We start from the raw sequence: 141,916 nt of genomic DNA, 5'->3' as shown, positions 1-141,916 counted from the left end.
ACCTATCCACCTTTCCACCGTAATTACATTACTACCATCTCCACTCCACATTACCTTACTAGCCATCCCTCACCATCACCATCCAACATCACCATACCATACGATTACACCCACCTCACTACCACACCACTTTAGGCCCCTACGTCTTGGTACGAATACCCGATCCAAACCAAAAAGTTATGTACCATACGGGGAAAGTGCTGTATCACAATCTGTGATCCCAAGACGTACCCCCTCCCACACCTCCACGCCCCGACCCCCCCCCCACCACACCGCCACACTCCCCACACTAACACACCTCACCCCCCCCCAAACCCTCCACTACCCACCCCCCCCGCCGCACCTACTCCCACCACACCTCACCGCCCAGCCCTCCTTTCCACATCTACCACTAAACGCGCCCTACTACCCACACCCTCCCACACCCACCTCACACCACTAGCACACTCCTCCCCTGCACCCCACACCCCTCACCCCACCTACACACCTCAACTACACCCCAACATGCCACTACCACCCCTCCTAGGCATACAGACCCTTACACTACCCCACTCCCCCAACACCACACGCCCAAAAAACACACAACCACCCCGCCTACAACCACCTTCCCTCCGACACATAGTACAAACACATACATACCCACATCCCTCTCACAAATTAAATCTTACTCTATCCTTACCACACAACATACCTACCCATTACTACCACCCAGCTCTATACATGTCACAACCCCCTTTCTTTTCCCCCCTCAAACCTAGCTTACCACCCAAGCACCCCCCTACCCACATCACCCGCACCCAACCACCCACCTACCCCACAACAAGCACCCCCTCATCCCTCACCCCACAAACAGCCCCATGCCCACTTCACCCATACCACGTCATCATACAACCCACCACGATTATTCAAAACCCCAACACAACACCAACACCCACCTAAGCCCCACACACCTACACATACACTTCCTCCCCCCCCCTCACACTTTCCTACACTCTCACCTAAAATATACACACCTAACACACCCTACACAAGCCAGACCCCTGCCAACACAAAAACCACACACCCCTTTCCCCCCCCCCCCCCCCCCATGGCCACAACACTACTCACCCTACAACACACCAAACCAACCACACCCTACAGCAGCCACTAGTCCTACAACCAACACTCCCCCCAACACCACAACCTACATACAGTCCAACCCCGCTCCCACCACACACACATCTACCCCTCCACACATAGCCTACCACATACACACCATAGCATCCTACGACTATACCAACCAACCCACAACACACCAACCAGCCACACCCTACACCAGACACCACCCCACAACCAATTTCCCCCCCTTACAAACACCTACATACAGCCCCCTCCCCAATCATACAAATATTCACCCCACAGCACAAAACCCAACTACAAACGACCACACGCTATGACCCACCCTACCTACCCACAAACCAACACCTTACGATACGGTTTTTTCCCACCAACACAGCCATTAGCCATCTCCACACCACACCATATTATTATTTTTTCTTTTTCGCCTGCCCACCACACACTACCACAACCTATTCTATAGTCCCACTTTATCTTTTCACCACCCTCCACCACCTACTAGTCGAACCAATCCACCTTTTCACCATAATTACATTACTACCATCTCCACTCTACACTATCTTACTAGCCATCCTTCACCATCACCCTCCAACATCACCATACCATATGATCACACCAACCTCACTACCACACCACTTTAGGCCCCTACGTCTTGGTACGAATACCCGATCCAAACCAAAAAGCTATGTACCATACGGGGAAAGTGCTGTATCACAATCTGTGATCCCAAGACGTACCCCCTCCCACACCTCACCTCCTTCCCACTTTCCTTCTGATAACAACACACAACCCCATCTCCATCCAATATTGCTTACACTCATCATTATAATCTCTCCACAGCCTCCACCCGCCGTCGCTAGGGCACAACAGGACCTGTTGTACCCCCACAAGTGTTAACCACCACAACCACTACTGCCACAACCCTATCCACCCACACTCTACTCTAACACCTCAACACCCAACACCCCTTATCATACAGACCCCTCCTACATTGAAGATGATATTTTACTCCAACATGCCTCACCCCCTCACACAACATCTCCTACCCAAAAAAATTTTTTTGACTACCTCTCCCCCACGCATCACGATGCCCTACTATCTATCTCCCCCCCACCCAGCCCTAGCCACCAACCTCATAATACACTATAGTCCCCCCCAGCTCCCCGATCCCCTCCACCACACCGCCACACTCCCCACCTACTCCCACACCTAGCCACACTAACACACCTCACCCCCCAAACCCCCTACTACCCACACACCCACCGCACCACACTGCACCCCCTCCCACTACACCTCACCACCCAGCCCTCCTCCCCACACCCACCACTAAGCGCGCCCTACTCCCCACACCCTCCCATACCCACCTCATACCACTAGCACACTCCACCCCTTTACCCCACACCCCTTACCCCACCTACACACCTCAACTACACCTCAACATGCCACTACCATCACCCCTAGGAATACAAACCCCCACACCATCCCACCCCCCCAACACCACACGCCCAAAACACACACAACCACCCCACCTACAACCACCTCCCCTCCTACACATAGTACATACACATGCATACCCACATCCCTCTCACAAATTAAATCTTACTCTATCCTTACCACACAACATAACCACCCACTACTACCACCCAGCCCTATACATGTCACAACCCCCTTTTTCTCTCCCCACTCATACCCAGCTAACCACCCAAGTACCCCCCTACTCACATCACCCACACCCAGCCACCCACCTACCCCACAACAAGCACCCCCTCATCCCTCACCCCACAAACAGCCCCATACCCACTTTACCCAAACCACGCCATCATACAACCCACCACGATTATTCCAAGCCACAACACAACACCAACACCCACCTAAGCCCCACACACCTACACATACCCTTCCTCCCCCCCTCACACTTTCCTACACTCTCACCTAAAATATACACATCTAACACACCCTACACAAGCCAGACCCCTGCCAACACCAAAACCACACACCCCTTCCCCCCCCCATGGCCACAACACTACTCACCCTACAACACACTAAGCCAACCACACCCTACAACAGCCACTAGTCCTACAACCAGCGCTCCCTCCAACACCACATCCTACATACAGCCCAACCCCGCTCCTACCACACACACATCTACCCCTCCACACATAGCCTACCACATACACACCATAGCATCCTACGACTATACCAACCACACCAATTTTTTCCCCCACCAACACAGCCATTAGCCATCTCCATACCACACCATATTATTACTAATTTTTTTCTTTTTCACCTACCCACCACACACTACCACAACCTATTCTACAGTCCCACTTTATCTTTCCACCACCCTCCACCACCTACTAGTCTAACCTATCCACCTCCCCACCGTAATTACATTACTACCATCTCCACTCCACATTACCTTACTAGCCATCCCTCACCATCACCCTCCAACATCACCATACCATACGATTACACCCACCTCACTACCACACCACTTTAGGCCCCTACGTCTTGGTACGAATACCCGATTCAAACCAAAAAGTCATGATATACTATTTCACACCTAATAGCTCCCACAACTACACCTACTCCACATCTCCCTCACCACCACTCTTACCTATACACCGTACCAATTTTCCCCCACCAACACAGCCATTAGTCATCTCCATACCACACCATATTATTATTATTTTTTTTTTGCTTTTTCACCTACCCACCACACACTACCACAACCTATTCTAAAGTCCCACTCTATCTTTCAACCACCCTCCACCACCTACTAGTCTAACCTATCCACCTTTCCACCGTAATTACATTACTACCATCTCCACTCCACATTACCTTACTAGCCATCCCTCACCATCACCATCCAACATCACCATACCATACGATTACACCCACCTCACTACCACACCACTTTAGGCCCCTACGTCTTGGTACGAATACCCGATCCAAACCAAAAAGTTATGTACCATACGGGGAAAGTGCTGTATCACAATCTGTGATCCCAAGACGTACCCCCTCCCACACCTCCACGCCCCGACCCCCCCCCACCACACCGCCACACTCCCCACACTAACACACCTCACCCCCCCCAAACCCTTCACTACCCACCCCCCCCGCCGCACCTACTCCCACCACACCTCACCGCCCAGCCCTCCTTTCCACATCTACCACTAAACGCGCCCTACTACCCACACCCTCCCACACCCACCTCACACCACTAGCACACTCCTCCCCTGCACCCCACACCCCTCACCCCACCTACACACCTCAACTACACCCCAACATGCCACTACCACCCCTCCTAGGCATACAGACCCTTACACTACCCCACTCCCCCAACACCACACGCCCAAAAAACACACAACCACCCCGCCTACAACCACCTTCCCTCCGACACATAGTACAAACACATACATACCCACATCCCTCTCACAAATTAAATCTTACTCTATCCTTACCACACAACATACCTACCCACTACTACCACCCAGCTCTATACATGTCACAACCCCCTTTCTTTTCCCCCCTCAAACCTAGCTTACCACCCAAGCACCCCCCTACCCACATCACCCGCACCCAACCACCCACCTACCCCACAACAAGCACCCCCTCATCCCTCACCCCACAAACAGCCCCATGCCCACTTCACCCATACCACGTCATCATACAACCCACCACGATTATTCAAAACCCCAACACAACACCAACACCCACCTAAGCCCCACACACCTACACATACACTTCCTCCCCCCCCTCACACTTTCCTACACTCTCACCTAAAATATACACACCTAACACACCCTACACAAGCCAGACCCCTGCCAACACAAAAACCACACACCCCTTTCCCCCCCCCCCCCCATGGCCACAACACTACTCACCCTACAACACACCAAACCAACCACACCCTACAGCAGCCACTAGTCCTACAACCAACACTCCCCCCAACACCACAACCTACATACAGTCCAACCCCGCTCCCACCACACACACATCTACCCCTCCACACATAGCCTACCACATACACACCATAGCATCCTACGACTATACCAACCAACCCACAACACACCAACCAGCCACACCCTACACCAGACACCACCCCACAACCAATTTCCCCCCCTTACAAACACCTACATACAGCCCCCTCCCCAATCATACAAATATTCACCCCACAGCACAAAACCCAACTACAAACGACCACACCCTATGACCCACCCTACCTACCCACAAACCAACACCTTACGATACGGTTTTTTCCCACCAACACAGCCATTAGCCATCTCCACACCACACCATATTATTATTTTTTCTTTTTCGCCTGCCCACCACACACTACCACAACCTATTCTATAGTCCCACTTTATCTTTTCACCACCCTCCACCACCTACTAGTCGAACCAATCCACCTTTTCACCATAATTACATTACTACCATCTCCACTCTACACTATCTTACTAGCCATCCTTCACCATCACCCTCCAACATCACCATACCATATGATCACACCAACCTCACTACCACACCACTTTAGGCCCCTACGTCTTGGTACGAATACCCGATCCAAACCAAAAAGCTATGTACCATACGGGGAAAGTGCTGTATCACAATCTGTGATCCCAAGACGTACCCCCTCCCACACCTCACCTCCTTCCCACTTTCCTTCTGATAACAACACACAACCCCATCTCCATCCAATATTGCTTACACTCATCATTATAATCTCTCCACAGCCTCCACCCGCCGTCGCTAGGGCACAACAGGACCTGTTGTACCCCCACAAGTGTTAACCACCACAACCACTACTGCCACAACCCTATCCACCCACACTCTACTCTAACACCTCAACACCCAACACCCCTTATCATACAGACCCCTCCTACATTGAAGATGATATTTTACTCCAACATGCCTCACCCCCTCACACAACATCTCCTACCCAAAAAAATTTTTTTGACTACCTCTCCCCCACGCATCACGATGCCCTACTATCTATCTCCCCCCCACCCAGCCCTAGCCATCAACCTCATAATACACTATAGTCCCCCCCAGCTCCCCGACCCCCTCCACCACACCGCCACACTCCCCACCTACTCCCACACTTAGCCACACTAACACACCTCACGTTGAACCCAAACGTTTAATGAGTTATGCCTAGTGCACACTAGCGACATATCGACATAACGACATGGGCGCGCGCACTCTTATCTTCGACATAATGACATGTACATAACGACGTAAGAGAAAAAACATGTTTTTTCTTTTATGTCATTATGTCCATGTCGTTATGTCGGGCTAAACATAGTGCGCGCGCCCATGTCGTTATGTCGTTATGTTGCTAGTGTTCACTAGGCATTAGAACAAGCTCGGCCATACGGAGTTTCACCGTATTGGCTCCCCCCCCTCCTCCACCAAGCAATGAGCGCTTACCATAAGCCTCGCCTGGGAAAAGAAAAATTGCGTTGACAACGGTTTCTTTTAAATAGGTGTTTTCGCTAGAATTGTTTTTTTTTTTAACGCAAAAGGCGTAAATACGAAAAAGGAATAAAAAATTCGTGCGAATGCGGAACGTACTATTTTTTGTCAATTTTAAAGAAACATATCAAATGAGTGCTAACTAAGAGTCGATCCAAATTGCGAGCGGCTAAAACCAAGGGTTATAAAAGCAAATATTACAGTCTACTTTGTCCGATGTCTCGCCCAACATGGCGACAATAGCGCGCGAGACTGAGTACGACCAAGCGCGCGCTTCCCAAAGATTACATTACGTCATAATGGTAATCATATTCGACCAATGAAATCGATTCCTTGACTTGCGATATTCACAGCACAAAATAGCAAAAATGCTAAGACGCGTTTTCGTAAACCTTGGATTTAACTCACCGAGTGAGGCAGAGAAAGCCTTGAAAAAGTCAAATCGTAAAGATGGCGGTACCCGGGCACAGAAGGGAAGACTGTTGAATCGCCCCCAAATGGAGAAGGTGAGCTGATGGTTAAATGAACAATCCCCAGGGTGAAACGCTAGGATATCAAACCATTAAAATTAAAATAATCCAATCAAATAAAAATGCCAAAACTATGGTGTCTGTAAGTTGATGTTACAGTCTTCTAAACTATGGGGACCAGCACGCTCCACAGAGGGAAAATAAATGTTATACATGTTGAACACGGTGTTACAAAAAGGCGTTGTATTGATTCAAGCATAAATTAAATTCTGAACGATACTTCAGAGGACTGACTAACTATGAATACAGATTCGCGCACTTCCTCCGCCTGGAGAGGTCAAGAGACAGGAAGTTCTCGACGCCACGCCTGCTCTACCACCAGCAAGCGCCCAAAGAACTATGGGGCTTCCCTCTCAGGCGGCCACTGCAGAAGACAATAGGAGGCTCGGTGTCCAAGTGCTCAGAGTTGTTAAGGGCGGGATGGCCCCCACAGGGCTCCCGCGACCCCCGGGCAAATCCCGATTTTCTTTTGCGAGGAAAAAGGCAAAGGGTATGTCTTGATGTTTGTCGGCCATCTTGGGAACCGACCATTTGATATCGGACGGGTCAGTAAAACTCGAGTGAAATAAAATTTCTGAAAGAATCGGGCAAGCCATCCTTAGATAAAAGACAAAGTGACGTTTCAGAAGAAAAAGTAAACAGGACGCGAAAATAATATATATTAAAGGGGTATGAATATCAAATGGTCGGTCCCTTGAAAATAAACCATTAAATAGAATCAATTTTAAGAGTGTTTGAATTATAACCAGAGAAAGGTTTTCTAGCTTACCACCCCTCTGTCTGTCTATAAAGATGTTTATATTCCTCTTACTCAGCCACAGACGCCAAATCAACTCTCCCAGACATCAGAGATACTAACGACAATGCTCTCGTGAACATGCGTACGACGGACTTACCCAATGTCCGTGATATCTACACGAACAAGAAAGACAACGCGGTTCCTGTAGCAAGCGAGGGCGCAAGTGCGACCACATCGACCACCGGGTCGCACCAGGCTATGACCGCCATGCAAAGCGAGGAGGAGCCTGGGGCTTCTATGGGGCACAGGACAGAACGCCAGAAAGCCAAAGAGCTGAAGCAAATGAAAAGAGCTGGTTTAACCCCATTTAGACCCCCACCCCACGGTAACACCATGGAGGACGATGCTGATCACAAGGTAAGTGACAGGTCCCGGATGAAGGGTACAATGGGTGAACAGGGCAAGTGACAGGTCCCGGATGAAGGGTATAATGGGTGAACAGGGCAAGTGATAGGTCCCGGATGAAGGGTACAATGGGTGAACAGGGCAAGTGATAGGTCCCGGATGAAGGGTACAATGAGTGTACAGGGTAAGAGACAGGTCCCGGATGAAGGAAACAATGGGTGCACAGGGTAAGACACAGGTCGCGGATGAAGGGTACGATGGGTGTACAGGGCATGTGACAGGTCCCGGATGAAGGGTACGATAGGTGAACAGGGAGACAGATTCCGAGTGAAGAGTACACAATATAACAGTACATTTATGATTGTTGCTATTTCACTCTGAAGACATATAGGGCAATTACGAAGCTTCACTATTGATTGACGAATTATCTTGAAATTCAAGTCGGATAAACAAGCTAAAGAGAGCTCGTATTCGCCTTGCCAAGAACAGGGTCAACCCTGAGGTGAGCAAGCCTTTTCTGAAGTCACTACCAGATGCAACTCCAGGGGCGGTTTGGTGCGAAAACTACGCGGTTCTACCTGCAATTGAATCCTCTCCACCCAAAACGGGAATATACTCCCGCCATCTCCAGCCCACCCCTCCTCAGGCCAACACTCACCGGGGTATCCTCGGGTACAACACAAGTATCACACACGACCTCGTGATAAAAGACGTGGAGACCGACGAGTAGGGTTCATGATATGTGATAAGTCTTGGAGAACTTGATTTGAGTAGAGAACGCACGGTGTTTCTGGCTTATCGCCTTTATGCAGATCAAGCAGCGACTGGTGACTTCGCCACTCGTGCTGTGACATGGTGGGTTTTTGGTTTGGATCGGGTATTCGTACCAAGACGTAGGGGCCTAAAGTGGTGTGGTAGTGAGGTTGGTGTGATCATATGGTATGGTGATGTTGGAGGGTGATGGTGAAGGATGGCTAGTAAGATACTGTAGAGTGGAGATGGTAGTAATGTGATTATGGTGAAAAGGTGGATTGGTTCGACTAGTAGGTGGTGGAGGGTGGTGAAAAGATAAAGTGGGACTATAGAATAGGTTGTGGTAGTGTGTGATGGGCAGGCGAAAAAGAAAAAATAATAATATGGTGTGGTGTGGAGATGGCTAATGGCTGTGTTGGTGGGAAAAAAACCGTATCGTAAGGTGTTGGTTTGTGGGTAGGTAGGGTGGGTCATAGGGTGTGGTCGTTTGTAGTTGGGTTTTGTGCTGTGGGGTGAATATTTGTATGGTTGGGGAGGGGGCTGTATGTAGGTGTTTGTAAGGGGGGGAAATTGGTTGTGGGGTGGTGTCTGGTGTAGGGTGTGGCTGGTTGGTGTGTTGTGGGTTGGTATAGTCGTAGGATGCTATGGTGTGTATGTGGTAGGCTATGTGTGGAGGGGTAGATGTGTGTGTGGTGGGAGCGGGGTTGGACTGTATGTAGGTTGTGGTGTTGGGGGGAGTGTTGGTTGTAGGACTAGTGGCTGCTGTAGGGTGTGGTTGGTTTGGTGTGTTGTAGGGTGAGTAGTGTTGTGGCCATGGGGGGGGGGGGAAGGGGTGTGTGGTTTTTGTGTTGGCAGGGGTCTGGCTTGTGTAGGGTGTGTTAGGTGTGTATATTTTAGGTGAGAGTGTAGGAAAGTGTGAGGGGGGGAGGAAGTGTATGTGTAGGTATGTGGGGCTTAGGTGGGTGTTGGTGTTGTGTTGGGGTTTTGAATAATCGTGGTGGGTTGTATGATGACGTGGTATGGGTGAAGTGGGCATGGGGCTGTTTGTGGGGTGAGGGATGAGGGGGTGCTTGTTGTGGGGTAGGTGGGTGGTTGGGTGCGGGTGATGTGGGTAGGGGGGTGCTTGGGTGGTAAGCTAGGTTTGAGGGGGGAAAGAAAGGGGGTTGTGACATGTATAGAGCTGGGTGGTAGTAGTGGGTAGGTATGTTGTGTGGTAAGGATAGAGTAAGATTTAATTTGTGAGAGGGATGTGGGTATGTATGTGTTTGTACTATGTGTAGGAGGGAAGGTGGTTGTAGGCGGGGTGGTTGTGTGTTTTTTGGGCGTGTGGTGTTGGGGGAGTGGGATAGTGTGGGGGTCTGTATGCCTAGGGGTGGTGGTAGTGGCATGTTGGGGTGTAGTTGAGGTGTGTAGGTGGGGTGAGGGGTGTGGGGTGCAGGGGAGGAGTGTGCTAGTGGTGTGAGGTGGCTGTGGGAGGGTGTTGGTAGTAGGGCGCGTTTAGTGGTAGATGTGGGGAGGAGGGCTGGGTGGTGAGGTGTGGTGGGAGTGGGTGCGGCGGGGGTGTGGGTGGTGGAGGGTTTGGGGGGGTGAGGTGTGTTAGTGTGGGAGTAGGTGGGGAGTGTGGCGGTGTGGTGGTGGGGGGGGGGGGGGTGTCGGGGCGTGGAGGTGTGGGAGGGGGTACGTCTTGGGATCACAGATTGTGATACAGCACTTTCCCCGTATGGTACATAACTTTTTGGTTTGGATCGGGTATTCGTACCAAGACGTAGGGGCCTAAAGTGGTGTGGTAGTGAGGTGGGTGTAATCGTATGGTATGGTGATGTTGGATGGTGATGGTGAGGGATGGCTAGTAAGGTAATGTGGAGTGGAGATGGTAGTAATGTAATTACGGTGGAAAGGTGGATAGGTTAGACTAGTAGGTGGTGGAGGGTGGTTGAAAGATAAAGTGGGACTTTAGAATAGGTTGTGGTAGTGTGTGGTGGGTAGGTGAAAAAGCAAAAAATAATAATAATAATATGGTGTGGTATGGAGATGACTAATGGCTGTGTTGGTGGGGGAAAATTGGTACGGTGTATAGGTAAGAGTGGTGGTGAGGGAGATGTGGAGTAGGTGTAGTTGTGGGAACTATTAGGTGTGGAATAGTATATCATGACCGTTACTATGACAATATGGAGTATGTGTATAATGCCTAAATGATGTAAAAAATGAACAGGGAATATGTCCAAAAGGTGTCGAAAAATACACCAAAAATAATAGAATAGTTTCTATTACAGCGAAAGTAATTGTAAAATAAATTGTAGCGCAGAAATATTATAAGAAATAATATAATGAGACTGAAGAAAACAAAGAAAACTAACTTTTATGGGTTAAGAATAGAACGGAAGTGACGTAGCACTAATGCATATACGGTAAGTTAATTATGCGACCAAATTTAGAACGGACTAACGCTTGTGACACAAGCCGGTGCGTTACCATGAAATAGATAAGTTAACGTGAATGATGCGAATTTGCACGGAAAATATGTGTATTGATGGAGTTACATGAAAGACAAAGGGTTCTAGCAGCGATGGCAAAAGGTTAGAGTGTAGAATGATGCCGCACGTGTTATAGGAACGGAGACAACTGCCTGTCTAAACCCGAGTGACCCCGTGCCCGACCCGATGAGTGAACTGTTAGTAAAGCAATTCACAAAGCAGAAACTAGCTTGGAGCTGTGTATAAGAACAAAATCATTCTCCAGAAAAGAATGCAAAACAGATCTAACAGATCTCCCCCACCCATAATGAGGCCGCACGTGTTATAGGAACGGAGATAATTGTTTGCTAAAACTCGAGTGGCCTCGTGCCTGATTTGATGAATAAATTGTAAGTGAAGCAATTAACAAAGCGGAAACCAGCTTAAAATTGTGTATCGGAACAAAATCATTCTACAGGAAAGAATGTAAATAAAAACTTAAATGATTGTAATAAACGGAGAAGTTATTGTGTAAGGTTATGTTCGGGTGGTTAAGATTATGGGTTATGAGACTACGGGTTAAGGTTGTTATGAGAGATGGGGTTGATAATAAAACGACATGAGAGTTATGAATGAAGGGTTTTTTTTGTTTAGTAGAGAAGGTGGTTAGTAAATATGGTATTATGTGGAGATTAAAACAGTTTAAATCGGAAGCTTGTTGCTAGTGTTGTGTAGCGGATGTGAAGAGGTGATGGCGGCTTAATAAAATCTGATAAAGGGGGATAATGTGAGTGTGAACAGAATGATAAGCAGGGATATTGTGAAAAGACTGTGTAGTGTTTATGGGAAAGTGTGTTGTGTGTAGGGTGGGAAAGTAATGTGTAGGATAAGAGAAAGAAAAGTGTTTGGATTGTAGGGAGGAAATGGTGAGCGGTAATGGGGAGGGTGAGGTATGTGTGGAGGTATGTATCTAATGAAGTGTGTAAATGGTATGACTGACAGGCGAAATTAAACAACAACAGAGACCGAATGAGTGTTGCGAAAACGCCGAGAAAAGATAAAAAATTATGTAGCGGTGAAAGGGTGTATTGCGGACAATGGAAATTGATGCTAGTAAAACGGCGAGAAGAAGATGAAGTAGGGGCGCGGGAGGCGACAAAGGGAGCGCGGTGAGAGTGGAGATGACGCTGAAACGTTAACAAGACAGGAAGGATAGTTTTCCCCAGATGAAGCGATAATCGGTGGTAAGAGATAAGGGGAAAAGGCAAAGGCACGAAGAAACCAACCGGCATGTATATGTAAAATGGACATAACAAAATAAACCAATAAGACAAAAGTGTGTAGGTCATTTCAAAGAGCTCTGCGAAATGTAGAACTAAAGGCATGTAACGCCAACCAAGACTTCTCTTCAGGGGGCGAGGTCTGTTGGTTGGTCATATACGAACCTGGAGATGAAAGCGGGGGGACTTAGGGGAAAGCTAGGGGAAAACCGGCGATGATGGTGGGAGTAAAAGGGGAAAAAACTAGGGAGATGATTCGTATATGAAGCGTGTTTCGAATGATAAGGCCCTCATCACCCGCCCCTACACGCTCGTTAGTAATGCCTGTAGTGAAGCGTGGTGCATGCGATGGCCAAACCTCTGTAGCGCCTGGCTCCGGCTGAGTGCATGGCTTGGTCTGAAAAGTAAAAGATAGCGCGCCGGGGAATGAGGTAAAGAGAAAAAAGTGGATAGAGGCTAAGATAGGAGGGGGAAGTGTGTAGTGGACAAAATGGTGCATGTGATGGTCCTGGCTAGCGGCTGTATGTGGTGGACTAAATGATAAATAAGTGTGGGACTTATGCATGTAGCAGGAAGGGAAGAGAATACGGGTGTCGTGATTTGGTGGGTAGTATATAGGATGTGTGGAAAGGAGGGTGTACATACCTGAGATGTGTATTGGCGGAGCTTAGATTGCGTGTCTTGTAGGTATTCCGTATGCAGCGAAGCGAGGGGTTATGAGGGGATTGCGCTCGTGGTTATACGAGTATTAGATGAAAATAGATATTGCTGTTTCCGTTTCCGGTTATTGTACATCCGGGTATTTATTAACTAGGTTGCGGTTTGGTTTACAAAATTGGCAAAATATGGCGGATGAATACAATGAATGGCTATGTTATTGTACGGGAATATTTTGGAAGTGTTCTGTGCTAGATAGGATGACGGGGTGGCATGCGCTGAGAGGATAGAGTGTTGGTGAGGAGCCAGGTGAGGATATTCAAGGCAGTAGCGTGTGTTACGTAGGAGTATCGTGGAAGTTTTCCTGCGGTCATTGTTGAGGCCGGATGTCTATATCTGGTGGCTTATTGTCGATGGACTGTATTTTTATAGACGGACTGTTTTTATTGGTATGGATATGCTGTGTGGTACAGGAGACTCGTAGAATTCCTTTTTGGTTTGGATCGGGTATTCGTACCAAGACGTATGGGCCTAAAGTGGTGTGGTAGTGAGGTTGGTGTGATCATATGGTATGGTGATGTTGGAGGGTGATGGTGAAGGATGGCTAGTAAGGTAATGTAGAGTGGAGGTGGTAGTAATGTAATTACGGTGAAAAGGTGGATAGGTTCGATTGTAGGTGGTGGAGGGTGGTGAAGAGATAAAGTGGGGGAATAGAATAGGTTGTGGTAGTGTGTGGTGGGTAGGTGAAGAAGCAAAAAAATAATAATGATAATATGGTGTGGTATGGAGATGGCTAATGGCTGTGTTGGTGGGGGAAAATTGGTACAGTGTATAGGTAAGAGTGGTGGTGAGGGAGATGTGGAGTAGATGAGGCTTATAATTTAGCGTGATGGGTCTGTGTGTGTTGAAATGGTAGTGGTGCGTAGGTCGGTTTAAAATTTGTGAGGTTATGGTGTAAATGTGGGTGATAATGTATCGTTATGATGTTAGGTGATCGTAAGGTGTTGTTTTTTTGGGTAAGTAGGGTGGGTCATAGGGTGTGGTCGTTTGTAGTTGGGTTTTGTGCTGTGGGGTAAATGTTTGTATGGTGGGGGGGGCTGTATGTAGGTGTTTGTAGGGGGGAGAAAATTGGTTGTGGGGTAGTGTCTGGTGTAGGGTGTGGCTGGCTGTTGTGTTGTGGGTTGGTTGGTATAGTCGTAGGATGCTATGGTGTGTATGTGGTAGGCTATGTGTGGAGGGGCAGATGTGTGTGTGTGGGAGCGGGGTTGGGCTGTATGTAGGATGTGGTGTTGGAGGGAGCGCTGGTTGTAGGACTAGTGGCTGCTGTAGGGTGTGGTTGGTTTAGTGTGTTGTAGGGTGAGTAGTGTTGTGGCCATGGGGGGGCGGACATCCCCGTGCGCGCATTGGAACTTTTATATTTGTTTAGTTTTTACTCGTCATTGTTAATCATGATGAAGGCAGAATTCCCGAAACATCGAAAAAACACAATCCAGTGATTCAAGTATATTTCATATATATATATAGATAGCTTCAGAGACAAAGGGATGGTAAGTTAGAAAACCTTTTCCAGTTATGTAAACTCTCAAATATAATTCTACTAAATTGTTTACATACAAGGGACTAACCATTTACTATCCTTACCACTTGTATGTGCATCATTTTTGCGGCCTGTTGACTTTCTTGACTTTCATATCTGAAATTTGGCTTTGTCTTTTAGCTAAGGATTGCTTTCTCGATTCTTTTAGAAATTCTAGCTAACTCGTGTTTTACTAACCCTTCAGATATTAAATGGTCGGTTCCCAAGATGGCCGTCAGACATTAAGACATACCCCTTGCCTTCTTCCTCGCAAAAGGAAATCGGGATTTGCCCGGGGGTCGCGGGCAAATCCCCATTTCCTTTTGCGAGGAAGAACCACTCTGAGCACTTGGACACCAAGCCTTTTATTGTCTTCTGCAGTGGCCGTCTGAGAGGGAAGCCTCATAGTTATTGGTCGCTTGCTGGTGGTAGAGCAGGCGTGGCATCGAGAACTTCTTCTCCTTTGACCTCTCCAGACTCTTCGCCTGGAGAATTTAAACGAGAAGAAGTACTCGTTATAAAGAGCATCTGACTCTAAGGTGTTTTTACGTGGCTAAATAAATCATTGTTATTATTTTTGCTATTATTTTTATTGTAATTGTTATCATATTATTAAAATGAATTATCGATGATAAGACATAGAGAATCTCTAATTCAAGAATTTTTCTTCCACGAGAAATCGAACTCGTAGGCGCCATTTTCAATTCTTCTTCTCATACAGAAATTCGTAGTTCTAACTCAAATCACGTCCCTTCAATACATTTGTGAGATTTTTCGAGATGAACAAAGAAAGCTTTTAAGTCGAGCGCGCGTTTGAAATCATTGAATGCCGAGGGTAAAATAAACGCTTGGACAAAAAAAGCCTACCTTTTTTTTTCGCGTTTCCGAGTAAATCAATCTCGAGCATATAAAAAGTACAATTAACCTTTCTTGCATTGTTTTACGTTCATTTCAATCAAATGAAGGAAGGAGCTAAGAAATTATTTCTTACCTCTGAAAAGTAGAATCAATTTTCTTGTTATTTGAGGTCCTCTGAACACAACTAGCCTAGTGGTTTGCTTTAATTACCAATTTCTCACGGGAGCTTTTTTTGGGACATATGCTCCCTAGCGTCTTTTCTTATTTCCTTTTGATGGTTAAAAACAATTCTAAAATTCAACCCTTTTTCTTAAAACGTCTTCAGCGGAAAGGGCAAATGTTGATATACGGACAATATTATGAGGTGCATCAGAACGCTGCTCATCTGCGCTGACATTGATTGACAGGGTCTCATTTCCGTCATATCGAAAGCACGAGAGCGAGCAGGGTCATCATCGTCACAGACCTCTGGTGGTGACACCATACAAAACAATTTCTCATCACGTGCTTTTATTATCATAGGTAATAGATCATAGATCACTTTTGATATGTTTACTTGATGAAATGATTGTGATAAAAATAAGAGAGAACACTGGGAATGTCTTAGATGAGAGAATTCAGCTGCTTTTATTTACAAAATTCAGTTTGAGTATGTTTTTAATTTATTAGATTTACAGAAGACAGAAGTAAAGTTAGTTATATGAAGGTACTGGAAAAAGAAAAACTACGATAGACAAATATAAAGCTCAACCGGGGCCCAATCTGTGGCTCGTCTTGCTTCGCCAAACGCAAGACACGCGCTCCCTTTGTGACCTGGCTGTACGTGTGGTAAAATGGTGGTTGTCTCCATAAGATACATCAAGGCGTTGGGTTCGCTGACAGAAGGAGATGAGGCACTTATGGCCAGCGGTTAAAGACCTTTTCTATCAGGTTCACTGGCATTATTTGCTAGATGATAAAACGCTCCCTGCGACAGAATAATGCGAAGCCCTCGTGATCAACGGGGATAACTACGTGCCGTACGATCAACAGAGGAACTCACAGCGACAGTACAAGACGGGGCGCTCAAGATCAACGGGGATGACTACGTGCCGTACGATCAATGTGAGCTCCTCGCACACCTTGTACTGTGGCAAGTGAGCACCCGCCTTATACTGCCACAGATAGCGTTTTCCCCCGAGCAAATAACACCTCCATGAATCCGATAGAGAGAGGAGATTATCACTGGTCATGGGCGCCTCACCTCAATCTGTCGCGGAGACCGCACCGCCTTGATGTGTCTAACGGGACAACCCACCATGTCACAGCACGAGTGGCGAAGTCACCAGTCGCTGCTTGATCTGCATATAGGGCAATAAGCCAGAAACACCGTGCGTTCTCTACTCAAATCAAGTTCTCCATAAAGACTTATAGCATATCATGACCACTACTCGTCGGTGTCCACGTCTTCCATCACGAGGTCGTATCCGAGTGTGATACTTGTCTTGTACCCGAGGGTACCCCAGTGAGTGTTGGCCTGAGGAGGGGTGGGCTGGAGGTGGCGGGAGTATATTCCCGTTTTGGGTGGAGAGGATTCAATTGGAGGAAGAACCGCGTAGTTTTCGCACCAAACCGCCCCTGGAGTTGCATCTGGTAGTGACTTCAGAAAAGGCTTGCTCACCTCAGGGTTGACCCTGTTCTTGGCAAGGCGAATACGAGCTCTCTTTAGCTTGTTTATCCGAGCCTGATATAAAAAGGTCAATACTTCATTCCGTTGTAGACTCGAATTTCAAGATAATTCGTCAATCAATAGTGAAGCTTCGTAATTGCCCTATATGTCTTCAGAGTGAAATAGCAACAATCATAAATGTACTGTTATATGGTGTACTCTTCAAGCGGAATCTGTCTCCCTGTACACCCATCGTACCCTTCATCCGGGACCTGTCACTTACCCTGTACACCTATTGTACCCTTCATCCGGGACCTGTCTCTTACCCTGTACACCTATTGTACCCTTCATCCGGGACCTGTCACTTACCCTGTATACCAATTGCACCCTTTATCCGGGACCTGTCTCTTACCCTGTACACCCATTGTACCCTTCATCCGGGACCCGTCACTTACACTGTGCACCCATTGTTTCCTTCATCCGGGACCTATCTCTTACCCTGTGCACCCATTGTTTCCTTCATCCGGGACCTGTCTCTTACCCTGTACACCCACTGTTCCCTTCATCCGGGACCTGTCACTTACCCTGTACACCCATTATACCCTTCATCCGGGACCTGCCACTTGCCCTGTACACCCATCGTACCCTTCATCCGGGACCTGTCACTTACCCTGTATACCTATTGTACCCTTCATCCGGGACCTGTCACTTTCCCTGTACACCCATTGTACCCTCCATCCGGGACCTGTCACTTGCCCTGTTCACCCATCGTACCCTTCATCCGGGACCTGTCACTTACCGTGTTCACCCATCGTACCCTTCATCCGGGACCTGTCACTTTCCCTGTACACCCATTGTACCCTCCATCCGGGACCTGTCACTTACCCTGTTCACCCATTGTACCCTTCATCCGGGACCTGTCACTTACCTTGTGACCATCATCGTCCTCCATGGTGTTTCGGTGGGGTGGGGGTCTAAGGGTTAACCCCGCTTTCTTCATTTCCTTCAGCTCTTTGGCTTTCTTGCGTTCTGTCTTGTGCCCCATAGAAGCCCCAGGCTCCTCCTCGCTTTGCATGGCGGTCATAGCCAGGTGCGACCCGGTGATGGATGTGGTCGCAATAGCGTCCTCGCTTGCTACAGGAACCGCTTTCTTGTTCGTGTAAAGATCACGGACATTGGGTAGGTCCGTCGTACGCTGGTTCACGAAAGCTTTTTTCTTAGTATCTCTGATGTCTGGGAGAGTTGACTTGGCGTCTGTGGCTGAGTAAGAGGAATATAATAGATATCTTCAGAGACAGACAGAGGGTAATAAGTTAGAAAACCTTTATTCGGTTTATTTTCAAGGGATCAACCATTTGAAAACCATAGCATTTTAATATATATTATTTTCGCGGGTTGTTGACTTTTTCTTCTAAAATGTCGCTTTGTCTTTTAGCTAAGAATGGCTTGTTCGATTCTTTTAGAAATTTTGTTTTATTCGAGTTTTATTGACCCGTCAGATACTAAATGGTCGGTTCCCAAGATAGCCGACAAACATCAAGACATACCCTTTGCCTTTGCAAAAGTAAATCGGGATTTGCCCGGGGTTCGCGGGAGCCCTGTGGTAGCCACTCCGCCGTTAACCACTCGGAGCACTTGGGCACCAAGCCTCCTATTGTCTTCTGCAGTGGCCGCCTGAGAGGGAAGCCCCATAGTTCTTTGGGCGCTTGCTGGTGGTATAGCAGGCGTGGCGTCGAGAACGTTTTCTATCTTAACCTCTCCAGGCGGAGGAAGTGTGCGAATCTGTATTCATAGTTAGTCAGTCCTCTGAAGTATCGTTCAGAATTTATTTTATGCTTGAATCAATACAACGCCATTTGTAACAACATATATCACGTGTATTTTTCCTCTGTGGGGCGTGCTGGCTCCATGATTTTGAAGACTCTTCAAGAAACTTACAGACATCATAGTTTTGACATTTTAAAATAATTGGATTATATTTAAATTCTAATGGTTTGATATTCTAGCGTTTCACAAGGATAATGTCCCTCCCCTGGGGATTGTTTTTTCAGCTCATCAGCTCACCTTCTCCATTTGGGGGCGATTCAACAGTCTTCCCTACTGCCATCTTTACGATTTGACCTTTTCAAGGCTTTCTCTGCCTCATTCGGTGAGTTAAACCCAAGGTTTACGAAAACGCGTCTTAGCATTTTTCTACTTTGTGCTCTGAATATCGCAAATCAAGGAATCGATTCCATTGTTAGAACGTGATTACCATTATGACGTCATGTGAATTCAGCGAAGCGCGCGGTCTGTTCACACCGAGTCTCGCGCGGTCCAAGGAACTTGTTATTATTTGCTTTTATAAACTTTTTATCACTATTTAGAAGCTCGTATTTTCCGCCGGAATAAAATAAGCGCTCCCTTCCCACTAACCGCCCCCTCTCCAATAAGTCCCGGGCGCTTATTCGAATCATTACGGTACTTCATTAATGAATCAACTGATGAATTGGTGGAAATTAACCCTCGTAAGAAGTAGAACTTGTTAGTTTGCTGAAAGACGTCAGCAAAGGAAAGGTTAAGCAATAAGCAAATATATACATTATTGATCGAGGTACCCTTGGGAGTGTACTTACTGGGGAACCCTTGTGAGTGTACTGGTTGGGGTACCCTTGGGAGTGTACTAACTGGGGTACCCTAGGGAGTGTACTAACTGGGGTACCCTTGGGAGTGTACTGGCTGGGGTACCCTTGGGAGTGTATAAACTGGGATACCCTGAGAGTGTACTAACAGGGGTACCCTAGGGAGTGTACTGTACTAACTGGGGTACCCTGAGAGTGTACTAACTGGGGTACCCTTGGGAGTGTACTAACTAGGGTACCCTTGGGAGTGTACTAACTGGGGTACCCTTGGGAGTGTACTAACTGGGGTACACTTGGGAGTGTACTAACTGGGGTACCCTTGGGAGTGTACTAACTGGGGTACCCTTGGGAGTGTACTAACTGGGGTACCCTTGGAAGTGTACTAACTGGGATACCCTGAGAGTGTACTAACTGGGGTACCCTTGGGAGTGTACTAACTGGGGTACCCTTGGGAGTGTACTAACTGGGGTACCCTTAGAAGTGTACTAACTGGGGTACCCTTGGAAGTGTACTAACTTGGGTACCCTTGGGAGTGTACTAACTGGGGTACCCTTGGGAGTGTACTAACTGGGGTACCCTAGGGAGTGTACTAACTGGGATACCCTGCGAGTGTACTAACTGGGGTACCCTTGGGAGTGTATAAACTGGGATATCCTGAGAGTGTACTAACTGGGATACCCTAGGGAGTGTACTGTACTAACTGGGGTACCCTGAGAGTGTACTAACTGGGGTACCCTTGGGAGTGTACTAACTGGGGTACACTTGGGAGTGTACTAACTGGGGTACCCTTGGGAGTGTACTAACTGGGGTACCCTTGGAAGTGTACTTACTGGAATACCCTGAGAGTGTACTAACTGGGGTACCCTTGGGAGTGTACTAACTGGGGTACCCTTGGGAGTTTACTAACTGGGGTACCCTTGGAAGTGTACTAACTGGGGTACCCTTGGAAGTGTACTAACTTGGGTACCCTTGGGAGTGTACTAACTGGGGTACCCTTGGGAGTGTACTAACTGGGGTACCCTAGGGAGTGTACTAACTGGGATACCCTGCGAGTGTACTAACTGAGGTACCCTTGGGAGTGTATAAACTGGGATATCCTGAGAGTGTACTAACTGGGATACCCTGAGAGTGTACTAACAGGGGTACCCTAGGGAGTGTACTGTACTAACTGGGGTACCCTGAGAGTGTACTAACTGGGGTACCCTTGGGAGTGTACTAACTAGGGTACCCTTGGGAGTGTACTAACTGGGGTACCCTTGGGAGTGTACTAACTGGGGTACACTTGGGAGTGTACTAACTAGGGTACCCTTGGGAGTGTACTAACTGGGGTACCCTTGGGAGTGTACTAACTGGGATACTCTGAGTGTACTAACTAGGGTACCCTTGGGAGTGTACTAACTGGGGTACCCTTGGGAGTGTACTAACTGGGGTACCTTTGGGAGTGTACTAACTGGGCTACCCTTGGGAGTGTACTAACTGGGGTACCCTTGGGATTGTCCTAACTGGGGTATCCTGAGAGTGTACTAACTGGGGTACCCTGAGAGTGTACTAACTGGGGTACCCTTGGGAGTGTACTAACTGGGGTACCCTTGGGAGTGTACTAACTGGGGTACCCTAGGGAGTGTACTAACTGGGGTACCCTTGGGAGTGTACTGACTAGGGTACCCTTGGGAGTGTACTAACTGGGGTACCCTTGGGAGTGTACTAACTGGGGTACCCTTGGGAGTGTACTAACTGGGGTACCCTTGGGAGTGTACTAACTGGGGTACCCTTGGGAGTGTACTAACTGGGGTACCCTTGGAATGGTACTAACTGGGGTACCCTTGGAAGTTTACTAACTGGGATACTCTGAGTGTACTAACTGGGGTACCCTTGGGAGTGTACTAACTGGGGTACCTTTGGGAGTGTACTAACTGGGCTACCCTTGGGAGTGTACTAACTGGGGTACCCTTGGGATTGTACTAACTGGGGTACCCTTGGGAGTGCACTAACTGGGATACCCTGAGAGTGTACTAACTGGGGTACCCTTGGGATATGAATTGGAATGCTTTAGGGTATGCTATAGTTTATTTTTTATATCCTGGTATAAAACAAAGTCTAAACAAATTTTTTTTTAAGCAAAATGCCTTATACTAGCATTTTTAAATAGAAAATCTAACTGAATTGAAACTATTCGAATATCAGTGAAACTTATGCTTAATTAAGAATTAATTCCGACTAAATCTGTTCATTTTTGTCATTTACCTATAAATTCTTGTTATTTGTACCCATTTATTTATAATTTTGATGTTTAACCATTACCTCTAAAAACAATTGCATTAGACCATAAAGGAATTATCAAACAATTTTACTGAAATTTCTTCTCAGAAACCCATTGTCTGGAAACCAGTCACTGGAACTTAAAGACTTTCACCCTATGGTTCTCCCTTTCTGATATGGCAATGCTGCCATCTTTCATCGCCGCAGCACTGCTAGGGAACCAGAATTGCTCCAAGCCCTCTCCAAAACCACCTTCAGTCTTCGTCTGCTTCTCTCCATCCATGCTGTAGACTTCAACTTCATGATTGTCGTGGTTAACAGCATAAGCCTGGCCATTATGAATCATCAAATGAGCAGGGGCAACATTAGACCCAAAACTAGACATGTAATTCCCATCTGCGTCAAAGATTTGGGTTCGGCTGGTTTGTCCATCCAATACATAGATCTTGCCATCGTCAACACAGAGGCTAGAGAAGCCCTTGAATTCCCCCTCTCCATCCCCATGCTTGCCAAATCTAGCTTTGAGTTTGCCATCCGGGTGATAGATACAGACACATGAAGCACCACTATCAGCAGCATATATCAAGCCACCGGCATCCACATATACACAGACGATATGATGAGGGGCATCAGAACTCTGCTCATCTGCGCTGACATTGATTGACAGGGTCTCATTTCCATCATAGTCAAAAGCATGGATGCGAGCAGAGTCAGCATCATCACAGACCACAATGTTGCCATTATTGTCCAGGCAGAAATCCGTCATCCCACCCACCTTGCCGTCCCCTCACATCAGTAGCACCTTCATGAACTTGCCTTTTGGGTTGAACAGCTGAAGTCGCTGGACTGTACCCTCCCCAGTGACATTTTCATCCATCACCAAAAAATTTAATTTCCTTGGTGATGGAGTATCACTAGTAAGTAGGCACCTGAAGTGTATCTAACTATATCATTCTATATTTGGAATGCTGTTTCATCAATTATTTGTTTCTTTGTAAGGGCAAAGCCGGTCAGAATGTACCTAGTGCTAGTGTAGTAGTGTACATGAATGGAACTTCTATAAAAGGGTTTTTTATTAGGGCAAGGTACTTACTTAATAAATCATATAAAGGTAATAACAAACTTGTGCTTTTTCAATAATTAATCTATAAAGAAAACAGTTTCATATCAAACCTAAAGCTAATAAGGAAAAGGGAAAATTTTAGGAAAGTGCTCAGTCAAGCTATTATTGCATTTTTGTCATGTATTCTGTCACATTTCTCCCTTTCAACTCCCCATTGACTTTCTGTTTATTTGTTTATTTATTCCGCTTTACCCTAAACATAACTCAATGAACATGGTTTGGTTTGAAATTAAAGAACTTTAAATAATTTAGTATTTTCCTCCATTGCATTCATTTTTGAGTAGCTAGTATGGGTGGATCCAGGGTTTCTAAAAACAACTGGCCAAAGGGTGGGTGCACTAATATGTATTAATTTCAACACATTCTTCTGAATAATCAGTTGCAGTACATGGAAACTACAGAATGGCATCTAAATCTTTGAAATGCTGTTACATCCTTAATATATTCTTTACAAGGTCAAAGATTGTTATTATGCTGTTTTGATAAAAAAAATATGCATAGTGGAACAAATAAGAATTGACCATTAGACTCTTGAAAAACATTGTCATCAACTAAGGCACCTTGAACTTTGACAGCCTTTTTTTACACCAGGATTAGTACTTTCATACTGCTTATTTAATATTATTGAATAAGTGCTTGCTTGATCCATTTGGAGGGGCCAATACAATTCATAATAACATGGCAGTAAAAATTGCTTTTTTAATCTAATTAAAAAACATTCTTTCAATGCTGGCTCCGCTCTTAGGCAGTGCCTAAATCTATATATTAATATGCTTTGACGAAGTGCATCATGGGAAGGGTGTCAAATCCCTCCTAATGTAGGACTGCCCATGCTTTGAACGCACGCGCGGACATCCCCGTGCGCGCGCACTGGGACTTTTATATTTGTTTAGTTTTTACTCGTCATAATTTACCGTTAATCCTGATGAAGGCAACATCCCCGAAACGTCGAGAAAACACAATCCCGTGACTCAAGTAAATTTCATATATATATAGATAGATAGCTTCAGAGACGTAGGGTTGTTAAGTTAGAAAACCTTTTCCAGTTATGTAAACTCTCAACTATAATTCTACTAAATTGTTTACATACAAGGGACTGACTATTTACTATCCTTACCACATGAATATGCATCTTTTTCGCGGCCTGTTGACTTTCTAAACTGAAATTTGGCTTTGTCTTTTAGCTAAGGATTGCTTTCTCGATTCTTTTAGAAATTCTAACTCGTGTTTTACTTACCCTTCAGATATTAAATGGTCGGCTCCCAAGATGGTTGTCAGACATCAAGACATACCCTTTGCCTTCTTCTTCGCAAAAGAAAATCGGGATTTGCCCGGGGGTCGCGGGCAAATCCCCATTTCCTTTTGCGAGGAAGAACCACTCTGAGCACTTGGGCACCAAGCCTCCTATTGTCTTCTGCAGTGGCTGCCTGAGAGGGAAGCCTCATAGTTATTGGTCGCTTGCTGGTGGTAGAGCAGGCGTGGCATCGAGAACTTCTTCTCCTTTGACCTCTCCAGACTCTTCGCCTGGATAATTCAAACGAGAACAAGTACTCGTTATAAAGAGCATCTGACTCTAAGGTGTTTTTACGTGGCTAAATAAATCATTATTATTTTTGTTATTTTTATTGTAATTGTTATCATATTATTAAATAAATTATCGATGATAAGACATAGAGAATCTCTAATTCAAGCAGTTTTCTTCCACGAGAGATCGAAATCGTAGGCGCCATTTTCAATTATCCTACAGAAAGCCAAAAGGTATTTATTTCTAGCAGCGGACAGCACATTTTTCATTCAGAATTTCGTAGTTCTAACACAAATCACGTCCCTTCAATACATTTGTGAGAATTTTTTAGATGAAAAAAGAAAGCTTTTAAGACGAGCGCGAGTTTGAAATCATTGAATGCCGAGGGTAAAATAAACGCTAAGACAAAAAAAAAACATAGGTTTTTTTGTGTTCCCGAGAAAATCATTCTTGAGCAAATTAAAAATACAGTTAACCTTTCTTGCACTGTTTTACGTTCATTTTTATCAAATGAAGGGAGGAGCTAAGAAATCATTTCTTACCTCTGAAAAGTAGAATCTTCACCGAACATGATTTCGCAGACACCATTCAAAATATCCCTCTGATAAGAACCTTTTACCGATTTTTAATATCCAACCGTTGAAGCTAACAACTATTTTTTGTGACACCATATAGAATATATTTGAATCACGTGTACGTTTCACTCTGTGGAACGCATTGTTTCCAGTGATTAGAAGACTCTACTCAGACATGGACTCAGATTGGTATTTTTATTTGGTTTGATATTTTAATGGTTTGATATTCTTGATATTCTAGCGCTGCAAACGGATCGCGCCCATGTAACGCCATCGCTTGGATTTGAGTTTTTCACCACTTCTTCTGAGTCACTGGCCAAGTTTGGACAAAACCCTAACCCTAGACGTCCATAAAACAAAGAAGACGACAGTCTTTGATTACAACCAAGTTGTACCATTATCAGGACTAGCTAGGACTGTTGTTGGTATATGTTGTCCTACTACACCAAAAGGGGTTATTTACCGGGCGGGAGGTCCGTATCGTGAAAAACCGTGATCGAGGTGTTGAAAATACTGACCGAGGCCGAAGGCCGACATTTGTGCAGTCGGAACCCAAAGTGAAGTGAAAGAAGCCACCAAACTGTGCGATGAAGAGATTCCGGTGTTCTCAAACAAGAGATCTTCCTCCGCTTCGGTTATCGGGCGAGCCGCTTGTGAACGTTGACAGATTTTATTACGCATTTAAAATCGAACATATTTGGTAATTCAATAATTTTGATAAATTCAAACCCATTTAAAACCTTGCTAATGGCTGGTTAATGTTTTTAAATGGGATACCTGTGCCATGGTTATAACTGGTATCACATGTGTGCCAGGAATCTAAAGGAAAACATGCACAAAATCAACAAAAATAATTCATGACGGGCACATATGTTAGAATGTAGTTTGAGTATGTCGGTCAGTCAGTCAATCGATCGGTGGGTCGCAAATGAAATGATTTGATTCACAAACGTCAAAGATACTCCTGTTTTTATTATAGAGCCTCGTTTCCATGCTGGAGGAGAAATGTCATTTCTTAAAAAAAAAACATTAAACGGCACGTGACAGGTTGCATACTTGGCAACATCACTTTTATTGTTATATGAGGTCCTCTGAACACAACTAGCCTAGTGGTTTGCTTTAATCACCAATTTCTCACGGGAGCTTTTTTGGGACATATGCTCCCTAGCGTCTTTTCTTTTTATTTCCTCTCCCCTACGCAACTCGATGCCCTACTATCTATCTCCCCCCAACCTCATAATACACTACAGTTCCCCCCGAGCTGCCCGATCCCCTCCACCACACCGCCACACTCCCCACCTTTTCCCACACCTAGCCACACTAACACACCTCACCCCCCAAACCCTCTACTACCCACACCCCCACCGCACCACACTGCACTCCCTCCCACTACAACTCACCGCCCAGCCCTCCTCCACACACCTACCACTAAACGCGCCCTACTACCCATACCCACCTCATACCACTAGCACACTCCACCCCCTTTACCCCACACCCCTTACCCCACCTACACACCTCAACTACACCCCAACATGCCACTACCACCACCCCTAGGCATACAGACCCCCACACCATCCCACTCCCCCAACACCACACGCCCAAAACACACACAACCACCCCACCTACAACCACCTTCCCTCCTACACATAGTACATACACATAAATACCCACATCCCTCTCACAAATTAAATCTTATTCTATCCTTACCACACAACATACCTACCCACTACTACCACCCAGCTCTATATATGTCACAACCCCCTTTCTCCCCCCTCATACCTAGCTAACCACCCAAGTACCCCCCCCCCCCTATTCACATCACCCACACCCAACCATCCACCTACCCCACAACAAGCACCCCCTCATCCCTCACCCCACAAACAGCCCCATACCCACTTTACCCATACCACGCCATCATACAACCCACCACGATTATTCCAAGCCCCAACACAACACCAACACCCACCTAAGCCCAACACACCTACACATACACTTCCTCCCCCCCTCACACTTTCCTACACTCTTACCTAAAATATACACACCTAACACACCCTACACAAGCCAGACCCCTGCCAACACCAAAACAACACACACCTTCCCCCCCCCCATGGCCACAACACTACTCACCTTTCAACACACCAAACCAACCACACCCTACAGCAGCCACTTGTCCTACAACCAGCGCTCCCTCCAACACCACATCCTACATACAGCCCAACCCCCCTCCCACCACACACACATCTACCCCTCCACACATAGCCTACTACATACAAACCATAGCATCCTACGACTATACCAACCAACCCACAACACACCAACCAGCCACACCCTACACCAGACACTACCCAACAACCATTTTTCCTCCCCTACAAACACCTGACATTGATTGACAGGGTCTCATTTCCGTCATATCGAAAGCACGGACGCGGGCAGGGTCATCACCGTCACAGACCACAATGTTGCCATTATTGTCCAGCAGAACCTCTGGTGGTGACACCATACAAAACAATTTCTCATCACGTGCTTTTATTATCACAGGTTGTTTGTGAAGGTCGCTTTTGATACGATTACTTGATGAAATGATTATGGTAAAAACAAAGAGAACACAGGAAATGTCTTAGATGAGAATTCAGCTGTTTTTATTTACAAAATTCAGTTTGAGTATGTTTTTAATTTATCAGATTTACAGAAGACAGAGAAGTAAAGTTAGTTATATGAAGGTAACGAAAAAAGAAAAACTACGATAGAAAAATATAAAGCTCAATCGGGACCCAGTCTGTGGCTCGTCTTGCTCCGCCAAACAAAGGACACGCGCTCTACTTGTGACCTGGCTGTACGTGTGGTAAAATGGTGGTTGTCTCCATAAGACACATCAAGGCGTTGGGTCCGCTGACAGAAGGAGATGAGGCACTTATGGCCAGCGATTAAAGACCTTTTCCATCAGGTTCACTGGCATTATTTGCTAGATGATAAAACACTCCCTGCGTAATCAACGGGGATGACTACGTGCCGTAGGATCAACAGAGAAACTCGCCGCGACGGTACAAGACGGGGGGCTCAAGATCAACGGGGATGACTACTTGCCGTACGATCAATATGAGCTCCTCGCACGCCTTGTACTGTGGCAAGTGAGCACCCGCCTTATACTGCCACAGATAGCGTTTTCCCCCGAGAAAATAACACCTCCATGAATCCGATAGAGAGAGGAGATTATCACTGGTCATGGGCGCCTCACCTCAATCTATCGTGAAGACCGCACCGCCTTGATGTGTCTAACAGGACAACCCACCATGTCACAGCACGAGTGGCGAAGTCACCAGTTGGTGCGTGATCTGCACAGGACGGGATTTTCATCTCGAAACTGGGTTTGAGTGGAGCACGCACGGTGTATCTCGCATATTGAACCCCATGACCCCTACTCGTCGGTCTCCACGTCTTTTATCACGAGGTCGTGTGTGATACTAGTGTTGTACCCGAGGATACCCCGGTGAGTGTTGGCCTGAGGAGGGGTGGGCTGGAGATGGCGGGAGTATAATCCCGTTCTGGGTGGAGCGGATTCAATTGGAGGTAGAACCGCGTAATTTTCGCACCAAACCGCCCCTGGAGTTGCATCTGGTAGTGACTTCAGAAAAGGCTTGCTCACCTCAGGGTTGACCCTGTTCTTGGCAAGGCGAATACGAGCTCTCTTCAGCTTGTTCATCCGAGCCTGATATCAAGAAGGTCATTACTTCTTTCCGTAGTGAACTTGAATTTCAAGATTATTGGTCAGTCAATAAGCTTTAAAGTTTTGTAATTAGCTCACATGTCTTCAGGGCAGAATCGAATTAATGATGAATGTACTGTCCGTTATTATATGGTGTACCCTTCATCCGGGACCTGTCACTTACCCTGTACACCCACTGTTCCTTTCATCCAGGACCTGTCACCCTGTACACCCATTGTACCCTTCATCCTTGACCTGTCACCTGCCCTGTTCACCCATCGTACCCTTCATCCGGGACCTGTCACTTGCCCTTTTCACCCATTGTACCCTCCATCCGGGACCTGTCACTTGCCCCTGTTTACCAATTGTACCCTCCATCCGGGACCTGTCACTTACCCTGTTCACCCATTGTACCCTTCATCCGGGACCTGTCACTTACCTTGTGATCAGCATCGTCCTCCATGTTGTTTCGGTGGGGTGGGGGTCTAAGGGGGGTTAAACCAGCTCTTTTCATTTGCTTCAGCTCTTTGGCTTTCTGGCGTTCTGTCCTGTGCCCCATAGAAGCCCCAGGCTCCTCCTCGCTTTGCATGGCGGTCATAGCCTGGTGCGACCCGGTGGTCGATGTGGTCGCACTTGCGCCCTCGCTTGCTACAGGAACCGCGTTGTCTTTCTTGTTCGTGTAGAGATCACGGACATTGGGTAAGTCCGTCGTACGCATGTTCACGAGAGCATTGTCGTTAGTATCTCTGATGTCTGGGAGAGTTGATTTGGCGTCTGTGGCTGAGTAAGAGGAATATAAACATCTTTATAGACAGACAGAGGGGTGGTAAGCTAGAAAACCTTTCTCTGGTTATAATTCAAACACTCTTTAAATTGATTCTATTGAATGGTTTATTTTCAAAGGACCGACCATTTGATTTTGATACCACTTTAATATATAATATTTTCTCGTCCTGTTTACCTTTTCTTCTGAAACGTCACTTTGTCTTTTATCAAAGGATGGCTTGCTCGATTCTTTTAGAAATTTTATTTCACTCGAGTTTTACTGACCCGTCCAATATCAAATGGTCGGTTCCCAAGATGGCCGACAGACATCAAGACATACCCTTTGCCTTTTTCCTCGCAAAAGAAAATCGGCATTTCCCCTTGGGTCGCGTGAGCCCTGTAGGGGCCACCCGCCCTTAACAACTCTGAGCACTTGGACACCGAGCCTTCTATTGTCTTCTGCAGTGGCCGCCTGAGAGGGAAGCCCCATAGTTCTTTGGGCGCTTGCTGGTGGTAGAGCAGGCGTGGCGTCGAGAACTTCCTGTCTCTTGACCTCTCCAGGCGGAGGAAGTGCGCGAATCTGTATTCATAGTTAATTAGTCAGTCCTCTAAAGTATCGTTCAGAAGTTAATTTATGCTTGATTCAATACAACACCTTTTTGTAACACCGTGTTCAACATGTATAACATTTATTTTCCCTCTGTGGAGCGTGCTGGTCCCCATGGTTTAGAAGACTGTAACATCAACTTACAGACACCATAGTTTTGGCATTTTTATCTGATTGGATTATTTTAATGTTAATGGTTTAATATCCTAGCGTTTCACCCTGGGGATTGTTCATTTAACCATCAGCTCACCTTCTCCATTTGGGAGCGATTCAACAGTCTTCCCTTCTGTGCCCGGGTACCGCCATCTTTACGATTTGACTTTTCCAAGGCTTTCTCTGCCTCACTCGGTGAGTTAAATCCAAGGTTTACGAAAACGCGTCTTAGCATTTTTGCTATTTTGTGCTGTGAATATCGCAAGTCAAGGAATCGATTTCATTGGTCGAATATGATTACCATTATGACGTAATGTCATCTTTGGGAAGCGCGCGCGTTGTTCGTACTCAGTCTCGCGCGCTATTGTCGCCATGTTGGGCGAGACATCGGACAAAGGAGACTGTAATATTTGCTTATATAACCCTTGGTTTTAGCCCTTCGCAATTTGGATCGACTCTTAGTTAGCACTCATTTTATATGTTTCTTTAAAATTGACAAAAAAAATAGTACGTTTTGCATTCGCACAAATTTTTTATTCCTTTTTCGTATTTACGCCTTTTGCGTTAAAAAAAAAACAATTCTAGCGAAAACACCTATTTAAAAGAAACCGTTGTCAACGCAATTTTTCTTCCCCCAGGCGAGGCTTATGGTAAGCGCTCATAGCTTGGTGGAGGAGGGGGGGGAGCCAATACGGTGAAACTTCGTATGGCCGAGCTTGTTCTAAGGCCTAGTGAACACTAGCAACATAACAACATAACGACATGGGCGCGCGCACTATGTTTAGCCCGACATAACGACATGGACATAATAACATAAAAGAAAAAACATGTTTTTTCTCTTACGTCTTTATGTCCATGTCATTATGTCGAAGATAAGAGTGCGCGCGCCCATGTCGTTATGTCGATATGTCGCTAGTGTGCACTAGGCATAACTCTTTAAACGTTTGGGTTCAACGGCCAATACTACAAACAGACCTGAGAAGTATACTAGGTCCTAAACATGCTCTTCGTGGGATACATAGAGGAACAAATGCTATCCAGCTACACGGGAAAGAAACCAAACTTATACAAGGGGTACATGTTCGACATCGCCGTTGCTTTATCCTGTCGTGAGCACGACCTCAACACTTTCCCCGAGCATGCATCTCAATCCACACTAATTTAAAATTTGCCTGGCCAAGCTCCAAAGATAGACAACAAATCCAGAACATCCTTATGGTCTAACTAGATAACCGCATTGGCTCCAATATACACTACAAAGCAACCGATAATCACTTGTATCTGAACTTGGACTCATCCCACCCCTGCAAGTGCAAGACATCCATCCTGAAGGGCCGTCTACACGGGCAATTTTTACTTGACAAGTTTTTCTTGACAATATTCTAGTCGTTCGTGTAGACGTGCTTTCCATACGAGCAATTTTTTCTTGACAAGTTTTCCGTGCGATGAGCTGGTAATGCCTTCAGACAGCGGCGATACAAACAAATAACAAAACTTGCCGTCAAAAAAATGGTGCCTCTTACAAAGAGCAGAAATAGCAGCGTTTTAATAATCCACAAGTAAAGAAAAGGGGGCCTATGAACTACTTTCATCGGAAAAACTTGTCAAGTAAAACTCGTTGAGCGTCTACACGATTAACCTACTGCACTTGGCAAGTAAAACTTGTCAAGTAGAAGCAATCACGCCAGCTTTTAAAAAAGTAAACTTGTCAAGTGACTTTTTTCAATTTTCCCGGTCTACACGAGCAAATTTTCCTGCCCATTACAGGCAATTTGTACGCCTTCGCAAAATTTGCAGTAACGCGGATGATTTCCAAGAACAATTGTCACGTATGGAGGGGTTCTTTACGGCCAGCGGTTATTCCTTGGATATAGTGAAAAGAGGACGAGAGCAAGCAGTGATAAATCATCGTGATGATCTCTTGTCAGGATGCCAGAGCAACAACACCGCTCAAGAAAGAAAACCACTCTCCACAATTTTTCGCCCAAAGAACTGCCAGGTGTCTACCATCTTTGAACGTTACTTTACAATCTAATGCAACGATATCGATACGAAAGAAATATTCACCAAACCCCCTCTGAAAGGCCTTCAGACGTGATAGGAACTTGAAGGATATCTTGTTCCGCAGCACCATACCATTAGACACTGATCCAGTAGTAGGAAACGACCCTCGCGGCAGTCAAGATTGCCGAACTTGTCCATTTGTAAACAAAGATCCCACCATAACAACACCGCAAGGGACAATCCAGAAAAAAATCGACATACCTACACCTCTAAAGGCTTAGCTTACTGCATTTCGTGCAAGAAAATGTATCACTAAAGTATACTTCGGCGAGACTGGGCGTAGACTAGGGGGTAATTTTAGAAGCCATAGGATGGTTTTGATCAACAACACTGCCGAAATACCAGTACCGGCTCACTTCAATCAAATGAATCATACTGTCAATGATATGAAAGCGGCGATGCTGGTAGCCGGCCTTATGGACACTGATACCCGTAAATGAGCGGAGTCCAAGCTTATCATCAAGCACAACACCCTGGCGCCGAGCCGCCTTAATTTAGGGGTCGTCCACACTAACACGGATTCAAAAGTACCGGGATTCGTTTTGCCGAAAACTTATCACTTGATTCGCGTCCACACTATCGTTTTCGCAGCGTGTTCGCCTGGATCCAGCCGTCCACACTAACACGGATTCAAACGTTTGAAAACGCTGAAAGGTACAGGGGACGTCATTTTTATGATATGCGCATGCTCAAAGCAGCGCGCGCCTGCGATATGACGCCGTTTTCATTTTGATACGGATTCGGCCGTCCACACTACGGACAAAAGTATACGGATTCATTTTGATTCACTTTCGACGGCGTTTTCAAAAGTATCCAGATTCGCTGGATCCAGCGCGCTTGTTAGTGTGGGCGGAAGGCCTAAACGTATCAAAAAGTATACGGATTCAAACGAATCCGTGTTAGTGTGGACGGCCCCTAAGATGTGGGACTGCCCATGCTTTGAACGCACGCGCGGACATCCCCGTGCGCGCATTGGAACTTTTATATTTGTTTAGTTTTTACTCGTCATTGTTAATCATGATGAAGGCAGCATTCCCGAAACGTCGAAAAAACACAATCCAGTGATTCAAGTATATTTCATGTATATAGAGATAGATAGCTTCAGAGACAAAGGGATGGTAAGTTAGAAAACCTTTTCCACTTATGTAAACTCTCAAATATAATTCTACTAAATTGTTTACATACAAGGGACTAACCATTTACTATCCTTACCACTTTAATATGCATCATTTTCGCGGCCAGTTGACTTTCTTGACTTTCATATCTGAAATTTGGCTTTGTCTTTTAGCTAACAGGCTAAGGATTGCTTTCTCGATTTTTTTTAGAAATTCTAGCTAACTCGTGTTTTACTAACCCTTCAGATATCAAATGGTCGGTACCCAAGATGGCCGTCAGACATCAAGACATACCCTGCTTTGCCTTCTTCCACGCAAAAGGAAATCGGGATTTGCCCGGGGGTCGCGGGCAAATCCCCATTTCATTTTGCGAGGAAGAACCACTCTGAGCACTTGGACACCAAGCCTTCTATTGTCTTCTGCAGCGGCCGCCTGAGAGGGAAGCCTCATAGTTATTGGTCGCTTGCTGGTGGTAGAGCAGGCGTGGCATCGAGAACTTCTTCTCCTTTGACCTCTCCAGACTCTTCGCCTGGAGAATTCAAACGAGAAGAAGTACTCGTTATAAAGAGCATCTGACTCTAAGGTGTTTTTACGTGGCTAAATAAATCATTATTATTTTTGTTATTATTATTGTAATTGTTATTACATTATTAAAATAAATTATCGATGATAAGACATAGAGAATCTCTAATTCAAGCATTTTTCTTCCACGAGAAATCGAAATCGTAGGCGCCATTTTCAATTCTTCTACAGAAAGCCAAAAGGTATTTATTGCTAGCTGCGGAAAGCACATTTCTCATACAGAAATTCGTAGTTCTAACTCAAATCACGTCCCTTCAATGCATTTGTGAGATTTTTCGAGATGAACAAAGAAAGCTTTAAAGTCGAGCGCGCGTTTGAAATCATTGAATGCCGAGGGTAAAATAAACGCTTGGACAAAAAAAAGCCTACGTTTGTTTTTGTGTTTCAGAGTAAATCAATCTCGAGCATATAAAAAGTACAGTTAACCTTTCTTGCATTGTTTTACGTTCATTTCAATCAAATGAAGGAAGGAGCTAAGAAATCATTTCTTACCTCTGAAAAGTAGAATTTTCACCGAACATGATTTCGCAGACACCATTTAAAATATCCCTCTGATAAGAACCTTTTACCGATTTTCAATATCCAACCGTTGAAGCTAACAAATATTTTTTGTGACACCATGTACAATATATATTGATATACTAGCGTTGCAAACGGATCGCCCCAAGGTTACGCGATCGCTTGGATTTGAGTTTTTCACCACTTGTTCTGCGTCACCACTTGAGTTTTTCACCACTTGTTCTGGCCAAGTTGCGACGAAACCCTAACCCTAGACGTCGAAACCCAAAGTGAAGTGAAAGAAAACAACAAATTGTGCGCCAAATTTTCAGTCAGTCAGTAGGTCGGTCGGTCGGTCGGTCAGTCAGTCAGAAAGTCGGTCGGTCGGTCAGTCAGTAAGCCGGTCGATCGGTCAGTCAGTCAGTCAATAATGTTAAACGACACAATAGTGTTAAACGATACAATTTTCAGTAGGAACAGTATTAACATGTTTAACTATAAAGCCTTTAGTGCAGCATTAGAGGTAGTAAGGGATTTGCTTTCCCTAATATTCAATGGAAGAGCGTTCCATGCTTTGGCCCCACCAAAGGCGAAAGTTCGTTGTCCGAGAGTGCGATGGACACGAGGTAAAATCAGGCCTCCGCGTTTACTATTTCTTGTATTGATCGTATGTTGAGAACAAAATTGCTTAAACTTATTACTTAAATATGCGGGGGTGCGCCCATTTAAAGTTTTAAACATAAGTTCACATTTCAGACGCCACACTTGCTTATTTAATGACTATTCCCAGAGTAGCAAAAAGTTCAACTAATGGCTGGTCCCATTTTACACCCATTATTATTCGGGAAGCACGCTTCTGTAAAATGATCATGGCGTCGGTGTGCTTTTTAAAACTGTCGCCCCAAATTATAGCCCCATCAAGGCGTTGCGTTCCCTGACAGAGGGAGATGAGGCACTCATGGCCAGCGGTTGGACAAGACATCGGCCGAGGGAGAATGTAATATTTGCTTTTATTATCCTTGTTCTTAGCCCCTCGGAATTTGGATCAACCCTTTGTTAGAATTATCTTTATGTTCCCTTTTACATTGACATAAAATAAGCAAACCACTAGGCTAGTTGTGTTCAAAGGACCTCAAATAACAAGAAAATTGATGTTGCCAAGTATGCAAACTGTGAGGTCTTTGACGTTTGTAATCAAATCATTTCAAAGTAGCAGGATATGTTGGGATTATTTTAAAAAAATCATTTTTTTAACAATACGTAAATGCCCGTTCTAGCACCTTTCTCTTACAAAAGCAGCAATAAATCATTACAGGTACCCCATTCTAGCTTTTCCATATAAAAAAAGTGCTTAAATTGAAGCTTTAGCTATAATGAATTATTATTTTTTTAAATGACTTTTTTAAATAATTAAAACAGCTTCGCTTCCATGCTGTGCTAGTCACGTGACTTTTAGGTAGTCTTATATGTGTTTCCCAACACATCCTGCAACTTTGAAATGATTTGATTAACAAACGTCAAAGATACTCCTAATTTTATTATAGAGCCTCGTTTCCATGCTGGAGGAGCGACGTCATTTCTTAGAAACCCAATTAAACGGCACCTGACAAGTGCATACTTGGCAACATCACTTTTCTTGTTATTTGAGGTCCTCTGAACACAACTAGCCTAGTGGTTTGCTTTAATCACCAATTTCTCAAGGGAGGTTTTTTTGGACATATGCTCCCTAGCGTCTTTTCTTATTTTCTTTTGATGGTTAAAAACAATTCTAAAGTTTAACTCTATTTCTAAAAACGTCTTCAGCGGAAAGGGCAAATACGGACACTGTGATGAGAGGCGTCAGAACTCTGCTCATCTGCGCTGACATTGATTGACAGGGTCTCATTTCCATCATATCGAAAGCACGGACGCGGGCAGGGTCATCATCGTCACAGACCACAATGTTGCCATTATTGTCCAGGCAGAACCTCTGGTGGTGACACTATACATCACGTGCTTTTTTTATCATAGGTAATAGATCATAGATCACTTTTGATATGTTTACTTGATGAAATGATTATGATAAAAATAAGAGAGAACACTGGGAATGTCTTAGATGAGAGAATTCAGCTGCTTTTATTTACAAAATTCAGTTTGAGTATGTTTTTAATTTATCAGATTTACAGAAGACAGAGAAGTAAAGTTAGTTATATGAAGGTAACGAAAAAAGAAAAACTACGATAGACAAATATAAAGTTCAATCGGGACCCAGTCTGTGGCTCGTCTTGCTCCGACAATTGAAGGACACGCGCTCTACTTGTGACCTGGCTGTAAGTGTGGTAAAATGGTGGTTGTCTTCATAAGACACATCAAGGCGTTGGGTTCGCTGACAGAAGGAGATGAGGCACTTATGGCCAGCGATTAAAGACCTTTTCCATCAGGTTCACTGACATTATTTGCTAGATGATAAAACGCTCCCTGCGACAGAATAATGCGAAGCCCTCGTGATCAACGGGGATGACTACGTGCCGTACGATCAACAGAGGAACTCACAGCGACGGTACAAGACGGGGCGCTCAAGATCAACGGGGATGACTACGTGCCGTACGATCAATATGAGCTCCTCGCACGCCTTGTAATGTGGCAAGTGAGTACCCGCCTTATACTGCCACAGATAGCGTTTTCCCCCGAGCAAATAACACCTCCATGAATCCGATAGAGAGAGGAGATTTTCACTGGTCATGGGCGCCTCACCTCAATCTGTCGCGAAGACCGCACCGCCTTGATGTGTCTAACGGGACAACCCACCATGTCACAGCACGAGTGGCGAAGTCACCAGTTGGTGCGTGATCTGCATAGGACGGGATTTTCATCCCGAAACTGGGTTTGAGTGGAGCACGCAGGGTGTATCTCGCATATTGAACCCCATGACCCCTACTCATCGATCTCCACGTCTTTTATCACGAGGTCGTGTGTGATACTTGTGTTGTACCCGAGGGTACCCCGGTGAGTGTTGGCCTGAGGAGGGGTGGGCTGGAGATGGCGGGAGTATATTCCCGTTTTGGGTGGAGAGGATTCAATTGGAGGTAGAACCGCGTAATTTTCGCACCAAACCGCCCCTGGAGTTGCATCTGGTAGTGACTTCAGAAAAGGCTTGCTCACCTCAGGGTTGACCCTGTTCTTGGCAAGGCGAATACGAGCTCTCTTCAGCTTGTTCATCCGAGCCTGATATCAAGAAGGTCATTACTTCTTTCCGTAGTTAACTTGAATTTCAAGATTATTGGTCAATCAATAAGCTTTAAAGTTTTGTAATTAGCTCACATGTCTTCAGGGCAGAATCGAATTAATGATGAATATACTGTCCGGTATTATATGGTGTACCCTTCATCCGGTACTTGTCACTTACCCTGTACACCCACTGTACCCTTCATCCGGGATCTATCACTTGCCCTGTTAACCCATTGTACCCTCCATCCGGGACCTGTAACTTGCCCTGTTCACCAATTGTACCCTCCATCCGGGACCTGTCACTTACCCTGTTCACCCATTGTACCCTTCATCCGGGATCTATCACTTGCCCTGTTAACCCATTGTACCCTCCATCCGGGACCTGTCACTTGCCCTGTTCACCAATTGTACCCTCCATCCGGGACCTGTCACTTACCCTGTTCACCCATTGTACCCTTCATCCGGGACCTGTCACTTACCCTGTTCACCCATTGTACCCTTCATCCGGGACCTGTCACTTACCTTGAGATCATCATCGTCTTCCATGGTGTTCAGGTGGGGTGGGGGTCTAAGGGGGGTTAAACCAGCTCTTTTCATTTGCTTCAGCTCTTTCACTTTCTGGCGTTCTGTCCTGTGCCCCATAGAAGCCCCAGGCTCCTCCTCGCTTTGCATGGCGGTCATAGCCAGGTGCGACCCGGTGGTCGATGTGGTCGCACTTGCGCCCTCGCTTGCTACAGGAACCGCGTTGTCTTTCTTGTTCGTGTAGAGATCACGGACATTGGGTAAGTCCGTCGTACGCATGTTCACGAGAGCATTGTCGTTAGTATCTCTGATGTCTGGGAGAGTTGATTTGGCTTCTGTGGCTGAGTGAGAGGAATATAAATATCTTTATAGACAGACAGAGGGGTGGTAAGCTAGAAAACCTTTCTCTGGTTATAATTCAAACACTCTTAAAATTGATTCTATTGAATGGTTTATTTTCAAGGGACCGAGCATTTGATATTCATACCACTTTAATATATATTAATTTCGTGTCCTCTTTACTTTTTCTTCTGAAAAGTCACTTTGTCTTTTATCAAAGGATGGATAGCTCGATTCTGTCAGAAATTTAATTTATTGATAAATTTGATGTTTTACTGACCCGTCCGATATCAAATGGTCGGTTCCCAAGATGGCCGACAAACATCAAGACATACCCTTTGCCTTTTTCCTCGCAAAAGGAAATCGGGATTTGCCCGGGGGTCGCGGGAGCCCTGTGGGGGCCACCCCGCCATTAACAACTCTGAGCACTTGGACACCGAGCCTCCTATTGTCTTCTGCAGTGGCCGCCTGAGAGGGAAGCCCCATAGTTCTTTGGGCGCTTGCTGGTGGTAGAGCAGGCGTGGCGTCGAGAACGTTTTCTATCTTAACCTCTCCAGGCGGAGGAAGTGTGCGAATCTGTATTCATAGTTAGTCAGTCCTCTGAAGTATCGTTCAGAAGTTAATTTATGCTTGAATCAATACAACGCCTTTTTGTAACACCGTGTTCAACATGTATAACATTTATTTTCCCTATGTGGAGCGTGCTGGTCCCCATGGTTTAGAAGACTGTAACATCAACTTACAGACACCATAGTTTTGGCATTTTTATCTGATTGGATTATTTTAATTTTAATGGTTTGATATCCTAGCGTTTCACCCTGGGGATTGTTCATTTAACCATCAGCTCACCTTCTCCATTTGGGGGCGATTCAACAGTCTTCCCTTCTGTGCCCGGGTACCGCCATCTTTACGATTTGACTTTTTCAAGGCTTTCTCTGCCTCACTCGGTGAGTTAAATCCAAGGTTTACGAAAACGCGTCTTAGCATTTTTCTATTTTGTGCTGTGAATATCGCAAGTCAAGGAATCGATTTCATTGGTCGAATATGATTACCATTATGACGTAATGTAATCTTTGGGAAGCGCGCGCTGGGTCGTACTCAGTCTCACGCGCTATTGTCGCCATGTTGGGCGAGACATCGGACAAAGGAGACTGTAATATTTGCTTTTATAACCCTTGGTTTTAGCCCTTCGCAATTTGGATTGACTCTTAGTTAGCACTCATTTTATATGTTTCTTTAAAATTGACAAAAAATAGTACGTTTCGCATTCGCACGAATTTTTTATTCCTTTTTCGTATTTACGCCTTTTGCGTTAAAAAAACAATTCTAGCAAAAACACCTATTTAAAAGAAACCGTTGTCAACGCAATTTTTCTTCTCCCATGCGAGGCTTATGGTAAGCGCTCATAGCTTGGTGGAGGAGGGGGGGAGCCAATACGGTGAAACTCCGTATGGCCGAGCTTGTTCTAATGCCTAGTGAACACTAGCAACATAACAACATAACGACATGGGCGCGCGCACTATGTTTAGCCCGACATAACGACATGGACATAATGACATAAAAGAAAAAACATGTTTTTTCTCTTACGTCGTTATGTCCATGTCAATATGTCGAAGATAAGAGTGCGCGCGCCCATGTCGATATGTCGATATGTCGCTAGTGTGCACAAGGCATAACTCTTTAAACGTTTGGGTTCAACGGCCAATACTACAAACAGACCTGAGAAGTATACTAGGTCCTAAACATGCTCTTCGTGGGATACATAGAGGAACAAATGCTATCCAGCTACACGGGAAAGAAACCAAACTTATACAAGAGGTACATGTTCGACATCGCCGTTGCTTTATCCTGTCGTGACCACGAACTCAACACTTTCCTCTATTATGCATCTACATTCCACACTAATTTAAAATTTGCCTGGCCAATCTCCAAGGATAGACTACCAATCCAGGACATCCTTATGGTCTAACTAGATAACCGCATTGGCTCCAATATACACTACAAAGCAACCGATAGTCACTCGTATTTGAACTTTGACTCATCCCACCCCTGCAAGTGCAAGACATCCATCCTGAAGGGCCGTCTACACGGGCAATTTTTACTTGACAAGTTTTTCTTGACAAGTTTTTCTTGACAATATTCTAGTCGTTCGTGTAGACGTGCTTTCCATACGAGCAATTTTTTCTTGACAAGTTTTCCGTGCGATGAGCTGGTAATGCCTTCAGACAGCGGCGATACAAAAAAATAACAAAACTTGCCGTCAAAAAAATGGTGCCTCTGACAAAGAGCAGAAATAGCAGCGTTTTTAATAGCCCACAAGTAAAGAAAAGGGGGCCTACGAACTGCTTTCATCGGAAAAACTTGTCAAGTAAAACTCGTTGAGCGTCTACACGATTAACCTACTGCACTTGGCAAGTAAAACTTGTCAAGTAGAAGCAATCACGCCAGCTTTTAAAATAGTAAACTTGTCAAGTAATAACTTTTTTCAATTTTCCCGGTCTACACGAGCAAATTTTCCTGCTCATTACAGGCAATTTGTACGCCTTCGCAAAATTTGCAGTAACGAGGATGATTTCCAAGAACAATCGTCACGTATGGAGAAGTTCTTCACGGCCAGCGGTTATCCCTTGGATATAGTGAAAAGAGGACGAGAGCAAGCAGTGATAAATCATCGTGATGATCTCTTGTCAGGATGCCAGAGCAACAACACCGCTCAAGAAAGAAAACCACTCGCCACAATTTTTCGCCCAAAGAACTGCCAGGTGTCTACCATCTTTGAACGTAACTTTACAATCTAATGCAACGATATCGATACGAAAGAAATATTCACCAAACCCCCTCTGAAAGGCCTTCAGACGTGATTGGAACTTGAAGGACATCTTGTTCCGCAGCACCATACCATTAGACACTGATCCAGTAGTAGGAAACGACCCTCGCGGCAGCCAAGTTTGCCGAACTTGTCCATTTGTAAACAAAGATCCCACCATAAAAACACCGCAAGGGACAATTCAGAAAAAAATCGACATACAAACACCTCGAACGGCTTAGATTACTGCATTTCGTGCAAGAAAATGTATCACTAAAGTATACTTCGGCGAGACTGGGCGCAGTCTAGGGGGTAATTTTAGAAGCCATAGGATGGTTTTGGTCAACAACACTGCCGAAATAACAGTACCGGCTCACTGAATCAACTCGATCAACTGAATCATACTGTCAATGATATGAAAGCGGCGATGCTGGTAGCCGGCCTTATGGACACTGATACCCGTAAATGAGCGGAGTCCAAGATTATCATCAAGCACAACACCCTGGCGCCGAGCCGCCTTAATTTAGGGGTCGTCCACACTAACACGGATTCAAAAGTACCCGGATTCGTTTCGCCGAAAACGCATCACTTGATTTGCGTCCACACTTTCGTTTTCTAAGCGTGTTCGCCTGGATCCAGCCGTCCACACTAACACGGATTCAAACGCTGAAAGGTACAGGGGTACGTCATTTTTATGATATGCGCACGCTCAAAGCAGCGCGCGCCTGCGATATGACGCCGTTTTCATTTTAATACGGATTCGTCCGTCCACACTACGGACAAAAGTATACGGATTCATTTTGATTCACTTTCGACGCGTTTTCAAACGTATTCGGATTCGCTGGATCCAGCGCGCTTGTTAGTGTGGACGGAAGGCCTAAACGTATCAAAAAGTATACGGATTCAAACGAATCCGTGTTAGTGTGGACGGCCCCTAAGATGTGGGACTGCCCATGCTTTGAACGCACGCGCGGACATCCCCGTGCGCGCATTGGAACTTTTATATTTGTTTAGTTTTTACTCGTCATTGTTAATCATGATGAAGGCAGCATTCCCGAAACGTCGAGAAAACACAATCCAGTGATTCAAGTATATTTCATATATATATAGATAGATAGCTTCAGAGACAAAGGGATGGTAAGTTAGAAAACCTTTTCCAGTTATGTAAACTCTCAAATATAATTCTACTAAGTTGTTTACATACAAGGGACTAACCATTTACTATCCTTACCACTTGAATATGCATCATTTTCGCGGCCTGTTGACTTTCTTGACTTTCATATCTGAAATTTGGCTTTGTCTTTTAGCTATGGATTGTTTTCTCGATTCTTTTAGAAATTCTAGCTAACTCGTGTTTTACTAACCCTTCAGATATTAAATGGTCGGTTCCCAAGATGGCCGTCAGACATCAAGACATACCCTTTGCCTTCTTCCTCGCAAAACCTTTCTTGCATTGTTTTACGTTCATTTCAATCAAATGAAGGAAGGAGCTAAGAAATCATTTCTTACCTCTGAAAGTAGAATCTTCACCGAACATGATTTTGCAGACACCATTTAAAATATCCCTCTGATAAGAACCTTTTACCGATTTTTAATATCCAACCGTTGAAGCTAACAAATATTTTTTGTGACACCATGTACAATATATATTGATATTCTAGCGTTGCAAACGGATCGCCCCAAGCTTACGCGACCGCTTGGATTTGAGTTTTTCACCACTTGTTCTGCGTCACTGGCCAAGTTGCGACGAAACCCTAACCCTAGAAGTCGAAACCCAAAGTGAAGTGAAAGAAGCCACCAAATTGTGCGCCAAATTGTCAGTCAGTCAGTAGGTCGGTCGGTAGGTCAGTCAGTCAGAAAGTCGGTCGGTCTATCGGTCGGTCAGTCAGTAAGCCGGTCGGTCGGTCGGTCGGTCGATCGGTCAGTCAGTCAGTCAATAATGTTAAACGACACAATTTTCACTAGGAACAGTATTAACATGTTTACCTATAAAGCCTTTAGTGCAGCACTAAATAGTAAGGGATTTGCTTTCCCTAATATTCAATGGAAGAGCGTTCCATGCTTTGGCCCCACCAAAGGCGAAAGTTCGTTGTCCGAGAGTGCGATGGACACGAGGTAAAATCAGGCCTCCGCGTTTACTATTTCTTGTATTGATCGTATGTTGAGAACAAAATTGCTTAAACTTATTACTTAAATATTCGGGGGTGCGCCCATTTAAAGTCTTAAACATAAGTTCACACTTCAGACGCCACACTCGCTTATTTAATGACTATTCTCAGAGTAGCAAAAAGTTCAGCTAATGGCTGGTCCCATTTTACCCTCATTATTATTCGGGAAGTACGCTTCTGGATCATGGCGTCGGTGTGCTTTTTAAAACTGTCGCCCCAAATTATAGCCCCATCAAGGCGTTGCGTTCCCTGACAGAGGGAGATGAGGCACTCATGGCCAGCGGTTGGACAAGACATCGGCCAAGGGAGAATGTAATATTTGCTTTTATAACCCTTGTTCTTAGCCCCTCGGAATTTGGATCAACCCTTTGTTAGAATTATCTTCATGTTCCCTTTTACATTGACATAAAATAAGCAAACCACTAGGCTAGTTGTGTTCAAAGGACCTCAAATAACAAGAAAATTGATGTTGCCAAGTATGCAAACTGTGAGGTCTTTGACGTTTGTAATCAAATCATTTCAAAGTAGCAGGATATGTTGGGGATCACATATAAGACTACCTTAAAGTCACGTAAGTCACAGCATGGAAGCGAAGCTGTTTGGATTATAAAAAAAAATAGTTTTTTTAACAATACGTAAATGCCCGTTCTAGCACCTTTCTCTTACAAAAGCAGCAATAAATCATTACAGGTACCCCATTCTAGCTTTTCCATATTAAAAAAAAGTGCTAAAATTGAAGCTTTAGCTATAATGAATTATTTATTTTTAAAAAAATGATTTTTTAAAATAATTAAAACAGCTTCGCTTCCATGCTGTGCTAGTCACGTGACTTTTAGGTAGTCTTATATGTGTTTCCCAACATATCCTTCAACTTTGAAATGATTTGATTAATAAACGTCAAAGATACTCCTGATTTTATTATAGAGCCTTGTTTCCATGCTGGAGGAGCAACGTCATTTCTTAGAAACCCCATTAAACGGCACCTGACAAGTGCATACTTGGCAACATCACTTTTCTTGTTATTTGAGGTCCTCTGAACACAACTAGCCTAGTGGTTTGCCTTAATCACCAATTTCTCACGGGAACTTTTTTGGGGACATATGCTCCCTAGCGTTTTTTCTTATTTTCTTTTCGATGGTTAAAAACAATTCTAAAATTCAACCCTTTTTCTTAAAACGTCTTCAGCGGAAAGGGCAAATGTTGATATACGGACAATATTATGAGGTGCATCAGAACGCTGCTCATCTGCGCTGACATTGATTGACAGGGTCTCATTTCCGTCATATCGAAAGCACGGACGCGGGCAGGGTCATCATCGTCACAGACCACAATGTTGCCATTATTGTCCAGCAGAACCTCTGGTGGTGACACCATACAAAACAATTTCTTATCACGTGCTTCTATTATCATAGGTAATAGATCATAGATCACTTTTGATATGCTTACTTGATGAAATGATTATGATAAAAATAAGAGAGAACACTGGGAATGTCTTAAATGAGAGAATTCAGCTGCTTTTATTTACAAAATTCAGTTTGAGTATGTTTTTAATTTATTAGATTTACAGAAGACAGAAGTAAAGTTAGTTATATGAAGGTACTGGAAAAAGAAAAACTACGATGGACAAATATAAAGCTCAATCGGGGCCCAATCTGTGGCTCGTCTTGCTTCGCCAAACGCAAGACACGCGCTCCCTTTGTGACCTGGCTGTACGTGTGGTAAAATGGTGGTTGTCTCCATAAGATACATCAAGGCGTTGGGTTCGCTGACAGAAAGGGATGAGGCACTATGGCCAGCGATTAAAGACCTTTTCCATCAGGTTCACTGGCATTATTTGCTAGATGATAAAACGCTCCCTGCGACATAATAATGCGAAGCCCCCGTGATCAACGGGGATGACTACGTGCCGTACGATCAACAGAGGAACTCACAGCGACAGTACAAGACGGGGCGCTCAAGATCAACGGGGATGACTACGTGCCGTACGATTAATATGAGCTCCTCGCACGCCTTGTAATGTGGCAAGTGAGTACCCGCCTTATACTGCCACAGATAGCGTTTAACCCCGAGCAAATAACACCTCCATGAACCCGATAGAGAGAGGAGATTATCACTGGTCATGGGCGCCTCACCTCAATCTGTCGCGGAGACCGCACCGCCTTGATGTGTCTAACGGGACAACCCACCATGTCACAGCACGAGTGGCGAAGTCACCAGTCGCTGCTTGATCTGCATATAGGGCGATGCGCCAGAAACACCGTGCGTTCTCTACTCAAATCAAGTTCTCCAAGACTTATCACATATCATGAACCCTACTCGTCGGTGTCCACGTCTTCCATCACGAGGTCGTATCCGAGGGTGATACTTGTGTTGTACCCGAGGGTACCCCAGTGAGTGTTGGCCTGAGGAGGGGTGGGCTGGAGATGGCGGGAGTATATTCCCGTTCTGGGTGGAGCGGATTCAATTGCAGGTAGAACCGCGTAGTTTTCGCACCAAACCGCCCCTGGAGTTGCATCTGGTAGTGACTTCAAAAAAGGCTTGCTCACCTCAGGGTTGACCCTGTTCTTGGCAAGGCGAATACGAGCTCTCTTTAGCTTGTTTATCCGAGCCTGATATAAAGAAGGTCAATACTTCATTCCGTTGTAATCTTGAATTTCAAGATAATTCGTCAATCAATAGTGAAGCTTCGTAATTGCCCTATATGTCTTCAGAGTGAAATAGCAACAATCATAAATGTACTGTTATATGGTGTACTCTTCAAGAGGAATCTGTCTCCCTGTTCACCCATCGTACCCTTCATCCGGGACCTGTCACTTGCCCTGTACACCTATTGTACCCTTCATCCGGGACCTGTCTCTTACCCTGTACACTCATTGTACCCTTCATCCGGGACCTGTCTCTTACCCTGTACACTCATTGTACCCTTTATCCGGGACCTGTCTCTTACCCTGTACACCCATCGTACCCTTCATCCGGGACCTGTCACTTACCCTGTACACTCATTGTACCCTTCATCCGGGACCTGTCCATTACCCTGTACACCCATCGTACCCTTCATCCGGGACCTGTCACATGCCCTGTACACCCATTGTACCCTTCATCCGGGACCTGTCACTTAACCTGTACACTCATTGTACCCTTCATCCGGGACCTGTCTCTTACCCTGTACACTCATTGTACCCTTCATCCGGGAACTGTCTCTTACCCTGTACACCCATTGTACCCTTCATCTGAGACGTGTCTCTTACCCTGTGCACCCATTGTTTCCTTCATCCGGGACCTGTCACTTACCCTGTACACCCATTGTACCCTTCATCCGGGACCTGTCTCCCTGCACACCCATTGTACCCTTCATCCGGGACCTGTCCATTACCCTGTACACCCATTGTACCCTTCATCCGGGACCTGTCTCTACCCTGTACGCCCATTGTACCCTTCATCCGGGACCTGTCCATTACCCTGCACACCCATTGTACCCTTCATCCGGGACCTGTCTCTACCCTGTACACCCATTGTACCCTTAATCCTGGACCTGTCACTTGCCCTGTTCACCCATTGTACCCTTCATCCGGAACCTGTCTCTACCCTGTACGCCCATTATACCCTTCATCCGGGACCTGTCTCTACCCTGTACACCCATTGTACCCTTCATCCGGGACCTGTCACTCACCCTGTTAACCTATTGTACACTTCATCCGGGACCTGTCACTTACCCTGTACACCCATTGTACCCTTCATCCGGGACCTGTCACTCACCCTGTTAACCTATTGTACACTTCATCCGGGACCCGTCACTTACCCTGTACACCCATTGTACCCTTCATCCGGGACCTGTCACTTAACCTATACACCCATTGTATGCTTCATCTGGGACGTGTCTTTTACCCTGTGCACCCATTGTTTCCTTCATCCGGGACCTGTCTCTTACCCTGTACACCCACTGTTCCCTTCATCCGGGACCTGTCACTTACCCTGTACACCCATTATACCCTTCATCCGGGACCTGTCACTTGCCCTTTACACCCATCGTACCCTTCATCCGGGACCTGTCACTTACCCTGTATACCCATTGCACCCTCCATCCGGGACCAGTCACTTACCTTGTGATCATCATCGTCCTCCATGGTGTTTCGGTGGGGTGGGGGTCTAAGGGTTAACCCCGCTTTCTTCATTTCCTTCAGCTCTTTGGCTTTCTGGCGTTCTGTCTTGTGCCCCATAGAAGCCCCAGGCTCCTCCTCGCTTTGCATGGCGGTCATAGCCAGGTGCGACCCGGTGATGGATGTGGTCGCAATAGCGCCCTCGCTTGCTACAGGAACCGCTTTCTTGTTCGTGTAAAGATCACGGACATTGGGTAGGTCCGTCGTACGCTGGTTCACGAAAGCTTTGTCCTTAGTATCTCTGATGTCTGGGAGAGTTGACTTGGCGTCTGTGGCTGAGTGAGAGGAATATAATAGATATCTTCAGTGACAGACAGAGGGTAATAAGTTAGAAAACCTTTATTCGGTTTATTTTTAAGGGATCAACCATTTGAAAACCATAGCACTTTAATATATATTATTTTCGCGGGTTGTTGACTTTTTCTTCTAAAATGTCGCTTTGTCTTTTAGCTAAGAATGGCTTGTTCGATTCTTTTAGAAATTTTGTTTTATTCGAGTTTTACTGACCCGTCAGATACTAAATAGTCGGTTCCCAAGATAGCCGACAAACATCAAGACATACCCTTTGCCTTCTTCGCAAAAGTAAATCGGGATTTGCCCGGGGTTCGCGGGAGCCCTGTGGTAGCCACTCCGCCGTTAACCACTCGGAGCACTTGGGCACCAAGCCTCCTATTGTCTTCTGCAGTGGCCGCCTGAGAGGGAAGCCCCATAGTTCTTTGGGCGCTTGCTGGTGGTATAGCAGGCGTGGCGTCGAGAACGTTTTCTATCTTAACCTCTCCAGGCGGAGGAAGTGTGCGAATCTGTATTCATAGTTAGTCAGTCCTCTGAAGTATCGTTCAGAATTTATTTTATGCTTGAATCAATACAACGCCATTTGTAACAACATATATCACGTGTATTTTTCCTCTGTGGGGCGTGCTGGCTCCATGATTTTGAAGACTCTTCAAAAAACTTACAGACATCATAGTTTTGACATTTTAAACTAATTGGATTATATTTAAATTCTAATGGTTTGATATTCTAGCGTTTCACAAGGATAATGTCCCCTCCCCTGGGGATTGTTTTTTCAGCTCATCAGCTCACCTTCTCCATTTGGGGGCGATTTAACAGTCTTCCCTTCTGCGCCCTGATACCGCCATCTTTACGATTTGACCTTTTCAAGGCTTTCTTTGCCTCATTCGGTGAGTTAAACCCAAGGTTTACGAAAACGCGCCTTAGCATTTTTCTACTTTGTGCTCTGAATATCGCAAATCAAGAAATCGATTCCATTGGTAGAACGTGATTACCATTATGACGTCATGTGAATTCAGCGAAGCGCGCGGTCTGTTCACACCGAGTCTCGCGCGGTCCAAGGAACTTGTTATTATTTGCTTTTATAAACTTTTTATTACTATTTAGAAGCTCGTATTTTCCGCCGGAATAAAATAAGCGCTCTCTTCCCACTAACCGCCCCCTCTCCAATAAGTCCCGGGCGCTTATTCGAATCATTACGGTACCTCATTAATGAATCAACTGATGAATTGGTGGAAATTAACCCTCGTAAGAAGTACAACTTGTTAGTTTGCTGAAAGACGTCAGCAAATGAAAGGTTAAGCAATAAGCAAATATATACATTATTGATCGAGGTACCCTTGGGAGTGTACTTACTGGGGTACCCTTGGGAGTGTACTAACTGGGGTACCCTTGAAAGTGTACTAACTGGGGTACCCTTGGAAGTGTACTGGCTGGGGTACCCTAGAGAGTGTACTGGCTGGGGTACCCTTGGGAGTGTACTAACTGGGGTACCCTTGGGAGTGTACTAACTGGGGTACCCTAGAGAGTGTACTGGCTGGGGTACCCTTGGAAGTGTACTGGCTGGGGTACCCTAGAGAGTGTACTGGCTGGGGTACCCTTGGGAGTGTACTAACTGGGGTACCCTTGGGAGTGTACTAACTGGGGTACCCTTGGGAGTGTACTAACTGGGGTACCCTAGAGAGTGTACTGGCTGGGGTACCCTTGGGAGTGTACTAACTGGGGTACCCTTGGGAGTGTACTAACTGGGGTACCCTAGAGAGTGTACTGGCTGGGGTACCCTTGGAAGTGTACTGGCTGGGGTACCCTTGGAAGTGTACTGGCTGGGGTACCCTAGAGAGTGTACTGGCTGGGGTACCCTTGGGAGTGTACTAACTGGGGTACCCTTGGGAGTGTACTAACTGGGGTACCCTTGGGAGTGTACTAACTGGGGTACCCTAGAGAGTGTACTGGCTGGGGTACCCTTGGGAGTGTACTAACTGGGGTACCCTTGGAAGGGTACTGGCTGGGGTACCCTTGGAAGTGTACTGACTAGGGTACCCTCGGGAGTGTACTAACTGGGAAACCCTTGGGAGTGTACTAACTGGGGTACCCTGAGAGTGTACTAACTGGGGTACCCTTGGAAGTGTACTGGCTGGGGTACCCTAGAGAGTGTACTGGCTGGGGTACCCTTGGGAGTGTACTAACTGGGGTACCCTAGAGAGTGTACTGGCTGGGGTACCCTTGGGAGTGTACTAACTAGGGTACCCTTGGAAGTGTACTAACTGGGGTACCCTTGGGAGTGTACTAACTGGGGTACCCTTGGGAGTGCACTAACTGGGGTACCCTTGGAAGTGTACTGGCTGGGGTACCCTTGGAAGTGTACTGACTGGGGTACCCTTGGAAGTGTACTAACTGGGGTACCCTTGGAAGTGTACTAACTGGGGTACCCTTGGAAGTGTACTGGCTGGGGTACCCTTGGAAGTGTACTGGCTGGGGTACCCTTGGAAGTGTACTGACTGGGGTACCCTCGGGAGTGTACTAACTTGGGTACCCTTGGGAGTGTACTAACTGGGGTACCCTGAGAGTGTACTAACTGGGGTACCCTTGGAAGTGTACTAACTGGGGTACCCTAGAGAGTGTACTGGCTGGGGTACCCTTGGGAGTGTACTAACTGGGGTACCCTAGAGAGTGTACTGGCTGGGGTACCCTTGGGAGTGTACTAACTAGGGTACCCTTGGAAGTGTACTGGCTGGGGTACTCTTGGAAGTGTACTGACTGGGGTACCCTTGGAAGTGTACTGACTGGGGTACCCTCGGGAGTGTACTAACTGGGGTACCCTTGGGAGTGTACTAACTGGGGTACCCTGAGAGTGTACTAACTGGGGTACCCTTGGAAGTGTACTGGCTGGGGTACCCTTGGGAGTGTTCTTACCTGGATACCCTGAGACTGTACTAACAGGGGTACCCTTGGGAGTGTATTAACTGGGATACCCTGAGAGTGTACTAACTGGGGTACCCTTGGGAGTGTACTAACTGGGGTACCCTTGGAAGTGTACTAACTGGGATACCCTGCGAGTGTACTAACTGGGGTACCCTTGGGAGTGTATAAACTGGGATATCCTGAGAGTGTACTAACTGGGGTACCCTAGGGAGTGTACTAACTGGGGTACCCTTGGAAGTGTACTAACTGGGGTACCCTTGGGAGTGTACTAACTGGGCTACCCTTGGGAGTGTACTAACTGGGGTACCCTTGGGAGTGTACTTACTGGGGTACCCTTGGGAGTGTACTAACTGGGGTACCCTTGGGAGTGTACTAACTGGGCTACCCTTGGGAGTGTACTAACTGGGGTACCCTTGGGAGTGTACTTACTGGGGTACCCTTGGGAGTGTACTAACTGGGGTACCCTTGGGAGTGTACTGGCTGGGGTACCCTTGGGAGTGTACTAACTGGGGTACCCTTGGGAGTGTACTTACTGGGGTACCCTTGGGAGTGTACTAACTGGGGTACCCTTGGGAGTGTACTAACTGGGGTACCCTTGGTAGTGTACTAACTGGGGTACCCTTGGGAGTGTACTAACTGGGGTACCCTTGGGAGTGTACTAACTGGGGTACCCTGAGAGTGTACTAACTGGGGTACCCTTGGGAGTGTACTAACTGGGGTACCCTTGGGAGTGTACTAACTGGGGTACCCTTGGGAGTGTACTAACTGGGGTACCCTTGGGAGTGTACTAACTGGGATACCCTGAGAGTGTACTAACTGGGGTACCCTTGGGAGTGTACTAACTGGGGTACCCTTGGGAGTGTACTAACTGGGGTACCCTTGGAAGTGTACTAACTGGGATACCCTGAGAGTGTACTAACTGGGGTACCCTTGGAAGTGTACTAACTGGGGTACCCTAGGGAGTGTACTAACTGGGATACCCTGAGAGTGTACTAACTGGGGTACCCTTGGGAGTGTACTAACTGGGGTACCCTTGGGAGTGTACTAACTGGGGTACCCTTGGGAGTGTACTAACTGGGATACCCTGAGAGTGTACTAACTGGGTACCCTTGGAAGTGTACTAACTGGGATACCCTGAGAGTGTACTAACTGGGGTACCCTTGGAAGTGTACTAACTGGGGTACCCTTGGGAGTGTACTAACTGGGGTACCCTTGGAAGTGTACTAACTGGGATACTCTGAGTGTACTAACTGGGATACTCTGAGTGTACTAACTGGGGTACCCTTGGGAGTGTACTAACTGGGGTACCTTTGGGAGTGTACTAATTGGGCTACCCTTTGGAGTGTACTAACTGGGCTACCCTTGGGAGTGTACTAACTGGGGTACGCATGGGAGTGTACTAACTGGGATACCCTGAGAGTGTACTAACTGGGGTACCCTTGGGAGTGTACTAACTGGGGTACCCTTGGGAGTGTACTTACTGGGGTACCCTTGGGAGTGTACTAACTGGGGTACCCTTGGGAGTGTACTGGCTGGGGTACCCTTGGAAGTGTACTAACTGGGGTACCCTTGGGAGTGCACTAACTGGGATACCCTTGGAAGTGTACTGGCTGGGGTACCTTTGGGAGTGTACTAACTGGGGTACCCTTGGGAGTGTACTAACTGGGGTACCCTTGGGATTGTACTAACTGGGGTACCCTTGGGAGTGCACTAACTGGGATACTCTGAGAGTGTACTAACTGGGGTACCCTTGGGAGTGTACTGGCTGGGGTACCCTTGGAAGTGTACTAACTGGGGTACCCTTGGGAGTGTACTAACTGGGGTACCCTTGGGAGTGTACTAACTGGGGTACCCTTGGGATTGTACTAACTGGGGTACCCTTGGAAGTGTACTAACTGGGGTACCCTTGGAAGTGTACTAACTGGGATACTCTGAGTGTACTAACTGGGATACTCTGAGTGTACTAACTGGGGTACCCTTGGGAGTGTACTAACTGGGGTACCTTTGGGAGTGTACTAATTGGGCTACCCTTTGGAGTGTACTAACTGGGCTACCCTTGGGAGTGTACTAACTGGGGTACGCATGGGAGTGTACTAACTGGGATACCCTGAGAGTGTACTAACTGGGGTACCCTTGGGAGTGTACTAACTGGGGTACCCTTGGGAGTGTACTTACTGGGGTACCCTTGGGAGTGTACTAACTGGGGTACCCTTGGGAGTGTACTGGCTGGGGTACCCTTGGAAGTGTACTAACTGGGGTACCCTTGGGAGTGCACTAACTGGGATACCCTTGGAAGTGTACTGGCTGGGGTACCCTAGAGAGTGTACTGGCTTGGGTACCCTTGGGAGTGTACTAACTGGGGTACCCTAGAGAGTGTACTGGCTGGGGTACCCTTGGGAGTGTACTAACTAGGGTACCCTTGGAAGTGTACTAACTGGGGTACCCTTGGGAGTGTACTAACTGGGGTACCCTTGGGAGTGCACTAACTGGGGTACCCTTGGAAGTGTACTGGCTGGGGTACCCTTGGAAGTGTACTGACTGGGGTACCCTTGGAAGTGTACTAACTGGGGTACCCTTGGAAGTGTACTAACTGGGGTACCCTTGGAAGTGTACTGGCTGGGGTACCCTTGGAAGTGTACTGGCTGGGGTACCCTTGGAAGTGTACTGACTGGGGTACCCTCGGGAGTGTACTAACTGGGGTACCCTTGGGAGTGTACTAACTGGGGTACCCTGAGAGTGTACTAACTGGGGTACCCTTGGAAGTGTACTAACTGGGGTACCCTAGAGAGTGTACTGGCTGGGGTACCCTTGGGAGTGTACTAACTGGGGTACCCTAGAGAGTGTACTGGCTGGGGTACCCTTGGGAGTGTACTAACTAGGGTACCCTTGGAAGTGTACTGGCTGGGGTACCCTTGGAAGTGTACTGACTGGGGTACCCTCGGGAGTGTACTAACTGGGGTACCCTTGGGAGTGTACTAACTGGGGTACCCTGAGAGTGTACTAACTGGGGTACCCTTGGAAGTGTATTGGCTGGGGTACCCTTGGAAGTGTACTGGCTGGGGTACCCTTGGGAGTGTTCTTACCTGGATACCCTGAGACTGTACTAACAGGGGTACCCTTGGGAGTGTATTAACTGGGATACCCTGAGAGTGTACTAACTGGGGTACCCTTGGGAGTGTACTAACTGGGGTACCCTTGGAAGTGTACTAACTGGGATACCCTGCGAGTGTACTAACTGGGGTACCCTTGGGAGTGTATAAACTGGGATATCCTGAGAGTGTACTAACTGGGGTACCCTAGGGAGTGTACTAACTGGGGTACCCTTGGAAGTGTACTAACTGGGGTACCCTTGGGAGTGTACTAACTGGGCTACCCTTGGGAGTGTACTAACTGGGGTACCCTTGGGAGTGTACTTACTGGGGTACCCTTGGGAGTGTACTAACTGGGGTACCCTTGGGAGTGTACTAACTGGGCTACCCTTGGGAGTGTACTAACTGGGGTACCCTTGGGAGTGTACTTACTGGGGTACCCTTGGGAGTGTACTAACTGGGGTACCCTTGGGAGTGTACTGGCTGGGGTACCCTTGGGAGTGTACTAACTGGGGTACCCTTGGGAGTGTACTTACTGGGGTACCCTTGGGAGTGTACTAACTGGGGTACCCTTGGGAGTGTACTAACTGGGGTACCCTTGGGAGTGTACTAACTGGGGTACCCTTGGGAGCGTACTAACTGGGGTACCCTTGGGAGTGTACTAACTGGGATACCCTGAGAGTGTACTAACTGGGGTACCCTTGGGAGTGTACTAACTGGGGTACCCTTGGGAGTGTACTAACTGGGGTACCCTTGGGAGTGTACTAACTGGGGTACCCTTGGGAGTGTACTAACTGGGATACCCTGAGAGTGTACTAACTGGGGTACCCTTGGGAGTGTACTAACTGGGGTACCCTTGGGAGTGTACTAACTGGGGTACCCTTGGAAGTGTACTAACTGGGATACCCTGAGAGTGTACTAACTGGGGTACCCTTGGAAGTGTACTAACTGGGGTACCCTAGGGAGTGTACTAACTGGGATACCCTGAGAGTGTACTAACTGGGGTACCCTTGGGAGTGTACTAACTGGGGTACCCTTGGGAGTGTACTAACTGGGGTACCCTTGGGAGTGTACTAACTGGGATACCCTGAGAGTGTACTAACTGGGTACCCTTGGAAGTGTACTAACTGGGATACCCTGAGAGTGTACTAACTGGGGTACCCTTGGAAGTGTACTAACTGGGGTACCCTTGGGAGTGTACTAACTGGGGTACCCTTGGAAGTGTACTAACTGGGATACTCTGAGTGTACTAACTGGGATACTCTGAGTGTACTAACTGGGGTACCCTTGGGAGTGTACTAACTGGGGTACCTTTGGGAGTGTACTAATTGGGCTACCCTTTGGAGTGTACTAACTGGGCTACCCTTGGGAGTGTACTAACTGGGGTACGCATGGGAGTGTACTAACTGGGATACCCTGAGAGTGTACTAACTGGGGTACCCTTGGGAGTGTACTAACTGGGGTACCCTTGGGAGTGTACCTACTGGGGTACCCTTGGGAGTGTACTAACTGGGGTACCCTTGGGAGTGTACTGGCTGGGGTACCCTTGGAAGTGTACTAACTGGGGTACCCTTGGGAGTGCACTAACTGGGATACCCTTGGAAGTGTACTGGCTGGGGTACCTTTGGGAGTGTACTAACTGGGGTACCCTTGGGAGTGTACTAACTGGGGTACCCTTGGGATTGTACTAACTGGGGTACCCTTGGGAGTGCACTAACTGGGATACCCTGAGAGTGTACTAACTGGGGTACCCTTGGGAGTTTACTGGCTGGGGTACCCTTGGAAGTGTACTAACTGGGGTACCCTTGGGAGTGTACTAACTGGGGTACCCTTGGGAGTGTACTAACTGGGGTACCCTTGGAATTGTACTAACTGGGGTACCCTTGGAAGTGTACTAACTGGGGTACCCTTGGAAGTGTACTAACTGGGATACTCTGAGTGTACTAACTGGGATACTCTGAGTGTACTAACTGGGGTACCCTTGGGAGTGTACTAGCTGGGGTACCTTTGGGAGTGTACTAATTGGGCTACCCTTTGGAGTGTACTAACTGGGCTACCCTTGGGAGTGTACTAACTGGGGTACGCATGGGAGTGTACTAACTGGGATACCCTGAGAGTGTACTAACTGGGGTACCCTTGGGAGTGTACTAACTGGGGTACCCTTGGGAGTGTACTTACTGGGGTACCCTTGGGAGTGTACTAACTGGGGTACCCTTGGGAGTGTACTGGCTGGGGTACCCTTGGAAGTGTACTAACTGGGGTACCCTTGGGAGTGCACTAACTGGGATACCCTTGGAAGTGTACTGGCTGGGGTACCTTTGGGAGTGTACTAACTGGGGTACCCTTGGGAGTGTACTAACTGGGGTACCCTTGGGATTGTACTAACTGGGGTACCCTTGGGAGTGCACTAACTGGGATACCCTGAGAGTGTACTAACTGGGGTACCCTTGGGAGTGTACTGGCTGGGGTACCCTTGGAAGTGTACTAACTGGGGTACCCTTGGGAGTGTACTAACTGGGGTACCCTTGGGAGTGTACTAACTGGGGTACCCTTGGGATTGTACTAACTGGGGTACCCTTGGGAGTGCACTAACTGGGATACCCTGAGAGTGTACTAACTGGGGTACCCTTGGGAGTGTACTGGCTGGGGTACCCTTGAAAGTGTACTAACTGGGGTACCCTTGGGAGTGTACTAACTGGGGTACCTTTGGGAGTGTACTAACTGGGCTACCCTTGGGAGTGTACTAACTGGGGTACGCATGGGAGTGTACTAACTGGGCTACCCTTGGGAGTGTACTAACTGGGCTACCCTTGGGAGTGTACTAACTGGGGTACCCTTGGGAGTGTACTAACTGGGGTACCCTTGGGAGTGTACTAACTGGGCTACCCTTGGGAGTGTACTAACTGGGGTACCCTTGGGAGTGTACTAACTGGGCTACCCTTGGGAGTGTACTAACTGGGGTACCCTTGGGAGTGTACTAACTGGGGTACCCTTGGAAGTGTACTAACTGGGATACTCGAGTGTACTAACTGGGGTACCCTTGGGAGTGTACTAACTGGGGTACCCTTGGAAGTGTACTAACTGGGATACTCTGAGTGTACTAACTGGGGTACCCTTGGGAGTGTACTAACTGGGGTACCTTTGGGAGTGTACTAACTGGGCTACCCTTGGGAGTGTACTAACTGGGGTACCCTTGGGATTGTACTAACTGGGGTACCCTTGGGAGTGCACTAACTGGGATACCCTGAGAGTGTACTAACTGGGGTACCCTTGGGATATGAATTGGAATGCTTTAGGGTATGCTATAGTTTATTTTTTTATATCCTGGTATAAAACAAAGTCTAAACAAATTTTTTTTTAAGCAAAATGCCTTATACTAGCATTTTTAAATAGAAAATCTAACTGAATTGAAACTATTCGAATATCAGTGAAACTTATGCTTAATTTAGAATTAATTCCGACTAAATCTGTTTATTTTTGTCATTTACCTATAAATTCTTGTTATTTGTACCCATTTATTTATAATTTTGATGTTTAACCATTACCTCTAAAAACAATTGCATTAGACCATAAAGGAATTATCAAACAATTTTACTGACATTTCTTCTCAGAAACCCATTGTCTGGAAACCAGTCACTGGAACTTAAAGACTTTCACCCTATGGTTCTCCCTTTCTGATATGGCAATGCTACCATCTTTCATCGCCGCAGCACTGCTAGGGAACCAGAATTGCTCCAAGCCCTCCCCAAAACCACCTTCAGTCTTCGTCTGCTTCTCTCCATCCATGCTGTAGACTTCAACTTCATGATTGTCGTGGTTAACAGCATAAGCCTGGCCATTATGAATCATCAAATGAGCAGGGGCAACATTAGACCCAAAACTAGACATGTAATTCCCATCTGCGTCAAAGATTTGGGTTCGGCTGGTTTGTCCATCCACTACATAGATCTTGCCATCGTCAACACAGAGGCTAGAGAAGCCCTTGAATTCCCCCTCTCCATCCCCATGCTTGCCAAATCTAGCTTTGAGTTTGCCATCCGGGTGATAGATACAGACACATGAAGCACCACTATCAGCAGCATATATCAAGCCACCGGCATCCACATATACACAGACGATATGATGAGGGGCATCAGAACTCTGCTCATCTGCGCTGACATTGATTGACAGGGTCTCATTTCCATCATAGTCAAAGGCACGGATGCGAGCAGAGTCAGCATCATCACAGACCACAATGTTGCCATTATTGTCCAGGCAGAAATCCGTCATCCCACCCACCTTGCCGTCCCCTCGCATCAGTAGCACCTTCATGAACTTGCCTTTTGGGTTGAACAGCTGAAGTCGCTGGACTGTCCCCTCCCCAGCGACATTTTCATCCATCACCAAAAAGTTCCCTTCCACATCTATCTGGACCTTGTAAGGATAATAAACCAAGCCATCTTCTTTCCCAAAATCCCCAAAGGCCCAAACACTAGGGGGCTGGTATGGGGGAGGCTTCTCCTTTGGCAGTGAGTCAGGGGTAAACTCCATCTCGATCCAGTCTCCTATTACAAGATGCATGGAGTCAGCATACTCCTTGGCCCCATCGTAAACGACCTTCACTCTTGCAGCAAGCTCAGGGTTACTCTTTTCATCAATGGCCGCCTCAATGTCCGGCGTGTCATACATTGACTCAATCACCTGACAGAAATAACTCCCAGCCTTGTTGAGGTCGTCAAAATGAACTAATGCGATCTCCAACAGAGCTAGTTTCGCTCCAATAACTCGGTGCTCAGCCGGTTGTGAACTATCAGTCAATACGCTCTTGCCTCTAAAATTCTTTAACCAAAATACAGCCTCTGAGAAGCTTTGCTCATTAGGATGTGAGCCTTTCAGCATCTTCAATCGATCGTGCATGTTTAAGGCTGCGGCAGAGATGGGTTTCTGGAAATAATCGCTTTCAATTTTCTTCAGGGCCACGTAGATTTGCTCTTTTATCCATCTGTAAGTTTCGTCACCGTCCTCAACACAGTCTGACACTTTCTCCCATTCCGTACTCACGAGGAGCTTGAATGCAAGCTTAAGCCAGGGCTGAAGATTTCTCTCGGGCATTTTGAGATCGTTTTGAGCAGTAGACGAAGTTCGCACGCAAAGCTTGGAGCGCGTGAGATGATAAATTCAATCTATTGTTGTGAAACCGGTTGTGAAAGTCGGTCCAATCAATTATTACGAGCTTCTCATAAATATTCAAGAACGCTTGACTAGACATAACTTACCAACCTTTATAACTAGTTTTATTATTTGTCATTAGCGAACAAGTCTTAGTAACCAGTATTTAGATTGAATGAAATACAAAGTTTTGAATAAAAGCTCAAATTAGACCCTAAAATGCTAGATACCTGCGCACAGTAACGCCCAGAGTTCACATGATGTGTTCGATCACGCAAGAAGCGTGACGGTAACACTTCACAAAATTAAAGTTCTCGTAACAGGCTGGAGGGTTTAGAAAATTAAAATTGTCCCACATCTCATGCTTTGAGTACACAATCAAGTGGACACTTTTTATTTTAACCCGTTAAGTAAGAATTGGTCGGGAGGATGGAAGGAGGGGGGGTAATCTGGTGGAGCAAAAGGGATGCCCCCCAACTCCTCCTCACCAGCCACAGATCCACCAATCAACGTTACATAACAGGTCCAATCAATTATGACGAGCTCCTCATATTCAAGATCGCTTGACTAGACATAACTCAACCGACCTTTCTAACTCTTTTACAGTCAAAATTTTTGTCTTCAGCGAACAAGTCTTTGTAAACAGTATTTTGATTGAATAGAAACACAAAGCTTCAGATAAAAGCCCAAGTTAGACCCTAAAATGCCAGATACCCGCAAAGTTACGCCCAGTGTTCACATGATGAGGTGGCGTGATCACGCTAGAAGCGTGACGGGAACACTTCACAAGAATAAGAAAGTTCTCGTAACTGACTGAGGGTTTGGATAATAAATTCTAACATCTCATGCTTTGTGCACACACGCAAGAAGCCACTTTTTAATTTAGCTCGTCAAGTAAGAATTGGTCAGGAGGATGATGGGGTGGGGGGGGTGGGGGAGGGGGGGGTTAGTAGATCCGATAAAGTCATAAAGGTAGTTTGGTGGAGCAAAATGGTATATCTAGAAAGACTACAGCCAAGCTGTAGAAAACCTAGATGGTCTGCGTAGGCGTGTATAGACAAGGTATGAATCAACACAAGGTTAAAAAAGTATGTTAAACGCCTTTGTGAAACAGAATGGTTGTGGTGCGTTTCGAGCGTTAGCCCTTCGTCTGAGAAAAAAAGCTTTTGCGACGAAGGGCTAACGCTCGAAACGTTAAGGTGGCGCGCCGAGGTTGTTTTGGCTAAACAGCTTATATACTATTTTCCCTACAGAAGACTCATTTTCGGCGCGATTTTCGTAATTTTTTTAGATTTTATTAATACATCTATGCTTTATCAGATTCCGCTAGATTCACTCTTCTTGGAAATCAAATTATTTTTTATCATGCAAGTTAAAAGGAAGCAATATTTTTATATTAAAATAAAAATCTCGAAATCTGCGCGATGATTTTTTTCCTAAATCTACAGTAACACCTAACAATACACCAACTTGAAGCACACGAATTTTTGGCTTAAAACTGACCTGTCAAACTTCGCGATTGATGAATCTTTATTTCACGCCAAAATTGTCCACGCAATATTTGAAAAAATAAATGCACTCTTGCCTACCAAGATCCATCCCCGAATTTACGTCCCCTCCTAAGTCCAACCCTAAGGCGACTTGTGTGAGAGGGGCAAGAGGACCAGTTTTGCACAAGAATAAATTTCAGATAGTCAATTCGAGAGTATTTTTGTTAAGATAATTTGAAAAATAAAGAATTTTTCCTTTTCGACATTTTAGCGCAACCCGCTCATCTTTCAAACTATTACCCGATTCTATTGGTAAAATAGGCCTTACCGAAAGTACTTGCTTGATGTAGTTGTATGTCGAACCTGCGTTTATGAGAAATTAGAATCAAAAGTTGAGTATCTGAACGCGCTTCAAACGAAGCCCACGCTAGTGTCATACATGGTAATCGACGATAGCTGCCTTGTTTGTTTCACATGTGACAGAGTTGCACGAGCGGAACTGAGATCCCGGGTTGTGCATTTCGTCCAGATATCTCTATTCTGTGAGAACGCTTACTGTGAAGATGTGAACGCTGAAAGAAACACTCTATACAGTCTAAAGTACGGAAGAATATAAAACAAACTGCTACGGGTATATATTTTGAAGAGGAAATTTGTCAATCTATGAAAAACTATGAATAAGAATCATATAAAACACACATAACCCCCTCTCACTAAAAAAACATTGTTATTCAAAAAGTTTGCAATTTCGCAGTTTTTATGACAGTTATTTCGCACGGTATTTTTTTTGTCTACGTTTTTTAAGTTTTTCACTGGACTTGGGGTTTTCAAGCCCCACACCCACCCCCGCTATCCAGCATCTCTCTCTCTCTCTATGAGTAAAATGCGACTGATAACACGACAGGTTTTTGTTTTGTTTTGAATCGAAACCGTTAAACGGGTGGAGTCTAGAAAAAGAGTTCAAAGGCGGTAGCATAACCAAATGGAATAGAATAGGAGATATCTGTATGAGTGGGGGGGGGGGGGGGGGGGGGGACTTTGGCCGTTCATAGAAACGCTTCGCGTAGATAAACTTTTACTAAAAGTTAATCTACGCAAAACACACTTCGCGTAGATAAACAATTAGCAATCATCAATCCGCTGTCTATCGACAGCAGCGGGCGGGGATCGCGTAGATAAATAATTAGCAATCATCAACCCGCTGTCTTTCGACACTCCGTAGGGTGGCGGGACTGGGGCCTTTCATAGAAACGAGAGGGACCCGCGCCGCGCCCCGCCGCGCCCCCCAGCCCGTTTTCCATGGCCGGGCGGGGTCCGGGTAGAAAAGAAATTGGCAACTGCCAGCGCCTAGCGCGCGTCGGGCGGGGTCCGGGCGGCACTAGTGCCGGGGTCGGGCAGGGGCTTGCGCGCGCGCGCGCGCATAGAAATGGGGGTAACCCGCGCCGCGCCCCCCAGCCCGCAGCGCTTGCCGTTCCGGCGGCGGTATGCCCAGCGCTTGCTGTTCCGGCGGCGGCATGCAGCAGGCTCATCCTGGCGTCCCGCCTCCTCGCCCCCCGGAGCGCCTAGCGCGACAACAGGGTGGCGGCCTCCCCCCCCCCAGCGCTTGCTGTTCCGGCGGCGGTAACATGCGGGAACCTTGCAATTAGACCCCCGTCTGTCCTGTAGTATACCGAGCATTGGATTGGACCGCCAACCTAGGGAGCGCGGAATAACCGTTTTTCGGCCCTAAATTCAAATCCGCTGGCGTGGCGTTTAAACCTGAGTTTTATTCGAACACCTCGCTCCCGAACTCCTCGCGAACCAGCTTCGCAGTCAGAATCTTGCTTTCAGCGCGGTTGATCGTTTCCACGATGGACTCGGCCGTGTGGTGCCCGGCTGGCAGAGTAGCGATGGGCGAGAGGGCGGCTATAGTCGTGCAAATCTCGACTGTTAGCCATGGAGTAAGCAGACATTTAAACACAAGGGCCCCACCCATATCCGCACGTCCGTGCATCGCAATGTCGACGACGCAGCAAAGCAAGATTACAAAGACCATCACCGACGCCGCAGTCATAACCGGCCTCGTCGCCGGCATCGGCTGGGTTTGGCGCAAGGTCTTGCGCGAAGACTTCAGCAAAGACCCCTCCGCGAACGCCATGAACTACGCAAAAATGACTGCCGCCGTTGCAGGTGCTGTCGCTTTGAAGGGTTACCTTGAGGACCAGAAGATTCTGCCAATGTAGTAGTGTACAACACTACATGTGTAGGCCATGTATTAGACTCGTGTTCATGTACGTACTTACACGTACACAGTGTGCTAAACACACACACACTACTCGATGGCCTCCATCGCAATTTTGGTTGGTGGCGCCGTCCTAAACGTGACTGCATTCGTTGGTGGCAACTACCTCGCAAAGTTCCTGTCGAACGATGAGAGCCCTCCCTTAGCTGAGAAGGAGAGGCACGACAAGGCCCTCGAGAAATACCAACAAGACTATGGACGCTACCAACAGCGGCGACAAGAAATCCTCGATTGGCAAGCGCAAAGTCGCGAGGGAGGGGCCATCGCAAAGCAAAACTTCACCGACACTGAATACGCGCTCAAACTTTAAAACCAGACCCGACCAAAACAACCCCTGAAGTCAATGCGGGCTCCTGAGCTGTCCGACTACTACATCCCCAGCAAAACGCAGAAAAACGCCGAGTTGGCGTACATTGGCGCCGGCTCTCTCGCCATCGGCTACACAGCTAGCCGCTTGCTGTGATTTAGATCTAGGCGGCCTTTTTCCATACTTCGCGTATACGTATACGTATAAGATGATTGCAGACCAGCTGTGGAGTGCTATGCACGAGGTAGCAGCCGCTGCTAAGCGAGACAAGTCGATGACACCGAAGGTGTCGTCAATGGGTGGATTATGTAGCTTTGGTGACATTGCTAACCGAAGCCTCGAGTTGTGGTGCGCAGACAGGGAGTGCGTTAAAGAGATTCACCAATGTCGTTCTCCGAGGGCCTACCGACCTCAGAAAGACCGCCTCGGCACTACCCGAGCAGACGGCAACCGCCTGTTGGAGACTGATACACCTGTTGCAGTACATTGCCGACACGTAATGGCGGCGAAGCGCATGTCCGACGAAGAACTCGATGCGTTCCTTTGTCCTATATACTACGCCAACGGTGGCTTCCAGGGAGTGACCGCTCTGCATGCCAAACTTCCCAAGGGCTCAGCCTCCATAGATCGAGTGTTCAAGTGGGTAAGCTCGCAGCCCGTCGGGGGCTACACACAGACACCCCCTCCTCCGACTAAATACGCCCATTTCTCGGAGCAGACACCGAACCGCATCCACCAGTCGGACCTACTATTCTTGCCAACCGAACGCGGGTACAAGTATGCCCTGAGTGTTGTTGACGTTGCTTCACGATATAAAGCCGCCCGCCCACTGAGGACTAAGAGCGCGGCCGTCGTCTCCCGCGAACTCGCTGACATCTATGCAGAGGGACCTCTCACATGGCCTAAAGTCCTCATGGTTGATGACGGCACGGAGTTCAAGGGTGCTACCACAAAGCTCCTAACAGACCACGGGGTGGAGGTCCGACGGGCTGAGCCAGGGCACCACAGGAGCCAAGCTTTCGCCGAGTTTTTCCATCGCTGGCTGGCACAATGCCTATTTCGTGCGCAGTACTCGAAGGAGCTTGCATCCGGCGAAACAAACCGCGAGTGGGTTACTGCTTTGCCAATCGTCATCTCGGACATAAACGCAACGAAGACTCGCATGACTGGCTTTGCGCCTAAAGACGCCATAAAGCTGAGGCGCGTGCCTCTCAAAGCCGAAAAGCCCCCACTAGAGGTCCCCTTAGAGGTCGGAACGGGGTGTACATCGCCGTAAACGAGGAAGACCTCCAAGGGCAAGGGCCGACGGCGAGCGACGGACCCGTGGTGGACAAGCAAGGCATACCCAATACTGAAGAGGGTTATGGCCAGTGTTGTATAACACGGCGTATTCTAAGCACGGCTTCACGCGTTCGCAGTTGCGCGTTGCGTAATCAGCGCTTGTGCCTTCTATTGCAGCTAAGGCACGTGAGTCTGAAATTCCACTTGTAGTGACCCTGACTGTCGTCCAGCCGGTCGATACTGAAGCATTGGGGATGGCTCTTGGTGTATCCCTGAAACAGAAGCTGAGTGCCACAGACCGTGCACTTCTTTTCCACGTCAGCAATCATGCCGAGTACGTGGTCTACCGTTAGAACGTGGTGCGATCCCGTGTACTCTGTGCGACCCTTTTGCCTGTCGTCTACAGCGTATCGCTTGATTCGCGCTGTAATGAGCACTTCACTGGGCGTAGCCTGCAGTCCTGTGGGAACCAAGGCACCGGGGGCGTTATCGGGGGGAATTACGCGGACTATCTGGTCGGCGTGCCGCACGCTGGAGATGTCGGTGTATACAGCATTCGTGATCCAGCCCTCTAAGCTGTGGTCTATGATAAACAGACGTCTTGGAGTCTGGATGGACTTGCCCTGCACCCGGTGGACGGTTCCCCAGCCCGCGTATTTCCACTCGAGGGGAAGCCCGTTAAGGACCGCGTCGAGAGGAACCTCGAATACCGTGCCTTTGTACGCGTCGACCATTTTCCCCCTTTGCCTGGCACGGGCACGGGCCGCCCTTGCTTGCGATAACGATGCGCGATGCTAGGATCGGGGTCAAAGCGGATGGTTGCTGGCAATCGGGGGTAGTTTTTCCTGTGGTGCTCTATCAATCGCTGCTGAACAAGGGCCCCCATCTTGTTGGTCGAGCACACCCACATATCGTTTGGGTGGGCCTGCTCGATCGCCGCGTCGAACGCTACCCCACCCCACTCCTCTCGAAACACCTCAAGCTGTTGGGAATTTGGCCGACACCAAATCCGGTCCTTTATATCGTGGAGCCTGGAGGAGGGCAGGCCGTCGCATGTACTGTACGGCTTTCCGCAGTCTTCACACAGGCAGCGGTAGTCAGACTCGAACCAGCGGATGTTTCCTTGTGCCCACTCCTCGAGCATATCGTGAGGCCCCTCTTTATCTCCCCAGGGCGGAACCTGCCCATAGTCGCCACAACACACTACCTGAGACGGCTGCGTGGCGAGATACTCTAGGATGGCGCGTAGCACTTTAGTCTGTACCTTACAGCACTCGTCAATGATGATTACTTCTGCGAGATGGTCGAGTTTGTGCCCCAGCTCGGAAGGTCTCCACTCCTCTTTCGGCTTCTCCGCTGGTATGCAGAGGTAATGGTGGTAGGTTTGAGCCTTCACCGCGATTCGCGGGTTATTGCGATGGTCGTGGGCGAGGTCGTTCTCGGGAGTGAGCACCACAACGTTGTGGCCGCGGAACATGCTCACCGCCCACTCGGTCTTCCCCGATCCTCCTTGGCCGGCTAGATACATCTTTGCAGAGGTTGCAGCCACTAGATCGCACGGCAGACTCGGCGCAGTGCTTGGCTCTTTGGCCAAGCTCCCCGACTTCTTCGGATCCCAAGCCGCTTCAGGTCGCCACTCGTACCCAGGCTTCTTGTGGCGCCACTCTCCATACCTCGGATTTCGCTCCACGAGCTTTACACCACTGGGCACCGCCTTTGCGTATATGGCATCTGTGCACACCCGGAGGACGTCTTCGCGAGGAATCCGCCTCAACATGCGTCGCAACGCTATGTTTGTGTACGCCAAGACGAAGGCCCTGATATGGTATCATTGTGAGCGTCGGACACCGTCTTTGTATTGGATCAGATGAGCCCCGTCGGCATGCTCGAAGTTAAGTAAGTGGTCGGTGCCCGCACGGAGGTTTGTCAGATACGCGGCTTCTTCACGGTCGCGAACTACGATCGAGGACTCGTCGCCATGGCGAGCGCACTTGCCTACGAAACGGACAGCAAGATCTCGACCCTCAGGATGCTGCAAGTCTTCGCTACTCGCGCTGGAGTGGGGGAACCTGATGGAGTCCTTTTTTCCGACGCTGTACAACACCTCCCTCGCCGTGGCCATGACGAGGTCACCCGAGTCTAACAGGTCCTTGAGCTCTGGCGTGGTGATCCAGCCCTCGTTTTGTTCCAAGTGCTGCCCTCCCCTCCCGGAAGTGTAGGGGTGGCAGGCCTCAGAGAACTCCTACTCGGTCAGCTGAATGACCCCGGTTAGTTGAAGAACCTCGCTCAATGGCCGTCCCACAACATCCGCGATACGATACACGTTCGTAGGGAAGCCGTATTTCCGTACCAAATCAATGGCGTCCGAGGCATCCTAGGTACGCCGCACGCATGTCGATGTGCCCATGAGGTTGCGCCCCTAAGTTTTCCTTGCTATTCCACACTTTGGACTCAACCTGAGCCGCTCGCCAGACGTCCCTGTATTTAAGAGGCGTTGGCCTGATGTTCTCTCTTTGGATCCACTTCTTGAAACGATACCCTATTGCGCCTCCCATCGAGTGCGTAGCTTCGGTGTACTCTTGGTAGGCTTGGTGATCATCAGGGAGCTATTGAGGATCATGCCCTGTCTCGTCTGTAAACGCCCTGTCGATAGCCACTCTGTCCTGTCCCGATCGGTACAGTTTGCCTTCGTGCGTGACTATAACGCGCCCGCACAGCCAGATCCTCGTGCTTCTGGGGATCGCCCTGTTTATAAAGCGAATGAGCACCTCTCGCACGTTTTTGTGGCGGCACTGGTTAGAGCCTTCTCCTGACATAGCGAACGAAGCTCCCCCTCAGCCTCGAAGTCTAGGCCGTGGACGCCCGTGATCGCAGGTGGTTCGGTCGGAAGTTCCGCCCAGGCGTGGTTATTGTGGCAAGGGATAGTGACCCTCGCCTTAGTCTTGTACTTCCCCGAGTCTCACAGAACTTTACCCAGGGCGTCCACGGCTACTAGCTTTACCTCGAGCTTCTTTTCCATCTCGAAGAGGTATTCTTTGGTGCATCCCGTAGTGGCCAGCTTCTTGTCAAATCGCTCGAGGATCTTGCCTCGTGTCTTGGTTAGACCGAGGGAGCGCGATGTGCCGCGATTCCTCAAGAAGTCGGCAACATAACTCACAACACAGTTAGCAAAGGTGTCACTCCCCTCTCGCTCAAACATTGGCCCAGGATCATTATTTTGCTCAGGTAAAGGGCGAAGCTCGTATCTCACGTAAACGAGGTACTCTCGCCCTTTCTCCCAAATACCCGAATCGATACCTTCCAGGCCGCCGACTGCGATTTGGTCCTCTTTTGACTAATGACCCACCAATCTTTACAACGACCGTAAAAACGCCGGTCGGGGTCTACCATCTCAAGCACCGGTTGCAACACTGCGTTTGCCCGCAGAGACTCTCGCTCGTGCGAGACCCACCACACCGAGCCATCGTCATTAATATCAGGCCCCCGCATATCCGGCTTTGGAGCAATGACACCTGCTCCACCAAGATCTCTATCTCCTGGTAAACACCGGCGCTTATGTCTTGGCCCCGAAGAGTGGCATCCACGCTTGGGAACCGAAGATGGGCGACGCCGACGAAGAGAGAATAGTACTTCTGGGGGTCTAAGCTCTCTGGGCCCTTTTGCTCCAGCAAAGGGTCGAACTCGCGCCAGGCTTCCTTTGGCCGCGCTTTCGCCGGTATGAGCGGCTTAAGCAACTGCTTGACATCCTCAGTGCTTGACATCCTCGGGGATGCCCTCGTTCAGGGTGTTCTGGACCAGCCCTGCTAGAACGGCAAGCGCCTCTTTGTCAGGCATGCTATTGAGAATCTCCTCTATGTAGGCGTCCATGTTTGGGTGCGCCTTGTGCCACCCAGTCTCTAATTGCCCGTATCGCAGCCGGCGGGACGAGTGTTTGGGTATGCCTTGTGCCACCCATTCTCTAATTGCCTGTATCGCGGGCTACGATATCAGACAGGACGAGTGCGAACCGTTCCCAAACGCGCCTCTCGGTGCCGCGCATCCTCTGCCCTACACGATTCGCTCCGCAGGGGCGGCACAACCGCGTCTCCGACTGCGTCCCTATGCCGCAGATCTTGGCACGGGGAGGGGGCTGCCCTTACGGAGCCTTTGGAGGTGCACCTTGCAGTCGGTGTTCATGCACCTCTGGCCACACGTGTTTTCATGGCCGACCTTTAGCCACCCGCAGTAATCTTTCCGCACTTCATCCTTCAAATGCTCGGTATACTACAGGACAGACGGGGGTCTAATTGCAAGGTTCCCGCATGTTACCGCCGCCGGAACGGAAAGCGCTGGGGGGGGGGGGGGGGCAGCCACCCTGTTATCGCGCTAGGCGCTCCGGGGGGGGCGAGGAGGCGGGACGCCAGGATGAGCCTGCTGCATGTCGCCGCCGGAACGGCAAGCGCTGGGCATACCGCCGCCGGAACGGCAAGCGCTGCGGGCTGGGGGGCGTGGCGCGGGTTACCCCCATTTCTATGCGCGCGCGCGCGCAAGCCCCTGCCCGACCCCGACACTAGCGCCGCCCGGACCCCGCCCGACGCGCGCTAGGCGCTGGCAGTTGCCAATTTCTTTTCTACCCGGACCCCTCCCGGCCATGGAAAACGGGCTGGGGGGCGCGGCGCTGATCCCTCTCGTTTCTATGAAAGGCCCCAACCCCGCCACCCTACGGAGTGTCGGTAGACAGCGGGTTGATGATTGCTAATTATTTATCAACGCGATTCCCGCCCGCTGCTGTCGATAGACAGCGGATTGATTATTGCTAATTGTTTATCTACGCGAAGTGTGTTTTGCGTAGATTAACTTTTAGTAAAAGTTTATCTACGCAAAGTGTGTTTTGCGTAGATTAACTTTTAGTAAAAAGTTTATCTACGCGAAGCGTTTCTATGAACGGCCAAAGTCCCCCCCGTATGAAATGCACAACTCAGGATGCATGGGATCTCAGTTCCGCTCGTGCAAATTTGTCACATGTGAAACAAACAAGGCAGCTCGTCGATTACCATGTGTGACGCTGGCGCGGGCTTCGTTTGAAGCGCGTTCATATCCTCAACTTTCGATTCTAGTTTCTCATAAACGCAGGTTCGACAGGCAACTGCATTAAGCAAGTACTTTCGGTAAGGCCTATTTTAGCCTTGGGCTAAAATGTCGAAAAGGAATAAATTCTTTAGTTTTCAAATTATCTTAATAAAAATACTCTCGAATTGGCCATCTGGAATTTATTCTTGTGCAACACTGGTCCTCTTGCCCCTCTCACACAAGTTGCCTTAGGGTGTAGACTTAGCAGGGGGCGTAAATTCGGGGATGGATCTTTGTAGGCAAGAGTACATTTATTTTTTCAAAGATTGCGAGGACAATTTTGGCGTAAAATAAAGATTCATTAATTGCGAAGTTTGACAGGTCAGTTTTAAGCCAAAAATTCGTGTGTCTCAAGCTGGAGTATTGTTAGGTGTTACTGTGAATTTAGAAAAAAATTCATCGCGCAGATTTCGATATTTTTATTTTAATATAAAAAAATTGCTTCCATTTACTTCAAATGAAAAAAAAAATAATTTGATTTCAAACAAGTGTGAATCTTGCGGGATCTGACAAAGCATAGATGTATTAATAAAATCTGAAAAATTCACGAAAATCGAGCCGAAAATGAGTCTAATATAGGGAACTTAGTAAAAGCTGTTTAGCCAAAACAACCTCGGCTCGCCACCTTAAGCGGACTGAAATTTGAAATTCTTAATTATGGGGGGGAAGGGGAGGGGGTGGCTGCTACGGCCCTGCACCCGTTGTTAACAACACCAGAGTAGATATTTGCAAATAGTGGGCCCCCATATAGTTCTTTCAAATTGCGAGAGGGCCCCCCGTCGTCCATCACCGGCGGGTCGTCTTGCCAGAGGGTCACCCCGGTAAAAATTCACGGGTTGTGTGGTTGCTGAGACGACGAGTCCTTTGAAGTAATTACTTATAGAAGAAGGTTTTACCGGTCCATCATACTCTTTTGTTAGACATTAACGCAAAAAACATCGCATAACTTCGAGGTATTTCAATCCCCCGAGGCCTCAAGCAATGTTACACAATAGTGATGCATTCCCTCGAGCTGTTGTGGTTCCTATAGAAGCTTTCTATGATCATTCCCCATTAGCCGTGATATTTCTATTCTTCGTGGGCTTAAACGTTAATCCACTCAAAGGGAGCGAGGATAAGATAGAATAGCGATGGTGATTAACGATTTGTCACAAATCTCCACCTGTCCCGACTAATTAAATAATCTTTTGATAGTTTTCCCCTTATTTTGAGAAATAAAGAGAAGACTGACGGCTGTTAGACACCTCGAGGCGTTTTACGCTCTTTATATTGCAAACGTAATGGTCGTTCTTCAAAACGACGTAAAAAATGCCATGGTTTTAAAGGAAAATTTCAAGTAATGCACATTTAACCGCACTGCAGGCGGAGAAAAGTACGGTTGGAATTAAAATATGCTGTTGCAATGAAAACAAAAACAGTCCACAACACTTTCTGCTTTGCCTTTATGTACAGTTATCTAAAAGCAATGATTTTACACATAGAAAAGACTATAGTTTAGTTGTTAGTGAAACTCAAAGTGGATTGGATTTCCCTGTGCAAAGGCGTCTTTTCTGTTTATTTCGCTGGGCTGATGTTCGGGAACTTTTTCGTAGTTCGAAGGACTTCGAATGTTTTTTGGGAGTGTATTTTCTTCACTTAACAGGCGAAAAGTTAAGTGGTTGTCTGAGGCCGAATTAGGAACTATTTTGAATAGCTGTGGAATCAGTACTACTTGTTGACTCCTTTGCAATAAGAACTTGCAATTGCGTCAATCTTTTAATAAAACGGTGGCATCAGCAATTACGCCATTTTACTTGAAACACTCTAACAGCATTTATAGTGGTTGGTAGCTTGGCCGTGTTACCATCAATATTTGTCAATCGAGACGACATTACACATCACACTGCTACAAACTAACGTTTGTAGCACTCGATTGTTCCTCTCGTCGTATTTATTAAACGGCCTAATGACATCACCATAAACCTACCCTTCAAGGCTTTGATAAGGAGAACACCTACTAGAGGGCGAGGGAGGAGAGTGAGAGGGGATGTTATACGGTGACTAAGGGGGGGGGGGGGGTCGCTGTGATTTAAAATCCCTGCACTGGTATGCACTTTTTGTCCCTTTTTCTTGAGCGGATTAAATTTTTGTGTTGATAAAACTGTTAACTTCTTGTTTCGCCGCCTCCACCTTATCTCCCTGTCATATAACGAATTCTTTGATTACAAGTTGAATATTCCCGCTCTGAATAAAACCTACGCGAGAATTAACCTTTCCACAACACCACCAGGGGCCAAACGGAGCACACACGTGTCAAAAGTTTAGCCCAGGAGTAATAGGTAACTGGGTCGCACGCGCAGAATGCGAAGGGAGTCGATGGTGTGCACTCGGTGCAAGAACTTCTATCTTAGCTAAAAAATTTTTTTGTAAGAATCGAACTGCACATCAAAAAAACTGTACTGGTCCTTTTGGCGGGTACTGTTTTTCTTCTTTGACGACAGCTTTATCTGTTTCTGCCTCTTAAAATGCCGGTGATCATGTATGCGTAGTTGCGTACGAAATGAGGAAACAGGTGACGCCTATCAATTTGAGACCTCATGTCGGGAAAGTTAGACTTCGCCAAAAGTGTAGTATTTTCCACCACTTAAAAACAGACCAAGTCCGAATTTCAGGGATGTATTTGTTTTCCGCGTTAAGCCTGACGTCCTTACCACCACAGTTGTCCTTGATGACGAAATGTTCCGTTACTTCTTTGGGGTGACTGACGCGAACAGGATTCAGTTATTTGAATAGTTCAGACACTTCTTATGATCCTTGATAAGCCGCGCTTCAGAGGGTTTCATTTGATGCCTTGGTAATATTTGATTTCATTTGTGGAACACTGTAAAAATAACAATTGTACCTCAATTTGAATATGAAAATGAAGTTCGGTTGAAGACATTCACATTTAAATCGAGTACCTAAATGCAAAGGCTGCAAAACCAAATAAAATTCTAAACGCTGACACACGATTAACTCTGCCAGCAAAAATGTGTGGAATTGAAACGAAACATGCGCAAAAAAATTCAAAACGGAAAAAGAAAGGCCGTTTCGAACGGGAAAAGATTACGTGACGTCCGATGGTAGATAAATTTGAGTTTCAAAAACAAAGGTAATTCCTTCATAAACACACTTTTGTTTTTCAAATTTATTAAAATTAGTAAGCTTCTTATCAGAAGAGGAAGGTGAAAGCCATCGAAAGTCCTTCGGTCAACAGTCAGATATCTCAAACCTGCGGCTATTCAGGATATAGTGGAAACATTGACTTTACCCCGAGGCATACTCTATTGCAATATGGAGAGGGTATATAGCAATAAAGAGCAAAATCTTCATCATCAACAACTCGAAGAATACCGCTCTTCATAGGTTACCTATATAATAAACAAATCAGTACGAAGCTTTGCCGTTTACCAATATTATTCAAATAAAGGTTCCTTTTGCTATTCTAAGAAATAATGGTAGGCTTAGATGCAATTCCGGTTTGCCACTCGCCTCTCAGCATTTCCTAGGGTGCGGAAAAAAAACTCGCATCGAAATATTTCCGATAAAGAAAAGACAATGAAAGATAGTCAGTGGTTTCGGAGCTAAACAATAAGTTGCCTGCAAGCGAATTTCTAAGCTATGCAAATTGTAGAGACTTGTAACAATTGAAAGATTCATTGCTTCTTCTTGTGGGAACATTAGCATATAAGACTAATCTTGTATTACATTTTGACTGGTGACAAACAGACCACCACGGCTATTGTTTTGGAGAGTTGTTGCGTTATTTTCTATTGTCACAAGCACGTGAATGGGGATTTTAGCACCTCCATTTAAAATTCTCTACGCGCGACCTGATTGGTTTACGTTGCAAAATACCGCGCATTGATTGGTTATTCTTTAATGGGACACATGAAACGCGAGGGTTATTTAAATATTCGCGGTTGACAGAGAGGAATATATCGTACAGTGTCTTTAGTATCTCGGAGCTTGTGGCGTGTGTTAGCCCCCCTACTTTTTCCCGCTTTCTAGCCTCAAAGGAGTGCTTCTACCTATTTACCCCGGACTTTGCAGGTAAGCACTAAACAAAGCGGTGAAAATCGAAGGACTCGTGACACCCGATAGGGGAATGATATGGGGAAATATTTGCTATGGTACCGCTACATTTCTTGTTTCACTTTCAAATGCACAGTAAGGAAATATGATATCCTAGTCACACCAGTCGCCATGTTATCATTCAGAACTCCCTTGATACCAAAGAGTGGTTTTATTCCATCGTTTTTTCTGTCTTTACGGGTTACTGTAATGGGAAAGCAGTAGCTTGACCACGGTACTCTCTCATTGAACGGGGCATCTTCCGCGGTGAACATTCTACAGGAAATTCCCATCACACAGGCGCCAAGAGTCCTCGCAATTCGAACCAGAAGGAGTTCATAACATAATCGCAAAGGAATATTGTAATATTGAGTCCTTGTGGTTCGACCTTATACATATTCACCTATTGGACTGGTACACTTTCTCAGACCATTTCGCGTATTTATTGGCCTTGTAGCGGGCTATATAGAGAAAGCAGCGCGCTAGCATGTGTGTGGAGTATGTTAGATGTTCTTAAACACTACACAGGGTTAAATTCAACCGAGAAATTCATAGAAACGTTCCTGAAATAAGCGGAAAACACAAGTAGCTAATTGTTATTCTGCTGGAGCTTCGATCCGTTCAGTTGAAAGATAAACTTGCGAACTCGCGGTTTCCGCTGGATCTTTGGTCCACTGCTGCACAGGGCTCGACAGCAAATTAATCCCTGGTGCTCTAGGGATCCTACAAGGACGCTATGTACCCCGATTTAATGAAAGATGGCAAGGGAATATTTTATTCTAGCCTTTATTCTCTTCTAAGTTCATGCATTATTCCGGTTTGCCACATGTCAAGCAAAACTCATATCAATTTTTAATTCTGTAATTCAAGGACCGTATAGATTAACTTAAAATTAGCTAACGACTCTTAGCTACCAGTATAACGCAAAAACTTTGATTTTTTTTTGTTAAGTGGGGATCAAAATTGTCCAAACGCATACTTCCATTGCACTTTATTTCCCCGTTTTACCCATTATAATCCTTACACACTCTTTACATATTTTTCCGCTTTGGTTTTGATGTTATGAGTTTCGATATTTTTGCATGTGAGGTATTCATTCCTGCAGCAGCCAAGCTTGGGTTTTGTTATTCATTTACAGAGTGATAAAATCTCTTATCGACTTGTCCATCGCGCATATTTCTAGCATTTCGTGAGCGCGGGGTCTGTCTAACCGAGACCGCCCTCGGATACTTGTACGGATTCGAACTCCTGGAAACTTGCTCTCTGATTAATGACACATTTCGTATTGTAACCAAGGACTATATGTAAATCGTAAATGCATAGACGCTTTACTCACTCCGAGATCTTCCTACTTCCGCTTGGCTAATAAACCAACTGCGTATGTAGAGAATTCCGTTCAGTGAGCATTTGCTGATACGAGAATTTAGTCAAGAGAGAGTTAATATCGGTAAGTGTTTAACTGTAACACAAGCGTTAGTTCATAACTGAAAACAATTACGGGGTCGACTCGGCGCCAAGCGATTTCAGAGTTCATATATGAATTTACATCGAAGTGAGTGATAGAATTGAAGTGATCTTTTCAAACTAGACGCAAGGCTATAATAAGTACGGGGTTTACACGCAAATGTAATCCATAAATATGTCCAAGCATTTTAGGAATCTTTTGGCCAGAAGGTACAACCTCAGACCAGAGTCATTTTCCTTAGAGTCATGTCTTGCCAGTACAAACAATATGTATGTTATGTTAATACTCAAGGGTTATGTTCTGTTTTGTTTCCAAATTAATTACTCGTTCGCGACCAATTGTTGTTTTCTTTCCATTAAGCGCGAGTCGTCATATTGTTATTGCGCTGCGCTGCATAGATCGCGGCATTGCGAGATATCACAGTAGGTAGACCCTAAAGGCTGTTCTCGCCACAGAGACACGGATACAGCCTCTTCATATGCTGGCAGGCACATCTTGAGGTCGCGGCGATTACGCGCTTTCAAGAGTCAAGTTGTCTCCTTTCGCCATGACATATCTAGCCTCCGGCCATGCTAGGCGGGAGAGGGGGCGGTCCCCGCGCGTAAAACCTTTTGATATAAACCAGTGAGCACCATATAATTACTGAAATCTGAGCAGTGTCAATATTCCTGCATTTATAGAGTAGCGGAAGGATGTAGTCACTTTCTTGACAAGATTCAAATCTCGTGTACTCGTCCACCTAGAGGGCTCTATAAGTACCCTAAATGTACGCTACTCAGCTTTGACCTTTTCTCGTTTACCAGGGCATCTGGCGTTAACCCTACCGTGACGGTCCGTCCTGCCAACTCCGGCGCCGCTCTTGATAACACCGAGCCATTCCCGCACATCATGGCAGCGCCTAAACGCCGTAGAAGCAGCTCATCATCTTCCTCAAGCTGTTCTCCCTCACTTACTTCACCGCGCTATGTTACTCGGGCGTTTCTTCGCGAGCGGCGGGCTAGCGGGATCGAGAACATTGGGCCTTACTTCGGTCGTCTGCCGCCCGAGATGATACGATTGTTGATCTCGTATCTCGACGCGCCTGGCTTGTCGAAATTCATCTCGACGTGCCGCGTCTTTAGCTCTTACACCGAGCAGTCATGGAGGAAACTGTGCAAGAAACAAGGCCTTGCTCTCACGCCAACAGTTCTGTGTGTGGCGAACCCGGCGAATCCTGGCAGCGATTATGATTACGACAGGGCCGTGGAGCTGAGCTTTGGGGAAATGAGGTGGAAATTAGCACTGAAAAGGAACTGGTTGTATTCCAATTGGAAATGTGTCGTGTGTTATCGGAACTGTTCGCAACGCGTAGATTCGCATTTCGACGTGGCGTTGTGTGACACATGTCACCCTCTGTTCTATCGCCGGAAATGTCACGCAAAGGTAAGCTCACAAGGAGAGATCATCAATCTCATGGCTATATGCGACAGGGAAATCCATTCTGTGCGTATTGAAGAAAAAAAAAATAAAGGTAAAAGAAATGAAAAGCATATATTTCAATTGAGCTTGAAATACAAGGACGGAAAGACCCTAAATTGCACGTTAATGTTTTTAGCCCTAAGGCTATGGTCGGGGATGCCAAGGAATTCCCTGACTATTGCCCTAGCGTGATGAAAAACTGGTCTCTTGCGGAGTCTGATTATCACAACAAGCAGTACTCCAAATACCAAAAAATATCTCATTTAAAAAGATCAATTTAAAAAGAGCAATTTTTTTTCTTTTTTTTAGGAACAATTCAGCCTAACTGAAAAAGACCTTCGCCTTCTAGAAAACGATTCATACGAATTTTTAGTCTCTGATCTAATTAGAATAGCACGCGCAAAATATGGAAACAAAGAAGCCCTAGAGGATCGGTTACAGGACCGACAACGAGTAAAAACCAGGCGTGAGGCGGAGAAGCAGTGTGCGCTGATCCATAGGGAACAAGAAGTGATCCGAGCTCTTGAGCACATGAACAGCTCCTATGAGGACATTGCTAGTGTTGATGCGAGGTGCATGCCGTATGTGAGCACTCCTGCCAGCTATTCGTATGCTCCACACCAGTCCCCTGAGGATGCAGCAAAGTGGCTGATTGCATGGAAGGACCGACAGGAGACCAGGAATAAGTTACTACTGGCGGAGATATCTGCTAGGGCGTCAAGGTGTAAAGGATGCCGTGCCAAGTATGACTACAGGTACTGGTTCTTACTGGAGATGATAGTGGTTGTAATACTAGGCTTGTAGGTAGTAGATGGGCCAGGGATTTCAAAGCTAGGGGGTGGGTGGGGGGCATAGCTAAGTGTGAGTCCTGAGGTTACAAAGGTAGGGGTGGGTACAAAAGCTGTGGATGGTTGTAGGTAGCTACAATCCTCAACAAAAGTAAGTGGAACACTTCTCATACGAACAACCGCCAACCCTCTCCCCCGATTAATATTGGCTAGAGGCGATTTTTCAGCTCAAAACACAAGCAGTAGCAAGGTGATCATTTGCCCTCCAACATTGAGGAAGGGGGAGAGAGTGTCTCATTAGTTTTGTAAAAGATTGTAGGGATGGGTGTAGGTAGCTGGGGACGGGTGTAGGTAGCTGGGGACGGGTGTAGGTAGCTGGGGACGGGTGTAGGTAGCTGGGGACGGGTGTAGGTAGCTGGGGGCAGGTGTAGGTAGCTGGGGGCGGGTGTAGGTAGCTGGGGGCGGGTGTAGGTAGCTGGGGGCGGGTGTAGGTAGCTGGGGGCGGGTGTAGGTAGCTAGGGACGGGTGTAGGTAGCTAGGGACGGGTGTAGGTAGCCAGGGACGGGTGTGGGTAGCCAGGGACGGGTGTGGGTAGCCAGGGACGGGTGTGGGTAGCTAGGGACGGGTGTGGGTAGCTAGGGACGGGTGTGGGTAGCTAGGGACGGGTGTGGGTAGCTAGGGACGGGTGTGGGTAGCCAGGGGCGGGTGTGGGTAGCCAGGGGCGGGTGTGGGTAGCCAGGGGCGGGTGTTGGTAGCCAGGGACGGGTGTAGGTAGCCAGGGATAGGGCTGTGGGCATCCCCTTGGTTACGAAAAAGGTTGTGTCTTAGGATTCCCAGGTTTAACCCTTTTGCTCAGTTTCTAACAATCCATGTCTCACCCTCCATTAAACGAAAATAATGAACATACTACCCATTGGAGATAAGCTAGTTGTCATGCCTCTATCTAAATACCATCATCCTTTTCTCGCCTCAGGCTTGTACATGGGTCCAAATGTACACATGTATCAGATGAGCAATGTGAAAAGTTAAAAAAGGCCATCAAAGAGAACTTCCACCATGATATAGCTCACTACAGTCGACATGGCCAGTTATCCCTAGAGACTGGCGTGTACGACCTGGAGCACCGGTCAGCTCAGGAGCTGTTCATGAGGAATGAGAGAAGAATGAAACTACAGGAGGAACTGGAGTCTCAAAGAGAGGAATGGCCCGAAATCCTACTAGGTAATTCCTCCCCAAAGTTTAATGAAAATTTTGGTTTGTGTGCTGTTATACATTCCCTAATTTAAGGGAATATTTTTAGGGAAACAGTAGATGAAATTTCTTTAGCAATTGAGCAAATGTTTGAGGAGAAATTATATTACGAAAATGAGAAGTGGCCTGGTATTAGTCTAGGTAGTACCCCAAGGAAATCCAAGAGTTCGAATGTAAATCTTGGTATGTGCTCTGTTTTGGGTTTCCCCAAGAGTGTAGATTATCTTTCTTTAGTAATTAAGCCATTGTTTTGGGAGCTTTTCACTGCCAAAGTGTTTCAATGTCATGATATGAAATAATGTGATTACTTAGTTATTTTAAAAAGCTTATCAACTTATGGAATAAATTTATTCTCAGGCAGCAAAGATCCTATGAACTGCTCATACGCACAAGATTACATCTACAAAGGAGTCGCCATCCTTGACGCTGAAGGGAACAAATGTCGCCTTAAGAATGCCAAGGACGTGGGCCGTATCATCTTAGCTCAAGCAAGAGGGTGGAACAGACGGTTCAACCAAGTCAAGGAGGAGTTGGGGAAGAAAGGATTCTTCCCCCCATTTAACAAGATGATGATAGAGAGCAACCTCTTGATTGACGACTTTGTCGATAGCATGATAGTGGTAAGATATGGAGATATTGTGCTGATTCGTGCTGATATTGTTTTTTAATGTGTTTTCAAACAGGATGTTACATTATCAAGTTACCTAATCACATAACCAAAAACCTATGGTTGATTTGTTGATGTAGGATCCATAAAAAGTTCTTAGCCAAGCATAACTTGACACTTGATTTGTCAACTTCAGGTGCGAGGGGATCATATAGTGGCCTGCACAGCGGTAGAGATTGCCGACAGGATAGCCGTCATTGAGGGGAAGGAGGAAGAACAAAAGTCAGCTGTAGCAGAGAGGTGTGCCAGGATTTATGCCGAGTGCAACCCGAGACCAGGTAAGAGGCACTTCACATTCATTAGAGCCATGTATGCCATTTGTAATCATAGAGTGGAAAAGAGAACATAGTTGACAGTCAATCATACCCATACAATATGAAGTTGATAATGCTTTAAGTATGAATCTGACTTCGTTTAACATGAGAGATTTAGTGGGATATATGTCTATGAAATAAAACATGTGCATGATTTTTCCTAGACTTTGAGGGGTTGAAACAGGACAGAAGAAACAAGTTAGTAAAGCACATGGAACTAGAATCTGCTAAAGACTTTGTGAAAGGTGACCCCTGCTGGAATCCTGCTTATGAATATGTCAACTGGTAAGTTTTAATATAAACATTTGCTTAACTAAGGGGCTGACTGTTAAAACTTTTCAGAGAGGGTGAGGGGGGGGGGGGGGATCATGCATGTTCTTCAGGCCGAAAAAATTGTGCATCATTTGGCCTTTAGAGAAATGCCCCAAAAGTCACTTACCAATTAAAAAAAAACTCAACAAAAAAACTCACAACCCTTCCCTAACACGAAGGCGCGGTATTAAAGGGCCTAAGCCCCGCCCCCATTTTTCAAATGGAGAGAAAGTCCAACATGGCGGACCGTTACGAGCCCAGTCAATAAAGAATGCCCCCAAATCTAATGATTTGATATCCTACGAATAAATAATTTTCCAAATGAAAGAAAAGATATGTTTGATTTGAACTTCAAGCCTTTCTTGGCAGTGAGAAATGCATATTTGTCTTAGAATTCGTACATTTACGGCACGATTTCAAATCTCCCGCCTTTCCCTTCGACGCCATTTTTGGTATGTATACCTTCCCGACTCTCCTAGGGAAGGATTTGGTGAGCTTGGGCCCGCAATGACCACAGTCATTGCTTTGCAGTCTATCCTAAGGGATTATGTGTGCAACGGGGTACAAACAGAGCTAAATTTTGCCATTCTTAGAGTGTTTAGAAAACATTTGATCCAGAACATAAAGAAAGGCTAAGGAAATTTGTCAATTTACCATCACCCTGTCTGTCATTTATAAGTATACTAAACAGAGTATACCTGTTTGAATAGGGAGTACTATACTCAACAGGTGTAAAACAAAAATGCAAAGTGTGCCTATCTGCTTTTGTACGTCTGTTCAAGAATTAACCAAAAATCCATTAAGTGTTTTGACATTTACCTGAGCAGGAAGAAAATTTGGTGTGGTGGGCAGGTCAGGGGATGTTGAACCCCGAGTTGACTTCTACTTTGACAGAAAGTCAATTTGTCTTTATTATCTTTTTACCAAATTTAATAGTTGATCAATACATGTTTACCATGATTAGGCTTCGGCAACTGACCCCAGTTTCATAAGAAATTCAGCGGTATCCAGGGAGTGTGCAAGTGAAACACTGATATTACATTATCTAGGGTGGTCATTACCAGACTTCTTGATCCAGAACATAAAGAAAGGCTAAGGAAATTTGTCAATTTACCCTCACCCTGTCCGTAAGTATACTAAACAGAGTACTAGGTACACCTGTTTGAATAGGGAGTATAGTGCAGTCAATTTGATTTCTAGGAGAGCACTTTGTCATTAGACTATTGTGCCCTCTTGCTAATTTATCAGATGTAGGGTTAAAAGTAGGGCTTAGTACCATCCCAATAAAATGCAACATTTACTATTTGTCTGTACAAAACAAGGGAGTGGTATACAATAAAAGAAAACATTTGATACAGTATTTGTTTTTATAGTGCATAACTGGCTCACAGAAACTGCAGATAACTCTTGTACAGTGTATCAGCTTGCATACTTACACATATATGTACACCAAACCACTGAAGGGCTACTAAAGAAATGCCTGATATCCATCTAAGTGAGATTGAGCCATAATTGAGTCTATCTTTCTACTTTTTGGATCAGAATGCACCTGTATAGTATTTTGTTTTTATCTTGCAATCTATGATAACTACAAATAATGTAGAAATAATAATAATCGAATTTGTTTCTATTTGTCCAAAACCGGTCTGGATCCCTAGTTTTATAAAGGGTTTACCCAAACATATGTTTTATACTTTATAAGTTAAATTATACAAAAAAGAGACATGACTTTTACTGTTTTCATTCAATGGATATCCTCCCTGTATCTATACTTGCTTTTACTGTAAGAATGAGAAGTTGAACTGAATGGATAAAAGAGAAAGCTTTTTGGTTTATTCAAAAGTATAATCTATAATGCAGTTTATAAAATATGACTGGTTGCTTTATACACTTCACTAACACATCAATCAAACTTACAGTATAGCAACAAACATGTTTCCTGTACAAAGGAATGTTTATGATTAAAAATCACATGGAAAATGTAATACTGTATATGTATATGTATCTGCTTTTTCTTAAGGAATATATCTTGTTGATTATTCAGATGTCACCATGACTTGCTTCTTGGGTATAGCTAGGATGAAATCATATAATTGATTAGAAATTATATAATAGATTAACATGCAAGTTTGGCCCCCAATTCATTTAGACAGAGATTTACTAAACTGTTTAGTTAACATTATTAGAATACAAATAATGGACTGATCCCAACTGATAAAAAAAACACCATTTATTACATATTTATACTTAAATTACAACTTATAGTAGCTTGTAGATAGAATAAAACTTCACACACAAGAAAACAATCTTGTCCGAGCTCGAGGCGATGTAAAAATAAAAACAAACAAGAGGAAAGCAAGATTTGATCTACAAACAACATCTTTTCTATAGAAGGCCTGCATTACTTCTACCGGCAGTTATGTGGACAAAGTCAAGATGCATTTTCTAGCAAAACAGAGTTTCCCCGCCACTTTAAGTACCTATAAGCTTATGATGACTAATTTAAATCCTGTTTCTGAGTTTTAAAGCTATGAAAAGTAAATTTTAGGCATAAAAAACTCACCTTTTGTCGAGGTGAAATCGTTGTTTTCCGATCATGCGTTTGCCCCTTTTTGCGTTGTTTTTGAGCTTTACTTCTACTGAGTTTCCTTTTTTACACATTCTATCGGACTAGAAGGTAGAGTTGGCATTTTTATACATCAGGAAGCGCTTTGAAACCTCTCCCCTCTGTGTTTTGTACTTGACTCGGGCCGCCATCTTGAATTTCATCCTCACTCCACGGCGGTTGATTGACAAATGAGCCGATGCTTCCAATGAATGCACCCTTTTATACCGCGCCTTCGTGTTTAACTGATCCAATTCAGAGATCAGAGAAACACTTATTATCATATATTCTGAATTTAGAACAAGGGACTAACTACAACTTATATTTTTATTATTATTACAGTGGGACAACAACATCCCTGTTTGGATACAAAATCACCACATTAGAAGCTGTTTCAGGGCTGATACGGCTCAAGATGCGTCTCAAGGCTCGCTCTTCAAAAATAGATAAATTAGCCTAAATTAGGTAGAATTCTATTCGCAATTCCTCTCATAAGAAAGCAAATGTAGCTTCAACATAGTTAGGAAATACTAAGCAGAATACAGGAAGGAAAAAACTATAAGGGAAATATTTAAACCGAGAAAAGAAGTGTTCTGTTTATTATTTGGTGTTGTTCATCATTGTTAAGGGTGTGTGTGTGAGGACAAGTTTCTAGTACAAGGAATTACCTTGCATTAGCATAATTGGTCATTATGCAGTACTATATACCATGCTGCAGAAGTCATTGATAGAGGTAGTGAAAGTGAAACTGTTCTTGTATGCCTTTTCAATGCCATAACATTGACTTAAGTTTAAGTGTGTGGAGTAGTAATCAACTGATGTGATGATAAGTGAGTCTCTCATTTATTCATATCATTGCTAGCATAGCAGAGTAACACCATAAGGTTTTCCTTCCCTGGGGTTGTTTATCAAAATCACATTTATGAATTATTAATCCCTACTTATTTGGGAATATGCCTATTATGCAATCACAAATTTACAACAATTATAATTCTATTTTTTGAATATGCTTCAGCAAATTGTTTATCAAAAAATCATTGCAAAAATTTACAAAAATATCGAATTTACAAAAATATCAAAGAATATTGAAGAAAAGGCACAATGTTTTGTACATACAAAGATTAATCAGCATGAAAATCAGGACAACTGGTGCATTTTCTCACCAGTTCTATGCTCAAGTTATACATATTAGAAAAAAATTAGGACAAAATTAATATTGATTATAGAAATTACTAATAGCTGCTAAAATAATTTCACAAATACTGCTATATGGCATGAACTTGAGAAACAACTATAAAATAATTTCAAATACTGCTATATGGCATGAACTTGAGAAACAACTATTTCTATTGTATTTCTATGATTGTCCTTATCTGTACATGCTATGACTTGTAAGATGCTCTCAATTTTTTACTAAAAAGATGGACAAATTCCTTATAGAAATCAGACAGATTTTAATAATAATTCAAAGTTTTCATACATCAAAGCACTTGATATTTAAAAGAATGCCTTAAAATGGCGGCATTGTACAAATAAAAAGACTTTAGACGTGCATTTCTGCCGTTTCATATAAAAACTCAAGTTTTGTGCTACACACAAAATACACTGTTTTAGTTCACTTTGTGTACTAAAGTGTTGTAAGAATGTTCAAATAAAACCGCAATTTGAATCAAATGATCTGGTTAACGGATAAGTAATTCTTATATACGGTATACATACTAATCCCATTCCATGACCCATTTCAACATTCTAAATCTATTATTGTTTTAATTAAGAGAAATTCTCTGTTGCCTAGAAACATTTAAGAGACTTAAAAGTTCTTTTTCTGTATAAGCTTTATCCCATTCAATTTCTGATTTAGTATTCAGCTCTGATGATTCCTAATCATTTTGTTTCTGGCTTGAAACTTATGCCTTGTACAAACTCACAAAATCCAGATAGCTGTTGGCAAAACCCACAGGATCTTCCCAATGAGGATAGTGACCAACACCTTGATGGCGAGTGAACGTTCCACGGGGTACAATCTCTCTAACAAAAAAAGTGTGGAAATATGTTTTTGTAAACAACACAATAGCTGATTTCCTTAGCATTAACTTTCTTATACTTGCAAGGAATTATGCTCAAATTCGAGACGCAGCTAAAAAAATACATTCAGTCATTGTACCACAGTTATCATAGCAATGAAGGATAATACAGAATTGGCTATCAATAACTCAATAAGAAGGGTTTGTACTGGAAATCGATTGTCTGAATAGTAGTTACCTGGACAGAGAGAGTGGTACGGGCTTCGCTTCTCAAGACGGTGGGGCCGGGGTTCAAACCCGGGTCAGGTAGACTTGGGATTTATTCAGGGGTGTAAAAACCCAGCCCTCTGAATTTGGGACTTTGAATCCCTTGTCTCCTCCAATACACTGCATTAAAGCCAATTGTCACCAGTTTGCTTCTGGTCGATTATGTAACAGTCTCTGATGATTTGTAATGGAAAACACTAAAAATATTTCAAAATTGTAAATGCAGTGTGTCCATTGGAAGATTCTTTGTGAATGTGGCTGACAATTTAGAGCGGATAGACTGTTTAATAGGGCAGATTTTAACAGATTATTTTGTCTGGTGATAATGCAGCTTTAACTTGGATAGAGAGGGGGGACATATGAGAGATGCTAGGGAAGTCATGGTACCTTTTTAGAGACATTGTTTACACACTAACTCGCACATATATTTTTAAACTATGTGAAGTGAAGTCTGTAACCTCAATGGAAATGCTTATATAAGATACTTACTACAGAAATGCAACACATTTTTACATTATATTGATATTTAACCATCATTTACCTGTATCTTTGCAGCATTTGAGGAGGATTGACAGGGTCAGATGACCCATAAATAAGGTGAACTGAAGGTACAAAAAATGATGTTATAATCATGTTATAATATCACCATCAGATTGACTATGCCAAACTGTCAGATAAGCATGTGAGAATCTCTGATCCAGAGGCAAGAAGCCCTGTTCATGAAGATACAGAAAGAACTTTGTACAATGACAGTGATTCACGTCTCGGGGGGATGAGCACAAGTCTTGCGGAATTCCGCACAATAAACCTACCAGGTACTGAGGTTGTGTTCAGGACTTTCACCCAACGCTCTCTATTCTTTCGTCTTTGCTCCATATAATCAAGAATTCTATTAATCAAGAAGTTGAAGAATCAGTCATAACATTAAAAGCATTTTCACTTTGTTTTTTTTATTCAAATGACTTTTTATTCCATGACAACTTACTTAGCAACCACCAAATGCCCTTCCTTATGGGCGACAACAGCCCAAAAGTCTTGAAGCTCTTCAGTTGTTGGCTGTGTGGCAACATCAAATATTGATGAAAAACTGAAACAGAGCAATACAATGTGTTTCATTCATAAAACTTTACTTTACTTATGTTATATCTAATTATTTTGTTTAGAAAAAAAACTAAAGGTAGGAAAATTTTGTTTTACCTTCTGGAGAACAGATAATAATTCATGAACCTTGCAAGAAATGGGCCAAACCATGGTAAAACCAGTAGCTAAGGACAAATGAAACATTACAAATAGTCATCAACCTCACATTTAACCAAAAATTATCATTTAATTTGTATACATTGCATAGTCACCTTTTGAGTTAGTCTGGGATAATTTGTCTCTGGGAAAATACCTGTATATATAAAAAGTGAATTTTAAACAAGGATATGACTGATTAAGTATATCTGTTGGATAATTCGTGGGTTGTATGTTTCATCAAACAAACCTAGGATTTCAAATGAACACTTGTGTTTAATAAGAGAACTAGTCAGACACACCTGAAGGAGATTCTTTAGCAGACTTACTAAGAGAGAGCAATGTGATATGATCAAACACTGGTAACTAATAAGAGTTCCTACACATAATAACTACCTCCATTTGACAAACAAAGGGTCACTATCCCTAGAACGCCATCCTCTTCCTTGTCATCCATTCTGTCTTCATATCTGACAAAAGGGGAATAAAAAAAACATTATCCTTTAGTAGTATAGGCTTAGTTGGATTTGTAATTACCACATAAGCAAAATAATCTCAAAGAGAGGGTTAAGTTGTACCTTGCAAGCATTTCCTGTGCCACTGTGTCCCCAAGGTCATGAGTTAAAATATGCACATTTCTCACAGAGAGGTGATCCAGGAGATCCTCTAGTAAATCCGCCTGGTCCATCACTGTGTAGGCATGCTCTGTCTGAATACGAGACATATTAGAGCTGATAAAAACAAGTAACTTTAAAGTACTAATGTCACAAATATGAACCATAATCTTGAATTAGCAGCACATCATCTCTGCCACTAACAGAATGCATGTTATCAATTTTTGGACTGGCTAATCCTGTCATAAATAAATGCCTAGCCTTGGAATATCAGGACCATCAGGACTGAACATTTTTCTTGTTTCTCAAATGATATTTTTATGCATCTCATGGGAGCCCTTATTATATATATATATATATATATTTATATAAATCTCCTGATGAGTGGGCAACCACGAAACAGGCTTGTAGAGATGAAATGGTTGTTTGCGTGTTTTTTTCCTACAAACCAAGATATTTCCCGCTCTACACCTGTGTATTGAGCACTCACGCATTATATATTATTATATTATTAAAGCTTGGGTAGCATAGGATACAATGTAAACATGATGAGTGATTCTAGAAAAGAGTCGCACCCCTCCACCCCCTGGGATTTCTACCCCAAAATTGGCCAACATACAGAACTTTTATGGATAAAAACATGTTTTCACTCCCTGTGAATCCCCCTACCCCTCTGCCTTTAGGAATTTCCAATTTCATCTATGGGGACTTTGGATTTTTTCTGGGATCACATAAGAATACCAACTCCTTAAAAAAATAAGGGAAATAAAGCCATTCTACTAATACTTACGGGCTTGTCACTGAACCCAAGCCCTAACATGTCGACTGCTATTACTCTACCAAACTTCTCTTTTAGCTTTGGCCATATCTAGAAAATAAAACATTTGATAGATTTATTATTTATCTATTATATATTGATTATTAATATTTTATTAAGACAGTATTTATTTGTTTATTTTGAGACTTTGATTGCATGGGTTTTTGAAATGGCTATTCTAAAACAGATACAAAAAAACCTTGTTACTGAACACATGAATAAATAGGCGTGCTCAGTGTTATGCTATTATGTAAAATAACATTATTATTTATTGATTGCATGTCTGAAGAGAATCTTTCCGTCCTTCACGCTAAAGAAATCCCCCTGTTACCCTACCTTCCCGTCTTGCATTAGACCCACCTTAGACCAGTCAATGCTTGAGGTAGGAAAACCATGGATACACAACACCACAGAATCTTGGTGCTTTGAGCTTCCTTGATCATCTATATAAAACCAACTCGTGAAATGTGTCCTCAAACGCGCAGGAAATTAAAGAGACGAACAGTATTTAGAAAACCCACCTCTATAGAATACAGCATTTCCACGATAATTGAAGTACCTTCCACTCTTTCTCCACTCTTTTAGCTTAGAGGATAATTCTGGAGGTCGCTGGTTTACGCACACGGCGACAACTACGGTCAAAACAATCAGGAAATATTGAGAAAATGACAACCTTGGCGCCATTTTCTTGAAATCAGATATGTACCAGGCGTTCCTTGGAAATGCGATGGAAATGCATGCTGGGATATTTTGAAAAGAGAAATTCCGAAGTAACCCAAACCCACAGTTAATTACGTTCTTTGTGCTGATCAGAGTTATTTAGGTGTAAAATAGCTGTTGGTTTGGCTCTTTTCAGGCATTTTTATTGGGTAGTTTCCATGGTGGCCTGGTAACCGCGCGTCAAACAACCTCCTGCAAGGTAACCAGGCAATGTACTGGTAGAAATCTCAAAATGTCTGCAACTAGTAGGTCGAGCAAGAAAGTAGATGTGAGTTTCAGCATAAAAACCTCAGCGATGGGCTAGAGGCTCGATAATTTATCAAGAATAGACTGTAATTGTACTCTGTGTTTGATTTGTTTTCAGATTTTGAGCAAGAAGATCCCAGAAAACCCCAAATACAAGCATGTGAAAGCTACCGTTGACACGGGTTAGTTCTTGCAGTGCAAGCAAGCGGCAAAAGACTTAATAATATCAATTGGTTTTTTTGTATTTCCTATGCTTTTTGCAGGATCTAGTGTTACCAAGTACATGGAAAGGATCGATGAAATCCGAAAAAGTAAGCTTAACTTAGGATGATGATAATAAACGACAAAATATTTTACATTTTTTGCTATATTTTTAGGAATTAAAAAAACATGATTTTATTTAAAAAAAAGAGATAATTTTTATCTTTCTGACCAAGGTTGCAAATTTGAAAAGATAGAGACTTGATGAAGTTATTTTGTATCGTGCAAAACTGTAAACTAGTTAAAGTTTGGCTATTACAACACCAAACATATAATACTTTCTGATTTGTTTATACTTATTGATTTTCTTTAAAATTTCCAAATCATGATTTTTTAGTATTTTTGCGTACGTTTTTAATAATTGAATGAGTTGTGACATTAGTGTGAAGTTGTTTTTGTGAGGCCATAATTAGTGCTAGCCATTGGCATAGCTACATCCTTGTACATCACAAAAGCTTGTGCCTAATAATTAATTGTTCTAGACTTTGCATCCTGTCTTTGTCACTCTTTCTTTGTTAGGCAACTGGCTAATTTCTTTAATTTTCTGTAGATTACAAGTTCAGGAAAGATGAAATCTTCAAAAGAATGAAAGCATCGACCTTTGCCCAACTGGTAAAGATATGTGTTATTGTCAAGGATTTTAATAAAATGACACTTGTAATATTGTTGTTATGATATATGGTAGGTGTTGCAAGTAGCACAAGTTTTGCAAGTCGAGCAAGACAGAGAATCTCTAATGACGGCTGGTATGTGGGACAATGGTTTCCAAACAATACATACACTGTGATGGTTGCTGGAAAGTGTTTCCTTAAAGAATGTTGATCAACCACTCCTTTGTTATTGTTCATCATTGAAAATACAGCGGTTTATTCACAAGGAAACTTCAAAATTTAAATCTACGATATATTATTGAAGATATTTGATAAAAAAAATTCTTGGTTACTCGCTTTAATTAGCCAATGGAAATGGATGCTTTGTGTGACTCGTCATTGAGAGGGAGCATAAAATGGTGGTGTGATTGGCCTTCTTTAATACCAGTTTTTATACTCTTTTGTTAGATTTGCAAAGAACAATAGTGCCTGAAGAAAAGGAATCAGTTGAAGACGGGGAGAATGTGCCACCATTAAACTTGGGTGATGACAGACCTGCAACATCTGGCACTGCAACTTCGAGGTCAACTCTTCAAAGGTGCCTACTGTGTCATGGGTTTCCCCCTATAGCATTTAGTTTTAAAAATGGTGAACAGTAGAAAAGTTACCATGGACCTATTAAAAGTAAAACATATTAATTAACACAGACTCAAAACATTATAACACTGAAAGAAATCCAAACAAGTTGAAGGAAAATTAGTTGGCTGGCAAAGTTATCATGGAAGCAGGGGAATATATTAACATGGGGTTGAAGTTTCTGAGTGAAGGCTTCTTTGAAAACATTCCTCATGCTCCAACAAACGGTTAATTCTCAGAAATTCAGGGAGACCACTCTTTTGTCAGAAAAAAAAATTGTAAAACTTGAGCCCTCTTTTTACTTATTTTACAACTTCAAAACAACCAATTTTTCATTCTCACACAGCTTTGATTTAAGAGTAACAAAAATGTTAGAAGACATCCTCTTTTTTCTTCAGTTTAATTCATGGAGTGGGAGAGATAGACGTCAAAGATCAAGACAGTGACCATAATAAATCATCAGAAATGCCAACAGAGACACCTTTGAGCACAGTTGCCCCTGATGTGGAATCCATGCCGTATCTGCTACTAGACCTACGTGATAAAGAAGCATTTGATAAATGTCACATTATTGGAGGTACTGTAGATTGTGTTAAACTAGTAACTGATAAGTTAGTCTTTCATTGTATGAAGTAGAGATGTATATTTAAAAAAATAGTTTTAGAATCAAAAAGCCCAAACTGTCGCGATCTCGTACCAGAACAATGAATACAATTTTCGTCTTTAATAAGACTTCTTCAGGGCAGACTGAAGAAGGTGAATCCTTACAAGCTTATTTACATCAGAATAGTGGCGCAAGACGCAAAAACATTACAACTGACAAAAACACGCATTTTCTAGAATAGCGCGCGATATAGATAAAAAGAATTTACACATCTCTATGTGGGTTCCTACTACAAAAAACCTGTAAACTAGGGTGCTTATTGAACTTACTTTTATGATTATTAAAACGCTTCCTAAAACTATTGATGGTAGATACGTCTAACCCGGGTTAGACGTATTCCTAGGGACGACACATTGAAAGACAGGCGTAAAGGTAAGAATGATCGTGTACCTTTTGTAGTCACTTTTCATCCAGCTTTACCTAATTTACCTGGTATTCTTCGTAATTTACAGCCAGTTCTAGAATCTTCTAGTAGATGTAGGGGTGCTATTGGTAGGGTACCTATGGTGGCTTATAGGAAACCTAGGAGTTAAAAGGATATGTTGGTGCACTCCTCTCTTAAAGAGGATAGTACTCAGGTTAGAGGTTGTGGTAAGTGTGGCGGTAAAAGGTGTAGGGTGTGTAACTTTCTTAAGACAGGGCGGGAGTTTCGCAGTACAGTTACTAATAAGAAATATGTCATTAATCTTGACTTGGACTGTAACTCAGATTTTGTTGTTTATCTAATTACTTGCTCTATGTGTAGCAAGCAATACGTAGGGTCTACTCTGATGCTCAGCTTAGGGAAAGGGAAGGCCAGTGGGCTTATCGGCTTAAGTCTATCTACCCGTGGGGTCTTAATAGTGATGACTTTTTTTGTAGTAGGAACCCACATAGAGATGTGTAAATTCTTTTTATCCATAGCGCGCGCTATTCTAGAAAATGCACGTTTTTGTCAGTTGTAATGTTTTTGCGTCTCGTGCCACTATTCTGATGTAAATAAGCTTGTAACGATTCACCTTCTTCAGTCTGCCCCGAAGAAGTCTTATTAAAGACGAAAATTTGGCAGAGTCAAATTCCAGTTTTTGGTGTATTAAAAAAATAGTTAGATGTTGCATTGTATTTTGGATTACTCTCTGTACTATTTAACATTATGTGATACATATATTGGATAAATGCCAAGTTTCGTTTCACAAAATCTGTTATTATACTTTTTTTCCCTTACACTACCTGCTGTTTCTTTCTTATTCCACTTCTTCATGTTTAAGAGTGACATATATTGTTTCGTTTTTCAGCTCTGCATTACCCATCCAGTATGCTTTCAAGGTCTTATAATTATTTCACTAAAGAGATACTTATATTTGTATCCTTTTTACTACATTTGTTTTTTTGTGATTGTTGTTTTATACCTGTGATTTTTATGTGAGTTGCAGTCAGTTTGATGTTTTAATATTATGAATGTTACTGTAGGGAGGAAATCAAGACAAGGTCCTAGCAGTATGTTGTTATGTAGGAGTACAGCATACCATTACAACCTTGCTTTGATTTATTCTGATTTTACTACACCTACCCAGACCACTTTTTTCTGCAGCTTGTGCGTAGACTTTCTAGTTATACCATCATCTTATTGCATAGTACAGTTCCTTAACTCTGTGGCAGAAAAACAAACTTGGAAAAATTATCATCCTTTATGATGAAGACGAAAGGCTCGCAGCCCCGGCAGCAACAACATTTGTTCAGCGAGAGGTGGACAATGTGTTCATGTTATCTGGGGGCTTGAAGGTGCTAGCAAAGAAATTCGCCCAAGGAATGATTACCGGGACTCTTCCGGCATCATGTCTTCCTACCCCTCCCCCCACAAGAAAGGGCTCAGGAAAGTCAAACAGGCCGGGCACTGTAGCACCTCTATTGCCTTATCATGTGAAATATTTCACAGCAGATCGTATCCTTTAAAATTCTATAATGGTTGTGTATTCTAAATACATTTGTGTGTGAAAGCAGGGCAAGAAATCGCAACATAGCCAGACTGGCCTGTGACATGAGGTATGAAGCTTGGCCGTCATCATTGGCGATACTTCATTGGTTGTTGAGAATTCCCTTTTTTATGCAGCTCACTTCTTAGCATGGCTGTTTTTGGTTTGGTAGCAAACTGGGTTTAGTGCCTTCACTGTGATTTAAAATTCTGAATATGTAATATATGATTTGCAGATTTTGAGGTGTATAATTTATGGTTCGGATTATTATTCTGATTCGATTTGTGATCTGATTTGTTATTTTGATGTCCTCCACCACCCAACTGAATAACACTTTTCAATTGTTCAAAGAATCAGTTTAAATTCAGCTTTTTAAAACTTGTACCTTGACTAGCTCACAGATCTTGAGAGAATTCAAGATGCTTTGGATGATGAGCTATTGCTTCAAGACAGTAAGTAACCAACAATTTGGGATATAACTCAACTACAGTTATTTTGAAACATCATCATGGATGAATGGATAAATGAATGTTAATATTAATGATAGTGTTTATTCATTGCTAGTAGTTTAAAACTAAACTAGATTACAGGGAGATCCAGACACTTAATCAGACAACATTTAATAGTTATCTTTTTCTTAAGGCCGAATGAGTTCAAGAGTCTCCAGTCGCTCTACTGCAAGTGTTGCGAGTAGTCGCGTTTCCACAGCAACATCCACTGCAAGCAAGAAGCCCTCATGGAAGTGATGAATGATAATGTGCTCTTATCAACAATGTTGCTTCTTGCAGTTAGCGGTGCAGTGTAAAATGTCTAAATGGACCCACAGATTCTAGTTGCTCCATCCCACTGCACGAGTTTACCTCTTATGATGTTTATAATCCTTACACAGAATATAATAAGAAAAAAAAAAACGAAAACCAAAAAGTACTATGCACTTATAAGAAACTGTAAAAGACTGAAGCACCAGGGCTCAGGATAATTGAGCCGCATCTCAATAATATTTTCAAAGTTTTTGACAACATATTTTTTTAATTCCTGAAAAGGTTGACTTCATGTGACATAGGAGAGTGTTATTTAGCAGCTACACTAGGAGAATAACAAAAAATGTTAAAAGAATACACACTTGTGGTTCTTTCACATGATATTTGCAAACTCTAAGAAAAGCTAAAAAATCTGGAAAATCAGATTGCGATTTAGATCAACAACTGTATAGGACAATTGTGAGGAATGCCAGGAGATATAAGATAAATATATGGAAAGTGTATTTTTGCCAGGCAATTAAGGTGGACGGCCCTGTCTGGGATAGTAAGTGGGTAATGTGTTTGAATAGACCCTTATGAGATCCTGTTTGCAGGCTAAGAGCAGAAAGTATGATCATAATTTGAATGGGACCTTAAGGTCATGGCAAGCTCTTTATTATTAGAAAAAAATAATCAGAGTTATAATATAGAAGATTGATAATTATACATTATATAGTTTGCATAATGTATAATTTAGTCAGTATTTTATTAAGCAAGCCAGCTATATATAACAAACCAGTTATTTTGCACAGATCTGGATATGAAGATGAATAATTTTCCAAGGGGCAGAATAGGTGTAAATTATAGGTGTAAAGTATTTTAGAAGCAGTTGTAGAGTTGTATAACTTAAACGTGTGTGATAACCAGCCCCAATTGTTTTGAAAAAGCTCCAAGCAAATGACCTGAGGTTAAGAGCACAAAGCTTTACTGCTGTTAATCGTGTTCCTAATAAAAATGCTGGTAATATATGTTCTCTTCATGGGGAAGGATGGGGGGGGGGTGTATGCTGTGTACTTTATGGGAATTCGTCAGCTTCTGGAGATTGGAGCACTCCCTGGCGTGGTCAACCCCCCCCCCCCCCCACTCCCTGGCGTGGTGGGGGGGGGGGGGGTGTATGCTGTGTACTTTATGGGAATTCGTCAGCTTCTGGAGATTGGAGCACTCCCTGGCGTGGTCAAGAAAATTATGAGGTAGAGGTGAAATTTGATTATTTTTTTCTTTTTTTCAAGGGTGTATTTTTAACTCTACCACCCACTGGACTAACCAGAGTATCAGGCGGAATTTTAATTCGCGATAAAAAACATAGGAGGGCCTGATAATCAGGTTACCACTGGACTCCTTGCTACTAAAAGTGCCTCCAGTTATCCCACCGCTGGAAGAAAGATGGTGATGCAGTGTTATGAGTGACAAACTGCCTCAAACTTTGCAAATTTTTGGCAATAGAGAATGTTAAAAAAAAAATTCTCCCATCATCCTCTTCCCATAGATTTCCGGAGCCTGCAAACAAGTCGGCGGGTTTCCGTAGTGAAAGTTGCGCACTAGTTGTGCGCATAACATGGAGGTCTTGTTTTGCCGTGTTTTCGCGGCTCGCCTCCTTGGTAAAAACATACACGGAACGATGGATTAATCAAACGGTTGAATGGAAAGTATATTTTTTGGAAATCAATGAACGCTACTGAAGAACTGTGCTTTCTAGATCTTCTTGATTTGCTTCAGCATTTCTCGAAAACTGCCTACAAAGCCCGTAGCACGGATAAAAAGGTACGCGACATCTGCCAACATGCCACGTTGTATTAAAGGACTTTTTATCTCAATTTACGACTGAGTCTGACCTATGGGAGCTGTTATTTTATCTGCAGGTGGATACAATACAAAAGAAATGTCTTAATTACTTTGCAAAGGATTATAGATTTTCCGTAAGTGAGACTGTTTATTACTTGAACTTTGTGTGTAAACGCTATCGTCCACACATAGAATGGTTGCTCTGTATGTTTTTACTTCCTGTTTGGATACTAAACAGTGCCGGTTTGTTTTTGTCGTATTATAGGTAATATCTAATGCAAACGGAGAACTGTGTGGACACTATCCTGTGAAGATCGTCATATTAGAGACAAGGCTGGATGCCGGTAGCGGTGGTGGAAGTTTGTGAGTTGGCAAACGTCACAGGTTTCTCATACAGTACTGACACTTTGCAATCCCGTGCCGTGCACGCCGAGACTTATTCCGGAATACGATTACCACTTAAATTACTATATGATCAGTATCTCCCTTATACTAATGTGTTAAAAAGATTATTTAATCGTTTTCCCACTTGTAAAACAATATAGTACAGTAAGCATACACTGTAGAAAACACAGTTCGCCCGAAGTGGAAAATTAAAAAGCCTTTCGTATGTTTGTCGAATATAAAAGATGATAGGCAATCGTTGGAAAAGGGAGAGCCAAGATCTTTGGTTCTGTAAAATTTCGTAAATTTTAGTACTTTATTATTAATTATTCCCCAATTTTCATAATATTTTTACACAACAATTTTGTATGACTTTCAAACACAACTAGAACCAAGTGGCTGCACCTACTTATAAAGTCCACCATCTATTCCATGATTATACTAATAGCCTGTTGTTGAATGCTTTTTCTTTGAAAATAAAGCTATTCTTATCTATTGTGTTTTTAGTGTGAATGACAGCACAAGATTAAGGGAATTATTCACCAAGGCTAGGTTTGCAAGGTGCAGGTCAAGATTTGTGGTTCCTGTCATTCTATATGACGACAAGGTATGAATGACTAACTCAACACTTTGTCTTTTCCCATGTCTATTATTTACCAGGACATTTTGCTTATTTCAGAATATCTGTAGGTCAGCCACTTTGTCAAGCGCTGCAGAAATATATGGCCGTTTTGGCTACGATTTTTTATTCTCAGGTAGTTATTCTAAGAATTAATTTTGGTGAGGTGTTGTCATATGTAATTTTAGGGGCTGGATCTTCCAAATTCACCATTCTCTTGAAAAACCCTTTGAAATGCTTGGCATGGTCTTAAGGCATGCTCCATTTTCAGTTTGCATACAAGTTTTTTTTTTTTTGGCTACAATACTAGGCAAAAACTTTTGTCAAAGTGTTTTTGAATTTCTTATTCCTTTCACTAGTTGACCAGTTTTCTTTCTATCACAAAATCACTGGAATTTCCCCTTTTCAATGTGGTATTAAAGTCCTCAAATATGGAGAAGGACAACAAATATCAAACAATATTGCACTGAAGGGGTAGGCAGAAAAGGACATTCCAGCTGTAAGTCTGCACGTGCATTACCATAGAAACCTACCTCAACTACCAGAATTTAGCACACGCATTTTAAGCTTGCACCAAACAAAGCGTGCGCTGCATGACCATTGTTGAGGTAGGTGAGTGCGCGCAGATGCTTAAAGCTGGAATAGCCTATTGAGGGTATTTTTTACCTGTGTGTACGGTCAAAGAAATGGCATCAGCAACAAAAGTTTTTTCTAGCATTGTAGCTATTGTCAAGTATATCCCTACCCCTTGCACATGTGCTGGGCTATGTGAGCCTTTACTTATCTTTTCTTGTTTTGTTATTGTCAGGGGGAGAGGGTGGGCAAGCAGAAGAGGAGGATCTAGATTTTGATCCTAATTCCCCTAATATCAGGTTAGTCTTTGTGGTTAGGACGCACTAACTGCTATCTGGATTGGTATAGATCAAACTATTTAAATTATTTATGGGCAACACAGAGTGGCATTTAAGGAATACCAGTAGTCATTAAATCATATCTCTCAAGCTAGCAGTGCTTGGGACCTTTTTGTTGTCAGTGAGTTATTTTGTAATCATCTATGCATTTCTTGTAGCAATGACTGGGCCATATTTGACCGAATCAGAGGCCATGATATTCAGTTACTCAAAGAGCTGAAAGTGGATTGTATCTGTGACTTGATGGTGGAAAAAAAGAAAGTTAAATTTGGAATGAAGTAAGTCAAGGCTTATACAGCCTATAACTACCAATATTTATTGTCATAAATGTCAGTGCGATTACTATTGCCATCATGAGTATTACTGCCGACATCATCACCATAGTCATCATCATTGCTGTCATCATTATAATCATTATAACAATTTGTCCTTCAATTGTAATCATCATTATCAACATCAGTTTTGTTACCAAAAGTACTTCAATTGTCATCATTATCATCAGTATTGTTGTTGTCACTGCTATAATCATAATTACCAAAAGTACTTCAGTTGTCATCATAATCATAATCATATCATAATCATCATTACCATTAGTTCTTCAAGTGTTATAATCAGCATCATCATCAGCATTTTTGTTGTCATCATTGTCATTCATTATTATCATCTTAATGTCACCACCGCCATCATCATCATCATCGTCATCATAAGGGATGCCCTGTTGTGTGTCCCTCATCAATGGTGGAAGTTTATAAACAAATAAAGAACTCATCATCAGTATCATTATGTCACATGGTCCTCATCGACAGGATAAAAAATGTCACGCATGCGCAGTTGTCAAAGCGCGACTAGCGAATTCGAGCATGGCAGATTTCACGATAGTTGGCCTGAATTTGGCTAATTTTATGCCGATAAAAAGCTAATTAAAACATAACGAACTAATATTTCCTATGTGGTTTAACTAAGAAACGCATTTGAAGGATTCAAAAGGCAATCTGCTACCGATTCGCTGAACATTTTCCGGATTTTCTGCTATCAATGAGAAGAATGACAGCAACATGGCGCGAAAACAAGCATGAAGACATTGTTTCGTAAAAAAAATCATCAAGATCAGCTTAACTCTTCCTATGAGATCACTCTGAAAATAGTTTAACTTCATTATAACTTCATTACTGACTAGCTACTATGGCTATGGACTTTTTGCCTCACCTGTTGGTATCAGATTTTGAAGTGAAAATCGGGTGAGATTTCCGGAACCAGCCAAGGTACTGTAGGAAGCAATGTCACAAATTTTCTGTATTGTTATTATTATTAAAATCTCTGACTTAATAAAACCTCTAAGGTCGCCAAAGATATTGACCTGCTTATCTTGTGAAATGAAGATTCTGAAATTTGGGCGAACGCAGCTTTTAACTGTTCTTTTCAGAACGGTTGTCTCCCTCCCTCTACTAAACTATTAGTACTTACTTATTGAATAGGAAAAAAAAAAGATTACTGATATGTATATTCAACTTTGGTTGAAGCTAGTTACTTACACAGTAATTCATGTCGTTTTTGTTATTAATGTTTTGTTATAACTATTATTGTGGGGATAATAAAACTCTTTTATTAACTTTTGTTGTTGTTACTGTTAGCTATGTTTTTCTGACCCAGGTTCATGGTGCTTGTGTATTGGTTGGTAAAGTTTAGCTATATCAAGGTCTACAGTTCAAATAAATGTCAGTATCACATTTTATTCTAGGTATGAGTACTGTTTTGGCCTCTCTTCCCTAGGACCAATGCTTTATGTGGTTGAGATGGACATACTGGCTCCCAGGTGATACCCCAAGATTTTGGTTTTGGAGGGATCATTGCAGAAATAACCCTAAATACCTAAATGGATGTATCCCATACTCTTTAAAGATGTCAATAGAAAACAAAGCACAACACTATTATATGAACTCTTTACAATTTACTCATTTTTTAAAAGCATCTATCAACAAACAGGCACACCCATATGATAATTAACCTGATAATTTGACCCAAAAGGCAAAACAGCAACCCAAAAGATAACACACATTCCACGAGTTGTTAATTATATTTATAATAGTTCAATCTCAAAAGATTTGTGGATACCAAAATCCTAAATGGAGTAGTTCCGCCCCTTCCCCCAAGTGAACTGGCAAATCCCCATGTCCAGAAGCTTGGTGGCCATATAATCTTTGGGGTCATTGAGTGTGTAAGTTGCATGGAAAACTGCCAAATTAAACTTCTCATTTAGTGGAAAAATGTAAATACATGAATAATGTTGCTTAAAATTCACTCAAAAAGCTGGAAAGTTCTTAGTCAAGCAAAGCTTATGACATACAGCATTTAAATGAGAATACAGTACCACTGTGTAATGAATATACCAGATTGTTCTCCCCTACAACTTTTCTAATCCTTTAAGTAATGTTGAGGAACAATTTACAACCATACTGCTTTTTGATCTATCGCTGTTTTGTGATGTTAAGCAAGTAACAAAACTATTTCTACCATCAACTCCTGTGAAGGTTCCATTGCCAGACAAGAGAGCATTATCTGTGAGGAGAGCTTTCAATTGTTACTAGTCCCCCTGGCCCTCCTAATATGATCTGACTGTGGTAAACCAAGCACCATGCTTGCAGGGGCCCTTTTCTCTGAATTTCGCTGGGCTGGCGTTGGCAGCATATAAACCATACTTTTATTATATCATAAAATATTTGCAGTTTTAAAATTTTCTACAAAAATCTGCTTATACCTCTAGTTATTTTTTTAAAAAAAAATGCTTTTATGTGTAAAGATAACCTTTTATCCATACCAGGCTGCAAAATGTTTTACTATTGAGTAATTGAAAGAAAAAAAAATAGTTGTTGTGGAAACCTTTTCTCACAGAGTGGCATTATTTCAATGGCTGTTACACTCTGTATTTATTTCATAGAACAATACTAGACATTTCTTGCATATATTGTTATTTCTCTAGGTTGTTTTTTAAAACAAGTAGTATAAGTACAATATTACAAATTTATTTAGTTATACTCCAGTAATCCTTGCAATTCATAAATATTTCTTTCATTAGCTAGACCTTGTAGGCCATCATTACCAGTGATAATACAGCAAAGGCCTTATTACCTGCCCCTCCTCACAACCACATTTTTTATTTTAAAAGAGCATGAAAACATAAAGCATGTAAGCAATACCTTCTCCAATGAGACTCCTATACCCCTCTGGAGCCAATAGTTTTTAACACATTGACCCCTCAACCAGCCTGTACCGGCTTCATAAATGCAAAATAAACACAACAAGATGAAGATACTCAGGCATCAGTCTAAGGGATAAATGGTCTTGCAGATATGCATCCAACCAAGGTGTTGGCATCTACTCTTAAGCCAAATAATAGCACAGTTTCTTTGACAAATCTCAAATCGAACAAGGAGAGAAAAGCAGAATCACCCCTCTCAATAAAACGCTCAAAATACCACACAAGGGAGAGAGATCAGCAAACACAGCTCAAGACACAAATAGATACCTTTATTCTGATCCTCCAGGTACATTTCCATGGCCTCAAAACACAATGTCCACTCCTTGAAGGATTGTACAACCACGAAGATGTCTTTACGTATTGCAAAGCATTCTGGGAGATACAGGGGAAAATTCACGAGGGGAGGGCCAGTCAACACTCCTCTCCCCAAAGTCAGATGGGTTTTTTATAAGTCTTTTCACCCCGAAGCCAAACAAATCAATTCCAGGTCATACAGACCCAGAATAGCAGTGTAAACAATTTTGGAATCAATTTGGTTTCAGAAAAGACAGCATTTAGGAGAGCTGTTATGATTCATCAGAAAATTATTTTCTCATCCAGGCAAAGCCAAACAAGAAAAAATCGTCATGAATCCACCTTTGCTTGCAAATATCCATAAGCAAAGCACTCAATTATGCCCCAAAAGACTTCATGATGTCCTGAGACACTCTCCTAATATGCTCATAGCTGTATTTTTGATGAAAAATACAAGCAACCACAACTTGTGCTCGCTTCAGCACAACGACGAGGGATTAAAAGTTGGGACCGCAAAGCACTGTTGGAAAGCTTGGATACCGCTGACTAGGTGCAGCTGTGTTTGACTTTGACGGGCTGTATAAAACTCAGAATAGGGGGGGAGGTATCTGTTTTCAGTCTGTTTTTTGTAAATTCAGCTCAAAAAAAGCCAGGAGTCAATGGGTTAACTAACTTGAAAAATCATAATAGCATAGTATGTGTTCATGTCATGTTTAGAGGGCCACTTTATATTATTATTATTATTATTATTATTATTATTATTTAGTATTACTCTGATTTAAAAGGGTCACATTTTCATTTTGGTATATCTCTATGGGCTGGGAAAAGATGTAAGAGAGGTATTACCTGCATGTTAGTCTTCAGAGGTTCCCTGCTAACAGAGAGAGAGAAAGTCCTCTGTTAACACGGAGGGTGGGGCAGATCTAAGCAGGGGAGGTGGGGCTGGTTTGAGGGATAGTTTGATCCAATAAAATGGGAGGATGGTGCTAAATGTAAGAGCTTTGACTTTAGGGGTGGTACACCATCAAAGAAATTTAAATCAATGCTGTATGTTTAGATTTGGTCTTCAAATTCTTTTTTCCCTATTACCATCACCCCCTATCCATTGGCTAAATACAGGTGGCTCCAAACCCCTGAATTTGTCCATATAGTTATATGGGGCTTACCATAATTATCATACATCAGTCTGTTATACTGATGTAAGTGATCACACAAAAAAGTAGTAGTTGGGACACAAGTGGGTTGAAACACACACAATAACCTTTGGATATTGGAATTTACCAAATGAAATGGTCAAAGTCGTAACTAAGTACCGAACCCCGTCGTGATTTTTCTAACTGCAAATAATTTCTCTAACCTAAAGCGATGGCCTGCAGAAATACAGGTATTTTATGCTCCTTTGAAACTTCACCTCCCGTTATCTTGGGCTCATTCGCGCATACAAAGCACAAAAGAACCTATGTTTCCCCATTCGTTCGGCCCGGTATCACTTCTTCAACTTCAAGAACGTCGTATAAATTTTCATATGAACCATAAAAAATACTATGGCTTAATTTCTTTATTATTTATCTAAGAGCCTTTTGAAGAAGTGGCAAGCTTATCTATGCAGCCAAGACCTTATATTTCGCAATTTTGTGAAGATAACTCAACGAAGGTTAACACGATGCAAACACGTGAAAAAGCAATATATATAAGAGGATTTATTCACTATTGAAGATAACACAGGTACAATCGAAGCTGACCTTTCTATTTGTTGTTATCTATAGACTTGAGGTTTCGAATCTGAGGGAAATCACACCAATAATATAAGTGTGAGAAGCCTTCAAAGATCCCCATGAGTTTATACGCTTCAGGCCGCCATTTTGTTTCTTTGCATTGAATTTCTCTCTAGTGTGCATGCGTGACATTTTCATCAGGTTCATCATCTTCATTCTCATTGTTGTTGTCATCATTGGGGTAAATATTATGCCACAGCATAGCACTGAGCCTGTGAATCGAGCATGTTTGTAGCAAGCTTTTTTCTTTGTCTGTGGTTCTAGTGTGACATCATCTGAGAAAGTGGACAAGTCTCAGCGATACTCAGACTTCTGCCTTTGCTGTGTCCCATACCCTGGTTGTGAATTCTTTCGTGACTTCAAAACCAAGGGATACAGTGCTGATGGCTTATATTTTAACTGGAAACAGGTAAATTCTGTATGATGTATTTTAAAAATCTGCTCAAACGTTAAGTTTATCAAGAAGATAAGTAGATATATCTGTATGAATAACAGCAATTGCCAAGTGTAAATTTGGGGTTATGATTTAGAATATGCTTTAGTATACACCATTTAAGTCCCAATGGGTAATTCCACAAAATATCCATACCCCCACAACAGGAGGCTTCGTTTTTCTCCCCCCTTCCCCATGCTTCCGAAACACTCAGCTCCCCTGTGCTTAAGGAATTCCTTACCAACCTTACCTTCCCAGGCTTCCGGAATTCCGATTTCTTCACTACCCCCCATGCTTTCGGAATTCCAAAATCACTACCCCCCCCATGCTTTCGGAATTCCAAAATCACTACCCCCCATGCTTTCGGAATTCCAAAATCACTACCCCCCATGCTTTCGGAATTCCAAAATCACTACCCCCCCCCATGCTTTCGGAATTCCAAAATCACTACCCCCCATGCTTTCGGAATTCCAAAATCACTACCCCCCATGCTTTTGGAATTCCAAAATCACTACCCCCCCCCCCTCCCCATGCTTTCGAAATTCCAAAATCACTACCCCCCCCCCCTCCCCATGCTTTCGGAATTCCAAAATCACTACCCCCCTTTCCCCCGTGCTTTCAGAATTCCATAATACCTTCCGTCGTTGAGGAATGGATATTTTCTTGAATTACTTAATTAAGGCTCATAATCTTAAGAATTAAAGATGCAGTACGTACCACCTTTATAAATAAATATATCAATTTTAATTGATTAATGATGCATTTATCAAGGCATATACATCAAAATGAACAGTGCATTTAGTCGCCATGCGGTAGTTATTTATTGCCTTATGTGTATCATCTATTGAACAGATATTTTCTGACCTGCCTATCTTGATATTGTTAGGATTATGTAGATGCCCAGTTTACAGTACCAGAAACTTTAGCTTATCGCCTTGGGATTGAATGGCATCTCTATAAGGCAAGTGTGCAGCCTAGTCCTGCATGTTCTTATCAGGTTTCTTGTCGTTGGGTTTCCTGTGGTACCAGAGACTTTATTTTATCTCCTTGGGAAGTCCCACATGTTCTTATCTGGTTTCTTGTCGTTGGGTTTCCTGTGGATGGTAAGAGTTGTGACGTCACTGGAAATCCTCTCTCTGTATACGTAGTGAAATTCAATAAATCTGAAATGGGGACCAGCAAAATCAGTGCAATCCACAATCAGCTACTACAAATAGCGCAGAATTTCTATTGGAATATGCTCGAGCAAAAATTGTTTTGCATTAACAAATAGATTCGGCTCTTTGGATTATGGTGAAGTAAAATTTGAGCACTTTGAAATAGATTGCCAGGCTTTACTGTTGATATATTTCCAATATTTCCCTACAATTTGGAACTCAAGTAACATTTTATTTCCCATTATTCAGAGCTGGGATCTTATCCTATTGACACAGAACTACTTGTTGCTTTTACTGAACTCTATAATGGATGGTAAGTCTGTGTGAATCTTTTTTATCCCACCTGATTGAGACTGTTACCAATGCAAAGCCCAGTCTGGAGGGGCGGAGACACAGGACCCCTATTCTCGAAGATACTGCTTAACAAAATAAAGAATAAAAAGATTTCCACAGAAAAATGATGAAATTTCTTGAAATAATACTTCCTTTGGCTCCCCCTATCAAACTTCTGGGTCGAACCCTCTGTAAAGATTTTCCTGGTTATGCCACACAAGTAATGTTTTTGTTGAATAACGTTTTTGTGTTGCAGGGGAAGGTGGTACCCTGATTCACTGCATCTCTGGCTGGGACAGAACTCCGTTGTTTGTCTCACTTCTTCGCCTCTCCCTTTGGGCTGTAAGTATGGTATTGTGGCCTATGTTTTGGCATTTCGCCACCATACACTTGGTGTTTTATGATGTGTTTACCACATAACTGTTTAATGCTGACCTTATTGCAGGATCGCAAGGTGCATGCTTCACTCAGTGCCTCTGAAATTCTCTACCTGACAATTGCGTATGACTGGTTTCTGTTTGGGTAAGTTTATTTGATAGCACTGTTTCTAATGTCTACTCTTGTTGCTGTGTGTTGTTATTGCCATTCTCTCTTGATAGCAAGGGCTTCAGGTAAAATAGTGTAGCAAGAATTCCTAAGATGTGGTAATTTGTTTCGCAGGCATGATCTTCCCGACAGAATTCAGAAAGGTGAAGAGGTGAGTTATCACGCCTTTCTTGGCAAAATTGTTTCTTATCAATTTGGATGCTGATTTATATTTGTCTTCTTTACTTTTAGGTCTTCCATTTCTGCTTTAACTTTCTCAAGTATATTGGATCTGATACTTTTTCTATTAAAACTTTGAGAAGGTACATTTTTACTTTTTTGCTACTCAGTATTCAATACTCTTTCTTTGTGATTTAAACTGCACACTGTTAAGGAACTCATCTAGTTTTCATTTTCAGAAACTCTGTAGCTAGTAAACCAAACAGACAGCGCTGCGACTCTGAGTTTGATGGCGCTGTACTGCTGGGTGAGTGATATTCAATATTCACGCAGCAGCAGGTCTGACTGCACATTGTTTAACCATTTGCCAATTATCTGGCTTTTGGGGAGAGTACTCTTTCTTCTCAATCAGTGGCCTGCAACACACTACCACAGGCCACTTTCAGTATGTCATGGCAGAATTGCAGTTCCTAACGTTTTTTATAAAGAATACATGTTTCCAAGACCATCCATTCCTTATTCTGGTGCCTCAATATCCTGAAGAGTTTATTTTACATTTTATGATGTAATTTGAGTCAATGGGCTACTACGTTTATTCAGTGAGCTTTTGCCAACGATATCCAACAGCTAAATTGCCTTCTGGCTTCCATTCAAAATCCTTGAAGCGGATTTATTGGCCTGCAGAAAGAAGGTATACAATCACGACGCCTCTCCTTCAGGCGCTGACCAAACATTAACAAACAGCACCAAATATAATTCTGTTGGTTTGAATGATGGAAGCCAGAAAGTGGTCTAGCTGCTGGAAGTCACAAGATTTTGCAGAGTATTAAAAATGGCAGTAAACAGTAGTGTTTAATTTTTATGTTTGTGTTATAGATGAATGGAACTATGGCAGTAACGCAAGTCTCAGTAGCTGCGGGAGCACATGTTCTGAGTCTAGGCTGAGTTACTTCATAGGTCAAGACACTGTAGAGGAGTCGTCGTTATCTCATGAATCAAATGGCTCCTTGACACGGTGAGTTTATTATTCTTAATGTGAATGAATGGATGTTGCAAATTAGCACTTTGCATTTTTCCTGTGCAAACTTTGTCAGGAACTGGTTATACCAAAGGGATGTATCGGGCTACAAAATATTGAGGAGGAGGGGGGTGGGGGGAACGCCACTGGTCATTTCCTTATATATATTTTTAATATTTGAGGCGGCACTTGGTACAGCCCTGAACCATTGGCCTCTTGTTTTTTATCAATAACAAGATGTTTTTAATCTCCAGTGCTAGTCAAAGTGCCTTAAGAGAATGAGAACTATAGCTTGCATGCCTTACAAAAAAGAGCTTTAAATCTAGGCCTTGTTTGTACACCTCAAGTTTTAGCACAGAACCCTTAGAACAGAACCCTTAGAATATCGAGAATATTGTATTTATGAGCAGTGGTGGGTAGTTTGCAATTGGATTATTTAGTTAGATGATTTTTCAGGCTCAACAGGATAACCTTTTGGTCTTGTTTGTAGTGGTGTGGAGACCCCTGTGCACCGCACGCCTCCTCGGCACACCAATAGTCCAGAGAGCAGCCCATGTGCGCATGCAAGTCCCCTGCAGATACCACTCAGGTCTAGGGCCCACTCTAACTCAGATCACGTGAGTAGTTAAAGTTAAGTTAAATCCTTTTTAACGGTGCAAGCCACATAATGGCATATCTTGCACAAAATTGAGTAACCATCCATGCAAAAATTGTGCAAAGTCCATTGTTCAATAAACCGACAAATTGTTGTCCAATACACCAACAAATTTATGTAAGGCATTTTCTGAAACAATTGAGGCCACTGGAGCGTATTAGAGAACAAGGTTTAAATATCAAAAACTTTCGGCAAAATTTTTCAAAAATGTTTTATCAAAAAACATTTCCTTTAAACACCTCTGTTCTGTCTCTGACGGCTCAATTAGTAATTATTAATGTGATTTTTATTCTTTTTCTCTTAGCGTTCGTCAAATTCGTCAATTTGTGGGAGGTGAGTTCTCATTTATCACACCTCCTCTCCGTCCCCGGGGACTACCAGAATATCCCCACGTAACACCTTCAGCAAAATACTAGGAGAACTATTAGAACTGCAAGAATCACGGTGACTTTCTTTGACCCAAAACCAAGTTCGTGGTTAAATCCGACATCTAGGACACAAGAACTGAGTTTGAGATTGACGCCAGAACCTGTGACACACAGATCATCAGTTGGCGGACATGCGTGTCTGCGTACTAACTACTAACCCATGTCACGCATACTAACTACTAACCCATGTCACGCATACTAACTACTAACCCATGTCACGCATACTAACTACTAACCCACGTCACGCATACTAACTACTAACCCATATCACGCATACTAACTACTAACCCATGTCACGCATACTAACTACTAACCCATGTCACGCTTACTAACTACTAACCCACGCCAGGCATACTAACTACTAACCCATGTCACGCATACTAACTACTAACCCATGTCACGCATACTAACTACTAACCCATGTCACGCACACTAACTACTAACCCATGTCACGCATACTAACTACTAACCCATGTCACGCATACTAACTACTAACCCACGTCACGCATACTAACTACTAACCCATGTCACTCATACTAATTACTAACCAATGTCACGCATACTAACTACTAACCCATGTCACGCATACTAACTACTAACCCATGTCACGCACACTAACTACTAACCAATGTCACACATACTAACTACTAACCCATGTCACGCACACTAACTACTAACCCATGTCACGCATACTAACTACTAACCCATGTCACGTATACTAACTACTAACCCATGTCACGCATACTAACTACTAACCCATGTCACGCATACTAACTACTAACCCATGTCACGCATACTAACTACTAACCCATGTCACGCATACTAACTACTAACCCATGTCACGCATACTAACTACTAACCAATGTCACGCATACTAACTACTAACCCATGTCACGCATACTAACTACTAACCCATGTCACGCATACTAACTACTAACCCATGTCACGCATACTAACTACTAACCCATGTCACGCACACTAACTACTAACCCATGTCACGCATACTAACTACTAACCCATGTCACGCATACTAACTACTAACCCATGTCACGCATACTAACTACTAACCCATGTCACGCATACTAACTACTAACCCATGTCACGCATACTAACTACTAACCCATGTCACGCATACTAACTACTAACCCATGTCACGCATACTAACTACTAACCCATGTCACGCACACTAACTACTAACCCATGTCACGCACACTAACTACTAACCCATGTCACGCACACTAACTACTAACCCATGTCACGCACACTAACTACTAACCCATGTCACGCACACTAACTACTAACCCATGTCACGCATACTAACTACTAACCCATGTCACGTATACTAACTACTAACCCATGTCACGCATACTAACTACTAACCCATGTCACGCACACTAACTACTAACCCATGTCACGCATACTAACTACTATTCCATGTCACGCATACTAACTACTAACCCATGTCACGCATACTAACTACTAACCCATGTCACGCATACTAACTACTAACCCATGTCACGCATACTAACTACTAACCCATATCACGCATACTAACTACTAACCCATGTCACGCATACTAATTACTAACCCATGTCACGCATACTAACTACTAACCCATGTCACGCATACTAACTACTAACCCATGTCACACATACTAACTACTAACCCATGTCACGCTTACTAACTACTAACCCATGTCACACATACTAACTACTAACCCATGTCACGCACACTAACTACTAACCCATGTCACGCGTACTAACTACTAACCCATGTCACGCACACTAACTACTTATCCATGTCACGCACACTAACTACTAATCCATGTCACGCATACTAACTACTAACCCATGTCACGCATACTAACTACTAACCCATGTCACGCATACTAACTACTAACCCATGTTACGCATACTAACTACTAACCCATGTCACGCATACTAACTACTAACCCATGTCACGCACACTAACTACTAACCCATGTCACGCATACTAATTACTAACCCATGTCACGCATACTAACTACTAACCCATGTCACGCATACTAACTACTAACCCATGTCACGCACACTAACTACTAACCCATGTCACGCTTACTAACTACTAACCCATGTCACGCTTACTAACTACTAACCCATGTCACGCATACTAACTACTTAACCATGTCACGCATACTAACTACTAACCCATGTCACGCATACTAACTACTAACCCATGTCACGCACACTAACTACTAACCCATGTCACGCATACTAACTACTAACCCATGTCACGCATACTAACTACTAACCCATGTCACGCACACTAACTACTTATCCATGTCACGCATACTAACTACTAACCCATGTCACGCTTACTAACTACTAACCAATGTCACGCATACTAACTACTTATCCATGTCACGCATACTAACTACTAACCCATGTCACACATACTAACTACTAACCCATGTCACGCATACTAACTACTAACCCATGTCACGCATACTAACTACTAACCCATGTCACGCATACTAATTACTAACCCATGTCACTCATACTAACTACTAACCCATGTCACGCATACTAACTACTAACCCATGTCACGCATACTAACTACTTATCCATGTCACGCATACTAACTACTAACCCATGTCACGCATACTAACTACTAACCCATGTCACGCACACTAACTACTAACCCATGTCACGCATACTAACTACTAACCCATGTCACGCATACTAACTACTAACCCATGTCACGCATACTAACTACTAACCCATGTCACGCATACTAACTACTAACCCATGTCACGCTTACTAACTACTAACCCATGTCATGCATACTAACTACTAACCCATGTCATGCATACTAACTACTAACCCATGTCACGCATACTAACTACTAACCCATGTCACTCATACTAACTACTAACCCATGTCACGCATACTAATTACTAACCCATGTCACTCATACTAACTACTAACCCATGTCACGCATACTAACTACTAACCCATGTCACGCATACTAACTACTAACCCATGTCACGCATACTAACTACTTATCCATGTCACGCATACTAATTACTAACCCATGTCACGCATACTAACTACTAACCCATGTCACGCATACTAACTACTAACCCATGTCACGCACACTAACTACTAACCCATGTCACGCACACTAACTACTAACCCAGGTCACGCATACTAACTACTAACCCATGTCACGCTTACTAACTACTAACCCATGTCACGCATACTAACTACTAGCCCATGTCACGCATACTAACTACTAGCCCATGTCACGCATACTAACTACTAACCCATGTCACGCATACTAACTACTAACCCATGTCACGCACACTAACTACTAGCCCATGTCACGCATTCTAACTACTAGCCCATGTCACGCATACTAACTACTAACCCATGTCACGCATACTAACTACTAACCCATGTCACTCATACTAACTACTAACCCATGTCACGCATACTAACTACTAACCCATGTCACACATACTAACTACTAACCCATGTCACGCATACTAACTACTAACCCATGTCACGCATACTAATTACTAACCCATGTCATGCTTACTAATTACTAACCCATGTCATGCTTACTAACTACTAGCCCATGTCACGCATACTAACTACTAACCCATGTCACGCATACTAACTACTAACCCACGTCACGCATACTAACTACTAACCCATGTCACGCATACTAACTACCCATGTCATGCATACTAACTACTAACCCATGTCACGCATACTAACTACTAACCCATGTCACGCATACTAACTACTAACCCATGTCACGCATACTAACTACTTATCCATGTCACGCTTACTAACTACTAACCCATGTCACGCATACTAACTACTAACCCATGTCACGCATACTAACTACTAACCCATGTCACGCATACTAACTACTAACCCATGTCACGCGTACTAACTACTAGCCCATGTCACGCATACTAACTACTAGCCCATGTCACGCATACTAACTACTAGCCCATGTCACGCATACTAACTACTAGCCCATGTCACGCATACTAACTACTAGCCCATGTCACGCATACTAACTACCAACCCATGTCACACATACTAACTACTAACCCATGTCACGCATACTAACTACTCACCCATGTCACGCATACTAACTACTAACCCATGTCACGCATACTAACTACTAACCCATGTCACGCATACTAACTACTAGCCCATGTCACGTCACGCATACTAACTACTAGCCCATGTCACACATACTAACTACTAACCCATGTCACGCATACTAACCACTAACCCATGTCACGCATACTAACCACTAACCCTTGTCACGCATACTAACTACTAACCCATGTCACGCTTACTAATTACTAACCCATGTCACGCATACTAACTACTAACCCATGTCACGCATACTAACTACTAACCCATGTCACGCATACTAACTACTAACCCATGTAACGCATACTAACTACTAACCCATGTCACGCATACTAACTACTTATCCATGTCACCCATACTAACTACTTATCCATGTCACTACTTATCCATGTCACTGTTGTTTTTCAAGTGATTGTTTCTGCGATCTTGGTGTTACTGTAAAGAATTAAAAACAGGGCCGTAGCAGGTCACGTAAGATGGAAAAGGGGGGTCACAATACAGAAAAATTAAGAAAATATTGGGGGGGGCACAGCCACGCCCTATTGTCATTTCCTTATAATTTGTGAAAATATTGCCCCAGTGCCCCATCCCCTGCCACGACCATGAAAAACAATATCTTATTGCCTCAACAGTGAATGGACCATCATAATTCATTGGTTAAAGCGGCTTTGTCGCCAGTTTACTGCCGGAGGGCCAACGGAAACCTCAACTGACAAAAAAAAAGAATCTATTAGAATCCGCGCTATTTAACAGGCCATCCCACCGAGATTGTTATGTATTCTACCGGAAGTACACTGGTGACATTGTCGCCTTAAGTCAATCTGTCAATCAATCAACCAACCAACGCTGTATCACTTTTGTTGCAGTTGGCAGCTGGTATCGGGCACAGGTAGCCCCAAAGGTACGGCAACAATCAGGGATTCCACCAATAACATCAGCACCACGAGCCTGTAAGTACAGACCGCTGGCCAAGTACCGACTTACAGAGCCATGCATTGAGACGTTTTTACATTTCTCGTCAGGGATAGCATTGGTGAAAGCCCAAGGCAACAGCGTCTCGATGCAGTGCGCATGCTCTTTCACAAGGTCTACGCAAAGGCTGTCGGGTATCCGTTCCCAGAAGGCAGTGGCTTCTCGAGTATCTTAGATCACGTGACTGGGCGGATCCGGGAAAGCTGGAGTACCGTGGTGTAGTGGGGATAGTTAATTATTATAATTATTATTGCACTCAAAATTGCATATTTTGAAAAGAAATTCAAAGAAAATAATTGGGTGCGTGTTTTTTAAAGGAGTTTCATACCTATTTCTAAGAACTTCATTATCATACGTAAACTGAAGTACAAGATTATATTCATAAAAGATATCTCCTTATAAGAATTCGAACCTGGTTTTTATAAAAGATATGTCTGCCTTCTTTAACCTTCTGTTTACTTCGCAACGGGCCGTTTTCCATATATAATTTGAACGTGAAGTATTTTTTGTAGGTCCGAGTTTGCCTTTTTGTTGGTTTTATATCGGTGTAGGGCTTGAAATGCGGTATTTGTTTGAAGTTATAAAAAGCTGAAAACAAAGGCAGACCCGCCTAAGCCTCGCTTTTGAGTTCAAATTACATTATTAGAAATCGGCCCATAGGAAGGCATGGTACGCGGGCTCATAATATCCGTTGAAAATCAAATAATAATGGTAACTTTTACTTCATAGATGGAGATTATCGATTGGTAATATCGGGGGAGGGGGAGAGCGCGGAGGTAAGGGGTGGGGAGGAGAAGAGTGGGTAAGTAAGAGTGGAGGGGGGGGGGGAGGGGTGAGGGAAGGGGATTGTTTGGATGATTCAGATGTTATCACGTGCAGGTCTACCGTATCTTTAATTCTCAATATCCATTTCTTTGCCATTTACCCTGATGTAAGACTACAAATGTGAAACCGTATATTTGTACATTTGAATTCAATGATAATAAAACTGGTACTAATAGCGTTTCTATTGTTGATTTACATTGCTACTATATCAGTTTGAGGTACATATTCTGTAATTTGCTTCGCTGCGAATGGACTGACTTCTGCATCATCCAAAAATATCATAAACTGTCGTAGGTGAACGATTACCCTGGGTACCAGATCCTCCACACTTCTCTCGTCCAGTGACGCTCAGCCAAAATGCTGTGACGAGAGAAGCGCGGCATTACCAGGGTAGTAAACGATAACATTGATACTTTATTTCAATCCTTGGGATGTCCATGGCATGTGACAGTTACGCTACAGGCACTCCGCGGTCACGCAACGCGATTGTTATACTTCCACCATGCGACAACAATCCTCAGTCCACACCCATCGCATTTCAAGATTAACCATTTGCCCTAAAATAAGAAACAGGAGTGATTTTTTATCTTTAAAAGTAGACGAATAGCAAAAGTTCAGTATATTGAGAAGAGGATCACCAACCTGTCGCCATAGAAACCTAGAGAACCCCTTGGATCGTTAATCGAGAGAATTTCTTAAGCTGAAAAAAAAGGGTTGAGTCAGTTAGCCGTTTGTCTCCCCCATCTACTAATTCTCTTGTTAGATGGATGATTACGTGATCAAAGATGTATACTAGTAGGATGGCGTGTAGTATATGATGGCGTGACCAAGCATGTGTACTAGAATATGATGGCGTGAGAGAACATGTGTACTAGTATATGATGGTGTGACAGAACCTGTGTACTAGAATATGATAGTGTGACAGAACCTGTGTACTAGTATATGATGGCGTGATAGCACATGTGTACTAGTATATGATGGCGTGACAGCACATGCGTACTAGTATATGATGGCGTGACAGCACATGTGTACTAGTATATGATGGTGTGACAGCACATGCATACTAGTATATGATGGCGTGACAGAACATGTGTACTAGTATATGATGGCGTGACAGCACATGCGTACTAGTATATGATGGCGTGACAGCACATGCGTACTAGTATATGATGGCGTGACAGCACATGTGTACTAGAATATGATGGTATGACAACACATGTGTACTAGTATATGATGGCGTGACAGCACATGTGTACTAGTATATGATGGCGTGAGAGAACATGTATACTAGTATATGATGGAGTGACAGAACATGTGTACCAGTATATGATGGTGTGACAGAACATGTATACTAGTATATGATGGAGTGACAGAACATGTGTACTAGTATATGATGGCGTGAGAGAACATGTGTACTAGAATATGATGGTGTGACAGCACATGCGTACTAGTATATGATGGCATGACAGCACATGCGTACTAGTATATGATGGCGTGACAGCACATGTGTACTAGTATATGATGGCGTGAGAGAACATGTGTACTAGTATATGATGGCGTGACAGCACATGTGTACTAGTATATGATGGCGTGAGAGAACATGTGTACTAGTATATGATGGCGTGACAGAACATGTGTACTAGTATATGATGGCGTGACAGAACATGTGTACTAGTATATGATGGTGTGACAGCAAATGTGTACTAGTATATGATGGCGTGACAGCACATGTGTACTAGTATATGATGGCGTGACAGCACATGTATACTAGAATATGATGGCGTGACAGCACATGAGTACTAGTATATGATGGCGTGACAGCATATGTGTACCAGTATATGATGGCGTGACCAAACATGTATACTAGTATATGATGGCGTGACAGAACATGTGTACTAGAATATGATGGCGTGACAGAACATGTGTACTAGTATATGATGGCGTGACAGAACATGTGTACTAGTATATGATGGCGTGACAGCACATGTGTACTAGTATATGATGGCGTGACAGCACATGTGTACTAGAATATGATGGCGTGACAGCATATGTGTACTAGTATATGATGGCGTGACAGCATATGTGTACCAGTATATGATGGCGTGACCAAACATGTGTACTAGTATATGATGGCGTGACCAAACATGTATACTAGTATATGATGGCGTGACCAAACATGTATACTAGTATATGATGGCGTGACAGAACATGTGTACTAGTATATGATGGCGTGACAGCACATGTGTACTAGTATATGATGGCGTGATAGCACATGTATACTAGTATATGATGGCGTGACCAAACATGTGTACTAGTATATGATGGCGTGACAGCACATGTGTACTAGAATATGATGGTGTGACAGCACATGCATACTAGTATATGATGGCGTGACAGAACATGTGTACTAGTATATGATGGCGTGACAGAACATGTATACTAGTATATGATGGCGTGACAGCAAATGTGTACTAGTATATGATGGCGTGACAGCACATGTGTACTAGTATATGATGGCGTGACAGCACATGTATACTAGAATATGATGGCATGACAGCACATGCGTACTAGTATATGATGGCGTGACAGCATATGTGTACCAGTATATGATGGCGTGACCAAACATGTATACTAGTATATGATGGCGTGACAGAACATGTGTACTAGAATATGATGGCGTGACCAAACATGTATACTAGTATATGATGGCGTGACAGCACATGTGTACTAGTATATGATGGCGTGATAGCACATGTATACTAGTATATGATGGCGTGACCAAACATGTATACTAGTATATGATGGCGTGACAGAACATGTGTACTAGTATATGATGGCGTGACAGCACATGTGTACTAGAATATGATGGCGTGACCAAACATGTATACTAGTATATGATGGAGTGACAGAACATGTGTACTAGTATATGATGGCGTGACAGAACATGTGTACTAGTATATGATGGCGTGACAGCACATGTGTACTAGTATATGATGGCGTGATAGCACATGCGTACTAGTATATGATGGCGTGACAGCACATGCGTACTAGTATATGATGGCGTGACAGAACATGTGTACTAGTATATGATGGCGTGACAGCACATGTGTACTAGTATATGATGGCGTGACAGCACATGTGTACTAGTATATGATGGCGTGACAGCACATGTGTACTAGAATATGATGGCGTGAGAGAACATGTGTACTAGTATATGATGGCGTGACAGCATATGTGTACCAGTATATGATGGCGTGACCAAATATGCGTACTAGTATATGATGGCGTGACAGCACATGTGTACTAGTATATGATGGCGTGACCAAACATGTATACTAGTATATGATGGCGTGACAGCACATGCATACTAGTATATGATGGCGTGACAGAACATGTGTACTAGTATATGATGGCGTGACAGCACATGCGTACTAGTATATGATGGTATGACAACACATGTGTACTAGTATATGATGGCGTGAGAGAACATGTGTACTAGTATATGATGGCGTTACAGAACATGTATACTAGAATATGATGGCGTGACAGAACATGTGTACTAGTATATGATGGCATGATAGCACGTGTACTAGTATATGATGGTGTGACCAAGCATGTATTCTAGTTATATGATGGTGTGACCAAGCATGTTTTATTGCCGGGCTTACCAGTGCTCATCCTCCAGGAGGTTCAGGAATTTGTTCACTCGATCTTGTTTACTCGTCTGGGAAAGACACATGAGGATATCAGATACAGCAAACAAATGCAGTTGAACAAATGTCACTTGCACAGGTAGTTTTAGTTTTCTTTTGTTGGAAAGCTTTAGAACAGTGACAAAAATAACTATCCAGGTTTTTTTAATGTTCTTTGATCTTTCCGATAAAAGAAATATTGGGGGGTGCAATACAGAAACATTAAGAAAACAAACACCTACTGGTCATTTCCTTATAATTTTTGAAAATATTGGGGGGGGAGGTCACGTGCCCACTCCCTGCTGTGGCCCTGATCATAAATACAATATTGTAGCATGAACTTTTCGCATTGAGTGGATGGAAATGGATAAAAAGTACTTTTAGGTTTCGGCACAGGCTGTACATTTACTCAAACTGCATAGACTAAACAAGCTATATCCTTTGCATATAACACATTTCAAGTAAACTTTACGATGTGACGTTGTTTTATTTTATTGGCTTGTCAAAGCACAAGCGTGCAATCGTTTTCCTACCTGCACCGCCATTTGTGCTAACATGATCGCCTTCTTGATGCCGACCCACAACCTGCAGCATAATGGGGCAACATGTGACTCCATGCGGTAATGGGGCAACTAATGTCTGCACGCGGTAATGGGGTAACTAATGACTGCACGCGGTAATGGGGCAACTAATGACTGCACGCGGTAATGAGGCAACTAATGACTGCATACGGTAATGGGGCAACTAATGACTGTACGTGGTAATGGGGTAACTAATGACTGCACGCGGTAATGGGGTAACTAATGACTGCATACGGTAATGGGGTAACTAATGACTGCACGCGGTAATGGGGCAACTAATGACTGCACGCGGTAATGGGGTAACTAATGACTGCACGTGGTAATGGGGCAACTAATGACTGCACGCGGTAATGGGGCAACTAATGACTGCACGCGGTAATGGGGTAAGTTATGACTGCACGCGGTAATGGGGTAACTAATGACTGCACGCGGTAATGGGGCAACTCATGTCTGCACGTGGTAATGGGGTAACTAATGTCTGCACGTGGTAATGAGGCAACTAATGACTGCACGTGGTAATGGGGTAACTAATGACTGCATACGGTAATGGGGCAACTAATGACTGTACGTGGTAATGGGGTAACTAATGACTGCACGCGGTAATGGGGTAACTAATGACTGCACGCGGTAATGGGGTAACTAATGACTGCACGTGGTAATGGGGCAACTAATGACTGCACGCGGTAATGGGGCAACTAATGACTGCACGCGGTAATGGGGTAAGTTATGACTGCACGCGGTAATGGGGTAACTAATGACTGCACGCGGTAATGGGGCAACTCATGTCTGCACGTGGTAATGGGGTAACTAATGACTGCACGCGGTAATGGGGCAACTAATGACTGCACGCGGTAATGGGGTAACTAATGACTGCACGTGGTAATGGGGCAACTAATGACTGCACGCGGTAATGGGGCAACTAATGACTGCACGCGGTAATGGGGTAACTAATGACTGCACGTGGTAATAGGGTAACTAATGACTGCACGTGGTAATGGGGTAACTAATGACTGCACGCGGTAATGGGGCAACTAATGACTGTACGTGGTAATGGGGTAACTAATGACTGCACGCGGTAATGGGGTAACTAATGACTGCATACGGTAATGGGGTAACTAATGACTGCACGTGGTAATGGGGCAACTAATGACTGCACGCGGTAATGGGGTAACTAATGACTGCACGCGGTAATGGGGTAACTAATGACTGCACGCGGTAATGGGGTAACTAATGACTGCACGTGGTAATAGGGTAACTAATGACTGCACGTGGTAATGAGGCAACTAATGACTGCATACGATAATGGGGCAACTAATGACTGTACGTGGTAATGGGGTAACTAATGACTGCACGTGGTAATGGGGTAACTAATGACTGCACGTGGTAATGGGGTAACTAATGACTGCACGCGGTAATGGGGTAACTAATGACTGCACGTGGTAATGGGGCAACTAATGTCTGCACGTGGTAATGGGGTAACTAATGACTGCATGTGGTAATGGGGTAACTAATGACTGCACGCGGTAATGGGGTAACTAATGACTGCACGTGGTAATGAGGCAACTAATGACTGCATACGGTAATGGGGTAACTAATGTCTGCACGTGGTAATGGGGTAACTAATGACTGCACGTGGTAATGAGGCAACTAATGACTGCATACGGTAATGGGGTAACTAATGTCTGCACGTGGTAATGGGGTAACTAATGACTGCACGTGGTAATGGGGTAACTAATGACTGCACGCGGTAATGGGGTAACTAATGACTGCACGCGGTAATGGGGTAACTAATGACTGCATGTGGTAATGGGGTAACTAATGACTGCACGTGGTAATGGGGCAACTAATGTCTGCACGTGGTAATGGGGTAACTAATGACTGCACGCGGTAATGGGGTAACTAATGTCTGCACGCGGTAATGGGGTAACTAATGACTGCACGCGGTAATGGGGTAACTAATGACTGCACGCGGTAATGGGGTAACTAATGACTGCACGAGGTAATAGGGTAACTAATGACTGCACGTGGTAATGGGGTAACTAATGACTGCATACGGTAATGGGGTAACTAATGACTGCACGCGGTAATGGGGTAACTAATGACTGCATACGGTAATGGGGCAACTAATGTCTGCACGTGGTAATGGGGTAACTAATGACTGCACGTGGTAATGGGGTAACTAATGACTGCACGAGGTAATGGGGTAAGTTATGACTGCACGCGGTAATGGGGTAACTAATGACTGCACGCGGTAATGGGGTAACTAATGACTGCACGCGGTAATGGGGTAACTAATGACTGCATGCGGTAATGGGGTAACTAATGACTGCACGCGGTAATGGGGCAACTCATGTCTGCACGCGGTAATGGGGTAACTAATGACTGCATGCGGTAATGGGGCAACTCATGTCTGCACGTGGTAATGGGGTAACTAATGACTGCATACGGTAATGGGGTAACTAATGACTGCACCAGGTAATAGGGTAACTAATGACTGCACGCGGTAATGGGGTAACTAATGTCTGCACGCGGTAATGGGGTAACTAATGACTGCACGCGGTAATGGGGTAACTAATGACTGCACGTGGTAATGGGGTAACTAATGACTGCATACGGTAATGGGGCAACTAATATCTGCACGTGGTAATGGGGTAACTAATGACTGCACGTGGTAATGGGGTAACTAATGACTGCACGAGGTAATGGGGTAAGTTATGACTGCACGCGGTAATGGGGTAACTAATGACTGCACGCGGTAATGGGGTAACTAATGACTGCACGCGGTAATGGGGTAACTAATGACTGCATGCGGTAATGGGGTAACTAATGACTGCACGCGGTAATGGGGCAACTCATGTCTGCACGCGGTAATGGGGTAACTAATGACTGCATGCGGTAATGGGGTAACTAATGACTGCATGCGGTAATGGGGTAACTAATGACTGTACGTGGTAATGGGGCAACTCATGTCTGCACGTGGTAATGGGGTAACTAATGACTGCATACGGTAATGGGGTAACTAATGACTGCACGCGGTAATGGGGTAACTAATGACTGCACGCGGTAATGGGGTAACTAATGGCTGCACTCGGTAATGGGGTAAGTTATGACTGCACGCGGTAATGGGGTAACACACTGCACTTGGTAATAGGGACACGACTCACCTTCTCTGACCAACTTCTCTTTCGATTTCATTCAGCTCTTCAGAGTCAAACAACTGAGCTTCCTAAAGAGAGGGATGAAAATAAACGGGTAGATAAAAATAAGACTAACAGGAAGTTGAAGGCATTCACAAGGAACTCACTGATAGAGTGAGAATACGGCTTTAAACTAAGTTGGGCTATAGATGTAGGTAACACTTCTATCTATCAGGCCCTTTGTGGAAAGGATAGAGTTGGGTTGAGGGTAAAGGTGTGGGTGTAGGTAAGACTTCAAACTATCAGTTCCTATGAGGGAGGGCTTTGGGTGAAGGTAAGACTGACCTTGAGTGCATTCATCAAGTGGTCCTTAGTGGAGAGGTTCGGCACGTGGATGACCGTGTTGAAAGCCTCAATCATTCCCATTGGTTCAAGAATGTCACGGCAGCTTGTGGTACCAATTATGATGAGCTTGCGACCCTAGACACAATAAACAGCCGTTGAGTGTACTTGATACGTAACGCATCGCATTTTGGGGGCACGAGTTGAAACACCTGCAATACACACTCTTGACACTGTACTGTAGGAAAACCCTACCTACTCTTGGAAAACCCTATCTGCTCTCGGAAAACCTTACCTACTCTCGGAAAATTCTACCTACTCTCTGAAAATTCTACCTACCCTCGGAAAACCCTATCTGCTCTCGGAAAACCTTACCTACTCTCTGAAAATCTTCCTACTCTGGAAAAAAACATATCTGCTCTCGGGAAACCCTTTCTACTTTGGGAAAACCCTACCTTTCTCAATTTCTTCTTGAGTAGGACCAGTAAGGCCTGAAGGACAGTGTTCGAGAAGCGGGGACCGATCGCCACGTAGTCTAAAGAAACAGGGAATTGTCATGTTTATTTTATTTTTTACTTGAGGGGCCAATGTTATTGGCTCAGTGCTGTTGTGGAAACCCTGCCTTAAAGGCAAAACTAAAAAAAAAATAAAATAAATATACGGCCTCATATTATATAGCTTTGTCATGACTTCCATGTCACGTTTAGCTACAATTCACTTCACGGCAAACAATGTCACACACGTCATCTCATGTCACGCCACACGGCATATACCTAGCAGCCGCTCGATGTCGTCCACGATAATACAGCTGAGGTCAGACTTGTCTGCATCGTCAAATATCTGAAAGGGCAACAGTTGTCACAAGTTTTGGCTCGCGTCCTTTTGAAGGGGTAGCTTGAGGATGCATAAGCTAATACAAGTTTGGTTCAAGTACTTCTATTCGTAGGTATACCTTGAGAATAGTACCTTTTTGATTGACTGGCATTTTGCGCTGTCCACGAATCCGATCATGTTCTCTGGAGTGCAGAGCTTGATAAAGGGGAAGTCTGAGTTGAGCGCCATCTGTATCGCAAGGGCTGTCTTACCCGCACCAACGGGACCTGTAGAAAACACAGGATCTTCAGGTGGTGGGGTTTTTAGGGGCGTTTGTCCTAAACAAGGTTAGGGTAAAAGCACAATGCACGACACTACATACACCGAATTAGAAAAAACATTGTCAGTGCAAATGGCAAATGGCGGATGGCCGTCCCAAGACCGTAAGGTGCTTTTGCGGACTTCCCAAACATAACAGTTATAAATAATCTCCTGCAAAGCCAGACACTGAAGGCCTTAAATGGATTATTGTATGATTGTTGTATAATGAGATATGATAACTTTCGGTCCTAGAACTACCATTTGAAAATCTCCATTTGCTGTTTGCACTGATAAAGTTTTCTGAAATAACTGTATATATATTCAAAGTATGTTACAAACCACATGTGACAAGAACACAAGGTCATGGATTAAATACCACATTACACACAAGTGCTTCTGTTTTTCCCAGTTTCTATCAAGGTCAAGGTGACTCACCCTCAAGGAGAACTGTGATAGGTGACGTGATGTCCTGCACGCGCGTCTGCTGGAGCAGCAGTCTTCCATCGTCGAGTATGCGCTGTACGTGATTACCCCAGCGGAAGATTCCTAGAATGCAAGGGATCATGGTCAGGCATGCAGGCTCTCGCAATGCTCTAAGGGTGACTGCTAAATAACTACGATCAAAATACAGAGAAGCTATAAATCAACACATAGTCGAAAAAGTATGTACTAAGCCTACTGCGATTGTCTACAGATCACGCAGACGATCTAGTTTTTCTACAGCTTGTCTGTTGTCTTTCTAGTTATACCACAAATACAGATGGCTGGAATGCCAAGGTGGACAGATATGTTCTACTCGAAAGTTCAGGGTAGAGCACATTTATATGCCGGGTAAATAGGTAGCCTTAAAATCCATTCTAATGAAGACATACAAAGGGATTATAATTTACCATTGGCGACATAGAGATCCAGATTGTCATCGCTCGGCCCAAATGCCTAAAAATAGACATGAGCATGTTAGGAGAAAACAAGAGATAGAAAGCGAGTCGTTTGTAAATGTACCGGTTTGATGTCACACTCCAAGGCCTGAACAAAGTCTTCTCGGTGGACAAGGATTTTCTGAGCAGCATCTGGGTCGATTTCGAAGTTATTTGTAAGCTGGAAATTAAACGTTTACTTAAAATAAAAACTGTAAAATAAAAATCGTTCTCGTCCTTCCTAATAAGCCCCTCAAAAAGCTGAAGCAATCCATTTTTCCCCCTCCCACCTTTCCTAATAAGCCCCATCAAATCTCAAAAAGCTAAAAGCCCTGATAAAAAGAAAAAAACAATTCCTGGTTGCCCTCTTACCTTAATAAAGCAATTCATGCCCCCCCCCCCCCTGATAAAACAATTCATGCTCACCCTACCTTGATAAAGCGGTTCATTGCTGTTGACTGTGCCGCTCTGACTAGACCCTCTATCTCAGCACCAGTGAAGTTCTTGGTTTGTGTGGCCAGCTCAGCCAGGTCAACATCATCTGCAAGCACCTTGTTCTCACGCATCTTGGCCGTGTGAATCTTGAGGATTTGAACTCTGCCCTCCTCATCTGGTAGTCCTGCAGCACGGATAAGGGGATATAAAATCAGGCCAGTAAAATTGGATAGTGCATATGCACGTGCTGCATGTTTTGTTGATGTTTTCAGATGAGTATTATAAAAGCATTGGGAATATCCTTTGTAGCAAAGTAAAATACTTATTGACTACAGCACATGATTGGACATTTAATGGATGGCGTTAAAAATGGACCTCCCCCCCTGTAACCCAATTCCATCCTATGGGCTTCAAAATACAAAGTAGTTTACCTGTACACCACATGTTTTAAATGCTGTCGGTGTGGGCTGTGATAAGTAAATGTAACCTGAAATACTATATCTTATCCTAACATGGGCATACCAATATATATATAGCTGTACACAACCTATTAAAAGTTGAGGTCATCAAAAAAAGGACATACCACGTTTTGATGCTAGACTAAAATAGCAACCTTCATAATATAAAAAGTTCTGAGTACAAATTGTATAAAAAATATCACAAACGTTTCCAACACACCTATTTCCACCTGCACCTCCAGACGCCCAGGTCTTAGTAATGCATCATCAATAAGATCCCGTCTGTTGGTCATACCTGCAGATAAAACACAAGTAATGATGTTATATGTAAGATGATGTTGTGATATCTATCAGTACAACTACCTAGTACAGATACCTGCAGACAAAACACAGGTAATAACGTTATGTGAGGTGAAGTTGGGATATATGTAAGTACAATTATAGGTTTCAGGAAAATAAATCAGTACAAGGTTGTACAAGGTGGTACATGGTAGGTTTTAAGCCTCGAACGTCAGTGCAATTCCTATTACAGTCTTACCAATCAGCAGAACATTATTCAACTGCTCCACACCATCAATCTGTAAAAAAAAAATGCACATCACTTTTGAGGTTCCATTTTTTCAAACTTTTAACAGGGGCAGATTCATTGTTCGTTCATATATTTCTTTCTACTTCCTCCTATGTTAATGCATAATTATCTTAAAATAGGAAGGGCGTGGCCCAATCAGCCCACCGCTAGAGCATCCTCCCATACACCCACCAATGGAATGGTCTTTAATTGTTCATACTAACTGCGCCATCTAGGATTTACCTTGGCCAGAAGCTGGTTGACTACAGAGTCTTGTACTCCAGTTCCTCCAGTCTAAACAACACAAACAAGTGTCAAACAAGAGACAAAACATAACTTAGGTGTTTTCAGTGAGATGACTTACATTATAGCTGTAACGGGACTTGCACACAGCATCAAACTCATCAAAGATGATCAGGTGGAGGGCACTGTTGTCTCCAAACTACAAGATGGAAGGCATGATCACACTCTGATTAGAACAAAATCTGACGATTGATAAGTACCATAATGTCCTTACTCGTTTCTGCTCCTCCTCTGCCTCTGCAAACAGCTTTCTGATAATGAATGCAAATATAGGTAAAGTATACTAAAACTGCAAATACCAGTCAATAACAAAATAAGTCTAGCTATTACAGATATGTTTTGGGTGTCTGTTACATAGAAAATGTGTTATATGAGAAAAAATGATTCAGGATTTTCTTGTATTTTGGACTAATCAGGAATCACAATTCTTTAGTAATGATGAGGTGCCCATTGAGAAAAAATTTCTATAATTAATAGGGTTTGTAGTAATGGGATGGGAACACTTTAACAGTATTTTCTTTGTGTTTTCATCACTCACCAAGATTTAATAATAAACATATCACTTGCAGTAAAGCTGATTGTTTTGTAAACAGTTTTTATCAGCATCATATTAACTGTTAATTAAGTGAGTAACAGCAACAATAGCAACAGTTAATTTCAGTTACTACTAACCGGATATTGGCCTCTGATTCTCCAACAAATTTGTTAAGAACCTCTGTAGAAATAAAGTAGAGCAAAAAGTCAATGGGTACAACCTTATAGGATTGGAGTGCTTGTCTGAGGCTGTACTCCAAACATTTAAAACTTATGACAATTCTACTCATTTTCACCACTTTTTGGGGGCCCCACCCTTAAAAACCCCAATGCTTTAAGTAGGCCCCCTGTAACAGGGTTCTTTATTTTTAGAGCCTCCCCTTTGGTAGTTAAAAATTTCTGGAGCCCCTCCGGATATCTTACCTTTCCTGCTTCAGCGTTTCATCCCAATTAGCACTACAAGAGCTAGTCGTTATCATGAATGAAGACTATTATTACCTGGACCACTAATAATCTTTGGTTCTCTGGTGTTTAACATGGTTCCAATCTGCCGGGCCATCAAAGTTTTTCCAGTTCCTGTAAACAAAAAAGATAGTGGGTCATTTCAGCCATCAGGTACCCTCTAATACTTATACAAGATTTAGAAAGTTTTAGACAATATGCTGCTAATCTTTGTATTATAATTTTGAATAAATCTTTGCTGATGTCTTAGATAAACAACAACTTTGCTGAATCATATCTCAGGAACGGATCTACCAAATCTCATCTACCAAAAAATACTCAAGCTTATTTTGTTTATACTATGCAAGGAACCTTTAGGCAAAATATAAACAAAATGTAAGCTACAGTAACACAACCTTACAATTTTAATTTTGCCATTTTTTGCTCCTGTCGCTTGATGATGAAAGTTCTGGGTGAAATTCACAGCTAAGACATACATGGACAGGTCACATAAACCTAAATTGTGCTGTCTAAAACATGCTGTAATGTTAGCCGACTCACCTGGTGGTCCGAACAGTAGAATACCTTTCACATGCTTCAACCCTGCAATGCACAGTTAAAGGAGTTTATACTATGGCATGTTTAATTCATGATGAAGCCCAATACCAATCAAACTTACCCATTTTGTCTACCACATCAGCAGGGAAAAGTCTTGTTGCAAAGGCTCTCCTCACAATATTAGAGAATTCCTGGACATCAATAAGTAGGTTTTAATGTGCTTAAAAGTGTAATAACGTTCTTTATTATGCAGCTACAGTATGCTAAACGTGCTCTCATTAGCTGATAGACAGGCTGTATGTCCTACTCAGAAACAATCCAACACTTTGCGACAACACTTTGAAAAACGCTCTCAAGACGCTGTGTATTGAATAACTTATTGTCCTCATTGGATAGAAACATATGACACCTGCATCCACATGTTCCTGTATTTTCCACTTATTGGGCCAATAAGAGGTATGTATCTACCCAGGGGCGTAGCCAGGGGGGTGTCCTAGCCCCCTTCCCCCTCCTAGCAGCCAAAAATATGGTAAATGTATGAGACATTATCTAAAACACAGGAGACAATGCATTGAAAAGGCCTTTTGAGCCCTCTCGCTATCCCGCTGCTACCTTATCCAGGCCTCCTATTCCCAGCTTAGTGAAGTCCCAGTCGCGGCTGATGATGGACTGATGAATGGCTTTGCTGTAATAACACCAAAAGATAAATATTCAAATAGTATAACTAGAAAAACTATAGGCAAGTGACAGAATAAGTAGGTGGTCTGCGTGGGCATGCAATCAGGAAAATAGGCGTGAAATGTGTAGGTGTGGAATCAGGAAAAAAAATCAACAGGTTGAAGTAGCTTAGCTTAGTTTTCAAGCATTAGCCCTTCATTGTTGGAAGGCTAATGACTGCTTGAAAGGGCTAGGCCAAAAGGTTTTACATCAGTGAAACTACTCCGTTTTTACAGAGGTGTAAAACATACATGTAATCAAATAATTTTGACTTGGATAGTTTGACTACTGTATTATAATACATTCCATACTAAATACAAATCAGGTATGACGTACCCCTTAGAACCACCAGTCAAGGTAAGGGTCGAACCCTGCAACATAAGACAATTTCTATTAAGCATTAAAAAGGGTTTGATTGTTAAAATGGGAGTGACACTAACCTCAGCTCTTTCAAACACTACTTGGGTATTTCTTGTCAAGACACCAACCGAAACCTGTACAATACAAAAGTCTTTACCAACAAGTGACAGATGGCATTAATTGACAGTTAGATGACTAACACCTACAACATTATATAATAATAATAAAATAACATAAATTTTTATTAATAAATTTCCTTCATTAATTTTTTTTTCAAATAATTTCACAATATGTATCTTTTTAGTTTGTATGTAGCATGTTTTTGTTTTGTTTTGGAAGAAAATTACATGGTATTGGAGATACCCAGGCCCCAAAATAACCACAAGGTTTTCTTGCCAGGTCTCTGGCTTAGAATATAATCTAACTTTCATCAGATGACATTAATTGACTGTTGGATGACTCATGTCTACACACTCAACTCTTACTTACATTAGTGCTTGATGATTCAGATGCTGCCCGTAGTAAACCAACATCGATAACTGAAGCAAAGGTAAAAATGAATCACTTTGTGAGATGAATAATAATACTAGTTTAACTATATAAATCATCCTTGTAAGGCAGTGATCAAAGTCGAATAAAATAGTGGGTTGATAGTTAGATTGATATATATTTTAAGTATTTTTTTTCTTACCTTCCATACTCTTGATCACCAAGAGAAGTAACTTCTTGTCATGAAAGCCAAAGGGAACCTATGAAAAAACATGTTCACTCTTAAAACATCAAACATAGTTGTATTTTGTGTGTCTAGCTTGTGCTTCCCAGATAGAAGCACAATGGTAGACTGGTTTAGCTCTTTTAAGAAGACAAAGATAATTTATATTACCTGCTGTCCGAGAGAGAACGCATGATCAAAGAAGATATCAGTGAAGTATGCAGCCATCTTGTCAGTATCATAGGCATCCTGAGTTGGCCTGTGAACCCAGACAATTCTAGTATCACCTTTCAAGAAAACAACTATCAAAGGAAGGAGTTTATTACCTTGATTTTTGCAGAAAGTCTGCCTCTATAGTTATGCTTGAGAGATATGCACTTTCATCAAACCTGTAGGGGATCACTACAAAAAGTATTTTGTTAACTCCCATGTGAGCTAGGTACCCCACTTCCCCCATTCTACCAATCAGGATCGGCACAATTTTAGTATACCTGCAATGATTGTTCTAAAAAAGAACTTCACAACCTTATTTATAGAACAAAGAACAAAGCATTTAGACAATGGAACAAAATTATGTGGTGGGGTATTTGGAAGTTTAACTACAGGATCATTAGCATCTACCATACCATCAATATAAGAATTGAGTGATACACTAGTCCACTTTCTCTGGATCAGACTGAATCCTGCCGACCCTTGCGGGATGTCATCAGACACCATGGTGGTGAAGATGAACCCTTTCGGTCCACCAGTCCGCACTTCAACATGCCTGTAGAGAAGATTTGAATGATTAAAACTTCTTAAGTGGCTGTTGCACATTATTAATGCTCTAGCCAGAATTGCAAGAAAGCATTTAGATACTCAGTTTGATTTTGGTTCTCCTGTATTTTAAATGGGGTTGAGAGATGTTGAAATCAAGCTCTCATAAAGTTTGCTTTAAAGTCTTACAAACCAATATCATCATTTGACCCCTAATCCTCATACTGCGAAGGAGAGTACCTAGAGGTGTGTACAAGTTGCATGTGCACCCCTTCCCACTTAGTTGCCAAAAAGCGGGTTAATTCTTATTGAAGGATCGTTAAATACTATCTTGTTTCCATATGATACCTATGACTGCACCCACAACTTCAGCTGGGCATGTGTGTAGCATAGTTTTATTATTACCATGAAGGGTGTAGAAAATTTCCAATATCATGGGGGGAAAGGCAAAGACGTACTCCATAATTTCACCTTCTGACCTGGATCCTTAAATGGGAGTTAGTACACTAAGTGCAAACTTCATCAACTGTTTTTTTTCATTAAACCCAGATGTGTACCTAGGTGGGGGGGGGGGGGTACTCAAGGTGCAAGCCCACTGTTCCTTGGCTAACAAAAAGCGGATAATTTCTTATTGAATGATCATCAAATATCATCCTTCCTCCATATGACGACTAAAATTGTGCACCCGCCATCAGAAAATCCTGGAAACAGGATGCGATTTGATGAGTTACTATCTGATTACAACCCTGTATGGATAAGTAGGAGTCCTAAAGAGTCTGTGTAATTTGATCTTACGAGTCTTAGGATGAAATTAAGAACACCAACAAAACGCATATCGTACTTAACCCATTGACTCCTGGCTTTTTTTGAGCTGAATTTACAAAAAACAGACTGAAAACAGATACCTCCCCCCCTATTCTGAGTTTTATACAGCCCGTCAAAGTCAAACACAGCTGCACCTAGTCAGCGGTATCCAAGCTTTCCAACAGTGCTTTGCGGTCCCCACTTTTAATCCCTCGTCGTTGTGCTGAAGCCAGCACAAGTTGATGGTTGCTTGTATTTTTCATGAAAAATACAGCTATGAGCATAGTAGGAGAGTGTCTCAGGACATCATGAAGTCTTTTGGGTCATAATTGAGTGCTTTGCTTATGGATATTTGCGAGCAAAGGTGGATTCATGATGATTTTTTCTTGTTTGGCTTTGCCTGGATTAGAAAAAAATTTTCTAATGAATCACCACAGCTCTCCTAAATGCTGTCTTTTCTGAAACCAAATTGATTCCAAAATTGTTTACACTGCTATTCTGGGTCTGTATGACCTGGAATTGATTCGTTTGGCTTCGGGGTGAAAAGACTTATAAAAAACTATCTGACTTTGGGGAGAGGTGTTGACTGGCCCTCCCCTCGTGAATTTCCCCCTGGATCTCCCAGAATGCTTTGCAATACGTAAAGACATCTTCGTGGTTGTACAATCCTTCAAGGAGTGGACATTGTGTTTTGAGGCCATGGAAATGTACCTGGAGGATCAGAATAAAGGTATCTATTTGTGTCTTGAGCTGTGTTTGCTGATCTCTCTCCCTTGTGTGGTATTTTGAGCGTTTTATTGAGAGGGGTGATTCTGCTTTTCTCTCCTTGTTCGATTTGAGATTTGTCAAAGAACCTGTGCTATTATTTGGCTAAAGAGTAGATGCCAACACCTTGGTTGGATGCATATCTGCAAGACCATTTATCCCTTAGACTGATGCCTGAGTATCTTCATCTTGTTGTGTTTATTTTGCATTTATGAATTTTTTGGGTTGTGGGTACTTCCCAAAGCCGGTACAGGCCGGTTGAGGGGTCAATGTGTTAAATCGTAAATTTCATCGTATTATGAAGTACAATAGAATTACATGCTACTAAGGGATGTCCATCGTAAAAATATCTTTAGGGCTTTTCTGTAGGTGTTTAAAATCTACGTAAGTTAAGTATTTATATTAAATGTAGTCACTTATCAAAAAAATATGGCTAAACTGCAGAATACCCGTCCACTTATTTGCATTTTCCCTGCATTTACTGCCTCATTCTATAGAAATCGAGGTGTTAAGTCTCATTGTTAACTCTTTGTGGACGGGTATTTTGCAGTTGCTCCAAAAATATTTTGCGTCTAGCTTACTTCACTTTCTCAGCATTCAAGTCGTTTTCATTGACGATGAGGCAATTTGAGAGAGAGAGTTTATCCGAAGGACATTTGGCGACTTTTAGTTGCACCATGTTTGCGGAGAGGGAGCGGTCTTCCTAAAATTCCAAGTAAACCCCTTCTCTTTTACCATTTAGCTAGTTCTAAGAAAGTCGCCATTTTGGTCAAATGAGTAACCGCTGACACGTCATCGAACAGAGCTGATCTAGTTCCCAATCCTCCGCAGAAATAGAATTCTATATTTTCTTTGAAATTAAATGATACATTCTGTATAATACTGCAAATTAAAGAAAGATACTCTGCGGTGGGAAAAAATGCTGGAATGGCGAGCCGAAATTTCTCGCAATTAAAAAAAAAATGCGAGACTCCTTGTTTGTAGTTCCCAGGCCCCGCTCTACCTCGATACCCGCTATTTTCAAAATGGCGGCCTTGCTGAGTCATCTGAAGGGTGGTAGCCTCCCCTTGTCTCTCACCCAACTTAATACACATTCCGTACTGCTTTAATAACTAAGGGCTGTATCATGAAGCTTAGGATTCGTTTCGGTAGTCGTAGAGAGTTGTTAGATTTCCCAGGCTTAGATGACGTGACGGCGCAAGAAGTTGAAGACTCCGTGTCAAATTTGTTATCGCTCCAGTAAGTTGTAAACATGCCAAATTTATATAAAAAGCTCCTTACACTGGATCATGTACTTGTTTATGCTTCAGGTAGTGTGCTAACTATGAAATAGTAGTATCCTTTTATTGATTTCCTTTTAGAAATGGCAACTACTTCCTCTCTCTCAATGGGACCTCCCCCTTGACGGAGGATAAGTATTTGAATCTATCTGAACTGGGAATTGTCAGTGGTGACTTGATTCACGTGGTCATGTGTCGTGGTGTAGAGTGTACTTCTGCAAGCCCTGCAGTACAGGTAGCCCAAGTCTCTGGGCCACAAGCAGTTGATACAACATCACCATCAACTTCCACTGATTCTGGAGCAATGGAAAGAGAGGATGAAAGGTGTTCTGGTAAATCAACTGATAAAAGAATCCGAACTGAGAGCCAGCAAAGTCTTTCTGCCTTGTCAGCCCAGGAAGTAACTGTAAAACACATAAAAATAAGTGATAAGATTGACGAGTCCGAGGCTGGTAGCTCTGCACCAGAAGAGAGCTCTTCAGGAGGATCAGGATCAGGCTGTGCGGTAAACGTGATGCAACCAAGAGTCTTGCGGCTACAAGATGGGATTTCCTATTTATTAGAAAAGACTTACAATCAAGCTGATGTTTCAACTCTTCATGAGGCTGTTTGCGTTGCTGTACATGTTTTGATGTTAGAGACTTGCTTCAATCCAGTTACTAAGAAGGTACAGGTATGTGGTCTGTGCTCTACAGGGTTTGCTGGGGGGGGAGGGGTGTGCAAAATCATAGGTATTGTACAAAAAGGGATGGTATTTGACAATTCTTCAACAAGAAATGACCCACTTTTTGTCAACCACAGGGGTCACCTCCGGTAGAGTCCTAGTACACCTCCTCAGTAAACTACTTAGAGTAAGGCTTTGGATGCATGATTTATCTCCTTGTCTAGAAGATGTGCTCTAAGCATTTGGCTACTTGACATAATCAACAGGATGATGAAGGATCCAAATCAGATAAAAGTGAGTTTAGAGACCAGCCTCTCTTCATTGGGAGTGGATGGAAGACAAAGCGAGGGATGGAGTTCCAGTATATTCACCCAGCGTGCCCTGGGACTAGCTGCTATATAGTATGCGCATCTCTTGGGCCATTTGTACTAGCACATGGTAAGTCTACCAATCTACTAGCTGCTCTATAGTATGGCATCTCTTGGGCCATTTGTACTAGCACATGGTAAGTCTACCAATCTACTAGCTGCTCTATAGTATGGCATCTCTTGGGCCATTTGTACTAGCAAATGGTAAGTATACCAATCTACTAGCTGCTCTATAGTATGGTATCTCTTGGGCCATTTGTACTAGCACATGGTAAGTCTACCAATCTACTAGCTGCTATATAGTATGGCATCTCTTGGGCCATTTGTACTAGCACATGGCAAGTCTACCAATCTACTAGCTGCTATATAGTATGGCATCTCTTGGGCCATTTGTACTAGCACATGGTAAGTATACCAATCTACTAGCTGCTCTATAGTATGGTATCTCTTGGGCCATTTGTACTAGCACATGGTAAGTCTACCAATCTACTAGCTGCTCTATAGTATGGCATCTCTTGGGCCATTTGTACTAGCACATGGTAAGTCTACCAATCTACTAGCTGCTCTATAGTATGGCATCTCTTGGGCCATTTGTACTAGCACATGGTAAGTATACCAATCTACTAGCTGCTCTATAGTATGGTATCTCTTGGGCCATTTGTACTAGCACATGGTAAGTCTACCAATCTACTAGCTGCTCCATAGTATGGCATCTCTTGGGCCATTTGTACTAGCACATGGCAAGTCTACCAATCTACTAGCTGCTCTATAGTATGTGCATCTCTTGGGCCATTTGTACTAGCACATGGTAAGTCTACCAATCTACTAGCTGCTCTATAGTATGGCATCTCTTGGGCCATTTGTACTAGCACATGGCAAGTCTACCAATCTACTAGCTGCTCTATAGTATGGCATCTCTTGGGCCATTTGTACTAGCACATGGTAAGTATACCAATCTACTAGCTGCTATATAGTATGGTATCTCTTGGGCCATTTGTACTAGCAAATGGTAAGTCTACCAATCTACTAGCTGCTCTATAGTATGGCATCTCTTGGGCCATTTGTACTAGCACATGGCAAGTCTACCAATCTACTAGCTGCTCTATAGTATGGCATCTCTTGGGCCATTTGTACTAGCACATGGCAAGTCTACCAATCTACTAGCTGCTCTATAGTATGGCATCTCTTGGGCCATTTGTACTAGCACATGGTAAGTATACCAATCTACTAGCTGCTATATAGTATGGTATCTCTTGGGCCATTTGTACTAGCAAATGGTAAGTCTACCAATCTACTAGCTGCTCTATAGTATGGCATCTCTTGGGCCATTTGTACTAGCACATGGCAAGTCTACCAATCTACTAGCTGCTCTATAGTATGGTATCTCTTGGGCCATTTGTACTAGCACATGGTAAGTCTACCAATCTACTAGCTGCTCTATAGTATGGTATCTCTTGGGCCATTTGTACTAGCACATGGTAAGTCTACCAATCTACTAGCTGCTCTATAGTATGGATCTCTTGGACCATTTGTACTAGCACATGGCAAGTCTACCAATCTACTAGCTGCTCTATAGTATGGCATCTCTTGAGCCATTTGTACTAGCACATGGTAAGTCTACCAATCTACTAGCTGCTCTATAGTATGGCATCTCTCGGGCCATTTGTACTAGCACATGGCAAGTCTACCAATCTACTAGCTGTTCTATAGTTGAGCTCTTTGCCTGTCATTCTACAGGGAGTCTAAGGGTGGTATCATTGGCCTCTGTAGTTTTCTCTTTTGTTATAGCTATGTTTACTGCACTGAAATGTTTGTTTGTTTAAGGTGTGACTGAAGGAAGTGAAATACACAAATGCCATATTCCTGCAGCAGAATATGTTAGAGGGAATGTGGATCTCAAAAGAAAGGGTAAGAGTGTTTTAGCACCTTTTAGAAGTTACCTTTCATCAGTTAAATTCTTCATTATAACAATATGGCAAAGAAACGCAAAATGACATTATGGTATCAATTGATTAATAGAGATGATGTCCTATGTATTAATGGCTGGCATTGAAATCCACTTTATTAACTATTAATCATTATTCAATATTTTTCATTATTAATTATGCAAACAATTGGTATTTAGGTGCAGTAGATGTTTTTCATAATCTGGCTCGCCTCTCAAGGATGGTGAAAGATCATGTAGTCTATCCTTTACTGTCTTCCATGAGACATGGTAAGAATGGAATATTTCTGGATAAAATTAAGTTAAGATGAAAAGTATAAAATTATATATTTTTGTTTTTCTCATAATCAGAACTAGATCTTCCTGAGCTATATGGCTTTATGGCAATTCCTTCAGAAGTCAAGGTAAATAGTTTGGCCCTCATTTCCAGCAAGGGGTCAATATGTTAGATGCAAAGTTCAATGAATAAGACTTTGATAGTAATGTTTTTATACCATTATATTTTATATTATAATCAAAAAGATGCACAGTTCAAGGAATAAGGCTTTGATAGTATCTGTTTTTTTCTATGCCATAATCTTTTTTCTGATAAGCAAACAAGGATTTGATAGTATATGTTTTATACCATATAACATTCAGATAATGGTTCATAGTTTGCTTTGTTGTGTAACCCTTCAGATAATGGTACTTAGTTTGTTGTGTTGATTATAAACCCTAAGATAAATGTTCTCAGTGTGCTTTTTTTGTGTAACCCTCAGATAATGGTACTCAGTTTGCTGCCTGTAAGGAGTATCCTAGCCATGTCAAGCTTGTGTCGAGAGCTCAACTCCATTACAAATGATAACACACTATGGCATCACCTTTGTTTCAGAGACTTTGGTGAGTTGTTTTAGGAGTGCAGTTTTATCAGGGGTGCTTTTATTGATATATATAAAGTATACTTACATAAATCTATTTGTATACAGGGACATCTCACAGAAATCATGTTACAAACTGGAAAGTGGTCAGTATTTTCTAAGATTACCTGTATATGGATCAGATGACAAACCTGAACACATCTTTTTTTTTCTCTAGGAATACGTACGGATTTATAAAGAAAAGAGGGTTACAAGAATTTACCCACCATTATATATGTCCCCTGAATGGATAACTGGGCGTAGCCCTGCGAGCATGTTTCCTGAGGGTCCACCAGGAATTATTGGTATGACCAGGAAATATTGGTATGACCAGGCAAGTTCAGGACACTGATGTACTCTTGTTTTCTCTAGGCGGTAGAAGTGATGTCTACCCAAACCTGCCCTTTATGCCTGGAGGATTCCATCAGCCTGGCCACGCCCCAGGCCCAGGGATGCACCCTCGGTTTGACCCTTTTGGACCTGTCCCAGAAATGGACCTTTTTCCAGGGCGACATCCTCGCGGTCCAGGGAGAGGAAGGGGAAGAGGACCGTTTGGTGGGAACCCACCAGGTCCATTCTTCTGAGCCATCTCTTAGTTGTTTGAACTGTTTCTAATTAGATGCCTAAAGCTACTAAGTACTCATCAATTCACAGTGGGAAATTGATGTATTGGATGGCTGATGTCTTCAGTCCTTGAAAGGTTCTTAGGTCAACATACTTGCACTAAGAAATAACGTGACTTTTTGAGTGGCAACTAACCCCAAATTATGGCCTCGGACGTCATGCCAGAGAGAGACGAAAAAATGAATATTTTAGCTGATTCGTAAGTGCTCAATAGGATGCTATTTTGTTGTTGTTATTTTGCCTCCAGAAGCTGTAGCGTGCACGAGTTTCCCGCCCAAAAGTCACGTGATCTCTAAGTGCAGGAAGAGTACTACAAATGACGGTTCTTATTCCTCTTTGTTGAGAATTGGTTTTCTAATAAACTTGTAATGCCAAGAGATTTCGGCCCCAACACTGCTATCTAGAGAACTTTTCAATATACAAGTACCAGAGGCACCTGCGCATTAATAGGAATGAAAAAACGTTAAACACCCCCTCAGAATAGCAAATTGGTCGAATTTTAATACCCTAAGAGATAGCAAAATCGGAATGCAAAAAAGCAATTCTAGGTTTAATTTGTGTTTTGTGGACTAAAAAGGTTAAACCAGCCATCTCTTATTTAGATGTAAAAGTGAGCTCGCTTTTGCATTTTAGCATTGTTTATTATATATAAACATATATATATATATATATATATTTTGGGGGGGGGGGGGGGTTGGTGAAAAAGAATCGGAACAGGTAGTCTAGAAAAACTTGTTCCCAGTCCAACTCTCGCTCAGTTGACACCGCGAAATGGCATCCGTTAATTAACCCTTGCTCCAAAAAAGAGAACTAACAGACCTTGCAAGGCCACAAACCATAACAGTTAACTTTGCACAAACTTAAAACAATACTGTCCAACACTGTCTCACATTGGCCATTTGTCATTTGGAATGGCCGTTTGTCAAGCGCTAGTGGCAAATGGCCAAATGGTAATATAATGCAGTAGGATGCGGCTTTCAGGGGGAGGGATGGTCCTATAAATCAATAACATTACAGTTTTTCTAGCACTGCAAGTATCTGATAGCACGGAGATCAATACATAAAAGTCATTTAGCACTGCAAGTATCTGGGCTAAGGGACAAAGCTATGGCAACCGTTATGAAAAGTAAGAGGGAAGGGTGGTCCACCATACATATAGCAGGCAGTCAACACTGCAACTACCACGATCAAGGGATAGGGCTATGTGACATATGGTGGATATGGTAAAAAGTGAGGGGGTGGGGTGAGGTGGTCCATCATACATAGCAGACAGTCATCACTGCAAGTACCATGGCCAAGGCATAGGGCTATGTGGCAAATGGTGGATATGGTGAAAAGTAAGGGGAAGGGGTGGTCCATCATACATAGCAGACAGTCAACACTGCAAGTACCATGGCCAAGGCATAGGGCTATGTGGCAAATAGTGGAAATGGTGGATATGGTGAAATGTAAGTGGAAGGGGTGGTCCACCAAACATAGCAGACAGTCAACACTGCAAGTATCATGACCAAGGTATAGGGCTATGTCGCAAATGGTGGAAATGGTGAAAAGTAAGAGGGAAATGTGGTCCCCCATCTTTAGCAGATACTCGGCACTCTAAGTACCTATGACAAATGGTGGATTTCGTTAGAAGTTCTCACCTTAGAATGTCAACCGAAGCATGCTTCTCAATTAATATCCTGTTAATTTTCTAAAATATCAATATGGAATTTTATGATATCGCCTTCAAGACAAACTGTGTTATATCTTCCCACTCAAATGATTTATCTTATAAATTAAGCCCATTGAGTCCCATGCAACTTACTAAACGGTAAATTCCTTTGGAAGCATAGGTAGCTAGGTCTCCGAGAAGATTATGATATTGCTGTGTGCCTCGTTCTTTTAACGGATGCCCTTTTCAACCGTGCTGTTTCGAGATGCGAAATTCACAACCACAAATATTATTGATGCAAGCGTTGCCTCGTTTTTCTAAGAATGCCTTTTTCTTCAAACCGTCTATACACTGTCTATATGCGCTAGGAAAATCGTAAAGTTAATGATAACCCAAGCAGTCACTTTTTTGTCAGTTGTCTAGGTGTGATAGCTTGTAAAAGTGCCTGGAACAGTATAAAGGTTTGAAAGGTAATACTAAAAAGCCACGGCGAACAAAAAGGCGGAAACAACCTATTTCAATCGTGCTGTTTCGACGTGCGAACAAAACAACAACAAATAATACTGATGTTTTACCTCGTTTTTAAGAATGTCATTTTGTTCAAACCTTCTATGTGAAAATTTTTGAAATGACAAGTGAAAATGATATTGTTGTGTTGCCTCGTTTTTTAAGAATGTCCTTTTCAATCATGCTGTTTCGCGATTCAAACGACACAACATATAACATATTAATGCGCTGCTTAGTTTTTATTATTTTTTTTCAAACCGTCTTTATGTACTAATGGAAATCGTAGTTTGGTAGAAAAAAAGAAAAAGAAGGCTCTTCTAATAAGGCAATAATGGTAACAGGATAGTTTGGATAATAAATATTTCCCGGTATAGGTGTGACGGCTCGTAAACGTGCCTAGAACAATAACTAGGAAATACTAATAAGTCGCGGCCAACAAAACGGCGGAAACTACCTAAATGGCGGAAACCCTAGTCCTAAGTATTCAAATACTTTTTAAAAACATTTTTGTTCGCAAGTGTTCTAGTGTTTTTCACATTCATGGTGTATAAGCTTATCAGCGAGAAGTCCGTCAATTCTATTAGACTTATTCGGGTTAAAAAGTGTCAAACAAGTTCGTTAATGTTGCTAACTCTATTCCAGGAGACAACTGGCCACCTCAGCTCCTACGGTTACTCAGTTACTCAGATACTTCCTTCGGCCGGCAAAACACGCCGAGCATTTCACTGTCCCTGTATAGGTGCTCTGCGTAGAACAGTAAACTAGGAAATACTGATAGGTCAAGGGGAACAAAAGGCGGAAATAACCGAAATGACGGAAACCGAAAATAATGTTTTCGGTTTCCAAAAGCAAGGGCTTTTGTATTTTTATTTACATTGAAACTTGCATACACCAGCGAGAAATACGTAAATCCTTATAGACGCTTTTTCATGTGAAAAACTCATTTAGATTTAAAATTTTTAAATGTTGCTTTTAATTTATCCCAGGGCCACCTACTTCTACATAGCAGTTTCTTAGCCCAAACACATTATGTGTGGCAGAGGCCAGAATGTATGCGTAGGAGATGAATCCTAGGTTTGAAGACTTCGGCCGCAAACAATTAATCAGCGGTAAGACCGCCGGGTCCCCAAATCATCGTACGACCAGGCTGAGAAAATCGACCAGAAGAAAGTTACGCCTGAAAGTTTACTGAAACAATTGGATAATTTCTAAAATCAGAAGTTGACGACATCGGAAGAGCACCAGGTAAAATAAAGTTCTCGTTGAAACAGTGGCAATAGATCTAGGGGGGAAAGTTTTTATATGCAAAAATAGCATAATTAAGCTACATTTTCATCTTGTTTGCATGTTCTCTTCCTCGCTAGCATAGGCCTCTAATTTTTGCTAGTTTTAAGTAATGGAGTGTTGGGAGTTCCTGGGATGTGGCTTAGGATACTTACAAATACCTACAGCATCTCTTGCCTCGGGGGATAGAAATTCAAGTCTTTTGGAAAGATGAAACCAGTGGCGATGCCATACTTGCAAAAACGAAGCCTTTTGATCGGTATAAGTTGGTGTGCCGTATTTAATCGAAAATTGCTAGCTGTAACAGATTACTCCAAAATGAATGTCTCTATTCCAGTTGAGTTTAGAAAATATAAGTATAAGTTTGTATCGTTATTCTACAGACCTACAGGGCCCTACGGATTACTGTGTCTAGCACTCCAAGCAAGAAATTGGACTATGACTAATAGTGCAAATGCAATAAAAGGTATAGCTCCATTGTTATCAGGAAATGGCCATGACTAATGTAAGCCCAAAAACCTGTAGCAGTGGTCAGTGTGGTTAAACATAAAAAGTCTATTAGAGACATTAGATAGAATTATTAGCTGAGAACATTTACTCAATACTGTATAACCTCATGGTAAATATAAAGGAAATATCTTATCCCTGTCAAATGTTTAATTTTCTCATAAATGTTACCTTGTATCATTATTATCATTTCCATTTGAGACTATAAAAAGCAGACTGCGCTGCAGTCGAGTGGGCCGAAGGCCGACGAGACGGAACCAGTGGGCGATGCCATACTTGCCAAAATGAAGCCTTTTGATTGGTATCATTGGGCATTCTGTAGTTTATTATAAATATAAGCTGGGAGCATTAACTAAATACTGTAAATGCTCATGGTAAAAAAAAGGTTACATATGAGGAATAACTGTCCCTTGAAATGTTAAATTTTGTTACAAATATTACATTATGGCATTATTATTATTTCCATAACTAGAATATAAAAAGCAGTCTGTGCAGCAGTCAAGTAGGCCGAAGGCCTACGAGACGGAACCAGTGGGCGATGCCGTACTTGCCAAAACGAAGCCTTTTTATTGGTAACATTGGGCATGCTGTAGTTAATTAAAATTATAATTAGCTACGAGCATTAACTCAATACTGTAAAATGCTCATGGTAAATAAAAAGTTTATATATGAGGAATAACTGTCCCTTGAAATGTCTAATTTTCTTACAAATATTACATTGTGGCATTATTATTATTTCAATAATAAGAAAGTAAAAAGGGTAACCGCGCGATGACCACAAAACCGAGTCGCATAGCTTACCATATTTCTATACCTATGGAGCTCCGCGCGAGACGGAACCAGTGGGCGATGCCACATTTGCCAAAACGAAGCATTTTGATTGGTATCATTGGGCATCCATTTGCCAAAAAGCCCTATTCCTTGGCCATGGTACTTGCGGTGTAAACTGTCTGCTATATGTATGGGGGACCATCCCTCCCCCTTACTTTTCACCAAATCCACCATTTGCCACATAGCCCTATGTCTTGGCCATAGTACTTGCAGTGCTATGTGTCTGCTATGTATGGTGGACCACCCCTCCCCCATACTTTTCACCATATCCACCATTTGCCACATAGCCCTATGACTTGGCCATGGTACTTGCAGTGTTGACTGTCTGCTATATGTATAGTGGACCACCCCTCCCCCTTACTTTTCACCATTTCCACCATTTGCCACATACTCCTATCCCTTGGCCATGCTACTTGCAGTGTAAACTGTCTGCTATATGTATGGTGGACCACCCCTCCCCCT

The 141,916-nt window shown here is 43.5% G+C and overlaps 11 protein-coding genes and 3 long non-coding RNA genes across 22 annotated transcripts in view; 6 read left to right on the top strand and 8 right to left on the bottom strand.

The window, feature by feature from the left end:
• The window catches only part of LOC125561808, a 6,223-nt gene extending 3,975 nt beyond the window's left edge, over window positions 1-2,248 (bottom strand). The window contains exons 1-2 of the long non-coding RNA XR_007307503.1: window positions 1,866-2,248; window positions 1-243 (exon numbers count right to left, since the gene is read on the bottom strand). The exon at window positions 1-243 is cut by the window's left edge and continues 3,975 nt beyond it. This is a non-coding gene — a long non-coding RNA (uncharacterized LOC125561808). The remainder of the gene's footprint in view (window positions 244-1,865) is intronic.
• A 4,640-nt stretch (window positions 2,249-6,888) lies between these two features.
• Window positions 6,889-8,331, top strand: LOC125563039. The gene is made up of 3 exons (XM_048727705.1): window positions 6,889-7,100; window positions 7,374-7,614; window positions 7,940-8,331. The coding sequence occupies exons 1-3, from the start codon at window positions 6,963-6,965 to the stop codon at window positions 8,329-8,331; spliced, it is 771 nt and encodes a 256-aa protein (XP_048583662.1). The 5' UTR covers window positions 6,889-6,962.
• Window positions 8,332-12,748: 4,417 nt separating this feature from the next.
• LOC125561804 lies at window positions 12,749-13,862 on the bottom strand. The gene is made up of 2 exons (XR_007307501.1): window positions 13,400-13,862; window positions 12,749-13,151 (listed from the first exon to the last, which is right to left on the bottom strand). It is a non-coding gene; the product is annotated as an uncharacterized LOC125561804 (long non-coding RNA).
• Window positions 13,863-17,228: 3,366 nt separating this feature from the next.
• LOC125561800 lies at window positions 17,229-19,799 on the bottom strand. 2 transcript variants are annotated; one of them, XM_048726237.1, is made up of 4 exons: window positions 19,558-19,799; window positions 19,041-19,275; window positions 18,422-18,753; window positions 17,229-17,568 (listed from the first exon to the last, which is right to left on the bottom strand). In XM_048726237.1, the coding sequence occupies exons 1-4, from the start codon at window positions 19,564-19,566 to the stop codon at window positions 17,272-17,274; spliced, it is 873 nt and encodes a 290-aa protein (XP_048582194.1). In that variant the 5' UTR covers window positions 19,567-19,799; the 3' UTR covers window positions 17,229-17,271. The 2 variants fall into 2 exon arrangements, with proteins under 2 accessions (XP_048582194.1, XP_048582198.1); XM_048726241.1 differs by lacking the exon at window positions 19,041-19,275.
• Window positions 19,800-22,162: 2,363 nt separating this feature from the next.
• On the bottom strand, window positions 22,163-25,592 carry LOC5507672 (tripartite motif-containing protein 2). Its single transcript, XM_001628241.3, is given in 3 exon segments — window positions 22,163-23,287; window positions 24,789-24,923; window positions 25,564-25,592. Coding segments are annotated over 3 exon segments (948 nt in total). The 3' UTR covers window positions 22,163-22,503.
• A 2,617-nt stretch (window positions 25,593-28,209) lies between these two features.
• On the bottom strand, window positions 28,210-40,243 carry LOC116614864. Of its 2 annotated transcripts, none has more exons than XM_032376384.2 (4): window positions 40,001-40,243; window positions 39,487-39,727; window positions 29,739-30,079; window positions 28,210-29,302 (listed from the first exon to the last, which is right to left on the bottom strand). In XM_032376384.2, exons 1-4 carry the CDS (start codon window positions 40,136-40,138, stop codon window positions 29,012-29,014), a joined length of 1,011 nt encoding a protein of 336 aa, XP_032232275.1. In that variant the 5' UTR covers window positions 40,139-40,243; the 3' UTR covers window positions 28,210-29,011. The 2 variants fall into 2 exon arrangements, with proteins under 2 accessions (XP_032232275.1, XP_032232274.2); XM_032376383.2 differs by lacking the exons at window positions 28,210-29,302; window positions 29,739-30,079 and adding exons at window positions 37,171-38,287; window positions 38,813-39,153 and having other exon boundaries at window positions 40,001-40,235.
• A 5,371-nt stretch (window positions 40,244-45,614) lies between these two features.
• On the bottom strand, window positions 45,615-49,549 carry LOC116614865. Its single transcript, XM_032376385.2, has 4 exons — window positions 49,366-49,549; window positions 48,845-49,082; window positions 48,226-48,557; window positions 45,615-46,734 (listed from the first exon to the last, which is right to left on the bottom strand). The coding sequence occupies exons 1-4, from the start codon at window positions 49,501-49,503 to the stop codon at window positions 46,438-46,440; spliced, it is 1,005 nt and encodes a 334-aa protein (XP_032232276.1). The 5' UTR covers window positions 49,504-49,549; the 3' UTR covers window positions 45,615-46,437.
• A 24,584-nt stretch (window positions 49,550-74,133) lies between these two features.
• Window positions 74,134-84,826, top strand: LOC116614879. 3 transcript variants are annotated; one of them, XM_048725575.1, is made up of 9 exons: window positions 74,134-74,271; window positions 76,561-77,179; window positions 77,525-77,970; window positions 78,977-79,224; window positions 79,612-79,874; window positions 80,058-80,199; window positions 80,400-80,520; window positions 81,597-81,674; window positions 83,495-84,826. In XM_048725575.1, exons 2-9 carry the CDS (start codon window positions 76,646-76,648, stop codon window positions 83,610-83,612), a joined length of 1,950 nt encoding a protein of 649 aa, XP_048581532.1. In that variant the 5' UTR covers window positions 74,134-74,271; window positions 76,561-76,645; the 3' UTR covers window positions 83,613-84,826. The 3 variants fall into 3 exon arrangements, with proteins under 3 accessions (XP_048581532.1, XP_048581523.1, XP_032232309.2); XM_048725566.1 differs by lacking the exon at window positions 74,134-74,271 and adding an exon at window positions 74,340-75,739; XM_032376418.2 differs by lacking the exons at window positions 74,134-74,271; window positions 81,597-81,674 and adding an exon at window positions 74,351-75,739.
• Window positions 82,359-88,809, bottom strand: LOC5507656 (mesoderm-specific transcript protein). Of its 3 annotated transcripts, none has more exons than XR_007307390.1 (12): window positions 88,632-88,809; window positions 88,471-88,553; window positions 88,084-88,161; window positions 87,258-87,388; window positions 87,076-87,149; window positions 86,796-86,836; window positions 86,641-86,708; window positions 86,429-86,530; window positions 86,256-86,332; window positions 85,985-86,045; window positions 83,111-85,180; window positions 82,359-82,621 (listed from the first exon to the last, which is right to left on the bottom strand). XR_007307390.1 is itself a non-coding variant. In XM_001628238.3 (11 exons), exons 1-11 carry the CDS (start codon window positions 88,792-88,794, stop codon window positions 85,060-85,062), a joined length of 999 nt encoding a protein of 332 aa, XP_001628288.1. In that variant the 5' UTR covers window positions 88,795-88,809; the 3' UTR covers window positions 82,359-85,059. The 3 variants fall into 3 exon arrangements, 1 of the variants encoding a protein (XP_001628288.1); XR_004294763.2 differs by lacking the exon at window positions 82,359-82,621 and adding an exon at window positions 85,415-85,617 and having other exon boundaries at window positions 84,981-85,180; XM_001628238.3 differs by having other exon boundaries at window positions 82,359-85,180.
• Window positions 88,810-88,875: 66 nt separating this feature from the next.
• On the top strand, window positions 88,876-94,945 carry LOC5507651 (centrosomal protein of 41 kDa B). 2 transcript variants are annotated; one of them, XM_032376419.2, is made up of 11 exons: window positions 88,876-89,029; window positions 89,195-89,258; window positions 89,340-89,387; window positions 89,888-89,949; window positions 90,023-90,083; window positions 90,396-90,525; window positions 90,962-91,140; window positions 92,502-92,569; window positions 92,866-93,148; window positions 93,581-93,631; window positions 93,822-94,945. In XM_032376419.2, the coding sequence occupies exons 3-11, from the start codon at window positions 89,360-89,362 to the stop codon at window positions 93,923-93,925; spliced, it is 966 nt and encodes a 321-aa protein (XP_032232310.2). In that variant the 5' UTR covers window positions 88,876-89,029; window positions 89,195-89,258; window positions 89,340-89,359; the 3' UTR covers window positions 93,926-94,945. The 2 variants fall into 2 exon arrangements, with proteins under 2 accessions (XP_032232310.2, XP_032232311.2); XM_032376420.2 differs by having other exon boundaries at window positions 88,883-89,098.
• Window positions 94,946-95,507: 562 nt separating this feature from the next.
• On the top strand, window positions 95,508-113,861 carry LOC5507666 (myotubularin-related protein 14). The gene is made up of 20 exons (XM_032376415.2): window positions 95,508-95,740; window positions 95,839-95,895; window positions 96,027-96,124; window positions 96,653-96,752; window positions 96,825-96,900; window positions 97,573-97,636; window positions 97,834-97,953; window positions 103,265-103,409; window positions 104,320-104,394; window positions 104,840-104,903; window positions 105,180-105,265; window positions 105,369-105,445; window positions 105,584-105,620; window positions 105,701-105,771; window positions 105,868-105,935; window positions 106,505-106,643; window positions 107,137-107,263; window positions 107,606-107,634; window positions 112,753-112,836; window positions 112,909-113,861. Exons 1-20 carry the CDS (start codon window positions 95,645-95,647, stop codon window positions 113,078-113,080), a joined length of 1,785 nt encoding a protein of 594 aa, XP_032232306.1. The 5' UTR covers window positions 95,508-95,644; the 3' UTR covers window positions 113,081-113,861.
• On the bottom strand, window positions 113,735-131,682 carry LOC5507652 (vesicle-fusing ATPase). Its single transcript, XM_032376414.2, has 31 exons — window positions 131,479-131,682; window positions 129,199-129,338; window positions 128,899-128,974; window positions 128,744-128,831; window positions 128,552-128,609; window positions 128,350-128,399; window positions 127,941-127,994; window positions 127,837-127,871; window positions 127,396-127,468; window positions 126,905-126,974; window positions 126,787-126,828; window positions 126,283-126,360; window positions 125,923-125,965; window positions 125,465-125,501; window positions 125,312-125,389; window positions 125,191-125,241; window positions 124,918-124,957; window positions 124,600-124,674; window positions 123,918-124,105; window positions 123,572-123,667; window positions 123,460-123,505; window positions 123,005-123,115; window positions 122,402-122,535; window positions 122,209-122,275; window positions 121,891-121,970; window positions 121,439-121,573; window positions 121,121-121,182; window positions 117,909-117,960; window positions 117,352-117,407; window positions 114,326-114,383; window positions 113,735-114,240 (listed from the first exon to the last, which is right to left on the bottom strand). Exons 1-30 carry the CDS (start codon window positions 131,574-131,576, stop codon window positions 114,362-114,364), a joined length of 2,235 nt encoding a protein of 744 aa, XP_032232305.1. The 5' UTR covers window positions 131,577-131,682; the 3' UTR covers window positions 113,735-114,240; window positions 114,326-114,361.
• Window positions 131,683-131,891: 209 nt separating this feature from the next.
• Window positions 131,892-137,053, top strand: LOC5507664 (F-box only protein 7). 2 transcript variants are annotated; one of them, XM_001628260.3, is made up of 10 exons: window positions 131,892-132,136; window positions 132,259-132,844; window positions 133,108-133,279; window positions 135,034-135,117; window positions 135,335-135,424; window positions 135,506-135,558; window positions 135,913-136,033; window positions 136,120-136,157; window positions 136,229-136,355; window positions 136,423-137,053. In XM_001628260.3, the coding sequence occupies exons 1-10, from the start codon at window positions 132,024-132,026 to the stop codon at window positions 136,632-136,634; spliced, it is 1,596 nt and encodes a 531-aa protein (XP_001628310.1). In that variant the 5' UTR covers window positions 131,892-132,023; the 3' UTR covers window positions 136,635-137,053. The 2 variants fall into 2 exon arrangements, with proteins under 2 accessions (XP_001628310.1, XP_032232292.1); XM_032376401.2 differs by having other exon boundaries at window positions 132,259-132,850.
• Window positions 137,054-139,366: 2,313 nt separating this feature from the next.
• On the top strand, window positions 139,367-141,299 carry LOC116614860. The gene is made up of 2 exons (XR_004294758.2): window positions 139,367-140,077; window positions 140,500-141,299. It is a non-coding gene; the product is annotated as an uncharacterized LOC116614860 (long non-coding RNA).
• The last annotated feature ends 617 nt before the right edge of the window (window positions 141,300-141,916 follow it).

This window comes from Nematostella vectensis, chromosome 1 (genome assembly GCF_932526225.1).
Source record: "Nematostella vectensis chromosome 1, jaNemVect1.1, whole genome shotgun sequence".
Classification (NCBI taxonomy): domain Eukaryota; kingdom Metazoa; phylum Cnidaria; class Anthozoa; order Actiniaria; family Edwardsiidae; genus Nematostella; species Nematostella vectensis.
The sequence above is the reverse complement of the archived record's forward strand: the minus strand, read 5'-3'. Positions and strand labels throughout refer to the sequence as shown.

Bases quoted from the DNA above. Each gene is read 5' to 3' on its own strand.
- LOC5507651 (XM_032376420.2), top strand. From the start codon at position 89,063: ATGTCTGCAACTAGTAGGTCGAGCAAGAAAGTAGAT. The intron at 89,259-89,339 runs GTTAGTTCTTGC...TGCTTTTTGCAG, and splicing joins GAAAGCTACCGTTGACACGG to GATCTAGTGTTACCAAGTAC. The intron at 89,950-90,022 runs GTAAAGATATGT...GATATATGGTAG, and splicing joins CATCGACCTTTGCCCAACTG to GTGTTGCAAGTAGCACAAGT.
- LOC5507652 (XM_032376414.2), bottom strand. From the start codon at position 131,576: ATGGTGCAACTAAAAGTCGCCAAATGTCCTTCGGATAAACTCTCTCTC. The intron at 129,339-131,478 runs GTAAGCTAGACG...TCTTCTCTACAG, and splicing joins TTGAATGCTGAGAAAGTGAA to GCATGTTGAAGTGCGGACTG. The intron at 122,276-122,401 runs GTACTATTCTCA...TTGCCCTTTCAG, and splicing joins AATGCCAGTCAATCAAAAAG to ATATTTGACGATGCAGACAA.
- LOC116614864 (XM_032376384.2), bottom strand. From the start codon at position 40,138: ATGCTAAGACGCGTTTTCGTAAACCTTGGATTTAACTCACCGAGTGAG. The intron at 39,728-40,000 runs GTGAGCTGATGG...CTATGAATACAG, and splicing joins ATCGCCCCCAAATGGAGAAG to ATTCGCACACTTCCTCCGCC. The intron at 29,303-29,738 runs GTAAGTGACAGG...TCTTGATATCAG, and splicing joins AGGACGATGCTGATCACAAG to GCTCGGATGAACAAGCTGAA.
- LOC5507664 (XM_032376401.2), top strand. From the start codon at position 132,024: ATGAAGCTTAGGATTCGTTTCGGTAGTCGTAGAGAGTTGTTAGATTTC. The intron at 135,118-135,334 runs GTAAGAGTGTTT...ATTGGTATTTAG, and splicing joins TGTGGATCTCAAAAGAAAGG to GTGCAGTAGATGTTTTTCAT. The intron at 135,559-135,912 runs GTAAATAGTTTG...TGTAACCCTCAG, and splicing joins CAATTCCTTCAGAAGTCAAG to ATAATGGTACTCAGTTTGCT.
- LOC5507656 (XM_001628238.3), bottom strand. From the start codon at position 88,794: ATGGCGCCAAGGTTGTCATTTTCTCAATATTTCCTGATTGTTTTGACC. The intron at 87,389-88,083 runs GTAAGTATTAGT...TCTCGTATTCAG, and splicing joins TTGGGTTCAGTGACAAGCCC to ACAGAGCATGCCTACACAGT. The intron at 86,046-86,255 runs GTAGGTTTATTG...TTGTACCTTCAG, and splicing joins GAACACAACCTCAGTACCTG to TTCACCTTATTTATGGGTCA.
- LOC125561800 (XM_048726237.1), bottom strand. The intron at 18,754-19,040 runs GTATGTCTTGAT...CCTCTTACTCAG, and splicing joins TACTTTTGCAAAGGCAAAGG to CCACAGACGCCAAGTCAACT. The intron at 17,569-18,421 runs GTAAGTGACAGG...TTTTTATATCAG, and splicing joins AGGACGATGATGGTCACAAG to GCTCGGATAAACAAGCTAAA.
- LOC5507666 (XM_032376415.2), top strand. From the start codon at position 95,645: ATGAACGCTACTGAAGAACTGTGCTTTCTAGATCTTCTTGATTTGCTT. The intron at 95,896-96,026 runs GTAAGTGAGACT...GTCGTATTATAG, and splicing joins CAAAGGATTATAGATTTTCC to GTAATATCTAATGCAAACGG. The intron at 105,936-106,504 runs GTGAGTGATATT...TTTGTGTTATAG, and splicing joins TGATGGCGCTGTACTGCTGG to ATGAATGGAACTATGGCAGT.
- LOC116614879 (XM_048725575.1), top strand. From the start codon at position 76,646: ATGGCAGCGCCTAAACGCCGTAGAAGCAGCTCATCATCTTCCTCAAGC. The intron at 77,180-77,524 runs GTAAGCTCACAA...TCTTTTTTTTAG, and splicing joins GCCGGAAATGTCACGCAAAG to GAACAATTCAGCCTAACTGA. The intron at 80,200-80,399 runs GTAAGAGGCACT...GATTTTTCCTAG, and splicing joins CGAGTGCAACCCGAGACCAG to ACTTTGAGGGGTTGAAACAG.
- LOC116614865 (XM_032376385.2), bottom strand. From the start codon at position 49,503: ATGCTAAGGCGCGTTTTCGTAAACCTTGGGTTTAACTCACCGAATGAG. The intron at 48,558-48,844 runs GTATGTCTTGAT...CCTCTCACTCAG, and splicing joins TTTTGCGAAGAAGGCAAAGG to CCACAGACGCCAAGTCAACT. The intron at 46,735-48,225 runs GTAAGTGACTGG...TCTTTATATCAG, and splicing joins AGGACGATGATGATCACAAG to GCTCGGATAAACAAGCTAAA.
- LOC125563039 (XM_048727705.1), top strand. From the start codon at position 6,963: ATGCTAAGACGCGTTTTCGTAAACCTTGGATTTAACTCACCGAGTGAG. The intron at 7,101-7,373 runs GTGAGCTGATGG...CTATGAATACAG, and splicing joins ATCGCCCCCAAATGGAGAAG to ATTCGCGCACTTCCTCCGCC. The intron at 7,615-7,939 runs GTATGTCTTGAT...CCTCTTACTCAG, and splicing joins TGCGAGGAAAAAGGCAAAGG to CCACAGACGCCAAATCAACT.